Here is a 141,988-nt window from a genome sequence, read left to right as displayed (position 1 = left end):
TCTCCCCCATGTGTTTATCCAGTCTCCCCCTTAAATGCATCGATACTATTCGCCTCAACCCCTCCCTGTGGCAGCGAGTTCCACATTCTCACCGCTCTCTGGGTAAAGAAGTTTCTCCTGAATTCCCCATTGAGTTTCTGGGTGACTATCTTATATTGATGGTCTCTAGTTATGCTCTTCCCCACAAGTGGGAACATCCTCTCTGTATCCACTCGATCAAAACCTTTCATCATTTTACAGACCTCTATTAGGTCACCCCTCAGCCTTTTTTCAAGAGAAAAGAGACCCGGCCTGTTCATCCTTTCCTGATAGGTGCACCCTCGCATTTCTGGTATCATCCTTGTAAATCTTCTCTGCCCCCTCTCCAGTGCCTCTATATCCTTTATATAATATGGTGACCAGAACTGTGCACAGTGCTCCAAGTGTGGTCTAACCCAGGTATATGGTGACCAGAACTGTGCACAGTGCTCCAAGTGTGGTCTAACCCAGGTATATGGAGACCAGAACTGTGCACAGTGCTCCAAGTGTGGTCTAACCCAGGTATATGGAGACCAGAACTGTGCACAGTGCTCCAAGTGTGGTCTAACCCAGGTATATGGTGACCAGAACTGTGCACGGTGCTCCAAGTGTGGTCTAACCCAGGTATATGGAGACCAGAACTGTGCACAGTGCTCCAAGTGTGGTCTAACCCAGGTATGTGGAGACTAGAACTGTGCACGGTGCTCCAAGTGTGGTCTAACCCAGGTATATGGAGACCGGAACTGTGCACGGTGCTCCAAGTGTGGTCTAACCCTGGTATATGGAGACCAGAACTGTGCACGGTGCTCCAAGTGTGGTCTAACCCAGGTATATGGAGACCGGAACTGTGCACGGTGCTCCAAGTGTGGTCTAACCCAGGTATATGGAGACCAGAACTGTGCACGGTGCTCCAAGTGTGGTCTAACCCAGGTATATGGAGACCTGAACTGTGCACGGTGCTCCAAGTGTGGTCTAACCCAGGTATATGGAGACCAGAACTGTGCACAGTGCTCCAAGTGTGGTCTAACCCAGGTATATGGAGACCAGAACTGTGCACGGTGCTCCAAGTGTGGTCTAACCCAGGTATATGGAGACCAGAACTGTGCACGGTGCTCCAAGTGTGGTCTAACCAAGGTTCGATACAGGTTTAGCATAACTTCCCTACTTTTCAATTCTAAAAATAAACCCTAGTTCCTGGTTTGCTTTTTTTATGGCCCTTGCTAACCTGCGTCGTAACGTTTAGTGATTTGTGTATACGTACACCAAATGCCCACTGCACGGTTAGAACTGACACAAAAACAGAGAATGTTGGAAATCTCAGCACATCAGGCAACATCTGTGGAGAGAGAGACAGAGTTAGCATTTCGGGTCAATGACCCGTGGTCAGAACTGGCGAATGTTCGAAATGTGACGGATTGTTAAGGAAGTGCTGGGGGGGCAGTGATAGGGGGAGGGGAGGGAAGAGAAGAAAAGAGGTCAGTGATTGGGTGGAAGACAGGAGAGATTAGAGAGACAAAGGGGACGATGGGCCGAATGGAGACGGTAATGATCGAGGTTAGGGAACCAAAGATGCGTCTACATAGGGTGTGAAAGGCGGAGTCGAGTAATTACCCGCTGCCGTGGGAGACAGAGAGAAGAAAAGATCGGTGTTGGGGGAGGGTTACAAAAATGGAGGAAAGAGTGAGGTTGGCAGAGGTTACCGTCTGAAATTGTCAAACTCGATGTTGAGACCACAAGGCTGTAAAGTGCCTCAACGAAAGATGAGCTGCTGTTCCTCCAGTTTGCGTTGAGCTTCGTTGGAACAGCGTAGGACGCCGAGATCAGTAGGTCGCTGGTTTGACCCCCGGATGACACTCCCCGGACTGAGGGAGCGTTGTACTGTCGGAGGGGCGGTACTGAGGGAGCGCCGTACTGTCGGAGGGGCAGTACTGAGGGAGAGCCGCACTGTCGGAGGGGCAGTACTGAGGGAGCGCCGCACTGCGCTGTCAGAGGGGCGGTACTGAGGGAGCGCCGCACTGTCGGAGGGGCGATACTGAGGGAGCGCCGCACTGCGCTGTCGGAGGGGCGGTACCGAGGGAGAGCCGTACTGCGCTGTCGGAGGGGCGGTACTGAGGGAGCGCCGCACTGTCGGAGGGGCGGTACTGAGGGAGCGCCGCACTGTCGGGAGGGGCGGTACTGAGGGAGCCCCGCACTGTCGGAGGGGCGGTACTGAGGGAGCGCCGCACTGTCGGAGGGGCGGTACTGAGGGAGCGCCGCACTGTCGGAGGTATCGTCTTTTGGATGAGACATTAAACCGAGGCCACGTCTGCCCTCTCAAGTGGACGTGAAAGATCCCGGGGCCTCTATTGGAAGAAGAACATGGGAGAGGTCTCCACGCTGGCAATATTAATCGATCGACTAACATCACTGAAACCGATGATCTGGTCATTATCACATTGCTGTGTGTGGGAGCTTGCTGTGCGCAAATCTGCTGCCGTGTTTCCCACAATACAACACTGACCGCACTCCAAAAAAAGCGTTTCATTGGCTGTGAAGCACTTTGGACCATTTGGCCCATCGTGACCCCGTTGTGCCGGCCGACCAAGAGCCATCCCGGCCTAATCCCACTTTCCCGCTCTGGGTCCGTAGCCCTGTGGGTTACGGCACTTCGAGCGCACGTCCAAATGTGGTGAGGGTTTCTGCCTCTACCTCCCTTTCAGGCAGCGAGTTCCCCCCCCAGACCCCCACCACCCTCTGGGTGAAGACATTTCCCCTCAAATCCCCTCTAAACCTCCCCCCAATTACTTTCAATCTCTGCCCCCTGGTTGTTGACCCCTCTGCCAAGGGAAACAGGTCCGTCCTATCCACTCTATCCAGGCCCCTCACACCTCAATTAAATCTCCCCTCGGCCTCCTCTGTTCCAAAGAAAACAACCCCAGCCTCTCCAATCTTTCCTCATCACTAAAATTCTCCAGTCCAGGCAACATCCCGGTAAATTTCCTCTGCACCCTCTCTCGTGCAACATCCTGGTAAATCTCCTCTGTACCCTCTCGAGTGCAACATCCTGGTAAATCTCCTCTGTACCCTCTCTAGTGCAACATCCTGGTAAATCTCCTCTGTACCCTCTCTAGTGCAACATCCTGGTAAATCTCCTCTGTACCCTCTCCAGTGCAACATCCTGGTAAATCTCCTCTGTACCCTCTCCAGTGTAACATCCTGGTAAATCTCCTCTGTACCCTCTCCAGTGCAACATCCTGGTAAATCCCCTCTCTAGTGCAACATCCTGGTAAATCTCCTCTGTACCCTCTCCAGTGCAACATCCTGGTAAATCCCCTCTCTAGTGCAACATCCTGGTAAATCTCCTCTGTACCATGTCCAGTACAACATCCTGGTAAATCTCCTCTGTACCCTCTCCAGTGCAACATCCTGGTAAATCTCCTCTGTACCCTCTCCAGTGCAATCACATCTTTCCTGTAATGTGGTGACCAGAACTGCACGCAGTACTCCAGCTGTGGCCTAACGAGTGTTTCATACAGTTCGAACATACCCCTCCCTGCTCTTGTATTCCCTTGTCCCCAGTAAAACCCTCGCTCTCATTTCTTCTGGTTGACTCACTCACCACCCCCCCCTCACTCCGCTCACCCTCGCTTTGGTCACCCAGCAGCACATCTGGGACAGACCACACCGAGCTCCCATCGAGACTCGGCCTCCTCCGCCCACAATGCCCCGTGCTCCAGATCCGTGACGTGGAACATCGATGACTCCACGCTCCTTTCCTCTACAACCGCTAAACACCTCCGCAAAGCCTTCCTTCGCCTGCCCTCTCATCCCCAGCAAGCGTGAAGGTTTATTTATGTACCTTGAGCTCAACTCTGCTGCCGGAAAATTATCCCCACTACGCTTTTCACAGAAACTTACAGCGCGGGAGGAGGCCATTCCGGCCCATTGTGTCCGCGTTGTGCCGGCCGACCAAGAGCCATCCCGGCCTAATCCCACTTTTCGGCTCTCGGTCCGTCGCCCTGTGGGTTACAGCATGTCGAGCGCACGTCCAAATGTGGTGCGGGTTTCTGCCTCTACCACCCTTTCAGGCCGTGAGTTCCCCCCCAGACCCCCACCACCCTCTGGGTGAAGACATTTCCCCTCAAATCCCCTCTAAAGCTCCCCCCAATCTCTACCCCCTGTTGTTGACCCCTCTGCCAAGGGAAACAGGTCCGTCCTATCCACTCTATCCAGGCCCCTCATCAATTAAATCTTCCCTCAGTCTCCTCTGTTCAAAAGAAAACAACCGCAGTATCGCCAATCTTTCCGCTAAAATTCTCTAGTCCCGGCAACATCCTGGTAAATCTCCTCTGTACCCTCTCTAGTGCAACATCCCGGTAAATCTCCTCTGTACCCTCTCTAGTGCAACATCCTGGTAAATCTCCTCTGCACCCTCTCGAGTGCAACATCCTGGTAAATCTCCTCTGTACCCTCTCCAGTGCAACATCCCGGTAAATCTCCTCTGTACCCTCTCTAGTGCAACATCCTGGTAAATCTCCTCTGTACCCTCTCCTGTGCAACAATCCCGGTAAATCTCCTCTGTACCCTCTCTAGTGCAACATCCTGGTAAATCTCCTCTGCACCCTCTCTAGTGAAACATCCTGGTAAATCTCCTCTGTACCCTATCTAGTGCAACATCCCGGTAAATCTCCTCTGTACCCTCTCTAGTGCTACAATCTGGTAAATCTCCTCTGTACCCTCTCCTGTGCAACATCCTGGTAAATCTCCTCTGTACCCTCTCCAGTGCAACATCCTGGTAAATCTCCTCTGTACCCTCTCCAGTGCAACATCCTGGTAAATCTCCTCTGTACCCTCTCCAGTGCAACATCCTGGTAAATCTCCTCTGTACCCTCTCTAGTGCAACATCCTGGTAAATCTCCTCTGTACCCTCTCTAGTGCAACATCCTGGTAAATCTCCTCTGTACCCTCTCTAGTGCAACATCCTGGTAAATCTCCTCTGTACCCTCTGTGGTGCAACATCCTGGTAAATCTCCTCTGCACCCTCTCCAGTGCAACATCCTGGTAAATCTCCTCTGTACCCTCTCCAATACAACATCCTGGTAAATCTCCTCTGTACCCTCTCCAGTGCAACATCCTGGTAAATCTCCTCTGTACCCTCTCCAATACAACATCCTGGTAAATTTGCTCTGTACCCTCTCTAGTGCAACATCCTGCTAAATCTCCTCTGCACCCTCTCTAGTGCAACATCCTGGTAAATCTCCTCTGTACCCTCTCTAGTGCAACATCCTGGTAAATCTCCTCTGCACCCTCTCTAGTGCAACATCCTGGTAAATCTCCTCTGGACCCTCTCTAGTGCAACATCCTGGTAAATCTCCTCTGCACCCTCTCCAGTGCAATCACGTCCTTCCTGTAATCTGGTGACCAGAACTGCACGCAGTACTCCAGCTGTGGCCTAACCAGTGTTATATACAATTCGAACATAACCCCCCCTGCTCTTGCATTGCAGATTCCCTTGTCCCCAGTAAAACCCTCGCTCTCTCATTCCCTATGGTTGACTCACCGCCCCCCCCACCCCCACCTCGCTTTGGTCATCCAGCAACACATCTGGACAGACCAGACCAAGCACACATCGAGACTCAGTTTCCTCCGCCCACATTCCACTGTGCTCCAGTTCCGTGTCGTGGTATATTGATAACTCCACGCTCCCCTCTGTACAGCTATACAGGGTATTGGTGAGGCCACACCTGGAGCACTGCCTACAGTTTTGGTCTCCGTATTTATGAAAGGATATACTTGCTGTGGAGACTGTTCAGAGAAGGTTCACTCGGTTGATTCCGGAGATGAGGGGGTTGACTTATGAGGAAAGGTTGAGCAAGTTGGGCCTCTACTCATTGGAGTTTAGAAGAATGAGAGGTGATCTTATCGAAACGTATCAGATACTGAGGAGGCTGGACAGGGTGGATGCAGAGAGGATGTTTCCCCTCCTGGGGGGAATCTAGAACTAGGGGGCACATAGTCTCAGAATAAGGGGCCACCCATTTAAGACGGAGATGAGGAGGAATTTCTTCTGGTGAATCTGTGGAATTCTCTGCCCCAGAGAGCTGTGGGGGCTGGGTCATTGAATATATTTAAGGTGGAGATAGACAGATTTTGGAATGATGAGAGTAAAATCTTATTCCACCGGTTGTCAGTACTGCTGTCCTTGGTTATTCTATGAAGAAACATAGAAAATAGGTGCAGGAGTAGGCCATTCAGCCCTTCGAGCCTGCACCACCATTCAATACGATTATGGCTGATCATTCCTTCAGTACCCCATTCCTCATTTCTCTCCATACCCCTTGATCCCTTCAGCCGTAAGGGCCACATCTAACTCCCTTTTGAATATATCTAACGAACTGGCCTCAACAACTCTCTGCGGTAGAGAATTCCACAGGTTCACCACTCTCTGGGTGAAGAAGTTTCTCCTCATCTCGGTCCTAAATGGCTTACCCCTGATCCTTAGACTGTGACCCCTGGTTCTGGACTTCCCCAACATCGGGAACATTCTTCCTGCATCTAACCTGCCCAATCCCGTCAGAACTTTATATGTTTCTATGAGGTCCCCTCTCATTCTCCTAAATTCCAGTGAATATAAGCCCAGTCGATCCGATCTTTCTTCATATGTCAGTCCTGCCATCCCGGGAATCAGTCTGGTGAACCTTCGCTGCACTCCCTCAATAGCAAGAACGTCCTTCCTCAGATTAGGAGACCAAAACTGAACACAATATTCCAGGTGAGGCCTCACCAAGGCCCTGTATAACTCCAGTAAGACCTCCCTGCTCCTATACTCAAATCCTCTCGCTATGAAGGCCAACATGCCATTTGCCTTCTTCACCGCCTGCTGTACCTGCATGCCTACCTTCAATGACTGATGTACCATGACACCCAGGTCTCGTTGCACCTCCCCTTTTCCTAATCTGTCACCATTCAGATAATAGTCTGTCTCTCTGTTTTTACCACCAAAGTGGATAACCTCACATTTATCCACATCATACTTCATCTGCCATGCCATGCAAAGGTTGCGCAGGTTGGGCCTCTACTCATTGGAGTTCAGAAGAATGAGAGGTGATCTTATCGAAACGTATCAGATTCTGAGGGGGGCTGGACAGGGTGGATGCAGAGAGGATGTTTCCCCCTCGTGAGGGAATCGAGAACTAGGGCGGAACATAGTCTCAGAATAAGGGGTCGCCCATTTAAGACGGAGATGAGGAGGAATTTCTTCCGGTGAATCTGTGGAATTCTCTGCCCCAGAGAGCTGTGGAGGCTGGGTCATTGGGGGAAGCAAGTGTTTGTTGAAGGACCTGAACCATCATGACCCAAGGAGGCCCTCTGGTGGTGGTGTTCAGGTTGAGAGACCAGAATGGACTTGCATTTATATAGCGCCTTTCGCCCCGTAGGTTTGTCCCAAAGTGCCTCACAGTCAATCGAGCACTTTTTTTTGAAGTGTATATTGTGGGAAACGCGACAAGCATTTTGCACACAGCAAGCTCCCACATACAGCAATGTGATAATGACCCAGATTGTCTGTTGGTCTGAGGGATAAATATTGGCCCCAGGACACCGGGGAGAACTCCCCCTGCTCTTCTTCCAATAGTGGCCCCGGGATCTTTTACATCCACCCGAGGGCAGACGGGGTCTCGGTTTAACGTCTCATCCGAAATACAGCCCCTCCGACAGTGCGACGCTCCCTCAGTACTGCCCCTCCGACAGTGCGACGCTCCCTCAGTACCGCCCCTCCGACAGTGCGGCGCTCCCTCAGTACCGCCCCTCCGACAGTGCGGGGCTCCCTCAGTACCGCCCTCCGACAGTGCGGGGCTCCCTCAGTACCGCCCCTCCGACAGTGCGGCGCTCCCTCAGTACCGCCCCTCCGACAGTGCGGCACTCCCTCAGTACCGGCCCTCCGACAGTGCGGGGCTCCCTCAGTACCGCCCCTCCGACAGTGCGGGGCTCCCTCAGTACCGCCCCTCCGACAGTGCGGCGCTCCCTCAGTACCGCCCCTCCGACAGTGCGGCGCTCCCTCAGTACCGGCCCTCCGACAGTGCGGTGCTCCCTCAGTACCGCCCCTCCGACAGTGCGGGGCTCCCTCAGTACTGCCCCTCCGACAGTGCCGTGCTCCATCAGTACCGCCCCTCCGACAGTGCGGGGCTCCCTCAGTACCGCCCCTACGACACTCCCTCAGTACCACCCCTCCGACAGTGCGGCGCTCCCTCAGTACCGCCTCTCCGACAGTGCGGGGCTCCCTCAGTACAGCCCCTCCGACAGTGCAGCGCTCCCTCAGTACTGCCCCTCCGACAGTGCCGTGCTCCCTCAGTACCGCCCCTCCGACAGTGCGGGGCTCCCTCAGTACCGCACCTCCGACAGTGCGGGGCTCCCTCGGTACCGCCCATCCGACAGTGCGGGGCTCCCTCAGTACCGTCCCCTCAGTATTGTCCTGGGAGGATCAGCTTGGATTACGGGATCAAATCTCCGGTACAGGAACATTTAATAAGTAATAGCACCATCCGTAAAATACAATTTTGAACTCCTTATCTAACCCCGTGCTGTACCTGCCCTGGGAGTGTTTGATGGGACAGTGTAGAGGGAGCTTTACTCTGTATCTAACCCCCTGTACCCGCCCTGGGAGTGTTTGATGGGGACAGTGTAGAGGGAGCTTTACTCTGTATCTAACCCCCTGTACCTGCCCTGGGAGTGTTTGATGGGACAGTGTAGAGGGAGCTTCACTCTGTATCTAACCCCCTGTACCTGCCCTGGGAGTGTTTGATGGGACAGTGTAGAGGGAGCTTTACTCTGTATCTAACCCCATGCTGTAACTGCCCTGGGAGTGTTTGATGGGACAGTGTAGAGGGAGCTTTACTCTGTATCTAACCCCGTGCTGTACCTGCCCTGGGAGTGTTTGATGGGACAGTGTAGAGGGAGCTTTACTCTGTTATAACCCCGCGCTGTACCTGCCCTGGGAGTGTTTGATGGGACAGTGTAGAGTGAGCTTTACTCTGTATCTAACTCCCTGTACCTGCCCTGGGAGTGTTTGATGGGACAGTGCAGAGAGAGCTTTACTCTGTATCTAACCCTCTGTACCTGCCCTGGGAGTGTTTGATGGGGACAGTGTAGAGGGAGCTTTACTCTGTATCTAACCCTGTGCTGTACCTGCCCTGGGAGTGTTTGATGGGACAGTGTAGAGGGAGCTTTACTCTGCATCTAACCCCCTGTACCTGTCCTGGGAGTGTTTGATGGGGACAGTGTAGAGGGAGCTTTACTCTGTATCTAACCCCCTGTACCTGCCCTGGGAGTGTTTGATGGGACAGTGCAGAGGGAGCTTTACTCTGTATCTAACCCCCTGTACCTAACCTGGGAGTGTTTGATGGGACAGTGTCGAGGGAGCTTCACTCTGTATCTAACCCCCTGTACCTGCCTGGGAGTGTTTGATGGGGACAGTGTAGAGGGAGCTTTACTCTGTATCTAACCCCCCTGTACCTGCCCTGGGAGTGTTTGATGGGGACAGTGAAGAGGGAGCTTTACTCTGTATCTAACCCCCTGCACCTGCCCTGGGAGTGTTTGATGGGGACAGTGCAGAGGGAGCTTTACTCTGTATCTAACCCCCTGTACCTACCCTGGGAGTGTTTGATGGGACAGTGTCGAGGGAGCTTTACTCTGTATCTAACCCCGTGCTGTACCTGCCCTGGGAGTGTTTGATGGGACAGTGTAGAGGGAGCTTTACTCTGTATCTAACCCCCTGTACCTGCCCTGGGAGTGTTTGATGGGGACAGTGTAGAGGGAGCTTTACTCTGTATCTAACCCCCTGTACCTGCCCTGGGAGTGTTTGATGGGGACAGTGTAGAGGTGGCCTAGCATTGGGAACTATCGCCTCGCACCGAAGATGCGCGACATTTAACAATAAACCGCAGCAGGAAAAAGTCAGATAACGAGAGCTTTAATGAGCGCGATTGCTGACGTGCAGTCCGTCACACGACGGGCGCAGGGAGTGAGCCGGGGGCGGGGGGGAGGGAGATCGCTGTGGAAAGCAAGGGGTGGGGAGCGGAGGGAGAGCAGGTGGGGTTCGAGGGGGCTGGGGGAGGGAAGGTGCACGAACCCGTCTCGTACCCAGCATCGCGGCACGCCCCGTGTCCACCTCTCTCTCTCTCTCGCTCTGGGGACCCCACCCCCGCCCCCCACCACCGCCAACGAGCAGAATAGTCGGCAGCGTACGACGGCTTGTCGGCAGCGGCGATCTGCCGACACGCGCCCTTTGCTCCTCGTCCTCTCCCTACCGCGAGGAAAGCCGCCCGCCGTGTCCTCGCTCCGGCCGGGAGAGGCTCCAGCGCACGGAGCCCGTCGGGAGGAGCTTTGCGAGTCGGACCGCGGGGGTTAACTGACTTGGTCCGACGCCTCCCCTCCCCCTCCCCTCCCACCTCCCCCTTCGCCTGTCGGAGCTGGGCTGGACCATCATCGCCCCCCCCCCCCGGTACCTGCCGCTCCTCACGGTTCTCCAGCGCTCCGGCAACGCGCGGGCATCAGGCGAGTACAGGGGGGGGGTGGGGTGGGGTGGGGAAAGATCGAGAGGGGCCGCAGGGATTGGCGAGGGGGGGAACAGGGGCTGCCTCAGACCGTCCTCCTCGCTCCCGCTACTCGTTGAACGGCTCCAGGCGGATGCGCTGGGGATCCTCGGCGTGCCGGGAGACCACCCCGTATCGCAGCAGCGCCTCGACATACGGCGGCCAGAATCTGTCGTCCAGCTCCACGTAGGGGTCGTGGGGGCTCTTCATCGCCTTGGTCATCAGACGCTGCACGGGAGAGAGGAGACAGCACGGGGTTAGATACAGAGTAAAGCTCCCTCGACACTGTCCCATCAAACACTCCCAGGGCAGGTACAGGGGGTTAGATACAGAGTAAAGCTCCCTCTACACTGTCCCCATCAAACACTCCCAGGGCAGGTACAGGGGGTTAGATACAGAGTAAAGCTCCCTCTACACTGTCCCATCAAACACTCCCAGGGCAGGTACAGGGGGTTAGATACAGAGTAAAGCTCCCTCTACACTGTCCCATCAAACACTCCCAGGGCAGGTACAGGGGGTTAGATACAGAGTAAAGCTCCCTCTACACTGTCCCCATCAAACACTCCCTGGGCAGGTACAGGGGGTTAGATACAGAGTAAAGCTCCCTCTACACTGTCCCATCAAACACTCCCAGGGCAGGTACAGGGGGTTAGATACAGAGTAAAGCTCCCTCTACACTGTCCCATCAAACAGTCCCAGGGCAGGTACAGGGGGTTAGATACAGAGTGAAGCTCCCTCGACACTGTCCCCATCAAACACTCCCAGGGCAGGTACAGGGGGTTAGATACAGAGTAAAGCTCCCTCTACACTGTCCCATCAAACACTCCCAGGGCAGGTACTGCACGGGGTTAGATACAGAGTCAAGCTCCCTCTACACTGTCCCCATCAAACACTCCCAGGGCAGGTACAGGGGGTTAGATACAGAGTAAAGCTCCCTCTACACTGTCCCCATCAAACACTCCCTGGGCAGGTACAGGGGGTTAGATACAGAGTAAAGCTCCCTCTACACTGTCCCATCAAACACTCCCAGGGCAGGTACAGGGGGTTAGATACAGAGTAAAGCTCCCTCTACACTGTCCCATCAAACAGTCCCAGGGCAGGTACAGGGGGTTAGATACAGAGTGAAGCTCCCTCGACACTGTCCCCATCAAACACTCCCAGGGCAGGTACAGGGGGTTAGATACAGAGTAAAGCTCCCTCTACACTGTCCCATCAAACACTCCCAGGGCAGGTACTGCACGGGGTTAGATACAGAGTCAAGCTCCCTCTACACTGTCCCCATCAAACACTCCCAGGGCAGGTACAGGGGGTTAGATACAGAGTAAAGCTCCCTCTACACTGTCCCATCAAACACTCCCACGGCAGGTACAGCACTGGGTTAGATACAGAGTAAAGCTCTCTCTACACTGTCCCATCAAACACTCCCACGACAGGTACAGCACTGGGTTAGATACAGAGTAAAGCTCCCTCTACACTGTCCCCATCAAACACTCCCAGGGCAGGTACAGGGGGTTAGATACAGAGTAAAGCTCCCTCTACACTGTCCCCATCAAACACTCCCAGGGCAGGTACAGGGGGTTAGATACAGAGTAAAGCTCCCTCTACACTGTCCCCATCAAACACTCCCAGGGCAGGTACAGCACTGGGTTAGATATAGAGTAAAGCTCCCTCGACACTGCCCCATCAAACACTCCCAGGGCAGGTACAGCCCGGGGTTAGATACAAGCCCCAATAATTATAAATGCGTGGGCCCGACTACCTACCCATTTTACCCCTATAATGTTTGCGCTACATGGGTTCTTTGCTCAAGAATTCATAGCCACACATTGTTATTAAGAACTAGTTGGTTTGTTAACAAAGGTTTAACAATCACACCACATATTACGAGTTGATCCACTCGGCTCACGACTGCATACCTCATCGTGGATCCCCTGAACCCAATTGGCCGGGGTTTTATTGACTCTTGTAAACATCACGTGACTGGCTAAGCCACTCCCAGTGCAACAGCTCCAGAGAGCTCTGAGCATCCTCACAGGGGCATACAATACGACAATGGCCGTTTTTGAGGCCCTGTAGAGGTGGAGGGGGAGACAAGCCGCTTACGTTGAACGAGGGCATCGCACCGGGAGCTGGGCCTCGCTCCCTTCATATCGTAGTCGGCAGGGCTGAGGGCCCCCAGTGCCAGCCCCCTGCTCCCCTGCACCACTCCTCCCCCCCACCCCGCAGTCACCAATCGGCCTGCCTCACCTCCAGAACTTCGTGGAAGGTGATCAGGTTGTCCGTGTCCGCTCCCACCTCAGGGGCCGGTCTCTGAAAGCACAAGGCGGAGCCGCACGGGGGCGGGGTTAGTGAACAGCCACAGCGGGGGAGCCGGCGCTGGAACGCTGCCTCCCCGGAGGGGGCAGTCCGTGCCTCAGGTGTCAGACACCGCGAGGGGGAGAGAGAGAGAGAGAAAGACAGAGCGCGCGAGGGGGAAGACAGAGCGCGCGAGGGGGAAGACAGAGCGCGCGAGGGGGAAGACAGAGCGCGCGAGGGGGAAGACAGAGCGCGCGAGGGGGAAGACAGAGCGCGCGAGGGGGAAGACAGAGCGCGCGAGGGGGAAGACAGAGCGCGCGAGGGGGAAGACAGAGCGCGCGAGGGGGAAGACAGAGCGCGCGAGGGGGAAGACAGAGCGCGCGAGGGGGAAGACAGAGCGCGCGAGGGGGAAGACAGAGCGCGCGAGGGGGAAGACAGAGCGCGCGAGGGGGAAGACAGAGCGCGCGAGGGGGAAGACAGAGCGCGCGAGGGGGAAGACAGAGCGCGCGAGGGGGAAGACAGAGCGCGCGAGGGGGAGACAGAGCGCGCGAGGGGGAGACAGAGCGCGCGAGGGGGAGACAGAGCGCGCGAGGGGGAGACAGAGCGCGCGAGGGGGAGACAGAGCGCGCGAGGGGGAGACAGAGCGCGCGAGGGGGAGACAGAGCGCGCGAGGGGGAGACAGAGCGCGCGAGGGGGAGACAGAGCGCGCGAGGGGGAGACAGAGCGCGCGAGGGGGAGACAGAGCGCGCGAGGGGGAGACAGAGCGCGCGAGGGGGAGACAGAGCGCGCGAGGGGGAGACAGAGAGCGCGAGGGGGAGACAGAGAGCGCGAGGGGGAGACAGAGAGAGCGAGGGGGAGACAGAGAGAGCGAGGGGGAGACAGAGAGAGCGAGGGGGAGACAGAGAGAGCGAGGGGGAGACAGAGAGAGCGAGGGGGAGACAGAGAGAGCGAGGGGGAGACAGAGAGCGCGAGGGGGAGACAGAGAGCGCGAGGGGGAGACAGAGAGCGCGAGGGGGAGACAGAGAGCGCGAGGGGGAGACAGAGAGAGCGAGGGGGAGACAGAGAGAGCGAGGGGGAGACAGAGAGCGCGAGGGGGAGACAGAGAGCGCGAGGGGGAGACAGAGAGCGCGAGGGGGAGACAGAGAGCGCGAGGGGGAGACAGAGAGCGCGAGGGGGAGACAGAGAGAGCGAGGGGGAGACAGAGAGAGCGAGGGGGAGACAGAGAGAGCGAGGGGGAGACAGAGAGAGCGAGGGGGAGACAGAGAGCGCGAGGGGGAGACAGAGAGCGCGAGGGGGAGACAGAGAGCGCGAGGGGGAGACAGAGAGCGCGAGGGGGAGACAGAGAGCGCGAGGGGGAGACAGAGAGCGCGAGGGGGAGACAGAGAGCGCGAGGGGGAGACAGAGAGCGCGAGGGGGAGACAGAGAGAGCGAGGGGGAGACAGAGAGAGCGAGGGGGAGACAGAGAGAGCGAGGGGGAGACAGAGAGCGCGAGGGGGAGACAGAGAGCGCGAGGGGGAGACAGAGATAGAGAGGGGAGAGAGAGAGAGAGAGACAGACAGACAGAGACAGAGAAATGGAGACAGACAGAGAGACACAGAGAGAGAACGAAAGAGAAAGAAAGAAAGAGAGACATAGAGACAGAGATAGATAGAGAGAGAGAGAGAGAGAGAGAGAGAGAGAGAGAGAGAGACACAGAGAGAGACACAGAGAGAGACACAGAGAGAGACACAGAGAGAGACACAGAGAGAGACACAGAGAGAGACACAGAGAGAGACACAGAGAGAGACACAGAGAGAGACACAGAGAGAGACACAGAGAGAGACACAGAGAGAGACACAGAGAGAGACACAGAGAGAGACACAGAGAGAGACACAGAGAGGAGAAAAGAAGAATGAAGACAAACTTGCATTTATATCGTGACTTTCACTCCCTCAGGACGTCCCAAAGCGCCTCACAGCCAATAAAGCTCTTTTGGAGTGTGTTCCCTGTTGTATTGTGGGAAACGCCAATTAGCGCACAGCAAGCTCCCACACACAGCGATGTGATAATGACCCAGATCCTCTGTTTTAGTGATGTTGGTCGAGGGATAAATATTGGCCCCAGGACACCGGGGAGAACTCCCCCTGCTCTTCTTCCAATCGTGGCCGTGGGATCTTTTACATCCTCCCGAGAGGGCAGACGGGGCCTCGGTTTAACGTCTCATCCGAAAGACAGCCCCTCCGACAGTGCGGCGCTCCCTCAGTACCGCCCCTCCGACAGTGCGGCGCTCCCTCAGTACTGCCCCTCCGACAGTGCGGCGCTCCCTCAGTACCGCCCCTCCGACAGTGCGCCGCTCCCTCAGTACCGCCCCTCCGACAGTGCGGGGCTCCCTCAGTACTGCCCCTCCGACAGTGCGGGGCTCCCTCAGTACCGCCCCTTCGACAGTGCGGCACTCCCTCAGTACCGCCCCTCCGACAGTGCGGCACTCCCTCAGTACCGCCCCTCCGACAGTGCGGGGCTCCCTCAGTACCGCCCCTCCGACAGAGCGGCGCTCCCTCAGTACCGCCCCTCCGACAGTGCGGCGCTCCCTCAGTACCGCCCCTCCGACAGAGCGGCGCTCCCTCAGTACCGCCCCTCCGACAGTGCGGCGCTCCCTCAGTACTGCCCCCCCTCAGTACTGCCCCTCCGACAGTGCGGCGCTCCCTCAGTACAGCCCCTCCGACAGCGCGGTGCTCCCTCAGTACTGCCCCTCCGACAGAGCGGCGCTCCCTCAGTACCGCCCCTCCGACAGTGCGGTGCTCCCTCAGTACCGCCCCTCCGACAGTGCGGCGCTCCCTCAGTACTGCCCCTCCGACAGTGCGGCGCTCCCTCAGTACCGCCCCTCCGACAGTACGCCGCTCCCTCAGTACCGCCCCTCCGACAGTGCGGCGCTCCCTCAGTACTGCCCCTCCGACAGTGCGGCGCTCCCTCAGTACCGCCCCTCCGACAGTGCGGCGCTCCCTCAGCACTGGAGTGACAGCCGAGATTTACGTGCTCAAGTCCCTGGAGTGGGACTTGAACCCACAACCTTCTGACTCAAAGGGGAGAGTGCTGCCCACTGAGCCACAGCTGATACTGGTGAAGGTGCTCCCACAGTGCTGTTAGGGAGGGAGTTCCAGGATTGGGACCCAGCGACGATGGAGGAACGGCCGATATATTTCCAAGTCGAGGGATGGTGTGTGTGACTGGGAGGGGAACGTGGAGGGGGTGGTGTTCCCATGGATCTGCTGCCCTTGACCTTCTAGGCGGGTAGAGGTCGCGGGTTCGGGAGGTGCTGCCGGAGAAGCCTTGGCCAGTTGCCGCGGTGCATCTTGTGGACGGTGCACACTGCAGCCACGGTGCGCCGGTGGTGGAGGGAGTGAGTGTTGGAGGTGGTGGAGGGAGTGAGTGTTGGAGGTGGTGGAGGGAGTGAGTGTTGGAGGTGGTGGGGAGCGTGGCCCATCGAGCGGGGCTGCTTTGTCCTGGATGGTGTCGAGCGTCTCGAGTGTTGTTGGAGCTGCAACTCACCCAGGCAAGTGGGGAGTGTTCCATCACACTCCTGACTTGTGGGTTGTAGACGGCTAAGGGAGTGGGCAAAAATTTGTCAGATGGGGTATAATGTTGGAAAGTGTGAGGTCATGCACTTTGGCAGAAAAAAAATCAAAGAGCAAGTTATTATTTAAATGGAGAAAGATTGCAAAGTGCTGCAGTACAGCGGGACCTGGGGGTTACTTGTGCATGAAACACAAAAGGATAGTATGCAGGTACAGCAAGTGATCAGGAAGGCCGATGGTATCTTGGCCTTTATTGCAAAGGAGATGGAGTATAAAAGCAGGGAAGTCTTGCTACAGTTATACAGGGTATTGGTGAGGCCACACCTGGAGTACTGCGTGCAGTTTTGGTTTCCATATTTACGAAAGGATATACTTGCTTTGGAGGCAGTTCAGAGAAGGTTCACTCGGTTGATTCCGGGGATGAGGGGGTTTGACTTATGAGGAAAGGCTCCCCTTTGAAACATAGAAACATAGAAAATAGGTGCAGGAGTAGGCCATTCGGCCCTGCGAGCCTGCACCACCATTCAATACGATCATGGCTGATCATTCACATCAGTACCCCATTCCTGCTTTCTCTCCATACCCCTTGAACCCTTTAGCCGTAAGGGCCACATCTAACTCCCTCTTGAATATATCCAATGAACTGGCCTCAACAACTCTCTGTGGTAGAGAATTCCACAGGTTCACAATTCTCTGGGTGAAGAAGTTTCTCCTCATCTCGGTCCTAAATGGCTTACCCCTTATCCTTAGACTGTGTCCCCTGGTTCTGGACTTCCCCAACATCGGGAACATTCTTCCTGCATCTAACCTGTCCAGTCCCGTCAGAATTTTATATGTTTCTATGAGATCCCCTCTCATTCTTCTAAATTCCAGTGAATACAGGCCCAGTTGATCCAGTCTCTCCTCATATCAGTCCAGCCATCCCGGGAATCAGTCTGGTGAACCTTCGCTACACTCCCTCAATAGCAAGAACATCCTTCCTCAGATTAGGAGACCAAAACTGAACACAATATTCCAGGTGAGGCTTCACCAAGGCCCTGTACAACTGCAGTAACACCTCCCTACTCCTATACTCAAATCCTCTCGCTATGAAGGCCAACATACCATTTGCCTTCTTCACCGCCTGCTGTACCTGCATGCCAACTTTCAATGACTGATGAACCATGACACCCAAGTCTTGTTGCACCTCCCCTTTTCCTAATCTGTCACCATTCAGATAATATTCTGTCTTCCTGTTTTTGCCACCAAAGTGGATAACCTCACATTTATCCACATTATACTGCATCTGCCATGCATTTGCCCACTCACCTAACCTGTCCAAGTCACCCTGCAGCCTCTTAGCATCCTCCTCACAGCTCACACTGCCACCCAGCTTAGTGTCATCTGCAAACTTAGAGATATTACACTCAATTCCTTCATCTAAATCATTGATATATATTGTCAATAGCTGGGGTCCCAGCACTGAGCCCTGCGGCACCCCACTAGTCACTGCCTGCCATTCTGAAAAGGACCCGTTTATCCCGACTCTCTGCTTCCTGTCTGCCAACCAGTTCTCTATCCACGTCAGTACATTACCCCCAATACCATGTGCTTTACTTTTGCACACCAATCTCTTGTGCAGGACCTTGTCAAAAGCCTTTTGAAAGTCCAAATACACCACATCCACTGGTTCTCCCTTGTCCACTCTACTAGTTACATCCTCAAAATATTCCAGAAGATTTGTCAAGCATGATTTCTCTTTCATAAATCCATGCTGACTTGGACCGATCCTGTCACTGCTTTCCAAATGCGCTGCTATTTCATCTTTAATAATTGATTCCAACATTTTCCCCACTACTGATATCAGGCTAACCGGTCTATAATTATCCACTTTCTCTCTCCCTCCTTTTTTAAAAAGTGGGGTTACATTAGCTACCCTCCAGTCCATAGGAACTGATCCAGAGTCGATAAGACTGTTGGAAAATGATCACCAATGCATCCACTATTTCTCGGGCCACTTCCTTAAGTACTCTGGGATGCAGACTATCGGACCCCGGGGATTTATCGGCCTTCAATCCCATCAATTTCCCAAACACAATTTCCTGACTTATAAGGATATCCTTCAGTTCCTCCTTCTCGCTAGACCCTCGGTCCCCTAGTACTTCCGGAAGATTATTTGTGTCTTCCTTCATGAAGACAGGACCAAAATATTTGTTCAATTGGTCCGCCATTTCTTTGTTCCCCGTTATAAATTCACCTGGTTCTGACTGCAAGGAACCTACGTTTGTCTTCACTAATCTTTTTCTCTTCACATATCTATAGAAGCTTTTGTAGTCAGTTTTTATGTTCCCAGCAAGCTTCCTGTCATACTCCCATTTTCCCCCCTCCTAATTAAACTCTTTGTCCCCCTCTGCTGAATTCTAAATTTCTCCCAGTCCTCAGATTTGCTGCTTTTTCTGGCCAATTTATATGCCTCTTCCTTGAATTTAACACTATCCCTAATTTCCCTTGTTAGCCATGATTGAGCCACCTTCCCCGTTTTATTTTTACTCCAGAAGGGATGTACAATTGCTGAAGTTCATCCATGTGATATTTAAATGTTTGCCATTGCCTATCCACTGTCAACCCTTTAAGTATCATTCGCCAGTTTATTCTAGTCAATTCACGTATTGGTGAGGCCACACCTGGAATACTGCGTACAGTTTTGGTCTCCGTATTTAAGGAGGGGTACACTTGCTTTGGAGACAGTTCAGAGAAGGTTCACTCGGTTGATTCCGGGGATGAGGGGGCTGACTTATGAGGAAAGGTTGAGGAGGTTGGGCCTCTACTCATTGGAATTCAGAAGAATGAGAGGTGATCTTATCGAAACATATAAGATTACGAGGGGGCTTGATAAGGTGGATGCAGAGAGGATGTTCCCACTGATGGGGGAGACTAGAACTCGGGGGCATAATATTAGAATAAGGGACCGCCCATTTAAAACTGAGATGAGGAGGAATTTCTTCTCTGAGGGTTGTAAATCTGTGGAATTCTCTGCCTCAGAGAGCTGTGGAAGCCGGGACATTGAATATATTTAAAACAGAGATAGACAGTTTCTTAACCGATAAGGGGATAAGGGGGCGGGCAGGGAAGTGGAGCTGAGTCCATGATCGGATCAGCCATGATTGTATTAAATGGCGGAGCAGTCTCGAGGGGCCGAATGGCCGACTCCTCCTCCTGTTTCTTATGAGGGGCTTTGGGGAGTCAGGAGGTGAGACACTCACCGCAGAATACCCAGCCTCTGACCCGCTCTCCCTTACATGCACAGACTCCTGCAAGGGTATCCCATTAGTTTGGTTTGGAGACACAGTCGTGAATGAGGTAATAAAAATACCACTTCTCCGATCTCCCGGGAAGGTAGCAGGCCAGGTGGATAAGGTGGTTAAGAAGGCATACGGAACGCTTGCCTTTATTAGCCAAGGCATAGAATACAAGAGCAGGGGGGGGTTATGCTTGAACTGTATAAAACACTAGTTAAGCCACAGCTGGAGTACTGCGTGCAGTTCTGGTCACCGCATTACAGGAAGGATGTGATTGCACTAGAGAGGGTATAGAGGAGATTTACCAGGATGTTGCACTAGAGAGGGTACAGAGGAGATTTACCAGGATGTTGCACTGGAGAGGGTACAGAGGAGATTTACCAGGATGTTGCACTGGAGAGGGTACAGAGGAGATTTACCACGATGTTGCACGAGAGAGGGTACAGAGGAGATTTACCAGGATGTTGCACTGGAGAGGGTACAGAGGAGATTTACCAGGATGTTGCACTGGAGAGGGTACAGAGGAGATTTACCAGGATGTTGCACTAGAGAGGGTACAGAGGAGATTTACCAGGATGTTGCACTGGAGAGGGTACAGAGGAGATTTACCAGGATGTTGCACTAGAGAGGGTGCAGAGGAGATTTACCAGGATGTTGCACTAGAGAGGGTACAGAGGAGATTTACCAGGATGTTGCACTGGAGAGGGTACAGAGGAGATTTACCAGGATGTTGCACTGGAGAGGGTACAGAGGAGATTTACCAGGATGTTGCACTGGAGAGGGTACAGAGGAGATTTACCAGGATGTTGCACTAGAGAGGGTACAGAGGAGATTTACCAGGATGTTGCACTGGAGAGGGTACAGAGGAGATTTACCAGGATGTTGCACTAGAGAGGGTGCAGAGGAGATTTACCAGGATGTTGCACTAGAGAGGGTACAGAGGAGATTTACCAGGATGTTGCACTGGAGAGGGTACAGAGGAGATTTACCAGGATGTTGCACTGGAGAGGGTACAGAGGAGATTTACCAGGATGTTGCACTAAAGAGGGTGCAGAGGAGATTTACCAGGATGTTGCACTGGAGAGGGTACAAAGGCGATTTACCAGGATGTTGCCGGGACTGGAGAATTTTAGCGATGAGGAAAGATTGGAGAGGCTGGGGTTGCTTTCTTTGGAACAGAGGAGGCTGAGGGGAGATTTAATTGAGGTGTGAGGGGCCTGGATAGAGTGGATAGGACGGACCTGTTTCCCTTGGCAGAGGGGTCAATAACCAGGGGGCAGAGATTGAAAGTAATTGGGGGGAGGTTTAGAGGGGGTTTGAGGGGAAATGTCTTCACCCAGAGGGTGGTGGGGGTCTGGGGGGGGAACTCGCTGTCTGAAAGGGTGGTAGAGGCAGAAACCCTCACCACATTTGGACGTGCGCTCGAAGTGCCGTAACCCACAGGGCTACGGACCCAGAGCGGGAAAGTGGGATTAGGCCGGGATGGCTCTTGGTCGGCCGGCACAACACGGACACGATGGGCCGAATGGCCTCCTCCCGCGCTGTAAGTTCCTGTGATTCTGTGATTCGTCCAGCCCCTGCCGCTTACCTTCTTCTTTCCGCTGGTCCTCGCCTGGTTAGGCAGAGGATAATGCTCATCCAGGAAATTCCCCAAGGCAGACAAGAGCTTTTCCTTCTGCGAGGTCACCTTCTCCATGTTCAGCTTCATCTTCTGCACCACGCTAAGAGAGAGGAGGAACCCTGGAGGGGTCAGCCAATCAGCACACAGCAAGCAAACACAGCCAGCCAATGAGATAAAGGACCTGTGATGTCCATTGAGATTTCAATCTTGGCCCTGGGACACCGGGGAGAACTCCCCCTGCTCTCCTTCCAATAGTTGCCCCGGGATCCTTTACATCCACCCGAGAGGGCAGACGGGGCCTCGGTTTAATGACTCATCCGCAAAAGACGGCACCTCCGACAGTGCGGAGCTCCCTCAGTACCGCCCCTCCGACAGTGCGGCGCTCCCTCAGTACCGCCCCTCCGACAGCGCAGTGCGGCGCTCCCTCAGCACCGCCCCTCCGACAGTGCAGCGCTCCCTCAGTACCGCCCCTCCGACAGTGCGGCGCTCCCTCAGTACCGCCCCTCCGACAGTGCGGCGCTCCCTCAGCACCGCCCCTCCGACAGTGCGGCGCTCCCTCAGCACCGCCCCTCCGACAGTGCGGCGCTCCCTCAGCACCGCCCCTCCGACAGTGCGGCGCTCCCTCAGCACCGCCCCTCCGACAGTGCGGCGCTCCCTCAGCACTGCACTGGGGAGTGTCGGGATTGGACTGCGTGCGTCTCAAGTCTCGAGTGGGGCTCAGTCCCACGACCTCCTGTTTCGGGGGAAGAGGGCACTACCCACTGAGCCAAGCCCACATTAAAAGGAAATGGATGGTGTAATGGGAGTGGGAGAGTTTAAAAGACAGACTCAGGTCGACTGAAAACACTGCATGGCAGATGCAGTATAATGTGGATAAATGTGAGGTTATCCACTTTGGGGGCAAAAACAGGAAGGCAGAATATTATCTGAATGGTGACAGATTAAGAAAAGGGGAGGTGCAACGAGACCTGGGTGTCATGGTACATCAGTCATTGAAAGTTGGCATGCAGGTACAGCAGGCGGTGAAGAAGGCAAATGGCATGTTGGCCTTCATAGCGAGAGGATTTGAGTACAGGGGCAGGGAGGTGTTGCTGCAGTTGTACAGGGCCTTGGTGAGGCCACACCTGGAATATTGTGTTCAGTTTTGGTCTCCTAATCTGAGGAAGGACATTCTTGCTATTGAGGGAGTGCAGCGAAGGTTCACCAGACTGATTCCCGGGATGGCAGGACTGACATATGAAGAAAGACTGGATCGACTGGGCTTATATTCACTGGAGTTTAGAAGAATGAGAGGGGATCTCATAGAAACATATAAAATACTGACGGGACTGGACAGGTTAGATGCAGGAAGAATGTTCCCGATGTTGGGGAAGTCCAGAACCAGGGGCCACAGTCTAAGGATAAGGAGTAAGCCATTTAGGACTGAGATGAGGAGAAACTTCTTCACTCAGAGAATTGTGAACCTGTGGAATTCTCTACCACAGAAAGTTGTTGAGGCCAGTTCGTTGGATATATTCAAGAGGGAGTTAGATGTGGCCCTTACGGCTAAAGAGATCAAGGGGCATGGAGAGAAAGCAGGAAAGGGGTACTGAGGTGAATGATCAGCAATGATCATATTGAATGGCGGTGCAGGCTCGAAGGGCCGAATGGCCTGCTCCTGCACCTATTTTCTACGTTTCCTGAGGAAGCACTGTGGGACATTTTACTGCGTTAAAGTGAGCAGGTAAATGCAATCAATCGTTCTCACTGCTGCTTTAATTTGTGCCGATAATGACATTGGCAGCGTTGGTAGAAACTGAAGCAATATGGCCTTATTGAAACGTATCAGATTCTGAGGGGGACCGGACAGGGTAGATGCAGAGAGGATGTTTCCCCCTCGTGGGGGGAATCTAGAACTAGGGGGCACATAGTCTCAGAATAAGGGGTCGCCCATTTAGGACGGAGATGAGGAGGAATTTCTTCTGGTGAATCTGTGGAATTCTCTGCCCCAGAGAGCTGTGGGGGGCTGTGTCACTGAATATATTTAAGGTGGAGAGAGACAGATTGTTGAGCGATAAGGGAGTGAAGGGGCGGGCGGGGAAGTGGAGCTGAGTCCATGATCGGATCAGCCGCGATCGTATTAAATGGCGGAGCAGGCTCGAGGGGCCGAATGGCCGACTCCTGCTCCCGTTTCTTCTGTTCTTACCTTAACAACGAGGTGCAGCAACATCGACACCGTGCTCGGCCTCTCACCTGTTCTCGGAGAGAGTCAAGAATTGCGGATGTTCCGTCCTCTTCTCTTGAAGGGATTTCTCCATCTCGAGCTGTTCCTGCAGCCACCTCTGTTCCCTGCGGGGGTCCCGGGGGGGGCGAAGAGACGATAGCATCAGAGAAATATACAGCACGGAAGGCGGCCATTTCATCGAAACATGGTGTTAAGTCCTGACTCTAATGTACTGACCTACACGAGACACACACGGAAGTCAAGGTCACTTAGCACCTGCGCCTTTAATTCCAGCTCGCCAGTGCTCCACTTGCCCGAGACCTCCCTGTATATACCACAGTCGGACAGGTATGGAGTGTCTCCTGCAAGTGCACCCCTGGTGGTAAGGTATGCTTATTGTTACAGGTCACATCCAGTTATCGAACATAAGAATTCGGAACAGGAGTAGGCCATCTAGCCCCTCGAGCCTGCTCCGCCATTCAACAAGATCATGGCTGATCTGACCGTGGACTCAGCTCCACTTACCCGCCCGCTCCCCGTAGCATGGTAAGATAGTTATATACAGTAATGTGAGATACATGACACATAGAAAATAGGTGCAGGAGTAGGCCATTCGGTCCTTCGAGCCTGCACCACCATTCAATAAGATCATGGCTGATCATTCCCTCAGTACCCCATTCCTGCTTTCTCTCCATACCCCTTGATCCCTTTAGCCGCAAGGGCCACATCTAACTCCCTTTTGAATATATCCAACGAACTGGGCCTCAACAACTCTCTGTGGTAGAGAATTCCACAGGTTCACCACTCTCTGGGTGAAGAAGTTTCTCCTCATCTCGGTCCTAAATGGCTTACCCCTTATCCTTAGACTGTGACCCCTGGTTCTGGACTTCCCCAACATCGGGAGCATTCTTCCCGCATCTAACCTGTCCAGTCCCGTCAGAATTTTATATGTTTCTATGAGATCCCCTCTCAGCCTTCTAAACTCCAGTGAATACAAGCCCAGTCGATCCAGTCTTTCTTCATATGTCAGTCCTGCCATCCCGGGAATCGGTCTGGTGAACCTTCGCTGCACTCCCTCAATAGCAAGAACGTCCTTCCTCAGATTAGGAGACCAAAACTGAACACAATATTCCAGGTGAGGGCTCACCAAGGCCCTGTACAACTGCAGTAACACCTCCCTGCTCCTGTACTCAAATCCTCTCGCTATGAAGGCCAACATGCCATTTGCCTTCTTCACCGCCTGCTGTACCTGCATGGCCAACTTTCAATGACTGATGTACCATGACACCCAGGTCTCGTTGCACCTCCCCCTTTTCCTAATCTGCCGCCATTCAGATAATGGCGGTCTCCAACGAAGCTCAATGCAAGCTCTTGGAACAGTACCTCGTCTTTCGCTGAGGCACTTTACAGCCCTTGTGGCCTCAACATCGAGTCCAACAACTTCAGACCGTAACCTCCGCCCACATCTCCCTCTCCTTTTTTTTTTAAAAAAAGCCCTCCCTCCATCCCAATCTTGCAAACTTTTCTTTTCTTTGTCTACCACGGCAGCTGGTAATTACCACGCCATTCACACCCTATGTAGACACGTCTTTTGTTTCCCTAACCTCGATCATTACCGTTTCCATTCGGCCCATCGGCCCTTTTGTCTCTCTCTAATCTCGCCCTGTCTTCCACCCAATCACAGACCTTCCCCCTTTGTTATTTCGTACCCCCTCCCCTTTCAGCGCTCCTTAAGAATGCGTTCTGTCCGAACATTCGGCAGTTCTGACCACGGGTCGTTGTCCCGAGACGCTAACTCTGTTTTTCTCTCTCTCCACAGGCGCTGCCCGACCCGCTGGGATTTCCCAGCATGCTCTGTTTTTCCTCTCAGGTTCCCAGCATCCGCCGTATTCTGCTTTGGTGGTTACCATTTATTCCCAGCTCTCCCTTAAATGCATCGATACTATTCGCCTCAACCCCACCCTGTGGCAGCGAGTTCCACATTCTCACCGCTCTCTGGGTAAAGGCGGCCCTGAATTCCCCGCTGGGTTTACAGAACATCAGAAATAGGAGCAGGAGTCGGCCATTCGTCCCCTCGAGCCTGCTCCGCCATTTAATACGACCATGGCTGATCCGATCATGGACTCAGCTCCACTTCCCCGCCCGCCCCCTTATCGGTTAAGAAACTGTCTATCTCTGTCTTAAATATATTCAATGTCCCGGCTTCCACAGCTCTCTGAGGCAGAGAATTCCACAGATTTACAACCCTCAGAGAAGAAATTCCTCCTCATCTCAGCTTTAAATGGGCGGCCCCTTATTCTAAGACCATGCCCCCTAGTTCTAGTCTCCCCCATCAGTGGAAACATCCTCTCTGCATCCATCTTGTCGAGCCCCCTCATAATCTTATACGTTTCGATAAGATCACCTCTCATTCTTCTGAACTCCAATGAGTAGAGGCCCAACCTGCTCAACCTTTCCTCATAAGTCAACCCCCTCATCCCCGGAATCAACCGAGTGAACCTTCTCTGAACTGCCTCCAAAGCAAGTATATCCTTTCGTAAATACGGAAACCAAAACTACACGCAGTACTCCAGGTGCGGCCTCACCAATACCCTGTATAACTGTAGCAAGACTTCCCTGCTTTTATACTCCATCCCCTTTGCGATAAAGGCCAAGATACCATTGGCCTTCCTGATCACTTGCTGTACCTGCATACTATCCTTTTGTGTTTCATGCACAAGTAACCCCCAGGTCCCGCTGTACTGCAGCACTTTGCAATCTTTCTCCATTTAAATAATAACTTCCTCTTTGATTTTTTTCTGATTTATTAGTGACTGTCTTATATTGATAGCCCCCGAGCTCTGGACTAGCTCGGACGGAACTGGGGCTGCGCTCAGACCATCTCTGTAACACACAGTAAAACAACATTCCGGGCACGTACACACGGAGCCATCAAGGAACAGAGGGGGAATTATCTTTGAGTCGTCAAGGACGTACCTCTCCAACTCTTGCTGTAAAGTCTTCTTCCTACTTCTCACGCAAGACAGAATCATCTCCAGCTGTGCATCTGCATTCTGCAACTGATTGTTCGAAAGGGACAGTTTTAAGGGGTCACATTTCATTCGAGGAACAAGCCGTCAAACTTGTGCAGCTGCATCGTACTTAAATACAGAGTAAAGCTCCCTCGACACTGTCCCAGCAAACACTCCCTCTCAGGGCAGGTACAGCAGGGGGTTAGATACAGAGTAAAGCTCCCTCTACACTGTCCCATCAAACACTCCCAGGGCAGGTACAGCACGGGGTTAGATACAGAGTAAAGCTCCCTCTACACTGTCCCATCAAACACTCTCAGGGCAGGTACAGCAGGGGGTTAGATACAGAGTAAAGCTCCCTCTACACTGTCCCCATCAAACACTCCCAGGGCAGGTACAGGGGGTTAGATACAGAGTAAAGCTCCCTCTACACTGTCCCATCAAACACTCCCAGGGCAGGTACAGGGGGTTAGATACAGAGTAAAGCTCCCTCTGCACTGTCCCATCAAACACTCCCAGGGCAGGTACAGCAGGGGGTTAGATACAGAGTAAAGCTCCCTCTACACTGTCCCATCAAACACTCCCAGGGCAGGTACAGGGGGTTAGATACAGAGTAAAGCTCCCTCTACACTGTCCCCATCAAACACTCCCAGGGCAGGTACAGGGGGTTAGATACAGAGTAAAGCTCCCTCTACACTGTCCCCATCAAACATTCCCAAGGCAGGTACAGGGGGTTAGATACAGAGTAAAGCTCCCTCTACACTGTCCCATCAAACACTCCCAGGGCAGGTACAGCACGGGGTTAGATACAGAGTAAAGCTCCCTCTACACTGTCCCCATCAAACACTCCCAGGGCAGGTACAGCACGGGGTTAGATACAGAGTAAAGCTCCCTCTACACTGTCCCATCACACACTCCCAGGGCAGGTACAGGGGGTTAGGTACAGAGTAAAGCTCCCTCTACACTGTCCCCATCAAACACTCCCAGGGCAGGTACAGCACGGGGTTAGATACAGAGTAAAGCTCCCTCTACACTGTCCCCATCAAACACTCCCAGGGCAGGTACAGCACGGGGTTAGATACAGAGTAAAGCTCCCTCTACACTGTCCCATCAAACACTCCCAGGGCAGGTACAGGGAGTTAGATACAGAGTAAAGCTCCCTCTACACTGTCCCATCAAACACTCCCAGGTACAGTTAAATGCCACAGTACCGAACAATGTCGTTTGTCACGAATGCCGAAAGTGCAATCAACATTAAAATTATCTCACCTCTTGTTTGCCTAAACACGTCAGCACCTCCTGATTGATGAGCAAAGCTGCAGAGGTTAAAATAGAAGGTTAACATGGATAACAGACGGATCCGATTATATTACGAGCCTACAACCAGAAGACACAGATTGACGATAATCGGCGCTGGAACCAGAGGGGGAGATGGGGGGAGAATGTGTTTACGCAGCGAGTTGTTGTGATCGGGAACGCGCTGCCTGAAAGCTCGGTGCGAGCAGATTCAATCGTAACCTTCAAACGGGGAATTGGATAAATACTGGAAGGGGAAATGTGCCGGGGCTGTGGGGAAAGGGCAGGGGGGGGGGGGGGGGGGGAGTGTGGGACTGATTGGGTCGCTCTGTCACCGGGCCGGCACAGCACGGGGCTCGATGGGCCCAATGGGATCCTCTTGTGCTGTATGGGGCTCAAACAACTAATCTTGGCCAACACTCCCATCACAGTACTGAGGGAGCCCCGCACTGCGCTGTCGGAGGGGCTGTACTGAGGGAGCGCTGCACTGAGGGAGCGCCTCATTGTCGGAGGGGCAGTACTGAGGGAGCGCTGCACTGCGCTGTCGGAGGGGCTGTACTGAGGGAGCGCCGCACTGTCGGAGGGGCGGTACTGAGGGAGCGCCGCACTGTCGGAGGGGCGGTACTGAGGGAGCGCCTCACTGTCGGAGGGGCGGTACTGAGGGAGCGCCGCACTGTCGGAGGGGCGGTACTGAGGGAGCGCCGCACTGTCGGAGGGGCGGTACTGAGGGAGCGCCGCACTGTCGGAGGGGCGGTACTGAGGGAGCGCCGCACTGTCGGAGGGGCGGTACTGAGGGAGCGCCGCACTGCGCTGTCGGAGGGGCGGTACTGAGGGAGCGCCGCACTGTCGGAGGTGCCGTCTTTTGCGAACGAGACGTTAAACCGAGGCCCCCTCTGCCCTCTCGGGTGGATGTAAAAGATCCCGGGGCCACTATTGGAAGAAGAGCAGGGGGAGTTCTCCCCGGGGTCCTGGGGCCAATGTTTATCCCTCGACCAACATCGCTAAAACAGACGATCCGGGTCATTATCACATCGCTGTGTGTGGGAGCTTGCTGTGCGGCAATTGGCGTTTCCCACAATACAACAGTGAGCGCACTCCAAAAAAAGTGCTTCATTAGTTGTGAGGCGTTTTGGGTTGTCCTGAGGAGGTGAAAGGCGCTATATAAATGCAAGTCTGTCTTTACTTGCGGTACTGCGAGCACTAACGTTGCCTTTCGTGTTTCATTTTGGAAGAGCGCTCCCGGCCCTGTACTCACGTTTGGAGATCCGGTCCTTCTGTACGCTCAGCTCCGCCAAGAGAGCTCTCTCCCGAGCGAGCAGGACCGCCAGCTGTTGAGGGGGTGGGGGGGAAAACAGACTTCGGTAAGTTATCGGGAGAACCTCCGGCAACCTCAGCCTCCGACAGTGCGGCGCTCCCTCAGTACCGCCCCTCCGACAGTGCGGCGCTCCCTCAGCACCGCCCCTCCGACAGTGCGGCGCTCCCTCAGTACCGCCCCTCCAACAGTGCGGGGCTCCCTCAGTACTGCCCCTCCGACAGTGCGGCGCTCCCTCAGTACTGCCCCTCCGACAGTGCGGCGCTCCCTCAGTACCGCCCCTCCGACAGTGCGGCTCTCCCTCAGTACCGCCCCTCCGACAGTGCGGCGCTCCCTCAGTACCGCCCCTCCGACAGTGCGGCGCTCCCTCAGTACCGCCCCTCCGACAGTGCGGCGCTCCCTCAGTACCGCCCCTCCGACAGTGCGGCGCTCCCTCAGTACCGCCCCTCCGACAGTGCGGTGCTCCCTCAGTACCGCCCCTCCGACCGTGCGGCGCTCCCTCAGTACCGCCCCTCCGACAGTGCGGCGCTCCCTCAGTCCCGCCCCTCCGACAGTGCGGCGCTCCCTCAGTTCCGCCCCTCCGACAGTGCGGCGCTCCCTCAGTACCGCCCCTCCGACAGTGCAGCGCTCCCTCAGTACCGCCCCTACGACACTCCCTCAGTACTGCTCCTACAACACTCCCTCAGTACCGCCCCTCCGAGAGCGCAGTACGGCGCTCCCTCAGTACCGCCCCTCCGACAGCGCAGCGTGGTGCTCCCTCAGCGCTACGCCCAAGTACCCCGAGGCGTGGCTTGGACCCCCAAATCTTCTGACCCCAGGGTCGGGAGCGGAATCGACGCGCGGGCGTCTGTGCGCCGTGCGCTATCACGTGGAGAGACATTTGTCCGGGAAGGTCCCCGAGCTCGGCGACAGGGGTGCGAGGGACGGGACAAACTCCCCTCCGTGACAACCGAGTGCTTTCAAGGTTCGCGTGGCTCCGTCAACAGCACTTGCCCGAGTCACACAGGCGTGGGTTCGAGTCCCAGTCGGAGGGGCTGTCTTTCGGGATGGTGCGTTAGGCCGGAGGGACGTAAAAGATCACAAGGCCACGATAAGAAGAGCAGGGGGAAGAGGGAGGGTTTCTCCCAGGTGTCCTCGGAGTCCAATCTTCTTCTTGGGCAGTCCCTCGGAATCGAGGAAGACTCGCTTCCACTCTAACGGTGAGTCCTTAGGTGGCTGAACAGTCCAATACGGGAGCCGCAGTCCCTGTCACAGGGGGGACAGACAGTGGTTGAGGGAAGGGGAGGGTGGGACTGGTTTGCCGCACGCTCCTTCCGCTGCCTGCGTTTGCTTTCTGCACGCTCTCGGCGACGAGACTCGAGGTGCTCAGCGAACCTCCCGGATGCACTCCCTCCACTTAGGGCGGGACTGGTCTTTGGGCCCAGGGACTCCCAGGTGTCGGTGGGGGATGTTGCACTTCCCCCCCACCCCCAAAGGGTGCCCTTGGAAGCGTTTCCTCTTCCCACCCGGGGCTCACTTGCCGTGTCGCAGCTCGGGGTCGAGAGCGCTTGCTTTTGGGGGGGGGGGGGGGGGGGGGAGTCTCGTGTCGGGGGCATGCGGACTCTGTGGCCCGCCCAACGGAGCTGGTCGAGTGTGGCCAGCGCCTTGGTGCTGAAAGGCGATGCAGGAGGAGCGGAGCGCGATCGGGGCGGAGCCAGCCCACACGGTGTGCGATGTGTGTTGTGGGCGCGCACTGGGCCCGTGCAGCAGAGCAGGTCTCCAGTCGTCCTGGTTAACCCTCGCCACTGGCCCAAGGCCTGGCTCTGTCAAGCCCCGCGCGGTGGCTGGTGTGCAACGGCCACCCCACGTTAAAACAATCCACCCACAGGGCATCATCCCACCCCCCTCAGTTGGAGTTCAGGACCTGGAACATCGGGTCCTTCATTGAAACAGCCGAGAGCCCACGCGGAAGCAAGTCAACCTCGTTCGAGGGACCGCCTCTGATGATGATGATGAAAGACTCCTGGGGCCCAATATTTATCAATGGACCCACATCACAAAATAGGCGATGTGGGCCACTGGCCGTTTGTGGTAGCTTGCTGCGCGCAAATCGGCGCTGCCTACATTACAACAGCGAGCGCAAAACACGGACCGAAGGCGCTTTAGGGCGAGCGGAGGTGGTGAAAGGGCTGGAGAAATGCAAGTCTTTTCTGTTTCTGCAGTTCAAGGGGCGCGGGGCCATGAATCAGCACCGTCTGCGCTGGAGGAGAGGGGGAACGATGACTGTGCTCGGGTCTACCCCCCCCCCGGACGCTCGCTGAGGAGAGGTGGTGGGAGGGCGTGGAAGGATGTGGGCCTTGGCGACAGCCGAGGCTTGGGGAAGGAGAAGCCGCGATAGCCGACTCACCGGGTTCTCGGAGTCCTGGACCACCTCACTGGCGTCGGCGAGGGTCAGCTTGTTCTGAAACTGAACAGTCGGAGGAACGTAAGAACGCACAGCAGGAGCAGAAGCAGGCCATTCGGCCCATTCGAGCCTGCTCCGCCAGTCAATGAGACCGCGGCTGCTCCGATCTTGGCCTCCACACCAAGTCTTCCTAACTGCGTGCAGTTCTGGTCACCGCTTTGCAGGGAAGCTGTGATTGCACTGGAGAGGGTGCAGAGGAGATTTACCAGGATGTTGCACTGGAGAGGGTGCAGAGGAGATTTACCAGAATGTTGCACTGGAGAGGGTGCAGAGGAGATTTACCAGGATGTTGCCTGGAGAGGGTGCAGAGGAGATTTACCAGGATGTTGCACTGGAGAGGGTGCAGAGGAGATTTACCAGGATGTTGCCTGGAGAGGGTGCAGAGGAGATTTACCAGGATGTTGCACTGGAGAGGGTGCAGAGGAGATTTACCAGGATGTTGCACTAGAGAGGGTACAGAGGAGATTTACCAGGATGTTGCACTGGAGAGGGTACAGAGGAGATTTACCAGGATGTTGCACTGGAGAGGGTACAGAGGAGATTTACCAGGATGTTGCACTAGAGAGGGTACAGAGGAGATTTACCAGGATGTTGCACTAGAGAGGGTACAGAGGAGATTTACCAGGATGTTGCACTGGAGAGGGTACAGAGGAGATTTACCAGGATGTTGCACTAGAGAGGGTACAGAGGAGATTTACCAGGATGTTGCACTAGAGAGGGTACAGAGGAGATTTACCAGGATGTTGCACTGGAGAGGGTGCAGAGGAGATTTACCAGGATGTTGCACTGGAGAGGGTACAGAGGAGATTTACCAGGATGTTGCACTGGAGAGGGTACAGAGGAGATTTACCAGGATGTTGCACTAGAGTGGGTACAGAGGAGATTTACCAGGATGTTGCACTGGAGAGGGTACAGAGGAGATTTACCAGGATGTTGCACTAGAGAGGGTACAGAGGAGATTTACCAGGATGTTGCACTAGAGAGGGTACAGAGGAGATTTACCAGGATGTTGCACTAGAGAGGGTACAGAGGAGATTTACCAGGATGTTGCACTAGAGAGGGTACAGAGGAGATTTACCAGGATGTTGCACTAGAGAGGGTACAGAGGAGATTTACCAGGATGTTGCATTGGAGAGGGTACAGAGGAGATTTACCAGGATGTTGCCTGGAGAGGGTACAGAGGAGATTTACCAGGATGTCGCACTGGAGAGGGTACAGAGGAGATTTACCAGGATGTTGCACTGGAGAGGGTACAGAGGAGATTTACCAGGATGTTGCACTAGAGAGGGTGCAGAGGAGATTTACCAGGATGTTGCACTGGAGAGGGTGCAGAGGAGATTTACCAGGATGTTGCACTGGAGAGGGTGCAGAGGAGATTTACCAGGATGTTGCACTGGAGAGGGTACAGAGGAGATTTACCAGGATGTTGCACTAGAGAGGGTGCAGAGGAGATTTACCAGGATGTTGCACTGGAGAGGGTACAGAGGAGATTTACCAGGATGTTGCACTGGAGAGGGTGCAGAGGAGATTTACCAGGATGTTGCCTGGACTGGAGAGGGTACAGAGGAGATTTACCAGGATGTTGCACTGGAGAGGGTGCAGAGGAGATTTACCAGGATGTTGCACTGGAGAGGGTACAGAGGAGATTTACCAGGATGTTGCACTGGACTGGAGAATTTGAGCGATGAGGAAAGATTGGAGAGGCCGGGGTTGTTTTCTTTCGAACAGAGGAGGCTTTCCCGCTCTGGGTCCGTAGCCCTGTGGGTTACGGCACTTCGAGCGCACGTCCAAATGCGGTGAGGGTTTCTGCCTCTACCGCCCTTTCAGGCAGCGAGTTCCACCCCAGACCCCCACCACCCTCTGGGTGAAGACATTTCCCCTCGAAACAACAACAAATTGTATTTATATAGCACCCTTTAACGTAGTGAAACGTGCCAAGGTGCTTCACAGCAGTGTTACAAGACAAAACGGATACATTTGACACCAAGAAATTATTAGCGCAGGCGACCAAAAGCTTGGTCATGGAGGTCGGTTTTAAGGAGCGTCTTGAAGGAGGAGAGAGAGGCGGGAGAGGTTTAGGGAGGGAGTTCCAGAGCTTGGGGGCCAGGCAGCTGACGGCACGGCCGCCAATCACCTCGAAACCTCCTACCAATTGCTTTAAATCTGTACCCCCTGGTTATTGACCCCTCTGCTGAGGGAAATAGGTCCGTCCTATCCACTCTATCCAGGTCCCGCATCATCAGAAATAGGAGTAGGAGTCAGCCATTCGGCCCTTCGAGCCTGTTACCACCACCATTCAATAAGATCATGGCTGATCATCACCTCAGGACCCCACTCCTGCTTTCTATCCATGCCCCTTGATCCCTTTAGCCGTAAGGGCCACATCTAACTCCCTCTTGAATATATCTAACGCACTGGCCTCAACAACTCTCTGTGGTAGAGAATTCCACAGGTTCACAATTCCCTGAGTGAAGAAGTTTCTCCTCATCTCGGTCCTAAATGGCTTACCCCTTATCCTTAGTCTGTGTCCCCTGGTTCTGGACTTCCCCAACATCGGGAACGTCCTTCCTGCATCTAACCTGTCCAGTCCCGTCAGAATTTTATATGTTTCTCTGAGATCCCCTCTCATCCTTCTAAACTCCAGTGAATATAAGCCTAGTCGATCCAGTCTCTCCTCATAGGTCAGTCCTGCCGTCCCGGGAATCAGTCTGGTGAACCTTCGCTGCACTCCCTCAATAGCAAGAATGTCCTTCCTCAGATTAGGAGACCAAAACTGAACACAATATTCCAGGTGAGGCCTCACCAAGGCCCTGTACAACTGCAGTGAGACCTCCCTGCTCCTATACTCAAATCCCCTCGCTATGAAGGCCAACATGGCATTTGCCTTCTTCACCGCCTGCTGTACCTGCATGGCCAACTTTCAACGACCGATGGACCATGACACCCAGGTCTCGTTGCACCTCCCCTTTTCCTAATCTGCCGCCATTCAGATAATATTCTGCCTTCCTGTTTTTGCCCCCCAAAGTGGATAACCTCACACTTATACTCCCCGCGCTGTGAAGCGCGCTCCCGTCCTCCAGGTTCCCACGGAGACGGTGCAGTCACGTGTGACTGCTCAGCCAATCAGGTGCAGTATTCTACAGCGCTGCCGTTAATAGCAACGGGAACGCCATAGCTATCAGTTCTCACAGCTACTGAATGAGAAAAATCCAAATACACACATAATAAAAAAATTAAAATCACACCTCACATAATTAAAATTAATTGAAATTTAAAGTTGATAAAATGCCTTGGGAAAAAAAAATGGGCCTGAAATTCTGCTAGCCATCTTCCCGTCGGCAAACTAAAGAAAAAAGGTACAAAAAAACGACGCATTTACCTGTTGCTGCTGCGCGCGCCAGAGCTGCCAAGCCGGAGGCCTTCCTTCCGACGCATCGCGGCACGTGCGCAGGGCTGGTACTGTAGTCACGTGGCTCTGGGCAGCCAATCAAGGTACAGTATCGACGCGGAGATCCAACAGCGCCTGCAGTGCGCCAGTGCAGCCTTCGGCCGCCTGAGGACAAGTGTGTTCGGCGACCAGGCCCCTCAAATCCACCACCCAGCTCATGGTCTACAGGGCTGTAGTGATACCCGCCCTCCTGTATGGCTCAGAGACATGGGCCATGTACAGTAGACACCTCAAGTCGCTGGAGAAATACCACCAACGCTGTCTCCGCAAGATCCTGCAAATCCCCCGGGAGGACAGACGCACCAACGTTAGCGTCCTCGACCAGGCCCAACATCCCCAGCATCGAAGCACTGACCACACTCGACCAGCTCCGCTGGACAGGGCCACATTGTCCGCATGTCCCCCCAGACACGAGACTCCCCAAAGCCAAGCGCTCTACTCGGAACTCCTTCGCGGGCAAACGAGCCAAAGGTGGGCAGAGGAAACGTTACAAGGGACCACCCTCAAAGCCTCCCTGATAAAGTGCAACATCCCCCACCGACACCTGGGAGTCCCTGGGCCCAAAGACCAGTCCCGCCCTAAGTGGAGGGAGTGCATCCGGGAGGGGCGCTGAGCACCTCGAGTCTCGTCGCCGAGAGCGTGCAGAAACCAAGCGCAGGCAGCGGAAGGAGCGTGCGGCAAACCAGTCCCACCCTCCCCTTCCCTCAACCACTGTCTGTCCCACCTGTGACAGGGACTGTGGCTCCCGTATTGGGCTGTTCAGCCACCTGAGAACTGACTTTGGGAGTGGAAGCAAGTCTTCCTCGACTCCGAGGGACTGCCTGTGATTTTCGCATTCATAATAACGGGAACTCTGTAAGTTGGAGTTCCCATTGTTATGAATGAGAACCGCCCCCCCCTCCCTAAACACACACACAAAAAATCAATAATAGAAAACCACACGACATATTTAAGAATCATTTAAAGTTCTTATTAAAAAAAATAGTATTTTCCCGACTTTTTTGGAAGATGCCTTAAAATAATCTTCCCGTGGTGGGGAAGGTTTTTAAACAAGAAAGTATGTTTTCAGATGTGATTATTTCATTTAATTTTAATGTTTCGGTGCATTTTTAAACATTGGCGCCTGTAAAAGTCAGCAAACACGCCGGCTTTTCCAGGGGCAAGATTTTAAAAAGGACATTTGCGGGGCAAGATATGCGTAAATATCGGAAGTCTCGCCCTTGCAAGCGGCCTCGCTCCCGACATGCGTGAGATCGGTCAAGCTACAAACCTGACAGCTTGGAAAAGTCAGTTCACAGCACGTGCGCAATGCGCGCTGAAAACACGGCTTTTGCGAAGCCTTCCCGTCTGCGTAGAAACTTCGTACCGACCCGGGACATCGGAATTTCAGGGCGACGAGTATTTTTCCGATTTTTTTTTAAGCTTTGTAATTCGAGTTAAAAATAAATTTATATTAGTGGGCAGGGTCTTTAAACAATAAAATGTGTTTATTTAATTTTATTTTATTATATTTGTGTATGTTTTTAAACATTTACGGCTGTAAAACATAGAAAATAGGTGGAGTAGGCCATTCGGCCCTTCGAGCCTGCACCACCATTCAATATGATCATGGCTGATCATTCACCTCAGTACCCCATTCCTGCTTTCTCTCCATACCCCTTGATCCCTTTAGCCGTAAGGGCCATATCTAACTCCCTTTTGAATATATCCAATGAATTGGCCTCAACAACTCTCTGTGGTAGAGAATTCCACAGGTTCACAGTTCTCCGAGTGATGAAGTTTCTCCTCATCTCGGTCCTAAATGGCTTCCCCCTTATCCTTCGACTGTGACCCCTGGTTCTGGACTTCCCCAACATCGGGAACATTCTTCCTGCATCTAACCTGTCCAACCCTGTCAGAATTTTATATGTTTCTATGAGGTCCCCTCTCATCCTTCTAAATTCCAGTGAATATAAGCCCAGTCGACCCAGTCTTTCTTCATATGTCAGTCCTGCCATCCCGGGAATCAGTCTGGTGAACCTTCGCTGCACTCCCTCAATAGCAAGAATGTCCTTCCTCAGATTAGGAGACCAAAACTGAACACAATATTCCAGGTGAGGCCTCACCAGGGTCTGCGCCTGCTTTTTCAAGCGCAAGAGTTTTGAGGATATATGCTGGGCAAGACATGGGTAAACACCTCAAACTTGCACAAGCAAATGTCCTCGCTCCAGCCTGATGGATCGGAAAAGCCGGTTTTCCGATGCCTTGTGTGCTGAAAAGGGGCTTTTCCGATGTGTTCCCCCGGTCCGTAGAAACTTGGTACGGACCCAGAGAGGCCGGGATTTCTGGGCCGTACTCTCTGCATCCACCTTGTCCAGCCCCCGCAGAATGTGACACGCTTCACGAAGATCACACCTCTCATTCTTCTGAACTCCAATGAGCACAGGCCCAACCCTGCTCAACCTTTCTTTCCAGGTCGAAAGCCCTCTGTCAACCGAGCGAACCTTCTCCGCACAAGCCGCGATAAAAGATCTCTCGCACGTGCTTACCTCGCCGAGTTCTCGCCAGGCCTCGTTGCATTCCTCCAGCAGCTCTTCCTCCGCCTTGTCCGAGAGGCGGGTGTTGCCGACAAGCGTCCGGGGCAACCGGCTCTGGTACAGCGCCGAGCGCTTTGCCAAATCTTCCGCCTGTTTGGGGGGAGCGGGGGGTAACCACAATTGTTACGCGGCTGGGCCGGCAGTTCAACAACAACAACAAATTGTATTTGTATATACACAGGCGCAACACAGAAACATAGAAAATAGGTGCAGGAGTAGGCCATTCGGCCCTTCGAGCCTGCACCGCCATTCAATAAGATCATGGCTGATCATTCACCTCAGTACCCCATTCCTGCTTTCTCGCCATACCCCTTGATCCCCCTAGCAGTAAGGGCCACATCTAACTCCCTTTTGAATATATCTAACGAACTGGCCTCAACAACTTTCTGTGGTAGAGAATTCCACAGGTTCACAACTCTCTGAGTGAAGAAGTTTCTCCTCATCTCGGTCCTAAATGGCTTACCCCTTATCCTTAGACTGTGACCCCTGGTTCTGGACTTCCCCAACATCGGGAACATTCTTCCTGCATCTAACCTGTCCAGTCCCGTCAGAATTTTATATGTTTCTATGAGATCCCCTCTCATCCTTCTAAACTCCAGTGAATATAAGCCCAGTCGATCCAGTCTTTCTTCATATGTCAGTCCAGCCATCCTGGGAATCAGTCTGGTGAACCTTCGCTGCACTCCCTCAATAGCAAGAATGTCCTTCCTTAGATTAGGAGACCAAAACTGAACACAATATTCCAGGTGAGGCCTCACCAAGGCCCTGTACAACTGCAGTAAGACCTCCCTGCTCCTATACTCAAATCCTCTCGCTATGAAGGCCAACATGCCATTAGCTTTCTTTACATCCCAAATCCGGAACTGTCCGATAAACCGGACATTCTGCGCGGGTGGAGTCATCCGTAAAGCCGGACATTTTCAAGGCAGAACCCGGCACAGATTCGGTGGAGGATTCCGGATTGCGCACAAGAAAATCCAACAGTCCGAAATTCAGAATCCACGAGGGAATCCGTGCCGGGTTTTGCCGCATTTCCCGACCTCGCCGCGCTAAACCAGACACGGATTCGGTCCAGTGGATTCCAGACAATGTACCCGTACAGAAAATAAAATCTATACATATATACACACCTTTATTAGCCGAGGCATAGACTACAAGAGCAGGGAGGTTATGCATGAACTGTATAAAACACTGGTTAGGCCACAGCTGGAGTACTGCGTGCAGTTCCGGTCACCACATTACAGGAAAGATGTGATTGCACTGGAGAGGGTACAGAGGAGATTTACCAGGATGTTGCACTGGAGAGGGTACAGAGGAGATTTACCAGGATGTTGCACTGGAGAGGGTACAGAGGAGATTTACCAGGATGTTGCACTGGAGAGGGTACAGAGGAGATTTACCAGGATGTTGCACTAGAGAGGGTACAGAGGAGATTTACCAGGATGTTGCACTAGAGAGGGTACAGAGGAGATTTACCAGGATGTTGCACTAGAGAGGGTACAGAGGAGATTTACCAGGATGTTGCACTAGAGAGGGTACAGAGGAGATTTACCAGGATGTTGCACTAGAGAGGGTACAGAGGAGATTTACCAGGATGTTGCACTAGAGAGGGTACAGAGGAGATTTATCAGGATGTTGCACTGGAGAGGGTACAGAGGAGATTTACCAGGATGTTGCACTGGAGAGGGTACAGAGGAGATTTACCAGGATGTTGCACTGGAGAGGGTACAGAGGAGATTTACCAGGATGTTGCACTAGAGAGGGTACAGAGGAGATTTACCAGGATGTTGCACTAGAGAGGGTACTGAGGAGATTTACCAGGATGTTGCCGGGACTGGAGAATTTTAGCGATGAGGAAAGATTGGAGAGGCTGGGGTTGTTTTCTTTGGAACAGAGGAGGCTGAGGGGAGATTTAATTGAGGCGTGAGGGGCCTGGATCGAGTGGATAGGACGGACCTGTTTCTCTTGGCAGAGAGGTCAACAACCAGGGGGCACAGATTGAAAGTAATTGGGGGGAGGTTTAGAGGGGGCTTGAGGGGAAATGTCTTCACCCTGAGGGTGGTGGGGGTCTGGGGGGGAACTCGCTGCCTGAAAGGGGGGTAGAGGCAGAAACCCTCACCACATTTGGACATGCGCTCGAAGTGCCGTAACCTACAGGGCTACGGACCCAGAGCGGGAAAGTGGGATTAGGCCGGGATGGCTCTTGGTCGGCCCGCACAACGCGGACACGATGGGCCGAATGGTCTCCTCCCGCGCTGTAAACTTCTCCGATTCTATTCTATGAAACGTCTCAAGGCGCTTCTCAGGAGTATTATGAGATAAAACAAGCCGCGTAAGTGCAAATTAGCTCAGGTGATCAAAAGCTTGGTCAAAGAGGTCAGTTTTAAGGAGCGTCTTGAAGGAGGAGAGAGAGGCGGGAGAGGTTTAGGGAGGGAGTTCCAGAGCTTGGGGCCCAGGCAACAGAAGGCACGGCCACCGATGGTGGAGCGATTATAATCAGGGACGCTCAAAAGGGCAGAATTAGAGGAGCGCAGACATCTCGGGGGGGTTGTGGGGGCTGGAGGGGGTTACAGAGATAGGGAGGGGTGAAGGGGCTGGAGGAGGTTACAGAGGTAGGGAGGGGTGTAGGGACTGGAGGAGGTTACAGAGATAGGGAGGGGTGTAGGGGCTGGAGGGGGTTAGAGATAGGGAGGGGTGTAGGGGCTGGAGGGGGTTACAGAGATAGGGAGGGGTGTAGGGGCTGGAGGAGGTTACAGAGATAGAGAGGGGTGTAGGGGCTGGAGGAGGTTACAGAGATAGGGAGGGGTGTCGGGGCTGGAGGAGGTTACAGAGATAGGGAGGGGCGTAGGGGCTGGAGGAGGTTACAGAGATAGGGAGGGGTGTAGGGGCTGGAGGAGGTTACAGAGATAGGGAGGGGTGTAGGGGCTGGAGGAGGTTACAGAGATAGGGAGGGGTGTAGGGGCTGGAGGAGGTTACAGAGATAGGGAGGCGCGTAGGGGCTGGAGGAGGTTACAGAGATAGGGAGGGGTGTAGGGGCTGGAGGAGGTTACAGAGATAGGGAGGGGTGTAGGGGCTGGAGGGGGGTTACAGAGATAGGGAGAGGTGTAGGGGCTGGAGGGGGTTACAGAGATAGGGAGGGGTGTAGGGGCTGGAGGAGGTTAGAGATAGGGAGGGGTGTAGGGGCTGGAGGGGGTTACAGAGATAGGGAGGGGCGTAGGGGCTGGAGGAGGTCACAGAGATAGGGAGGGGTGTAGGGGCTGGAGAGATTTGTAAACAAGGATGAACATTTTGAAATTGAGGCGTTATTTAACCGGGAGCCAGACCTTTTAGGAGTGAAGTTGAGAAACACGTCTACACACAGAGAGTGGCAGAAGTTTGGAAATCTCTTCCGCTGGGTCTCAATGATCACTTTTTGTTAACCAAAGTATTGAGGGATACGGGCCAAAGGCGGGTAGATGGAGTTAGGTCACAGATCAGCCCTGAGCTCATTGGATGGCTGAACAGGCTCGAGGGGCTGAACGGCCTCCTCCTGTCCCTAATGTAACAGGCTCGAGGGGCTGAACGGCCTCCTCCTGTCCCTAATGTAACAGGCTCGAGGGGCTGAACAGCCTCCTCCTGTTCCTAATGTAACAGGCTCGAGGGGCTGAGCGGCCTCCTCCTGTCCCTAATGTAACAGGCTCGAGGGGCTGAACGGCCTCCTCCTGTACCTAATGTAACAGGCTCGAGGGGCTGAGCGGCCTCCTCCTGTACCTAATGTAACAGGCTCGAGGGGCTGAACGGCCTCCTCCTGTACCTAATGTAACAGGCTCGAGGGGCTGAACGGCCTCCTCCTGTACCTAATGTAACAGGCTCGAGGGGCTGAACGGCCTCCTCCTGTCCCTAATGTAACAGACTCGAGGGGCTGAACGGCCTCCTCCTGTCCCTAATGTAACAGGCTCGAGGGGCTGAACGGCCTCCTCCTGTCCCTAATGTAACAGGCTCGAGGGGCTGAACGGCCTCCTCCTGTCCCTAATGTAACAGACTCGAGGGGCTGAACGGCCTCCTCCTGTCCCTAATGTAACAGACTCGAGGGGCTGAACGGCCTCCTCCTGTCCCTAATGTAACAGACTCGAGGGGCTGAACGACCTCCTCCTGTCCCTAATGTAACAGGCTCGAGGGGCTGAACGGCCTCCTCCTGTCCCTAATGTAACAGGCTCGAGGGGCTGAACGGCCTCCTCCTGTTCCTATGCTGCTCGGCGCTGATTGAGGGGTAAGTATTAGCCAGGACAGAGAACTGCGAAGCACTGTAGCGATGCAGCTCCCTCAGCTCCGGAATCAATCTCGTAAACGATTATTTGTTTAATAACGAGAAGAGGATAGGGAGCAGCAATTGTATCGGACCATCGACACATTGGAGAACCCCCAAAAAAGACAGCGAGCGAGCCGGGTGCGGTTTGAAGAGAATTAGCGCGCCCCGATTATTAAATAGTAGTATTAGGCGGTCCCTCGTATCGAGGATGACTTGCTTCCGTACCAAAAAGGGATGAGTTCACAGGTGTTTCAATATTCCGGATCCCGAACTGCATCCTGAAGGGTGGAAGATGCCTGTGGGTGGATTGTTTTAACGCGGGGTGACCGTTGTACACCAGCCACCACACGGGGCTCGACAGAGCCAGGTCTGGGTCCAGGGGCAAGGGTTAACCAGGACGACTGGAGACCTGCGCTGCTGCACGGACCGAGTGCGCGCACAATATATCGCACACAGTGTGGGCTGGGTCCGTGGTACCCCTGGGCCCCGGTCTCGCGCTGTTCCTCCGCCCCCGATCAAAAATGAAGCAGTCAATTAGTCTCCTCTGAACTTGGGAGACATCGAGTATCGACACACCGTTTTTTTGAAATATCAAAATATTAAACTGCAGCCTAGTTGAAGGGTTAGTAACATCAGCAGAAACAACTAACAGAATGAACACCCTTCCGTAGGATGTGAACCACAGAGACAGGGGACTCTCACCTCTTGTAAAATCTCGTCCTGTAGATCCTGTGAAAGAGGGGAGGAAAAATAAGTGCAAATTCAGTGTTCGAAAATGGCATCTTCTGCCTGAACTTTCAATCGCCTGAAATGAGCTTCCGGCCACATATCCGCACTCTAACTAAACCCGCCTATTCCCACCTCCGTAACATCGCCCGCCTGCAACTCTCCCGCTGCTGAAGCCCTCATCCGTGCCTTTGTTCCCTCCAGACTTGACTATTCCAACGCGCTGCGCTCCCACTTTCTACCCGATGTCAACGAGAGGTGATCCCAAACACGGCTGCCCCCGTGTCCTAACTCGCACCGAGTCCCGCTCACCCATCACCCGCTGTGCTCGCTGCCCCCGTGTCCTAACTCGCACCCAGTCCCGCTCACCCGTCACCCCCTGTGCTCGCTGCCCCCGTGTCCTAACTCGCACCGAGTCCCGCTCACCCATCACCCCCTGTGCTCGCTGCCCAGTGTCCTAACTCACACCCAGTCTCGCTCACCCGTCACCCCCTGTGCTCGCTGCCCCCGTGTCCTAACTCGCACCGAGTCCCGCTCACCCATCACCCCCTGTGCTCGCTGCCCCCGTGTCCTAACTCGCACCGAGTCCCGCTCACCCATCACCCCCTGTGCTCGCTGCCCCGTGTTCTAACTCGCACCGTGTCCCGCTCACCCATCACCCCCTGTGCTCGCTGCCCCCGTGTCCTAACTTGCACCGAGTCCCGCTCACCCATCACCCCCTGTGTTCGCTGCCCCCGTGTCCTAACTCACACCGAGTCCCGCTCACCCATCACCCCCTGTGTTCGCTGCCCCCGTGTCCTAACTTGCACCGAATCCCGCTCACCCATCACCCCCTGTGCTCGCTGCCCCAGTGTCCTAACTCGCACCGAGTCCCACTCACCCATCACCCCCTGTGCTCGCTGCCCCCGTGTCCTAACTCGCACCCAATCCCGTTCACCCATCACCCCCTGTGCTCGCTGCCCCCATGCCCTAACTCGCACCCAGTCCCGCTCACCCATCACCCCCTGTGCTCGCTGACCCTGTGTCCTAACTCGCACCAAGTCCCACTCACCCATCACCCCCTGTGCTCTCTGCCCCGTGTCCTAACTCGCACCAAGTCCCCCCCTTACTTAAGGAAGTGGCCCTAGAAATAGTGGATGCATTGGTGATCATTTTCCAACATTCTATCGACTCTGGATCAGTTCCTATGGACTGGAGGGTAGCTAATGTAACACCACTTTTTAAAAAAGGAGGGAGAGAGAATACGGATAATTATAGACCGGTTAGCCTGACATCAGTAGTGGGGAAAATGTTGGAATCAATTATTAAGGATGAAATAGCAGTGCATTTGGAAAGCAGTGACAGGATCGGTCCAAGTCAGCATGGATTTATAAAAGGGAAATCATGCTTGACAAATCTCCTGGAATTTTTTGAGGATGTAACTAGTAGAATGGACAAGGGAGAACCAGTGGATGTGGTGTATTTGGACTTTCAAAAGGCTTTTGACAAGGTCCCACACAAGAGATTAGGTGCAAAATTAAAGCACATGGTATTGGGGGTAATATACTGATGTGGATAGAGAACTGGTTGGCAGACAGGAAGCAGAGAATCGGGGTAAACGGGTCCTTTTCAGAATGGCAGGCAGTGACTAGTGGGGTACCGCAGGGCTCAGTGCTGGGACCCCAGCTATTTACAATATACATCAATGATTTGGATGAAGGAATTGAGTGTAATATCTCCAAGTTTGCAGATGACACTAAGCTGGGTGGCGGTGTGAGCTGTGAGGAGGACGCTAAGAGGCTGCAGGGTGACTTGGACAGGTTAGGTGAGTGGGCAAATGCATGGCAGATGCAGTATAATGTGGATAAATGTGAGGTTATCCGCTTTGGGGGCAAAAACGTGAAGGCAGAATATTATCTGAATGGTGGCAGATTAGGAAAAGGGGAGGTGCAACGAGACCTGGGTGTCATGGTTCATCAGTCATTGAAAGTTGGCATGCAGGTACAGCAGGCGGTGAAGAAGGCAAATGGTATGTTGGCCTTCATAGCGAGAGGATTTGAGTATAGGAGCAGGGAGGTCTTACTGCAGTTGTACAGGGCCTTGGTGAGGCCACACCTGGAATATTGTGTTCAGTTTTGGTCGCTTAATCTGAAGAAGGACATAGAAACATAGAAAATAGGTGCAGGAGTAGGCCATTCGGCCCTTCTAGCCTGCACCGCCATTCAATGAGTTCATGGCTGAACTCTTGCTGTTGCCGTTGAGGGAGTGCAGCGAAGGTTCACCAGACTGATTCCAGGGATGGCTGGACTGACCTATGAGGAGCGACTGGATTGACTGGGCTTATATTCACTGGAGTTTAGAATGATGAGGGGGGATCTCATAGAAACACACAAGATTCTGACGGGACAGGTTAGATGCAGGAAGAATGTTCCCGATCTTGGGGAAGTCCAGAACCAGGGGACACAGTCTCAGGATAAGGGGTAGGCCATTTAGTACCGAGATCAGGAGAAACTTCTTCACTCAGAGAGTTGTTAACCTGTGGAATTCTCTGCCGCAGAGAGTTGTTGAGGCCAGTTCATTGGATATATTCAAGAGGGAGTTAGATATGGCCCTTACGGCTAAGGGGATCAAGGAGTATGGAGAGAAAGCAGGAAAGGGGTACTGAGGGAATGATCAGCCATGATCTTATTGAATGGTGGTGCAGGCTCGAAGGGCCAAATGGCCTACTCCTGCACCTATTTTCTATGTTTCACCCATCACCCCCTGTGCTCACTGCCCCGTGTCCTAACTCGCACCCAGTCCCATTCACCCATCACCCACTGTGCTCACTGCCCCGTGTCCTAACTCGCACCGAGTCCCGTTCACCCATCACCCCCTGTGCTCGCTGCCCCGTGTCCTAACTCGCACCGAGTCCCACTCACCCATCACCCCCTGTGCTCGCTGCCCCCGTGTCCTAACTCGCACCGAGTCCCGTTCACCCATCACTCCCTGTGCTCACTGACCCGTGTCCTAACTTGCACCCAGTCCCGCTCACCCATCACCCCCTGTGCTCGCTGCCCCCGTGTCCTAACTCGCACCGAGTCCCGTTCACCCATCACCCCCTGTGCTCGCTGACCCGTGTCCTAACTCGCACCATGTCCCGCTCACCCATCACCCCCTGTGCTCACTGCCCCGTGTCCTAACTTGCACCCAGTCCCGCTCACCCATCACCCCCTGCGCTCGCTGCCCCCGTGTCCTAACTCGCACCGAGTCCCGCTCACCCATCACCCCCTGTGCTCGCTGACCTACATTGGCTCCCGGTTAAGCAACGCCTCGATTTCAAAATTCTCCATCCTCGTGTTCAAATCCCTTCTCGCCCCCGCCTTGAGCAGACTGGGCTGATCTCCTCTGGAGTTTAGGGGGAGTGCAACGAAGGTTCACCAGACTGATTCCTGGGATGTGGGGGGGGGGGAATTGTCCTACGAGGAGAGACTGAGCAGACTCGGACGATAATCTCTCGAGTTCGAAGAATGAGAGGTGGAGTGTTTAGAACCAGGGGGTCACACAGTGTCTGGGTCAGGGGTCGGATATTTAGGACGGAGATGAGGAGGAATTTCTTCTGGTGAATCTGTGGAATTCTCTGCCCCAGAGAGCTGTGGGGGGCTGGGTCACTGAATATATTTAAGGTGGAGATAGACAGATTTTTGAGCGATAAGGGAGTGAAGGGGCGGGCGGGGAAGTGGAGCTGAGCCCATGATCGGATCAGCCGCGATCGTATTAAATGGCGGAGCGGGCTCGAGGGGCCGAATGGCCGACTCCTGCTCCTGATGTTCTTCTGGTTTTTACGAAGCTGTGATTGGGGGAAGGGGGTGGGGGGGGGGGAAATGCTCACGTACGGTCTGGGCACCTCGAATGTCGCAACAGATATTCAGAAGGCAGAGTCACGGGGCTCGGGGAGGGGCAGATAGCCCAATACTGGTCTGCGAGGGGGACCACTAGCCCTGCAAATACAGATCAAACCATCAGAAGGTACTCACCATGGCGAGAGAAATCACTGACTTCAGCTCCGACGCCCCTCCCTTCAAACGGGCATCTGTGAACAGCAAGAAAAGGGATAAATGTAGTCTTATAGCAACAGGCGGCCGTTCAGCCCCTCGAGCCTGTTACATTAGGAACAGGAGGAGGCCGTTCAGCCCCTCGAGCCTGTTACATTAGGGACAGGAGGAGGCCGTTCAGCCCCTCGAGCCTGTTACATTAGGAACAGGAGGAGGTCGTTCAGCCCCTCGAGTCTGTTACATTAGGGACAGGAGGGGGCCGTTCAGCCCCTCGAGCCTGTTACATTAGGGACAGGAGGAGGCTGTTCAGCCCCTCGAGCCTGTTACATTAGGGACAGGAGGAGGCCGTTCAGCCCCTCGAGCCTGTTACATTAGGAACAGGAGGGGGCCGTTCAGCCCCTCGAGCCTGTTACATTAGGAACAGGAGGAGGCCGTTCAGCCCCTCGAGCCTGTTACATTAGGGACAGGAGGAGGCCGTTCAGCCCCTCGAGCCTGTTGCATTAGGGAACAGGAGGAGGCCGTTCAGCCCCTCGAGCCTGTTACATTAGGGACAGGAGGAGGCTGTTCAGCCCCTCGAGCCTGTTACATTAGGGACAGGAGGAGGCTGTTCAGCCCCTCGAGCCTGTTACATTAGGAACAGGAGGAGGTCGTTCAGCCCCTCGAGCCTGTTACATTAGGAACAGGAGGAGGTCGTTCAGCCCCTCGAGCCTGTTACATTAGGGACAGGAGGAGGCCGTTCAGCCCCTCGAGTCTGTTACATTAGGGACATTCATCCCCTTTGAAGTTTCTATAATCTTGGGTGGGTCCGGTTCCTGGGAGGGGGGAGGCAATGCCAGCCACTCCCTGGCCTCAGTACCTCCCACTTGGCCTCAGTACTGCTCACTGGGCCTCAGTGCCCCTCACTTTGCCTCAGTAACCCACAATTGGCTTCAGTGCCCCTCACTGCCTCAGTACCCCGCAATTGGCCTCAGTACCCCGCCATTGGCCTCAGTGCCTCTCACTTTGCATCAGTTGCCCGCAATTGGCTTCAGTGCCCCTCACTTTGCCTCAGTACCTCGCAATTGGCCTCAGTACCCCGCAATTGGCCTCAGTACCGCTCACTGGGCCTCAATTGGCCTCAGTACCCCACAATTGGCCTCAGTGCCCCTCACTTTGCCTCAGTACCCCGCAATTGGCCTCAGTACCCCGCAATTGGCCTCAGTACCGCTCACTGGGCCTCAGTGCCCCTCAATTGGCCTCAGTACCCCACAATTGGCCTCAGTACCCCTCACTTTGCCTCAGTACCCCGCAATTGGCCTCAGTACCGCTCACTGGGCCTCAGTGCCCCGCAATTGGCTTCAGTACCCCTCACTTTGCCTCAGTACCCCGCAATTGGCCTCAGTGCCTCTCACTTTGCCTCAGTGCCCCTCACTTTGCCTCAGCACCCCGCAATTGGCCTCAGTACCTCTCACTTTGCCTCAGCACACCGCAATTGGCCTCAGTACCTCTCACTTTGCCTCAGTACCCCGCAATTGGCCTCAGTACCCCGCCATTGGCCTCAGTGCCTCTCACTTTGCATCAGTTGCCCGCAATTGGCTTCAGTGCCCCTCACTTTGCCTCAGTACCTCGCAATTGGCCTCAGTACCCCGCAATTGGCCTCAGTACCGCTCACTGGGCCTCAATTGGCCTCAGTACCCCACAATTGGCCTCAGTGCCCCTCACTTTGCCTCAGTACCCCGCAATTGGCCTCAGTACCCCGCAATTGGCCTCAGTACCGCTCACTGGGCCTCAGTGCCCCTCAATTGGCCTCAGTACCCCACAATTGGCCTCAGTGCCCCTCACTTTGCCTCAGTACCCCGCAATTGGCCTCAGTACCGCTCACTGGGCCTCAGTGCCCCGCAATTGGCTTCAGTACCCCTCACTTTGCCTCAGTACCCCGCAATTGGCCTCAGTGCCTCTCACTTTGCCTCAGTGCCCCTCACTTTGCCTCAGCACCCCGCAATTGGCCTCAGTACCTCTCACTTTGCCTCAGCACACCGCAATTGGCCTCAGTACCTCTCACTTTGCCTCAGTACCCCGCAATTGGCCTCAGTACCCCGGCCTGGGTCGCCACGGCAACCCGCGCGCTTTCTCGCTCCCTCTCGCCCTCGGCCCCGCGTCACTTTTACCCGCCCACCCCGCTGCAACAGATAGAGCGTATTCACGTTGACGCACGTCCGGCGGAAGCCAGGACGGGCCCCGCCCCCCCCCCGGTAAGCAGCCGCTCTGAGAGACTGCAGACCATCCCACAGCCCAGCGCAGCCTCTCACACCAGCTCAAGTGGTTTGTCCTGATACAGAATCCCAGAGAAGTCCCACTCAGATGGAATAGAATCAAATATAAAGAAAATAAATCTTATTCTTAGGCGGTCCATCGAATCAGGATAACTTGATCCCACACCAAAAAGGGATGAGTTCACAGATCTTACAATGAAGGACCTCATATTCGGCCGGGGTGATCTCCTGGACTAGTGTGGATCGCCTGGATAGGAATTTTCCTGTCGCTCCGCGATCTCTCGCCCACTCACTCCCCGCACCCTTTAATATCCCACCCAGTCTAACCCCACTCTCCCCCTCACTCCCCCCACCCTTTAATATCCCACCCAGTCTAACCACACTCTCCCCCTCACTCCCCACACTCCCCACACCCTTTAATATCCCACCCAGTCTAACCACACTCTCCCCCTCACTCCCCACATCCTTTAATATCCCACCCAGTCTAATCCCACTCTCTCTCTTACTCCCCATACCCTTTAATATCCCACCCAGTCTAATCCCACTCTCCCCCTCACTCCCTGCACCTTTTAATATCCCACCCAGTCTAATCCCACTCTCTCCTCGCTCCCCTCCCTTTAATATCCCACCCAGTCTAATCCCACTCTCCCCCTCACTCCCCCTTTAATATCCCTCCCAGTCTAATCCCACTCTCCCCCTCACTCCCCCCTTTAATATCCCACCCAGTCTAATCCCACTCTCCCCCTCACTCCCGCCTTTAATATCCCACCCAATCTAAACCCACTCTCCCCCTCACTCCCCCCTTTAATATCTCACCCAGTCTAATCCCACTCTCCCCCTCACTCCCCCCTTTAATATCCCACTCAGTCTAATCCCACTCTCCCCCTCACTCCCCCCTTAATATCCCACCCAGTCTAATCCCACTCCTCCCCTCACTCCCCCCTTTAATATCCCACCCAATCTAATCCCACTCTCCCCCTCACTCCCCCCTTTAATATCCCACCCAGTCTAATCCCATTCTCCCTCTCACTCCCTGTATCCTTTAATATCCCACCCACTCTAATCCCACTCTCCCCCTCACTCCCTGCACCCTTTAATATCCCACCCAGTCTAATCCCACTCTCCCCCTCACTCCCCCCTTTAATATCCCACCTAGTCTAATCCCACTCTCCCCCTCACTCCCTGTAACCTTTAATATCCCACCCACTCTAATCCCACTCTCCCCCTCACTCCCTGCACCCTTTAATATCCCACCCAGTCTAATCCCACTCTCCCCCTCACTCCCCCATTCCCTTTACTATCCCACCCAGTCTAATCCCACTCTCCCCACCTCACTCCCCCCACCCTTTAATATCCACCCAGTCTAATCCCACTCTCCCCCTCACTCCCCCCTTTAATATCCCACTCAGTCTAATCTCACTCTCCCCCTCACTCCCCCCTTAATATCCCACCCAGTCTAATCCCACTCCTCCCCTCACTCCCCCCTTTAATATCCCACCCAATCGAATCCCACTCTCCCCCTCACTCCCCCCTTTAATATCCCACCCAGTCGAATCTCACTCTCCCCCTCACTCCCCCATTTAACATCCCACCCAGTCTAATCCCACTCTCCCCCTCACTCCCCCCTTTAATATCCCACCCAGTCTAATCCCACTCTCCCCCTCACTTCCCCCTTTAATATCCCACCCAGTCTAATCCCATTCTCCCTCTCACTCTCTGTATCCTTTAATATCCCACCCACTCTAATCCCACTCTCCCCCTCACTCCCTGCACCCTTTAATATCCCACCCAGTCTAATCCCAATCTCCCCCTCGCTCCCCCCTTTAATATCCCACCCAGTCTAATCCCACTCTCCCCCTCACTCCCTGTAACCTTTAATATCCCACCCACTCTAATCCCACTCTCCCCCTCACTCCCTGCACCCTTTAATATCCCACCCAGTCTAATCCCACTCTCCCCCTCACTCCCCCATCCCCTTTACTATCCCACCCAGTCTAATCCCACTCTCCCCACCTCACTCCCCCCACCCTTTAATATCCACCCAGTCTAATCCCACTCTCCCCCTCACTTCCCCCTTTAATGTCCCACCCAGTCTAATCCCACTCTCCCCCTCACTTCCCCCTTTAATATCCCACCCAGTCTAATCCCACTCTCCCCCTCACTTCCCCCTTTAATATCCCACCCAGTCTAATCCCACTCTCCCCCTCACTCCCCCATACCCTTTAATATCCCGCCCAGTCTAATCCCACTCTCCCCCCTCACTCCCCGTAGAGGCACCAAGCATGTGCAAAGTAATCTGGGTGGTAGTCGGTTTGGAGGAACAATGATTCCAATATATGGCCCAGAAACAAGCCATTCGGCCCAACCAGTCCATGCTGGCATTTATACCCCACTCGAGCCTCTTCCCATCTCTAACTCTATCAGCATAACCCTCTATCCCCTTCTCCCCCATGTGTTTATCCAGCTTCCCCTTAACTCCATCGACACTATTGGCCTCGACCCCTCCCTGTGGCAGCGAGTTCCACATTCTCACCGCTCTCTGGGTAAAGAGGTTTCTCCTGAATTCCCCATTGGGTTTCTTGGTGACGATCTTATATTGATGGCCCCTAGTTATGCTCTTCCCCACAAGTGGAAACACTCTCTCTGTATCCACTCGATCAAAACCTTTCATCATTTTATAGACCTCTATTAGGTCACCTCTCAGCCTTCTTTTTTTCAAGAGAAAAGAGACCCAGCCTGTTCATCCTTTCCCGATAGTTATGACCTCCTTAAATTGCTGATAAGCTCATAATATGAGCTGCCTCAGACTCTAGTAGTCTCCGAGTGCTCCAATTGATGAACAAGTGACACTGAAATGGATTGCATGTCAGGTTAAATTTCTAAATCGCATTTATTAAGAAATAAAATTACACAGAGTCAGAGACCGGCATATTCCACTGGATTGGCCTGCATCGCTAACTCTCTTTCTCTCCTTGAAGATGTAGTTTGGACCTGCTGAATGCCTCCAGAATGTTCTATTTTTATTCCTGTTTTCCAGCCCTTGCAGAATCTTGCTTTGCTGTCTTGGCTGTGAGGGAACAGTTCGGACACGAGATCAGTGTCGAGTGATCACGGTCTTCCACAGGGGCGAGGTACAGGGCCTTGCTCAGCGTAGATTCCATCACCAATATCGTTTTCATAACATCACCGCATATTTTCACCTCTTCCCTGATCATTTTCTGATTCACCTGCAAAGAAAGAAAGGCTCGCATTTATATAGCGCCTTTCACGACCACCGGACGTCTCAAAGCGCTTCACAGCCAATTAAGTACTTTTTGAAGTGCGCTCACTGATGTAATGTGGGAAACGCCAATTTGCGCACAGCAAGCTCCCACACACAGCAATGTCATAATGACCCACATAATCTATTTGAGTGATGCTGATTGAGGGATATATATTGGTCCCAGGACACCGGGGAGAACTCCCCCCGTGCTCTTCTTCCAATAGTGGCCCCGGGATCTTTTACATCCACCCGAGAGGGCAGACGGGGCCTCGGTTTAAGGACGCGCTAATTTGTGCTGTAAAAATGGCCACCGTGCTCCACCCTTTGTCTATGATTGGTCACCTTGGAGGATAAGCCACACCCTGAAGTGTCACAGGAATGTGTCACTGGAACCATCCCAGGGTCTCACGGACTTTGCAAATTGTAACTCGATCCACGTTGACTTCCTGAAGCGACAGAGGACAGAGCTCGCCAGAGGACAGCAAGGGCCGGCCAAAGTTCTGTACCCCAGTCCAAGTGTGTGCCTCCCCCAGTTGAAGTGCCGTACCCCAGTCCAATACAACCTCCCCTCCCCGCACCCCCTCACCATAGATGGGGCAGGCATTGTGTACGGATTGTTAACCGGTTTATTGGGTATGAAGTGAATAGTGACAGTGTTGTGACTTCTGGATATCATCCACTCCAACGATGTCCCTTGTAGGGGGTTGGAAGAACGTGATCCGTCTTCCCAGAGTTCCCTCCCTCCCCTCCGATCCCCCCCCCACCCGTGTCGCTCTCCTCCGCCCACCCGTGTCTCTCTCCCCCCCCCAGTCTCTCTCCCTCTCTCCCTCCCCAGTCTCTCTCTCTCTCTCTCCCCCCCGGTCTCTCTCTCTCACCCCCCCAGTCCCTCTCCCACCCCCCAATCTCTCTCTCTCCCAGTCTCTCTCTCCTCCTCCCCGCAGTCTCTCACTCCCCCACACCCCCCCCCAGTCTCTCTCTCCCCTCCCCCAGTCTCTCACTCCCCCACCCGCCCCCCACAGTCTCTCTCTCCCCTCCCCCAGTCTCTCTCTCTCCCCCCAGACTCTCCCACCCCCCAATCTCTCTCTCTCCCAGTCTCTCTCTCCTCCTCCCCGCAGTCTCTCACTCCCCCACACCCCCCCCCCAGTCTCTCTCTCCCCTCCCCCAGTCTCTCACTCTCCCCCCCGCCACACAGTCTCTCTCTCCCCTCCCCCAGTCTCTCACTCCTCCCCCCGCCACACAGTCTCTCTCTCCCCTCCCCCAGTCTCTCACTCCCCCACACCCCCCCAACAGTCTCTCTCTCCCCTCCCCCAGTCTCTCACTCTCCCCCCGCCACACAGTCTCTCTCTCCCCTCCCCCAGTCTCTCACTCCCCCCCCCCGCCACACAGTCTCTCTCTCCCCTCCCCCAGTCTCTCACTCCCCCACACCCCCCCAACAGTCTCTCTCTCCCCTCCCCCAGTCTCTCACTCCTCCCCCCCCAGTCTCTCACTCCCCCACACCCCCCGCCATACAGTCTCTCTCTCCCCTCCCCCAGTCTCTCTCTCCCCTCCCCCAGTCTCTCACTCCCCCCCCCGCCACACAGTCTCTCTCTCCCCTCCCCCAGTCTCTCACTCCCCCACACCCCCCCAACAGTCTCTCTCTCCCCTCCCCCAGTCTCTCACTCCCCCCCCCGTCACACAGTCTCTCTCTCCCCTCCCCCAGTCTCTCACTCCTCCCCCCCCAGTCTCTCACTCCCCCACACCCCCGCCATACAGTCTCTCTCTCCCCTCCCCCAGTCTTTCACTCCACCCCCCCCCACAGTCTCTCTCTCCCTCCCCCAGTCTTTCACTCCACCCCCCCCACAGTCTCTCTCTCCCCTCCCCCAGTCTCTCACTCCCCCCCCCGTCACACAGTCTCTCTCTCTCTCTCCCCTCCCCCAGTCTCTCACTCCTCCCCCCCCAGTCTCTCACTCCCCCACACCCCCCGCCATACAGTCTCTCTCTCCCCTCCCCCAGTCTTTCACTCCACCCCCCCCACAGTCTCTCTCTCCCCTCCCCCAGTCTCTCACTCCAACCCCTCCCCCCCAGTCTCTCTCTCCCCTCCCCCAGTCTCTCACTCCACCCCCCCCCCCCAGTCTCTCTCTCCCCTCCCCCAGCCTCTCACTCCCCCACAACCCCCCCACAGTCTCTCTCTCCCCTCCCCCAGTCTCTCACTCCACCCCCCCCCCAGTCTCTCTCTCCCCTCCCCCAGTCTCTCACTCCCCCACAACCCCCCCACAGTCTCTCTCTCCCCTCCCCCAGTCTCTCACTCCCCCACAACCCCCCCACAGTCTCTCTCTCCCCTCCCCCAGTCTCTCACTCCCCCACAACCCCCCCACAGTCTCTCTCTCCCCTCCCCCAGTCTCTCACTCCCCCACAACCCCCCCACAGTCTCTCTCTCCCCTCCCCCAGTCTCTCACTCCACCCCCCCCCACAGTCTCTCTCTCCCCTCCCCCAGTCTCTCACTCCCCCACACTCCCCCCCAGTCTCTCTCTCCCCTCCCCCAGTCTCTCACTCCCCTCCCCCAGTCTCTCACTCCCCCACGCCCCCCCACAGTCTCTCTCTCCCCTCCCCCAGTCTCTCACTCCCCCACAACACCCCCACAGTCTCTCTCTCCCCTCCCCCAGTCTATCACTCCACCCCCCCCCAGTCTCTCTCTCCCCTCCCCCAGTCTCTCACTCCCCTCCCCCAGTCTCTCACTCCCCCACGCCCCCCCACAGTCTCTCTCTCCCCTCCCCCAGTCTCTCACTCCACCCCCCCAGTCTCTCTCTCCCCTCCCCCAGTCTCTCACTCCACCCCCCCCCCCCAGTCTCTCTCTCTCGGCCCAAGGTTGCAGGGATGGGGAGGGAGGGAGTGGGGAAGAGGGCTGGGGCGGGTGAAGAGAGTCGGGTCGGGAGGGGGGGGGAAGCTTGACAGGGGCGGGGCTTGTCACATGTCAGTCAAAAAAAGTGCAGTACAAATAGGTACATCGTCTGCTTAACGTCTCATCCGAAAGACAGCCCCTCCGACAGTGCGGCACTCCCTCAGTACTGCCCCTCCGACATTGCGGCACTCCCTCAGTACTGCCCCTCCGACAGTGCGGCGCTCCCTCAGTACTGCCCCTCCGACAGTGCGGGGCTCCCTCAGCACTGCCCCTCCGACAGTGCGGCGCTCCCTCAGTACCGCCCCTCCGACAGTGCGGCGCTCCCTCAGTACTGCCCCTCCGACAGTGCGGCGCTCCCTCAGTACTGCCCCTCCGACAGTGCGGGGCTCCCTCAGTACCGCCCCTCCGACAGTGCGGGGCTCCCTCAGTACTGCCCCTCCGACAGTGCGGCGCTCCCTCAGTACTGCCCCTCCGACAGTGCGGGGCTCCCTCAGTACCGCCCCTCCGACAGTGCGGCGTTCCCTCAGTACCTTCACCGAATCCCCCGCCATCAACATCCTGGGGGTCACCATTGACCAGAAACTTCACTGGACCAGACACATAAATACTGTGGCCACAAGAGCGGGTCAGAGGCTGGGTATTCTGTGGCCAGTGTCTCACCTCCTGACTCCCCAAAGCCTCTCCACCATCCACAACCCACAAGTCAGGAGTGTGATGGAACACTCCCCACTTGCCTGGATGAGTTGCAGCTCCAACAACACTCGAGACGCTCGACACCATCCAGAACAAAGCAGCCCCGCTCGATGGGCCACGCTCCCCACCACCTCCAACACTCACTCCCTCCACCACCTCCAACACTCACTCCCTCCACCGCCTCCAACACTCACTCCCTCCACCACCTCCAACACTCACTCCCTCCACCACCTCCAACACTCACTCCCTCCACCACCTCCAACACTCACTCCCTCCACCGCCTCCAACACTCACTCCCTCCACCACCTCCAACACTCCCTCCCTCCACCACCGGCGCACCGTGGCTGCAGTGTGCACCGTCCACAAGATGCACCGCGGCAACTCGCCAAGGCTTCTTCGGCAGCACCTCCCAAACCCGCGACCTCTACCCGCCTAGAAGGTCAAGGGCAGCAGGTCCATGGGAACACCACCCCCTCCACGTTCCCCTCCAGTCACACACACCATCCCTCGACTTGGAAATATATCGGCCGTTCCTCCATCATCGCTGGCTCCCAATCCTGGAACTCCCTCCCTAACAGCACTGTGGGAGCACCTTCACCACACGGACTGCAGCGGTTCAAGAAGGCGGCTCACCACCACCTTCTCAAGGGGCGATTAGGGATGGGCAATAAATGCCAGCCTTGCCAGCGAGGCCCACATCCCAGGAACGAATAAAAACAAGAGTGAAGGCACTTTGACTGGTCGGCGTGGATTTTACTGACCTTGACAAAAAACTCCGAGAGCTGCAAACTCTTCTTGAACTGTCTGAACACCTCCATCATGTGTGTGATCATCAGTGAGCCAGTATTACAGTCACGGTAAGAGACATCACCTGTCGACACAATCGCAAATCGAGAGTGGTCACTGCAAACGGGCCGGTTTGGGACATCCGGCAAAACTCAACATTTCAATTCCCCTGGGAAAGGTTTACCGACAGAGGGAGGAAGAACCCTCCGACAGTGCGACGCTCCCTCAGTACTGCCCCTCCGACAGTGCGACGCTCCCTCAGTACCGCCCCTCCGACAGTGCGGCGCTCCCTCAGTACCGCCCCTCCGACAGTGCGGCACTCCCTCAGTACCGCCCCTCCGACAGTGCGGCGCTCCCTCAGTACTGCCCCTCCGACAGTGCGGCACTCCCTCAGTACCGCCCCTCCGACAGTGCGGGGCTCCCTCAGTACTGCCCCTCCGACAGTGCGGCACTCCCTCAGTACCGCCCCTCCGACAGTGCGGCGCTCCCTCAGTACCACCCCTCCGACAGTGCGGGGCTCCCTCAGTACTGCCCCTCCGACAGTGCGGCACTCCCTCAGTACTGCCCCTCCGACAGTGAGGCGCTCGCTCAGTACCGCCCCTCCGACAGTGCGGTGCTCCCTCAGTACCGCCCCTCCGACAGTGCGGGGCTCCCTCAGTACTGCCCCTCCGACAGTGCGGCGCTCCCTCAGTACTGCCCCTCCGACAGTGCGGCGCTCCCTCAGTACAGACAGATGAAATGTACCGGGTTGTGAAGGGAAGACAATAAATGTGTCCGACAAAGTTGGCAGCTTCTTTTCCACAGGTACTTGTGACATTGATCGGAATGTCACACCCGGGTCTTTGTGATCTGTCCAAATAATAAAATATTCATAATCAATCCTCTTAGCAGGACTGTGCACGCCCAGGGCAGGTACAGGGGGTTAGATACAGAGTAAAGCTCCCTCTACACTGTCCCATCAAACACTCCCAGGGCAGGTACAGGGGGTTAGATACAGAGTAAAGCTCCCTCTACACTGTCCCATCAAACACTCCCAGGGCAGGTACAGGGGGTTAGATACAGTGTAAAGCTCCCTCTACACTGTCCCCATCAAACACTCCCAGGGCAGGTACAGGGGGTTAGATACAGAGTAAAGCTCCCTCTACACTGTCCCCATCAAACACTCCCAGGGCAGGTACAGGGGGTTAGATACAGAGTAAAGCTCCCTCTACACTGTCCCATGAAACACTCCCACGGCAGGTACAGGGGGTTAGATATAGAGTAAAGCTCCCTCTACACTGTCCCATCAAACACTCCCAGGGCAGGTACAGGGGGTTAGATACAGAGTAAAGCTCCCTCTACACTGTCCCATCAAACACTCCCAGGGCAGGTACAGGGGGTTAGATACAGAGTAAAGCTCCCTCTATACTGTCCCATCAAACACTCCCATGGCAGCTACAGGGGGTTAGATACAGAGTAAAGCTCCCTCTACATTGTCCCATCAAACACTCCCAGGGCAGGTACAGGGAGTTATATACATAGTAAATCTCCCTCTACACTATCCCATCAAACACTCCCAGGGCAGGTACAGCACGGGGTTAGATACAGAGTAAAGCTCCCTCTACACTGTCCTATCAAACACTCCCAGGGCAGGTACAGCGGGTTAGATATAGAGTAAAGCTCCCTCTACACTGTCCCATCAAACACTCCCAAGCCAGGTACAGGGGGTTAGATACAGAGTAAAGCTCCCGCTACATTGTCCCATCAAACACTCCCAGGGCAGGTACAGGGGGTTAGATACAGAGTAAAGCTCCCTCTCTACTGTCCCATCAAACACTCCCAGGGCAGGTACAGGGGGTTAGCTACAGAGTAAAGCTCCCTCTACACTATCCCATCAAACACTCCCAGGGCAGGTACAGGGAGTTAGATACAGAGTAAAGCTCCCTCTACACTGTCCCATTAAACACTCCCAGGGCAGGTACAGCACGGGGTTAGATACAGAGTAAAGCTCCCTCTACACTGCCCCCATCAAACACTCCCAGGGCAGGTACAGGGGGTTAGATATAGAGTAAAGCTCCCTCTACACTGTCCCATCAAACACTCCCAGGGCAGGTACAGGGAGTTAGATACAGAGTAAAGCTCCCTCTACACTGTCCCATCAAACACTCCCAGGGCAGGTACAGCACGGGGTTAGATACAGAGTAAAGCTCCCTCTACACTGTCCTATCAAACACTCCCAGGGCAGCTACAGGGGGTTAGATACAGAGTAAAGCTCCCTCTACACTGTCCCATCAAACACTCCCAGGGCAGGTACAGGGGTTTAGATACAGAGTAAAGCTCTCTCTACACTGTCCCATCAAACACTCCCAAGCCAGGTACAGGGGGTTAGATACAGAGTAAAGCTCCCTCTACACTGTCCCATCAAACACTCCCAAGGCAGGTACAGCACGGGGTTAGATACAGAGTAAAGCTCCCTCTACACTGTCCCATCAAACACTCCCAGGTCAGGTACAGGGGGTTAGATACAGAGTAAAGCTCCCTCTACACTGTCCCATCAAACACTCCCAGGGCAGGTACAGCACGGGGTTAGATACAGAGTAAAGCTCCCTCTACACTGTCCCATCAAACACTCCCAGGTCAGGTACAGGGGGTTAGATACAGAGTAAAGCTCCCTCTACACTGTCCCATCAAACACTCCCAAGGCAGGTACAGCACGGGGTTAGATACAGAGTAAAGCTCCCTCTACACTGTCCCATCAAACACTCCCAGGGCAGGTACAGCACAGGGTTAGATACAGAGTAAAGCTCCCTTTACACTGTCCCATCAAACACTCCCAGGGCAGGTACAGCACGGGGTTAGATACAGAGTAAAGCTCCCTCTACACTGTCCCATCAAACACTCCCAGGGCAGGTACAGGGGGGTTAGATACAGAGTAAAGCTCCCTCTACACTGTCCCATCAAACACTCCCAGGGCAGGTACAGGGGGTTAGATACAGAGTAAAGCTCCCTCTACACTGTCCCATCAAACACTCCCAAGCCAGGTACAGCACGGGGTTAGATACAGAGTAAAGCTCCCTCGACACTGTCCCATCACACCAAGTCGGAATTCCCTACCTCCCCTGCACGCTTGGATTACAAAGACTTTGGGTTTGAGTTGGAGCACTGGGCACTTTGCATTATCGAAGAGCGAGATTATCGTTTTCAATTTTACTCCCGTGCCGCGGTCAATTCCGAAAATCTTTCCCAGTTCGCCGTGCGCCATGATGAAAACAAAGGAACAGCTGACTTGTGGAGACATCTCATCGCGGAACGTCTTCAGGGCCCGGATGATCGTCTGCAGAAAAGAAGCAAGATGCAACAGCCAGTCAGGGAACTTGTAGAATGTCAGGGAGGGTGAACTCACATATTGGAGCAGCAGTTGCCTACTGAGGGAGCGCCCCACTGCGCTGTCGGAGGGGCGGTACTGAGGGAGCCCCGCACTGTCGGAGGGGCGGTACTGAGGGAGCCCCGCACTGTCGGAGGGGCGGTACTGAGGGAGCGCCGCACTGTCGGAGGGGCGGTACTGAGGGAGCGCCGCACTGTCGGAGGGGCGGTACTGAGGGAGCGCCGCACTGTCGGAGGGGCGGTACTGAGGGAGCGCCGCACTGTCGGAGGGGCGGTACTGAGGGAGCGCCGCACTGTCGGAGGGGCGGTACTGAGGAAGCGCCGCACTGTCGGAGGGGCGGTACTGAGGGAGTGCCGCACTGTCGGAGGGGCGGTACTGAGGGAGCCCCGCACTGTCAGAGGGGCAGTACTGAGGGAGCCCCGCACTGTCGGAGGGGCGGTACTGAGGGAGCGCCGCACTGCGCTGTCGGAGGGGCGGTGCTGAGGGAGCCCCGCACTGTCGGAGGGGCGGTACTGAGGGAGCGCCGCACTGCGCTGTCGGAGGGGCGGTGCTGAGGGAGCGCCGCACTATCGGAGGAGCAGTACTGAGGGAGCGCCGCACTGCACTGTCAGAGGGGCGGTACTGAGGGAGCGCCGCACTGTCGGAGGGGCAGTACTGAGGGAGTGCCGCTATGTCGGAGGGGCAGTACTGAGGGAGCGCCGCACTGCGCTGTCGGAGGGGCGGTACTGAGGGAGCGCCGCACTGTCGGAGGGGCTGTACTGAGGGAGCGCCGCACTGCGCTGTCGGAGGGGCGGTACTGAGGGAGCGCCGCACTGCGCTGTCGGAGGGGCGGTGCTGAGGGAGCGCCGCACTGCGCTGTCGGAGGGGCGGTACTGAGGGAGCGCCGCACTGTCGGAGGGGCGGTACTGAGGGAGCGCCGCACTGTCGGAGGGGCAGTACTGAGGGAGCGCCGCACTGTCGGAGGGGCAGTACTGAGGGAGTGCCGCACTGTCGGAGGGGCAGTACTGAGGGAGTGCCGCGCTGTCGGAGGGGCGGTACTGAGGGAGCGCCGCACTGCGCTGTCGGAGGGGCGGTACTGAGGGAGCGCCGCACTGTCGGAGGGGTGGTACTGAGGGAGCGCCGCACTGCGCTGTCGGAGGGGCGGTACTGAGGGAGCGCCGCACTGTCGGAGGGGTGGTACTGAGGGAGCGCCGCACTGCGCTGTCGGAGGGGCGGTACTGAGGGAGTGCCGCACTGTCGGAGGGGCGGTACTGAGGGAGTGCCGCACTGTCAGAGGGGCGGTACTGAGGGAGCCCCGCACTGTCGGAGGGGCGGTACTGAGGGAGCGCCGCACTGTCGGAGGGGCGGTACTGAGGGAGCGCCGCACTGTCGGAGGGGCGGTACTGAGGGAGCCCCGCACTGTCGGAGGGGCTGTACTGAGGGAGCGCCGCACTGTCGGAGGGGCGGTACTGAGGGAGCCCCGCACTGTCGGAGGGGCAGTACTGAGGGAGCGCCGCACTGTCGGAGGGGCTGTACTGAGGGAGCCCCGCACTGTCGGAGGGGCGGTACTGAGGGAGCTCCGCACTGTCGGAGGGGCGGTACTGAGGGAGCGCCGCACTGTCGGAGGGGCCGTATTTCGGACGAGACGTTAAACCGAGGCCCCGTCTGCCCTCTCGGGTGGATGTAAAAGATCCCGGGGCCACTATTGGAAGAAGAGCAGGGGGAGTTCTCCCCGGTGTCCTGGGGCCAATATTTATCCCTCGACCAACATCACTAAAACAGACGATCCGGGTCATTATCACATCGCTGTGTGTGGGAGCTTGCTGTGCGCAAATCGGCGTTTCCCACAATACAACAGTGAGCGCACTCCAAAAAAAAGCGTTTATTTGGCTGTGAGGCGCTTCGGGACGTCCGGAGGGGGGCAATCGAAATGCAAAGTCTCTCTTTCTTAATACACGGGGACCCCATCGCCCACGGCAACCCCTGGCTGCCGAGCGAACACGACAAATTTGGTGACTGACGGCTCTCAAATACTGCGCAATACCTGATTTTCCGGGTCAATGCACTCGCGAACGGAAATCTTAAGTTCCTCCAGGAATTGACGCAGACCTTTCAACTCATTTTCGGCCCCAGGTCTATCCTGTCGTACGCAAAGCACAAATGCTCGCCGCTCTCCAGACATGTCGTACTCTTCCTGTTGGCAAAACGGACGGGAAATTGGCACCGTCGGCCACAGATTCGGAGAAGGTTACGGCATGGAAGGGGGCCGTTTGTCCCGTCGTGTCCGTTCCGGCCGACAAAGCGGAATCCCAGCCTTAATTCCGTGCTCATTAAATACCTGGACGGGTCGCTGGAGAAATACCGCCAACGCTGTCTCCGCAAGATCCTGCAAATCCCCCCCGGGAGGACAGACGCACCAACGTTGGCGTCCTCGACCAGGCCCAACATCCCCAGCATCGAAGCACTGACCACACTCGACCAGCTCCGCTGGGCGGGGCCACATTGTCCGCATGTCCCCCCTCAGACACGAGACTCCCCAAAGCCAAGCGCTCGACTCGGAACTCCTTCACGGGCAAACGAGCCAAAGGCGGGCAGAGGAAACGTTACAAGGGACCCACCCTCAAAGCCTCCCTGATAAAGTGCAACATCCCCCACCGACACCTGGGAGTCCCTGGGCCCAAAGACCAGTCCCGCCCTAAGCGGAGGAAGTGCATCCGGGAGGGGCGCTGAGCACCTCGAGTCCCGTCGCCGAGAGCGTGCAGAAACCAAGCGCAGGCAGCGGAAGGAGCGTGCGGCAAACCAGTCCCACCCTCCCCTTCCCTCAACCACTGTCTGTCCCACCCTGTGACAGGGACTGTGGCTCCCGTATTGGACTGTTCAGCCACCGAAGGACTCGTGTTAAGAGTGGAAGCAAGTCTTCCTCGATTCCGAGGGATTGCCGATGATGATGGACGGGTCGATAAGGCAGTTAAGAAAGGATATTAGCTGAGGCGCAGAGTACAAAAACATAAGAAGTAGGAGCAGGAGTCGGCCATTCGGCCCCTCGAGCCTGCTCCGCCATTCAATGAGCTCACGGCTGACCTTCGACCTCAAGCCCACTTTCCCGCCCGATCCCTCGATTCCCCTCGAGTCCAAAAATCTACCGATCTCAGCCTTGAATATTCTCAACGACTGAGCCTCCACTGCCCTCTGGGGCAGAGAATTCCAAAGATTCACCCCCCTCTGAGTGAAGAAATTCCTCCTCATCTCAGTCCTAAATGGCCGACCCCTTATCCTGAGACTGTTTGACCCCTGGTTCTAGACTCCCCAGCCCCGGGGGAAACACCCTCCCTGTATCTACCCTGCCAATCCCCCTCAGAATCGGAGATGTTTCAATGAGGTCACCTCTCCTTCTTCTAAACTCCAGAGAATATCGGCCCAGTCTGCTCAATCTCTCCTCGTAGGACAATGCCCCCATCCCAGGAATCAGTCTGGTGAACCTTCGCTGCACTCCCTCTGTGGCAAGTATATCCTTCCTTAGGTGAGGAGACCCAAACTGTGCACAATACTCCAGGTGTGGTCTCACCAGGGCCCGATATAATCGCAGTAAGACGTCTTTACTCTTATACTCAAATCCTCCTGTAATAAAGGCCAACATACCATTTGCTTTCCTAATTACCTGCTGTACCTGCAGGTTAACTTTCAGTGATTGGTGTACAAGGACCCCCAGGTCCCTCTGTACACCAACACTTCCCAATCTCTCACCGTTTAAAAAATACTCTGCGTTTCTATCTGTACGTCCAAAGTGGATAACTTCACATTCCATTCCATTTGACGTGTCCTTGCCCACTCAGTCACTAAGACCAGTAGATTATGCTTGAAGTAGTTAGGCCACAGCTGGAGTACTGCGTGCAGTTCTGGTCACCGCATTACAGGAAAGATGTCATTGCACTGGAGAGGGTACAGAGGAGATTTACCATGATGTTGCACTAGAGAGGGTGCAGAGGAGATTTACCAGGATGTTGCACTAGAGAGGGTACAGATGAGATTTACCAGGATGTTGCATTGGAGAGGGTACAGAGGAGATTTACCAGGATGTTGCACTGGAGAGGGTACAGAGGAGATTTACCAGGATGTTGTACTGGAGAGGGTACAGAGGAGATTTACCAGGATGTTGTACTGGAGAGGTTGCAGAGGAGATTTAGCAGGATGTTGCACTAGAGAGGGTACAGAGTAGATTTACCAGGATGTCGCACTGGAGAGGGTACAGAGGAGATTTACCAGGATGTTGCACTGGAGAGGGTACAGAGGAGATTTACCAGGATGTTGCACTAGAGAGGGTGCAGAGGAGATTTAGCAGGATGTTGCACTGGAGAGGGTACAGAGGAGATTTACCAGGATGTTGCACTAGAGAGGGTGCAGAGGAGATTTACCAGGATGTTGCACTCGAGAAGGTATAGAGGAGATTTACCAGGATGTTGCACTGGAGAGGGTACAGAGGAAATTTACCAGGATGTTGCACTGGAGAGGGTACAGAGGAGATTTACCAGGATGTTGCACTAGAGAGGATGCAGAGGAATTTACCAGGATGTTGCACTGGAGAGGGTGCAGAGGAGATTTACCAGGATGTTGCATTGGAGAGGGTACAGAGGAGATTTACCAGGATGTTGCACTGGAGAGGGTACAGAGGAGATTTACCAGGATGTTGCACTAGAGAGGGTGCAGAGGAGATTTACCAGGATGTTGCACTAGAGAGGGTACAGATGAGATTTACCAGGATGTTGCATTGGAGAGGGTACAGAGGAGATTTACCAGTATGTTGCACAAGAGAGGGTGCACAGGAGATTTACCAGGATGTTGCACTGGAGAGGGTACAGAGGAGATTTACCAGTATGTTGCACTCGAGAGGGTCCACAGGAGATTTACCTGGATGTTGCACTGGAGAGGGTACAGAGGAGATTTACCAGGATGTTGTACTGGAGAGGGTACAGAGGAGATTTACCAGGATGTTGTACTGGAGAGGTTGCAGAGGAGATTTACCAGGATGTTGCACTAGAGAGGGTACAGAGGAGATTTACCAGGATGTCGCACTGGAGAGGGTACCTGGAGATTTACCAGGATGTTGCACTGGAGAGGGTACCTGGAGATTTACCAGGATGTTGCACTGGAGAGGGTACAGAGGTGATTTACCAGGATGTTGCACTGGAGAGGGTACAGAGGAGATTTACCAGGATGCTGCACTAGAGAGGGTACAGAGGAGATTTACCAGGATGTTGCACTAGAGAGGGTACAGAGGAGATTTACCAGGATGTTGCACTAGAGAGGGTGCAGAGGAGATTTACCAGGATGTTGCACTAGAGAGGGTACAGAGGAGAATTACACGGATGTTGCACTGGAGAGGGTACAGAGGAGATTTACCAGGATGTTGCCGGGACTGGAGAATTTTAGCGATGAGGAAAGATTGGAGAGGCTGGGGTTGTTTTCTTTGCAACAGAGGAGGCTGAGGGGAGATTGAATTGAGGTGTGAGGGGCCCGGATAGAGTGGATAGGACGGACCTGTTTCCCTTGGCAGAGGGGTCAACAACCAGGGGGCAGAGATTGAAAGTAATTGGGGGAAGGTTTAGAGGGGTTTTGAGGGGAAATCTCTTCACCCAGAGGTTGGTGGGGGTCTGGGGTGGAACTCACTGCCTGAAAGGGTGGTAGAGGCAGAAACCCTCACCACATTTGGACGTGCGCTCGAAGTGCCGTAACCTACAGGGCTACGGACCCAGAGCGGGAAAGTGGGATTAGGCCGGGATGGCTCTTGGTCGGCCGGCACAACGCGGACACGATGGGCCGAATGGCCTCCCCCCACGCTGTGAATTGTTACGATTCTACTTGGGACCCTGGGTTAGGAAGAGGGTGACAATCCAGACACTCCCTGTCCCTCCTCGCTGCCTCCGGATGGAGGGAGGAGGACTCGTTAACAGTACGTCTCTCAGGCACAAACATAGAACAACCAAGTTGTGAGGAGCACGCAAAGAATCTGCAAAGGGATACAGACAGTCTCAGTGAGTGGGCAAAAGTTTGGCAGATGGGGGTATAATGTGGGAAAATGTGAGGTTATCCACATTGGTAGGAAAAATAAACAAGCAAAGTATTATTTCAAAGGGGAGAGACTACAGAATGCTGCAGTACAGAGGGACCTGGGGGTCCTTGTGCATGAACACAAAACGTTAGTGTCGTGTATGTACATGCTGTTTGTCGCCACCAGATGGCGTCATTGTTGGAGGCCACAGGGCAGCACGTACACGGTGCTGCTCTGGTATAACAGGCCAGCCATTTCGAGAGTCAGGCACTTCGGGCCGAAATAAAGCCGAGCCAAGGTTGTCCCTTGCTTCGTTAAACAGTGCTCAGTTTGAACCTTCATTGCACGCATAACATTTGGCGACGAGAATGCAAGACGCTTTGTTTGCGAAATGAGCACCGAGGGGCTAATGGCGTTAGTGCGAAATTGCTGCGCTTGAGCAAATGTACTGAATGACAGGATGAGATAAGCAATTGCGAAAAGGACACAAGGCGCTGAGCAACATGGAAACCAACTAGGTCGACCACCAGACGCTGGCCGAAGATAAGGAAGATAAGGCCGAACGACAAACTATAATCGGGACTTTTGTATGTCAGATGATCGGATCATGTATTAATGTGACCTCTGCGGTTTACGACTTTAAATATGCTGTATGTGTAACACCAAGTTGAGTTTTGTGCCTGGTCGAGGGAGCTCCACACAACTCCCCTGTTGCCTTGTATCAATAACCTGTGTGTGTTCTCTAATTTTGATCTCGAAGTAGATTTATTTCTCCCTCGCGGTTTTACCCCAACAGTTTTGGCGCTGCGAGCAGGGTGTACCAGTTGGCCGGATTCGACCGAGACTCGAGCGTATGGGGAGAAGGTCGGATTTCGCGACATCCCGGAAATTGGAACGCCTGAGACGGCAGAGTTGAAGCCGCCGGACACCCAACGGACAAAAGTGAGACACGGCGAGAGTTGATAACGGACACAGCGAGCAGAGGCTAACGTAAGTCGGATGAAAGTGGTGTGGAAGAGAAACGAGTGTCCTCGTCACTTCTTCAATTGTCACAAACTGCCTCAGTCGCCTGACGTGAGCCGGAATTACGAGGGCAAATGCCCCACGTGACGGCCAAGGATCAAGGTCGAAGGGACCACCGGGGAGGACAAAGTGCCGGTGGAAACCTTGTGAGTGACTGCGTGACACGCATGGGTTGGCGTGAGGGGTTGAGGGATAATCCCATTGCGATAAATAAGTAACGGAATGGAAGTAGACCCGCGTGTAGAGACTCATTCACAGAGGAAGCGAAGGAAGGTCAGATCACAGAATGGTGTCGGGGGAACACTTTGAACGGGGGCCGGGAGGGTCTCTTAGTAGGCTCTATGCAGACGACCAGAAGGGCTTAATAGATAAAACGATTAAAGACGGGCGGGATCCCTCGGCTGTCCCCAAGGAGCAAAAGAATTGGTGGGAGAAACAGAAACAGAAAAAGGCAAAGAAAGCCGGAGTAACTTCGCAAGGTTCGAAAATCAACGGCCTCATTTTATTGGAACACACCCGAAGGGCAAGGAAACCAAGACGGGGTCGTCCTATACATTTTAAATGAACATTTTTGGCCAAGTAGAATCCTCAGACCAGGGCAGGCTGGGTAACGTGTGGGCGGATGCAGACATTGTGGAGTCTGGGCTCACAGGCGAGGCAGAGGCACTGGCCAATGGGGGAAAAGTGCATCCTGGCCGGCCAATCAGGGGTCGGGTCAGGCCTGAAGCGGGGAAATCCTCAACCAATGGGGACTACCCGGCCCAGTTCGACAATATGACTCACCCCGAATCAAATTATGAATGTGGGCCATCATCTACTGGATTAATATGGTACAGTGGACAATAGTCCTGAGATTGCTGTGGTGATGGCCCATCAAAGTATCGGAGCAGGGGGAGGTCATACTGCAGTTGTACAGGGCCTTGCTGAGGCCTCACCTGGAGTATTGTTCATTTTTGGTCTCCTAATCTGAGGAAGGACGTTCTTGCTATTGAGGGAGTGCAGCGAAGGTTCACCAGACTGATTCCCAGGATGGCAGGACTGACATATGAGGAGAGACTGGATCGACTGGGCCCTGTATTCACTGGAGTTTGGAAGGATGAGAGGGGATCTCATAGAAACATATAAAATTCTGACGGGGGCTGGACAGGTTCGATGCGGGTAGAATGTTCCCGATGTTGGGTAAGTCCAGAACCAGGGGACACAGTCTAAAGTTAAGGGGGTAAGCCATTTAGGACCGAGATGAGGAGAAACTTCTTCACTCAGAGAGTTGTGAACCTGTGGAATTCTCTCCCACAGAAAGATGTTGAGGCCAGTTCATTGGATATATTCAAGAGGGAGTTAGATGTGGCCCTTACGGCTAAAGGGATCAAGGGGTATGGAGAGAAAGCAGGAAAGGGGTACTGAGGTGAATGACCAGCCATGAACTTATTGAATGGCGGTGCAGGCTCGAAGGGCCGAATGGCCTACTCCTGCACCTATTTTCTATGTTCCTATGTTTCAAAGGGGAGGCCCAAACCGATTGGCTCCCTGGACTGTTACAATGGACCTGCAGACTTTGAGGCACCAATGTGCACTGAAACAATACCCCTGTCCTCACACCTACCTGTACCTGTGACATCGTCTGATTAAATATTCAAAGCTATCTCCCCGCCCAAACTTACACAATGGGCCACCAACTGAGTTTGGGCGCGAAAAGGCCAGAACTAAATTGGATACAAATGTAGGGCCTACGGAACCACCGAGAGGGAGAGAAGCAGCTGGAGCAGTTGGAGAAGGAGGCGAGGAACAGTAGCAGTCACGGACAGACAGAAGCCGAGAGAGAATGGAGGCGGACTGTTAGCGGCTGGGAAACTTACCATGGAACGGGCCCTGGACTCGACTCGTGTGCAGAATATACAACCCAACCACCGAGAGGCGCCCAACATCGTCTCGAGAAGCCGGGCCGCACACTGAACAACGCTCTGAGGCCAACCAGCTGAAGAACCGGAGACCGAAGTAACTGGGAGAGGCAACATTCACTCCAGCTACCCCGTAAACCAACCATCCTAAGGCTAAAAAACAATAACTGTCAAAAGGGATCGTAAGTATTATCCTGGGGTTTCTTTTCCCAATTGTCAGCCTCGGTCAGTCAGGTAAAAACGGGGGTGGGGGTGGTGTTGGAAATGTCTTGTAAAGATAAAATTGGGTAAGGTTTTCTTGTGTCTGTTTCTTCCCATAGATTTTCACATTTTAGAAGTTTGTCATGGTACATCAGTCATTGAAGGTTGGCATGCAGGTACAGCAGGCGGTGAAGAAAGCCAAATGGCATGTTGGCCTTCATAGCGAGGGGATTTGAGTACAGGGGCAGGGAGGTGTTGCTACGGTTGTACAGGGCCTTGGTGAGGCCACACCTGGAGTATTGTGTACAGTTTTGGTCTCCTAACTTGAGGAAGGACGTTCTTGCTATTGAGGGAGTGCAGCGAAGGTTCACCAGACTGATTCCCGGGATGGCGGGACTGACCTATCAAGAAAGACTGGATCAACTGGGCTTGTTATCACTGGAGTTCAGAAGAATGAGAGGGGACCTCATAGAAACGTTTAAAATTCTGACGGGACTGGACAGGTTAGATGCAGGAAGAACGTTCCCAATGTTGGGGAAGTCCAGAACCAGAGGGTCACAGTCTAAGGATAAGGGGTAAGCCATTTAGGACCGAGATGAGGAGAAACTTCTTCACCCAGAGAGTGGTGAACCTGTGGAATTCTCTACCACAGAAAGTTGTTGAGGCCAATTCACTAAATAGATTCAAAAAGGAGTTAGATGTAGTCCTTACTACTGGGGGGATCAAGGGGTATGGCGAGAAAGCAGGAATGGGGTACTAAAGTTGCATGTTCAGCCATGAACTCATTGAATGGTGGTGCAGGCTCGAAGGGCCGAATGGCCTGCTCCTGCACCTATTTTCTATGTTTTCTATGTCTGTCAGACATGTGTTTTGATGAAGTTTGACTTTGTTGGAAACTTACCGTGGTTAATAAATTGGACGTACCCGGTTTTTTTTTCCATTCCAAGGACCACTTGTCTCTGAGTGTTTTGTGTTCCCTTGTGGAAGCTCACAAGCCACCAAAATTCTGAGCTTAGAGCCAGATAGGGTTGCTCGGGCATTTCGCAACCCCCAGTTTAGTGGTCAGCGAGCCATAAGCTGCTGGACTGTCCCCTAGAAGGGACAGAGAGGCCCAATACACCAACGGCCACCGAAGGCCCCCTGTAATCGGGCAGAGCAAAAGCCCCCTACACTTTTAGTACATCAGTTATGTGTGTTACAAAGTAAAACCAAGCAATTAGTCGAGAAAAGTAAGGAGACAGAAGCCGAGAATAAGAAATGGAGAGAGCAGTATGAACAAACCGGCAAGTGGGGAGGGATCAGATTACGACCTCCCTCCGACTTTTGTTGCCACAGTAGCGACCTCGGCTCCTCCCTTTGATGAGGAGACCGAGATGGAAGGGTCAAATTCAGTAAATACAGAAAGCGCAGCCTCGCTTAGGGTAACCCAGGGTGTACAGGGAGGGAACGCTTTGAGGATATAACGAGCATGGTGGATAGAGGTGTACCGATGGATGTGGTGTATTTAGATTTCCAAAAGGCATTCTATAAGGTGCCACACAAAAGGTTTCTGCAGAAGATAAAGGTACGCAGAGTCAGAGGAAATGTATTAGCATGGATAGAGAATTGGCTGGCTAACAGAAAGCAGAGAGTCGGGATAAATGGGACCTTTTCGGGTTGGAAATCGGTGGTTAGTGGTGTGCCACAGGGATCGGTGCTGGGACCACAACTGTTTACAATATACCTGGAAGAGGGGACAGAGTGTAGTGTAACAAAATTTGCAGATGACACAAAGATTAGTGGGAAAGCGAGTTGTGTAGAGGACACAGAGAGACTGCAAGGAGATTTAGATCGGTTAAGCGAATGGGCTAAGGTTTGGCAGATGGAATACAATGTCAAAGTGTGAGGTCATCCACCTTGGGGAAAAAAAACAGTAAAAGAGAATATTATTTGAATGGGGAGAAATTACAACATGCTGCGGTGCAGAGGGACCTGGGGGTCCTTGTGCATGAATCCCAAAAAGTTAGTTTGCAGGTGCAGCAGGTAATCAGGAAGGCGAATGGGATGTTGGCCTTCATTGCGAGAGGGATGGAGTACAAAAGCAGGGAGGTCCTGCTGCAACTGTATAGGGTATTGGTAAGGCCGCACCTGGAGTACTGCGTGCAGTTTTGGTCACCTTACTTAAGGAAGGATATACTAGCTTTGGAAGGGGTACAGAGACGATTCACTCGGCTGATTCCGGAGATGAGGGGGTTACCTTATGATGATAGATTGAGTAGACTGGGTCTTTACTCGTTGGAGTTCAGAAGGATGAGGGGTGATCTTATAGAAACATTTAAAATAATGAAAGGGATAGACAAGATAGAGGCGGAGAGGTTGTTTCCACTGGTCGGGGAGACTAGAACTAGGGGGCACAGCCTCAAAATACGGGGGGAGCCAATTTAAAACCGAGTCGAGAAGGAATTTCTTCTCCCAGAGGATTGTGAATCTGTGGAATTCTCTGCCCAAGGAAGCAGTTGAGGCTAGCTCATTGAATGTGTTCAAGTCACAGATAGATAGATTTTGAACCAATAAGGGAATTAAGGGTTACGGGGAGCGGGCGGGTAAGTGGAGCTGAGTCCACGGCCAGATCAGCCATGAACTCATTGAATGGAGGTGCAGGCTCGAGGGGCTAGATGGCCTACTCCTGTTCCTAGTTCTTATGTTCTTATGTTCTTATAGATGAACCGACAGCAGCTAATCACAGCGCCGAGGGACTTAGTAGGAGGCTGGAGGCCAGCGGCCCCCATGGGGGAAGGGAGAGGATCCGTGTATTCACGTAACAGCGCTGTTAGGGGGCCGGCAGTGTGATATGTTAGTGGAGACCGGAGCCTCGGTATCTATGACAGATATTCCCTTACCCACCACTGAACATGTGGTCCGTATCACTGGCGTGGGAGGATCTGCCACCAAAGACCACCAGAGTGAAGTCATTCTATTGGAGATAGCCGGTATTCTGATCCCGGCACAATTTTATGTAGGCCCAAATGCAGAAGGGACCATATTGGGGATTGACCTCCTGGAACAGTTAGGGGCAATAATAGACCACACAGAATAAGAGAACAGTTTGGAGAAATAAGGGAGGACGCAAAATCACGACGGACGGGGAACAGACTAATTTGCACAATCACGCAAAGGTCGGAAGTGTACAACTTCTCACCCGGGATTGGGATACAGCAGGAGACTACGGCCCATTATGGGAACATAGAAACATAGAAACATAGAAAATAGGTGCAGGAGCAGGCCATTCGGCCCTTCTAGCCTGCACCGCCATTCAATGAGTTCATGGCTGAACATTCAACTTCAGTACCCCATTCCTGCTTTCTCGCCATACCCCTTGATCCCCCTAGTAGTAAGGACCTCATCTAACTCCTTTTTGAATATATTTAGTGAATTGGCCTCAACTACTTTCTGTGGTAGAGAATTCCACAGGTTCACCACTCTCTGGGTGAAGAAGTTCCTCCGCATCTCGGTCCTAAATGGCTTACCCCTTATCCTTAGACTGTGACCTCTGGTTCTGGACTTCCCCAACATTGGGAACATTCTTCCTGCATCTAACCTGTCTAACCCCGTCAGAATTTTAAATGTTTCTATGAGATCCCCTCTCATTCTTCTGAACTCCAGTGAATACAAGCCCAGTTGATCCAGTCTTTCTTGATAGGTCAGTCCCGCCATCCCGGGAATCAGTCTGGTGAACCTTCGCTGCACTCCCTCAATAGCAAGAATGTCCTTCCTCAGGTTAGGAGACCAAAACTGTACACAATACTCCAGGCGTGGCCTCACCAATGCCCTGTACAACTGTAGCAACACCTCCCTGCCCCTGTATTCAAATCCCCTCGCTATGAAGGCCAACATGCCATTTGCTTTCTTAACCGCCTGCTGCACCTGCATGCCAACCTTCAATGACTGATGTACCATGACACCCAGGTCTCTTTGCACCTCCCCTTTTCCTAATCTGTCACCATTCAGATAATAGTCTGTCTCTCTGTTTTTACCACCAAAGTGGATAACCTCACATTTATCCACATTATACTTCATCTGCCATGCATTTGCCCACTCACCTAACCTATCCAAGTCGCTCTGCATCCTCCTCGCAGCTCACACTGCCACCCAACTTAGTGTCATCCGCAAATTTGGAGATACTACATTTAATCCACTCATCTAAATCATTAATGTACAATGTAAACAGCTGGGGCCCCAGCACAGAACCTTGCGGTACCCCACTAGTCACTGCCTGCCATTCTGAAAAGTACCCATTTACTCCTACTCTTTGCTTCCTGTCTGACAACCAGTTCTCAATCCATGTCAGCACACTACCCCCAATCCCATGTGCTCTAACTTTTCACATCAATCTCTTGTGTGGGACCTTGTCGAACGCCAAATATACCACATCAACTGGTTCTCCCTTATCCACTCTACTGGAAACATCCTCAAAAAATTCCAGAAGATTTGTCAAGCATGATTTCCCTTTCACAAATCCATGCTGACTTGGACCTATCATGTCACCTCTTTCCAAATGAGGGAAGTGTGGGCTCAATCAAAGCAGGATTGTGGGCTGGTAAAGACCAAGCCAGGGGACATTCCTGGTGGGCCCGAACACCCTCCTCATAAGCAATGCCCCATTAAACCTGAAGCCCGAGAGGCCGTGAAACAAATAGTGCAGGAGCTCTCGCGGAGTGGCGTCCTTCGGGCGAAAGCACTACGAACTCGCCAACCTGGCCCGTAAAGAAACCAGATGGGTCATACTGATTGACCATCGACTAGACGGACTGCCAGCACCCCATCGTAGCAAGCCCAGCCACCATATTTAATGGACTGAAATGGTGAGGCCACACCTGGAGTATTGTGTACAGTTTTGGTCTCCTAACCTGAGGAAGGACATTCTTGCTATTGAGGGAGTGCAGCGAAGGTTCACCAGACTGATTCCCGGGATGGCGGGACTGACCTATCAAGAAAGACTGGATCAACTGGGCTTGTATTCACTGGAGTTCAGAAGAATGAGAGGGGACCTCATAGAAACGTTTAAAATTCTGACGGGACTGGACAGGTTAGATGCAGGAAGAATGTTCCCGATGTTGGGGAAGTCCAGAACCAGGGGGTCACAGTCTGAGGATAAGGGGTAAGCCATTTAGGACCGAGATGAGGAGAAACTTCTTCGCCCAGAGAGTGGTGAACCTGTGGAATTCTCTACCACAGAAAGTAGTTGAGGCCAATTCACTAAATATATTCAAAAGGGAGTTAGATGAAGTCCTTACTACTCGGGGGATCGAGGGTTATGGCGAGAAAGCAGGAATGGGGTACTGAAGTTGCATGTTCAGCCATGAACTCATTGAATGGTGGTGCAGGCTCGAAGGGCCGAATGGCCTGCTCCTGCACCTGTTTTCTATGTTTCTATGTTTCTATGAAACCAGAACATAAAATATTCACGGTCTTAGATATAGCTAATGGATTTTTTGTCCATACCATTAGCCCAGGAGTCCCAAGATAAATTTGCGTTCACGGTCAGGGATAGGCAGTACACTTGGACACGAGTGCCCTGGGGTTTTTACAACAGCCCGGCCATATTTCACCGAACTATGAGTTGAGTCTTGGAGACCGTAGATTTAGCCCCCGACCGAAGTATCATCCTCCAATCTGTGGACAATCTGTTGATTGCCTCAGAGGACGAGAGAGGACAAATGGGGGCTCGAATAGAAACCCTCGAAGCCTTAAAGAAAGCGAGATTTAAGGCAAACCCCAAGAAAGCTCAGATCGGATTGAAGGAGGTACAGTACGTGCCACACCAAATGTCGCAGGGGACAAAAACAATGCCCCACGGCAGAAACCAGGAAGCAATTTGCATTATGCCCCGACTGAAGATGGTTCGAGGAGCGCGTAAAGTATTACGACTCTTTAACTACTGCAGGAACTTTGCAGCCAACTTCGCGGCAATCGCGGAACCCACACAGAGACTAGTTAAGGGAGGAAAACCAGCCCGAGAAAGCGTGGAGTGGGGCCCGGAACAAGAAACTGCATACGGCCAGATAACGGAAGCCCTGATGTCGGCACCAGGCCTAAGGGCTGCCAAATATGAACGCACCGTTTCACATTCGTTGTGAAAACGAGGGCGGGTGTTACAGGGCAGTATGCACGGGGACTGAGCCCGCTCAGTAGCGTACTATTCCGCCCAGCAGTCGCCCGTGGCAGGAGGTCTGTCAAGATGTGTAGCGGCCTTGGACTGTGCAACGTGAGCGGTGAAAGTTGGTGAGCCAGTCGTAATGACAGCGGAGGTGATACTACATACCAAGCATACCTTGGTGGAAATGCTCAACACCGGGAAATTGCGTTCCCTGTCCAACGTCCGCCGGGCCAAATGGGAAGCAGGATTCCTTCCCTTCGATGGGTCCGTAAAAATTGTCCGTGACACGGGGGCGGGGGGAGAACCCGGCAGAGGGCCCCTTATCCATGGGTGAGCCTCGTGAGTGCCAGGCACAGGAATGGGAGGACTCGCCGGGACACTAAGTGAGATTCCCCCCCTTGAAAACCCCGAGCTGATCCCGTACGTGGTCCCGGAAATATATTCAGGGGAACCCCGCATGCGGGATGGGCAGTGCTACACGAAGCGCTAAACACTGTCCGAAAGGGAAGGTTAGACGGAGGACTGTCGGCCCAAGTAACTGAACATAAGAACATCAGAATTCGGAACAGGAGTGGGCCATCGAGCCCCTCGAGCCCGCTCCGCCATTCAACAAGATCATGGCTGATCTGGCCGTGGACTCAGCTCCACTTACCCGCCCGCTCCCCGTAACCCTGAACTCACTGCCCTGACTGAAGCCCTCCAACTAGCCCAAGGCCATCGGGCGAGTATCTGTACGGACAGCCGCTATGCCTTCGGGGTAGTCGATGACTACTCGGCTGCCTGGGCCAGGAGAGGGTTCGTCACTTCGGGCGGGGAGGCTATCAACCACGAGGGCTGAATCGGACTACGATTAGACGCCGCCAGTAAACATAGAAACATAGAAAATAGGTGCAGGAGCAGGCCATTCAGCCCTTCTAGCCTGCACCGCCATTCAATGAGTTCATGGCTGAACATGAAACTTCAGTACCCCCATTCCTGCTTTCTCGCCATACCCCTTGATCCCCCCGAGTAGTAAGGACTTCATCTAACTCCCTTTTGAATATATTTAGTGAATTGGCCTCAACTACTTTCTGTGGTAGAGAATTCCACAGGTTCACCACTCTCTGGGTGAAGAAGTTTCTCCTCATCTCGGTCCTAAATGGCTTACCCCTTATCCTCAGACTGTGACCCCTGGTTCCGGACCCGCAGAGGCAGCGGTGATCAAGGTTGAGGTCACCAGAAAGTAGTAAACAATGTCCAACGGGGCAATGAAGCAGCGGATAAAACCATGAAGCAGGTATGGCGGGACTGACCTATCAAGAAAGACTGGATCAACTGGGCTTGTATTCACTGGAGTTCAGAAGAATGAGAGGGGACCTCATAGAAACATTTAAAATTCTGACGGGGTTAGACAGGTTAGATGCAGGAGGAATGTTCCCAATGTTGGGGAAGTCCAGAACCAGGGGTCACAGTCTAAGGATAAGGGGTAAGCCATTTAGGACCGAGATGCGGAGGAACTTCTTCACCCAGAGAGTGGTGAACCTGTGGAATTCTCTACCACAGAAAGTTGTTGAGGCCAATTCACTAAATATATTCAAAAGGGAGTTAGATGAAGTCCTTACTACTAGGGGGATCAAGGGGTATGGTGAGAAAGCAGGAATGGGGTACTGAAGTTGAATGTTCAGCCATGAACTCATTGAATGGCAGTGCAGGCTGGAGGGGCCGAATGGCCTACTCCTGCACCTATTTTCTATGTTTCTATGTTTCTATATCCTTAGAAGTGCAGCAAGAAGTTGCAAGTAGTATCATTACCAGGGAAGATATAGACATTGGGAGATTACATGCCGATGTAAGCGATGAAGAAGAGAAAGATTGGGGCACAAAAGGAGGGAGCCAGGGTGGCGGCTTCGTATGGAGGAAAGATGGGAAGGTGATAGCCCCGGCTTGTATTGGACAAATGCTCCTGGAAGTACACCGCGGCATCTGTCATGTCGGACGGAAGGTCACGATAACAAACATAGCTAGGGATTGGCGGTGGCCAGGAATGGGACGGGACGTAGCTAAGTGCTGTCAGCAATGTGTCACGTGTGCCCAGCACAACCCAGGAAAGGCCGTTAAGGTTAGAATGGCTCAGCAACCACGACCAAGGGGGGCCGTGGGAGTGTAGACAGATAGACTGCACGGGGCCTTTACCACCCTCAAGGGGCAAGAAATACTGTCGAGTAATCAGAGATCAGTTTACGCAGTAGGTAGATGTGGTCGCCACGCGAAACTGCACCGCAATCACAGTGGCTTCGAATATTGGCAGAGGAAGTAATACCACATTGGAGCGTCCCTATCCAAATCGATTCCGACCAGGGAACCCATTTTACCGGACAAATAGTGAAGGAGGTGTATGCTACGTTGGGCATTAGACCGAAGTTTCATGTCCCCGATCACCCCCGCAAAGCTCTGCGGATGGGAGAACGGGTGATCAGGGCACTTACAACAGCCCGAGCAAAGGCCATCCAAGAGACGGGCCAAGCTTGGGGCGGATTGACTACCCACAATCTTGGTGAGACAGAGGGCAATTCTGAACCGAGCGAGGGGATTAACTCCACATGAGTCGATGACAGGCAGGGCGACGCCCCCCCGCCGGAAGGAACCATAACCGGGGCGACCCGACGTAGGACACCCCCCCCCCGAGGGATCGGATTAGAAAGTACGTCTTGGAACTGAGCCAGCAACTTCAGGAATTGAGGAAGGAAGTGAGGCAGGGACGGACAGAAGGAATTGGAGGACCGGGGGGGAGGTCCCACAGGTAGGCGTGTAGATGATGGTAAAATGTGTGCCAGGACGAACGGGGTTTGCTCCCCGTTGGTCTGGCCCATTTGAAGTCCTAATTCGCGGAGATGCGTGCACCTGCAGAGATGTGGGTGGGGTTGGCCGATGGAAACATCGGTCTCCGCTCAAAGAATATGAATCCAACGGCCCCAGCACAAGCGAACAAAACAAATAACCCTGCCGTCATACGCATTGTCGGGAAACTGAGCGCGAACACATCGGCAGAAAACGCCGGAATAAAAGACGATCCGAGATGAATGCGTTGCGCGATATTATGTGCAGTTGGCCTTTTTGTGTGATTGTAACATGTCGCCTCGGGAGGACTCAGGCCAGAGTAGCCCCACGGACCAAGAGAGAGTTGTCTGCGAACACCTTTCTGTACAGGTCATACACCCATGCCAAGAAAGCCAACGTTGCCAGCTGTTGGGTCTGTGCCCGTGTCCCCACACACACTCGGAGGAAGGGATTCCCCCCCCCCCTACAACCAATCCCATTTACTGATAGTGAGACGGCCAGCTGGGTGTTTGGAGTTCGAACAGGATCCACACGAATTGGCCCTTATGCCATAGAGGCAGCACCATAATAAAAGTTAAAAGTTATGGGTATAATCCAGAACAGCATAGTGGGTGGAGACGATTAACCTACAACAATTCCGATCCACCACCGTTCCTGAGAACAAGGTGTAAGAAGGGACAGGGAGGGGGGCTATGTCTCACAAGGCAGGGACGACTAGAAGATCCTATTGTGGGGTACAGTAACTGCACATATAGCCTTACCTTACCTGCCAAAGCGGGTAGGGTGACACTCCCGTTATTCAACGGAAACGGCGACTTTTCGGTCCAATGGAACACCCCCCAGCGATAAATAAGTATACGCCCCACAACGGGACTCATAGAAAAACATAGAAACATAGAAAATAGGTGCAGGAGTAGGCCATTCGGCCCTTCGAGCCTGCACCGCCATTCAATGAGTTCATGGCTGAACATGCAACTTGAGTACCCCATTCCTGCTTTCTCGCCATACCCCTTGATCCCCCGAGTAGTAAGAACTACATCTAACTCCTTTTTGAATATATTTAGTGAATTGGCCCCAACAACTTTCTGTGGTAGAGAATTCCACAGGTTCACAATTCTCTGGGTGAAGAAGTTTCTCCTCATCTCGGTCCTAAATGGCTTACCCCTTATCCTTAGACTGTGTCCCCTGGTTCTGGACTTCCCCAACATCGGGAACATTCTTCCTGCATCTAACCTGTCTAAACCCGTCAGAATTTTATAACGTTTCTATGAGGTCCCCTCTCATTCTTCTGAACTCCAGTGAATACAAGCCCACTTGATCCAGTCTTTCTTGATAGGTCAGTCCCGCCATCCCGGGAATCAGTCTGGTGAACCTTCGCTGCACTCCCTCAATAGCAAGAATGTCCTTCCTCAGGTTAGGAGACCAAAATTGTACACAATACTCCAGGTGTGGCCTCACCAAGGCCCTGTACAACTGTAGCAACACCTCCCTGCCCCTGTACTCAAATCCCCTCGCTATGAAGGCCAACATGCCATTTGCTTTCTTAACCGCCTGCTGTACCTGCATGCCAACCTTCAATGACTGATGTACCATGACACCCAGGTCTCGTTGCACCTTCCCTTTTCCTAATCTGTCACCATTCAGATAATAGTCTGTCTCTCTGTTTTTACCACCAAAGTGGATAACCTCACATTTATCCACATTATACTTCATCTGCCACGCATTTGCCCACTCACCTAATCTATCCAAGTCACTCTGCAGCCTCATAGCATCCTCCTCGCAGCTCACACTGCCACCCAACTTAGTGTCATCCGCAAATTTGGAGATACTAGATTTAATCCCCTCGTCTAAATCATTAATGTACAGTGTAAACAGCTTGTGTGCAGTCACAGGGCCTACCCCTGGTTGCCCCGAGAACGGACGGGGTTCTTGTGATCTGGCTTATATCGCACCCTGCATGTATCACCTGGCTTCTCTGAAGGACCTCCACCGGAGAGCCAGGTGAGCCATCACGCAGGCTGAAAGATTCTGGCCCATGGCGTTTCCCTGGTATGGAGCGGGTGAGTGGGCGAGGGAATCCATTGACGTGGCTTCGGTCCTGGGACGGGTGGCCAACAGTACAGCTGAAGCCCCAGTTAAGGTTAATGCAGAGATGGTAGCCCTCCGTACAGCAGCTCTGCAAAATCCGATTGGCCCTTGACGATGTGTTGGCAGAAAAAGGGGGAACCCGTGCCCTCATCAGGGCCGAATGTTGTACATACATCCCGGATAGCTCGGGAGAAATTACCGATCCGGCAGAGCATATCCAAGAAGAGGTTAAAAAGCTTAAGCAGTTGCCAGCCTCCGCGTTGTGGGACTGGTTCTCAGGGTGGTTAGGAACAATGGGAACGTCACTAATCCAAGGTCTGGTTACCTTTGTGGTGGTGGTAATAATGCTGTATTGCCTATGTATGTTACTTAGGTGTTGTATAAGCAAAGCACTGTCATCTTTACTATCGAGGAGACCTGTAACCCAACCGCCCTCAAACTACGAGAACCTAGTGGTGTCTCAGAAGGTGGCGTATACGCGCCCAGAACACCTATATACATAAGAATTAGGAACAGGAGGAGGCCATCTAGCCCCTCGAGCCTACTCCGCCACTCAACAAGATCATGGCTGATCTGGCCGTGGACTCAGCTCCACTTACCCGCCCGCTCCCCGTAACCCTTAATTCCCTTACTGGTTAAAAATCTATCTATCTGTGACTTGAATACATTCAATGAGCTAGCCTCAACTGCTTCCTTGGGCAGAGAATTCCACAGATTCACAACCCTCTGGGAGGAGAAATTCCTTCTCAACTCGGTTTTAAATTGGCTCCCCCCGTATTTTGAGGCTGTGCCCCCCTAGTTCTAGTCTCCCCGACCAGTGGAAACAACCTCTCCGCCTCGATCTTGTCTATCCCTTTCATGATTTTAAATGTTCCTATAAGATCACCCCTCGTCCTTCTGAACTCCAACAAGTAAAGACCCAGTCTACTCAATCTATCATCATAAGGTAACCCCCTCATCTCCGGAATCAGCCGAGTGAATCGTCTCTGTACCCCCTCCAAAGCTAGTATATCCTTCCTTAAGTAAGGTGACCAAAACTGAGGTTTTACAAGCAGCAGAATGAGGTGCGACAGGAGATGGGAACCTGGACCCCGGAGTGAAGACCCCAGGGCTCAGGAACCGACACATCACATCACCAACTTCTGCATGAAGACCGGGGTATATGTTGGCCTAGAATTATGTATCTGAAAAATTTTGGTCAAATGAGGGATTGAAGGGTTAATCGCATTGGTGCGAAATTGCTGCGCTTGAGAAAATGTACTGAATGACAGGATGAGATAAGCAATTGCGAAAAGGTCACAAGACGCTGAGCAACATGGAAACCGACCACACACCAGACGCTGGCCGAAGATAAGGAAGTAAGCCGAACGACAGACTATAACAGGGACCTTTGTATGTCAGATGATCGGGTCATGTACTAATGTGACCTCTGCGGTTTACGACGTTAAATATGCTGTATGTGTAACACCAAGTTGAATTTTGTGCCTGGTCGAGGGAGCTCCACACAACTCCCCTGGTACCTTGTATTAATAAACTGTGTGTGTTCTCTACTCTCTAATTTTGGTCTCGAAGTAGATTTATTTCTAGCTCGGGGTTTTACCCCAACAAGCACGATTGGATTTTTAGAGCGATTCGTGGAGGGAGAAGATTGGGCAGACTTTGTGAACCGGTTGAACCAGTACTTCGTGGTCAACAAAAATGGAGGAGGTACAGATCGGCGCCGGGCCGTGTTCCTCGCTGTGCGCGGTTCAAAGACCCACGGTCTGATAAAGAATCTACTCATGCCTAGTGATCCAACAGAGAAAACGCACGAGGCGCTGTGTACATTGGTACGGGAGCACCTCAAGCCATCGTCATCTCGAGATACGGGTTTTATCCACACGTTCGATCGGAGGGCCAGAGCCCGGGGGAGTTCGTTGCCGACCTGAGACGTCTAGCGGGGCCGTGTAAGTTCGGGACGGTGTTGGCGGGACATGCTGCGGGACTTCTTTGTTACCGGGAGGTGACCCTGCGCAAACTTCTGGCGGTGGAGGGGTTGGATTTAAAAAGGGCCATCCCGATCGCTCAATCATGTGTGACGACGCACAGGAGTCCAAAGCAAATAGCGGTGAAGAACCGAACCTCGGCAAGGCGATTGATTCGGCGTTCGGCACAGCGGCGGGGCCTATCCGGCTGCGTTCGCGAAACCTGTGGCTGCCCAAAGTCCGCCAGCGGGAATGTATCCGACTTCTCCGTGTTGGCGTTGTGGGGGAAATCACCGGCACCGGCAGTGCCGATTTAAGCAATGTAGTCGCAAAGGCTGCCCGAGAGCGGGGCATCTCCGGCGCAAGTGTCCGCAGATGAGCAAGCGTGCTGCGACACACCACGTGGAGGATGAGAGTCAGACTGGCGCGGATCCGGATACGCAATCCGAGATGCCAGAGGAGGAAGTGTATGGGCTGTACTCTTTCACAACCAAGAGCAAACCAATTTTGATTAATGTGAAGTTTAACGGGATACCGGTATCGATGGAACTGGACACGGGGGCGAGTCGATCGATCATGAACGAGAGGGCATTTAATAAGCTGTGGGACACTAAGACTGTGAGGCCCAAGCTGAGCCCTGTTAACGCCAAACTGCGCACGTACACCAAAGAACTGAGAAAGGTGATTGGCAGTGCACAAAGTAACGTGTGGTATAACGGTGCGGTTCACGAGTTACCGCAGTGGATTGTTCCAGGCAATGGTCCAACGCTGCTCGGCAGGAGCTGGTTGGAGAAAATCAGATGCGACTGGAATGACATAAAGGCGTTGTCGTCGGAGGAAGATACATGTGCCCAAGTATTGAGCAAGCTCCCCTCACCGTTCGAACCAGACATCGGCAACTTCACGGGAGCCAAGGTGCAGATCCACGTGGACTCTGATGCAAGACCCGTCCATCATAAAGCTCGGGCAGTGCCGTACGTGATGAGGGAGAAGGTCGAAATGGAACTGGACAGACTCCAGCGTGAAGGGATCGTATCACCGGTTGAATTTAATGAATGGGCCAGTCCCATTGCTCCTGTGCTGAAAAGTGATGGCACAGTCAGAATCTGTGGAGACTACAAGGCTACGATCAACAGGGTTTCGAAACAAGATCAGTACCCGTTACCAAAGGCTGATGACTTGTTTGCAATGCTAGCCGGAGCGAAGTCGTTCACAAAACTGGACTTGACGTCGGCCTATATGACACAGGAGCTGGTCGAGAAGTCAGAGACTTACGTGCATTAACACGCACAAAGGTCTGTTTATTTACCACAGGTGCCCTTGCGGGATTCGCTCGGCTGCAGCAATATTCCAGAGGGCTATGGAAAGTCTACTGAAGTCCGTTGCCAGAACCGTCGTGTTCCAAGGTGACACCCTGATCGCCGGTCGTGACTCCAAGGAACATCTGAACAACCTGGAAAGAGGTTCTACTGCGTTTGGACAGAGTGGGACTCAGACTTAAACGCTCGAAGCGCGTCTTCATGGCACCGGAGTTCGAATTCCTCGGGGGGGGGGGAAATTGCCGCTGATGGCATCAGACCGACTGACGTGAAAACCAAGGCCATCAAGAATGCACCCAAGCCACAGAACGTGACGGAGCTGTGTTCGTTCCTGGGTCTACTCAACTATTTTGGTAACTTCCTACCTGAATTGAGCACCTTACTCGAACCACTGCACACGCTATTGAGAAAAGGCAACAACTGGGTGTGGGGCGCATCGCAAGACAGGGCTTTCGAGAAAGCCACCAATCTGCTTTGCTCAAACAAGCTGCTGGTACATTACGACCCATGTAAACGTTTAGTCTTGGCCTGTGACGCATCGTCATGTGGAATTGGTTGCGTACCCCAACAAGCCAATGAGTCGGGGAAACTTCAACCTGTCGCGTATGCATCCAAGAGTTTGTCTAAAGCAGAAAGAGCCGACAGCATGGCAGAAAAAGAAGCTTTAGCGTGTGGTGTGCGGTGTTAAAAAGATGCATCAATACCTGTTCGGTCTGAGGTTCGAATTGGAGACCGATCGCAAGCCGCTCATTTCGTTGTTTTCCAAAGGCATCAATACCAACGCTTCAACCCGCATCCAGAGGTGGGCGCTGACATTATCTGCCTATGATTGTGTCATTCGCCACAGACCTGGCACCGAGAATTGTGCCGATGCTTTGAGCCGTCTGCCGTTGCCCACACCGGAGGTGGAAAGGCCACAACCGGCGGACCTATTGTCAGTTATGGATGCTTTTGAGAGTGAAGGTACCCCCGTCATGGCTCAACAAGTTAAGATCTGGACCAGCCAGGACACGATATTATCGGCGGTAACGGGTTGCATCCTCAAAGGGGATTGGTCCGCCATACCCGAGCAAATGTGCGAGGAGGCCAAACCGTACATCCGTCGCAAGGACAAACTGTCTATTCGAGCAGATTGCAAGTTGTGGGGCAATCGAGTTGTAATGCCCGAGAAAGGGAGAGAGAAGTTTGTGCGTGAGTTACACAGCACACATCCTGGTATAGTGATGGTGAAGGCCATCGCCAGATCCCACGTACGGTGGCCAGGAATGGATTCTGAGCTGGAAGCACGCGTGCATCAGTGCAACGCCTGCATGCAGCTCAGCAAAGCACCAGCGGAATCGCCGCTGAGTCTGTGGTCGTGGCCGTCCAAACCTTGGCCCAGGGTCCACGTAGATTTTGCAGGGCCCTTCCTGGGCAAGATGTTTTTCGTGGTGTTGGTCACTTATTCGAAGTGGATAGAACGCATAATCATGTCATCCAGCACGTCCACGGCAACCATAGAGAATCTCAATGTCGTGTTCGCGACACATGGTCTGCCTGACATAGTGGTGAGCGACAATGGGTCACGCTTCAGGAGTTGCAGGGGTTTGTAAAACTTAACGGCATAAAACGTGCAAGGTCAGCACCGTTCAAGCCTGCGTCCAACGGGCAAGCAGAACATGCAGTACAAGTTATCAAGCCAAGCATGAGGAGAGTAGCCCAAGGTTCACTGCAGACCCGCTTGTCCTGCGTACTGCTGAGTTACAGGACAAGACCCCACACACTCACAGGGGTCTCGCCTGTTGAACTCATGATGAAAAGAGGTCTGAAGACCAAGCTATCTCTGGTACACCCGGATTTGAGTAATCACGTTGAATACAGAAGACAGAGTCAACAAGGGTACCACAATCGCACAACTGTGTCACGCGAGATTTCTGTGAATGATCCTGTATACGGGTTGAATTATGGTCAGGGTCCCAAATGGATCGCTGGTACGCTCATGGCCAAGGAGGACAGCAGAGTATTCGTTAGTAAGCTCGAGAAAAGGGCAAACTTGCGGGAAACACGTGGATCAGACAAAGCTGAGGCACACAGACGAGCCAGAGCAGTCGGACAAAGAAACCGTCGACGGCCAGCCAACCTACCAGTAGCCTTCAGCGGACTCGACGGGTCAACCAGGAATTCCCATCACCGACCCGTTCAATAAAAATGGACTTGCAATTCCTGACATGGCCCCAACAAGTCCGCCATCCAGCCACCAGCCACAACGGACCCCGCACACTCACCCAAGGCCGCAATCGAACTGAGACGGTCAACCCAGGAATGTCAAACACCGGACCGTCTCAACCCGTGAAAGACTGTGCTAAGATCTCAGAGGAGGGTATTGTCATGTATGCACATGCCGTTTGTAGCCACCAGATGGCGTCATTGTTGGAGCCACTGAGCAGCTGCTCTGGTATAAAAGGCCAGCAATTTTGTGAGTCAGGCACTTCGGGCCAAAGTTGCACCTTGCTTAGTTAAACCGTACTCAGCTTGGACGTTTATTGCATACGTAACAATTAGCATGCAGGGACAGCAAGTGATCAGGAAGGCCAATGAAATGTTGGCCTTTATTGCAAGGGGGCGGAGTATAAGAGCAGGGAAGTCTTGCTCCAGTTATACAGCGTATTGGTGAGGCCACACCTGGAGTACTGCGTGCAGTTCTGGTCTCTGTATTTAAGGAAGGATATACTTGCATTGGAGGCAGTTCAGAGAAGGTTCACTCGGTTGATTCCGGGAGATGAGGGGGTTGACTTATGAGGAAAGGCTGAGGGGGTTGGGCCTCTACTCATTGGAGTTCAGAAGAATGAGAGGTGATCTTATCGAAACATATCAGATTCTGAGGGGGGCTGGACAGGGTAGATGCAGAGAGGATGTTTCCCCCTCGTGGGGGGAATCTAGAACTAGGGGGCACATAGTCTCAGAATAAGGGGTCGCCCATTTAAGACGGAAATGAGGAGGAATTTCTTCTGGTGAATCTGTGGAATTCTCTGCCCCAGAGAGCTGTGGAGGCTGGGTCATTGAATATATTTAAGGTGGAGAGCGACAGATTTTTGAGCGATAAGGGAGTGAAGGGGCGGGCGGGGAAGTGGAGCTGAGTCCATGATGGGATCAGCCATGATCGTATTAAATGGCGGAGCAGGCTCGAGGTGCCGAATGGCCGACTCCTGCTCCTGTTTCTTATGTTCTTATCAAAAAGCACTCAGTACCTCAAGGTCGATGGGCGCTTGGGACAGAGTGGTGACATCGACGGCATCTGTAGAGAGAAATCAGATCTTTAGTTGGCGAAGGGGATTTGATAGAATGATACACGCCCTCTAAGACTCCCTCTCTCCTCCTTAAAACCTCCCTCTTTGACCCTGTCTGAGGCTGAACCAGACCGATCACAACCTCGACGTCATATTTGACGCGGAAATGAGCTTCCACCCACATACGCGCAACGTAACTAAACTCGCCTATTCCCACCTCCGTAACATCGCCCGTCTTTGCCCCCTGCCGCAGCTCTTCCGCTGCTGAAACCCTCATCCGTGCCTCTGTTACCCCCAGACTTGACTGTTCCAACGCGCTGCGCTCCTGGCTGGCCTCCCACATTTTACCCGACGCAAACTAGAGGTGATCCAAAACTCGACTGCCCCCGTGTCCTAACTCGCACCCAGTCCCGCTCACCCATCAACCCCCTGTGCTCACTGACCCCGTATCCCAACTCGCACCGAGTTCCGCTCACCCATCACCCCCTGTGCTCACTGACCCCGTGTCCTAACTCACACCCAGTCCCACTCACCCATCACCCCCTGTGCTCACTGACCCCGTGTCCTAACTCGCACCCAGTCCCACTCACCCATCACCCTCTGTGCTCGCTGACCCCGTGTCCTAACTCGCACCCAGTCCCGCTCACCCATCACCCCCTGTGCTCGCTGCCCCGTGTCCTAACTCCCACCGAGTCCCGCTCACCCATCACCCCCTGTGCTCACTGCCCCGTGTCCTAACTCGCACCCAGTCCCGCTCACCCATCACCCCCTGTGCTCACTGCCCCCGTGTCCTAACTCACACCGAGTCCCGCTCACCCATCACCCCCTGTGCTCGCTGACCCCGTGTCCTAACTCGCACCGAGTCCCGCTCACCCATCACCCTCTGTGCTCGCTGACCCCGTGTCCTAACTCGCACCGAGTCCCGCTCACCCATCACCCCCTGTGCTCGCTGACCCCGTGTCCTAACTCGCACCGAGTCCCGCTCACCCATCACCCCCTGTGCTCGCTGACCCCGTGTCCTAACTCGCACCGAGTCCCGCTCACCCATCACCCCCTGTGCTCACTGACCCCGTGTCCTAACTCACACCCAGTCCCTCTCACCCATCACCCCCTGTGCTCGCTGACCCCGTGTCCTAACTCGCACCGAGTCCCGCTCACCCATCACCCTCTGTGCTCGCTGACCCCGTGTCCTAACTCGCACCGAGTCCCACTCACCCATCACCCCCTGTGCTCACTGACCCCGTGTCCTAACTCGCACCGAGTCCCACTCACCCATCACCCTCTGTGCTCGCTGACCCCGTGTCCTAACTCGCACCGAGTCCCACTCACCCATCACCCCCTGTGCTCACTGACCCCGTGTCCTAACTCGCACCCAGTCCCGCTCACCCATCACCCTCTGTGCTCACTGACCCCGTGTCCTAACTCGCACCCAGTCCCGCTCACCCATCACCCCCTGTGCTCACTGACCCCGTGTCCTAACTCGCACCGAGTCCCGCTCACCCATCACCTCCTGTGCTCACTGCCCCGTGTCCTAACTCGCACCCAGTCCCGCTCACCCATCACCCTCTGTGCTCGCTGCCCCGTGTCCTAACTCGCACCCAGTCCCGCTCACCCATCACCCTCTGTGCTCGCTGCCCCGTGTCCTAACTCGCACCCAGTCCCGCTCACCCATCACCCTCTGTGCTCGCTGCCCCGTGTCCTAACTCGCACCCAGTCCCGCTCACCCATCACCCTCTGTGCTCGCTGCCCCGTGTCCTAACTCGCACCCAGTCCCGCTCACCCATCACCCCCTGTGCTCGCTGACCCCGTGTCCTAACTCGCACCCAGTCCCGCTCACCCATCACCCCCTGTGCTCACTGCCCCGTGTCCTAACTCGCACCGAGTCCCGCTCACCCATCACCCCCTGTGCTCACTGCCCCCGTGTCCTAACTCGCACCGAGTCCCGCTCACCCATCACCCCCTGTGCTCACTGCCCCCGTGTCCTAACTCACACCGAGTCCCGCTCACCCATCACCCCCTGTGCTCGCTGCCCCGTGTCCTAACTCACACCCAGTCCCGCTCACCCATCACCCCCTGTGCTCGCTGCCCCGTGTCCTAACTCACACCCAGTCCCACTCACCCATCACCCCCTGTGCTCACTGACCCCGTGTCCTAACTCACACCCAGTCCCGCTCACCCATCACCCCCTGTGCTCACTGCCCCGTGTCCTAACTCACACCCAGTCCCACTCACCCATCACCCCCTGTGCTCACTGACCCCGTGTCCTAACTCACACCGAGTCCCGCTCACCCATCACCCTCTGTGCTCACTGCCCCGTGTCCTAACTCACACCGAGTCCCGCTCACCCATCACCCTCTGTGCTCACTGACCCCGTGTCCTAACTCGCACCCAGTCCCACTCACCCATCACCCACTGTGCTCGCTGCCCCGTGTCCTAACTCACACCGAGTCCCGTTCACCCATCACCCTCTGTGCTCGCTGCCCCGTGTCCTAACTCGCACCGAGTCCCGCTCACCCATCACCCCCTGTGCTCACTGCCCCGTGTCCTAACTCACACCGAGTCCCGTTCACCCATCACCCTCTGTGCTCGCTGCCCCGTGTCCTAACTCGCACCGAGTCCCACTCACCCATCACCCCCTGTGCTCGCTGACCCCGTGTCCTAACTCGCACCGAGTCCCACTCACCCATCACCCCCTGTGCTCGCTGCCCCGTGTCCTAACTCGCACCGAGTCCCACTCACCCATCACCCCCTGTGCTCGCTGCCCCGTGTCCTAACTCACACCCAGTCCCACTCACCCATCACCCTCTGTGCTCGCTGCCCCGTGTCCTAACTCACACCCAGTCCCACTCACCCCTCACCCTCTGTGCTCGCTGCACCGTGTCCTAACTCACACCGAGTCCCGCTCACCCATCACCCCCTGTGCTCACTGCCCCGTGTCCTAACTCGCACCCAGTCCCACTCACCCATCACCCTCTGTGCTCACTGCCCCGTGTCCTAACTCGCACCCAGTCCCGCTCACCCATCACCCCCTGTGCTCGCTGCCCCCGTGTCCTAACTCGCACCCAGTCCCGCTCACCCATCACCCCCTGTGCTCGCTGCCCCCGTGTCCTAACTCGTACCCAGTCCCGCTCACCCATCACCCCCTGTGCTCGCTGACCCGTGTCCTAACTCGTACCCAGTCCCGCTCACCCATCACCCCCTGTGCTCGCTGACCCGTGTCCTAACTCGTACCCAGTCCCGCTCACCCATCACCCCCTGTGCTCGCTGACCCGTGTCCTAACTCGTACCCAGTCCCGCTCACCCATCACCCCCTGTGCTCGCTGACCCGTGTCCTAACTCACACCCAGTCCCACTCACCCATCACCCCCTGTGCTCGCTGCCCCGTGTCCTAACTCGTACCCAGTCCCGCTCACCCATCACCCCCTGTGCTCGCTGCCCCGTGTCCTAACTCGTACCCAGTCCCACTCACCCATCACCCCCTGTGCTCACTGACCCCGTGTCCTAACTCGCACCGAGTCCCGCTCACCCATCACCCCCTGTGCTCACTGACCCCGTGTCCTAACTCGCACCGAGTCCCGCTCACCCATCACCCCCTGTGCTCACTGCCCCGTGTCCTAACTCGCACCCAGTCCCGCTCACCCATCACCCCCTGTGCTCACTGCCCCGTGTCCTAACTCGCACCCAGTCCCACTCACCCATCACCCTCTGTGCTCACTGACCCCGTGTCCTAACTCGCACCGAGTCCCGCTCACCCATCACCCTCTGTGCTCACTGACCCCGTGTCCTAACTCGCACCGAGTCCCACTCACCCATCACCCCCTGTGCTCACTGACCCCGTGTCCTAACTCGCACCCAGTCCCGCTCACCCATCACCCTCTGTGCTCGCTGACCCCGTGTCCTAACTCGCACCGAGTCCCGCTCACCCATCACCCTCTGTGCTCGCTGACCCCGTGTCCTAACTCGCACCGAGTCCCGCTCACCTATCACCCCCTGTGCTCGCTGACCCCGTGTCCTAACTCGCACCGAGTCCCACTCACCCATCACCCCCTGTGCTCACTGCCCCGTGTCCTAACTCGCACCGAGTCCCGCTCACCCATCACCCCCTGTGCTCGCTGACCCCCGTGTCCTAACTCACACCCAGTCCCACTCACCCATCACCCCCTGTGCTCACTGCCCCCGTGTCCTAACTCGCACCGAGTCCCGCTCACCCATCACCCCCTGTGCTCGCTGACCTACATTGGCTCCTGGTTAAGCAACGCCTCCGATTTCAAAATTTTCGAATCCCTCCATGACCTCACCCTAAATGGCCAACCCCTTATCCTGAGACTGTGTGACCCCTGGTTCTAGACTCCCCAGCCCCGGGGGGGGAAACACCCTCCCTGCATCTAACCCTGTCAATCCCCCTCAGAATCTTATACACTTCAATGAGATCACCTCTCATTCTTCTAAACTCCAGGGAGTACAGGCCCATAATTGTCTTATAAATTGCCCGCGCTCTGTATAAGAACATAAGAAATAGGAGCAGAAGTCGGCCATTCGGCCCCTCGAGCCTGCTCCGCCATTCAATACGACCATGGCTGATCCGATCCTGGACTCAGCTCCACTTCCCTGCCCGCCCCCGTTAAATTTATTCAATGTCCCGGCTTCCACAGCTCTCTGAGGCAGCGAATTCCACAGATTTACAACCCTCTGAGAGAAGAAATTCCTCCTCATCTCAGTTTTAAATGGGCGGCCTCTTATTCTAAGACCATGCCCCCTAGTTCCAGTCTCCCCCATCAGTGGAAACATCCTCTCTGCATCCACCTTGTCAAGCCCCCCTCACAATCTTATATGTTTCGATAAGATCACTTCTCATTCTTCTGAACTCCAATGAGTAGAGGCCCAACCTCCTCAACCTTTCCTCATAAGTCAACCCCCTCATCCCCGGAATGAACTGTCTATCCGTGCTTCCCGTACCTGGAGTAGCTGAGGCCATTGGTGAACAGCCCGATTCTTGTGATCAGTTCTGTCTGCTCATCGGCAACAAAGCTCGAAATCGTCAGGCTGCCCCACCCTATAAAAGTTTAGTTTCAGTTCAGGTTGATTGTCCCTTCCCTGTTTCTTTGCCCTTAATGTTGAAAGTAATTGGACTTTTCTGGGAACGGGTAATTACACCAGTGTGGCAACTACCTCCCAGAACTCGGTCCAAAGTTCCCTCGAGTCATCCGACCCCTGATACAATAACATAGATTTATATCGCACCTTCAACGGCGTCGAAACGTCCCCAAGCACTTCGCAGGAGTGTTGTGCAATATACATTTGACATTGAGCCACAGAAGGTAATATTTGGGCGGGACTGGGTCACAGAGGGAGGTTTTGAGGAGCGTCTTGAAGGGGGAGTGAGAGGCGGAGAGGTTTCGGGAGGGAATTCCAGAGCTTGGGGCCCAGGCAACAGAAGGCACGGCCGCCGATGGTGGAGCGATTGTAATCAGGGGATGCTCAGGGGGGGGACAGAATTGGAGGAGCGCAGAGATCTCGGAGGGTTGGAGGAGGTTACAGAGATAGGGAGGGGTGTAGGGGCTGGAGGGGGTTACAGAGATATGGAGGGGTGTAGGGGTTGGAGGAGGTTACAGATCTAGGGAGGGGTGTAGAGGCTGGAGGAGGTTACAGAGATAGGGAGGGGAGTAGGGGCTGGAGGGGATTACAGAGATAGGGAGGGGTGTAGGGGCTGGGGGGGGGGGTTACAGAGATAGGGAGGGGTGTAGGGGCTGGAGGGGGTTACAGAGATATGGAGGGGTGTAGGGGTTGGAGGAGGTTACAGATCTAGGGAGGGGTGTAGAGGCTGGAGGAGGTTACAGATCTAGGGAGGGGTGTAGGGGCTGGAGGAGGTTACAGAGATAGGGAGGGGAGTAGGGGCTGGAGGGGATTACAGAGATAGGGAGGGGTGTAGGGGCTGGGGGGGGGGGTTACAGAGATAGGGAGGGGTGTAGGGGCTGGAGGAGGTTGCAGAGATAGGGAGGGGTATAGGGGCTGGAGGAGGTTAGAGATAGGGAGGGGTGTAGGGGCTGGAGGGGGTTACAGAGATAGGGAGGGGTGTAGGGGCTGGAGGAGGTTACAGAGATAGGGAGGGGTGTAGGGGCTGGAGGAGGTTACAGAGATAGGGAGGGGTGTAGGGGCTGGAGGTTAGAGATAGGGAAGGGTGTAGGTGCTGGAGGAGGTTACAGAGATAGGGAGGGGGTGAGGAGGGATTTGAAGGCGGATGGAGAATTTTGAAATCGAGGAGCCAATGTAGATCAGTGAGCACAGGGGGTGATGGGTGAGTGGGACTCGGTGCGAGTTAGGACACGGGGGCAGTCGAGTTTGGGATGAGCTGAAGTTTAGAGAGGGTGGGATGTGAGAGGTCAGCCTATGGAGGGACAGTGTGAGAATCTCACTCTGAGGCTGACATTAGCAACCCACCGACCCAACACCAACGTGGGAGCACCCTCACCCTCATCATCATCGGCAGTCCCTCGGAATCGAGGAAGACTTGCTTCCACTCTAACAATGAGTCCTTAGGTGGCTGAACAGTCCAATACGGGAGCCACAGTCCCTGTCACAGGTGGGACAGACAGTGGTTGAGGGAAGGGGAGGGTGGGACTGGTTTGCCGCACGCTCCTTCCGCTGCCTGCGCTTGGTTTCTGCACGCTCTCGGCGACGAGACTCGAGGTGCTCAGCGCCCTCCCGGATGCACTTCCTCCACTTAGGGCGGGACTGGTCTTTGGGCCCAGGGACTCCCAGGTGTCGGTGGGGATGTTGCACTTTATCAGGGAGGCTTTGAGGGTGGTCCCTTGTAACGTTTCCTCTGCCCACCTTTGGCTCGTTTGCCCGTGGAGGAGTTCCGAGTAGAGCGCTCGCTTTGGGGAGTCTCGTGTCTGGGGGCATGCGGACAATGTGGCCCTGCCCAGCGGAGCTGGTCGAGTGTGGTCAGTGCTTCGATGCTGGGGATGTTGGGCCTGGTCGAGGACGCTAACGTTGGTGCGTCTGTCCTCCCGGGGGATTTGCAGGATCTTGCGGAGACAGCGCTGGTGATATTTCTCCAGCGACTTGAGGTGTCTACTGTACATGGTCCATGTCTCTGAGCCATACAGGAGACCTGCGTCTGCGCACATAAAGAGGCTGAACTCCAGGACATAGTCAACGTATTTACGGCGGCGTACGAAAGCACGGGCCTCATGCTAAACATCCGTAAGACAAAGGTCCTCCACCAGCCTGTCCTCGCCGCACAGCACTGCCCCCCAGTCAGCAAGATCCACGGCCCGGCCCTGGACAACGTGGACCATTTCCCATACCCCGGGAGCCTCTTATCAACAAGGGCAGACATTGACGACGAGATCCAACACCGCCTCCAGTGCGCCAGTGCAGCCTTCGGCCGCCTGAGGAAAAGAGTGTTCGAAGACCAGGTTCTCAAATCTACCACCGAGCTCATGGTCTACAGGGCTGTAGTGATACCCGCCCTCCTGTATGGCTCAGAGACACGGACCGTGTACAGCAGACACCTCAAGTCGCTGGAGAAATACCACCAACGCTGTCTCCGCAAGATCCTGCAAATCCCCCGGGAGGACAGACGCACCAACGTTAGCGTCCTCGACCAGGCCCAACATCCCCGGCATCGAAGCACTGACCACACTCGACCAGCTCCGCTGGGCAGGGCCACATTGTCCGCATGCCCCCCCGACACGAGACTCCCCAAAGCCAAGCACTCTACTCGGAACTCCTTCACGGGCAAACGAGCCAAAGGTGGGCAGAGGAAACGCTCACCACAGAGACAGTAGCGGGCCACTCCCCCATCCCCAGCACAGAGGCATCAAAGGCCAAAAACAAACCCCCCCCCCCCCGCCACATCCTCACCTTTGCTTACAGATGAGACGTTAAACCGAGGCCCCGTCTGCCCTCTCGGGCGGATGTAAAAGATCCCGGGGCCACTATTGGAAGAAGAGCAGGGGGAGTTCTCCCCGGTGTCCCGGGGCCAATATTTATCCCTCGACCAACATCACTAAAACAGACGATCCGGGTCATTATCACATCGCTGTGTGTGGGAGCTTGCTGTGCGCAAATCGCCGTTTCCCACAATGCAACAGTGAGCGCACTCCAAACGTACGAAAGGATATACTTGCCTTGGAGGCAGTTCAGAGAAGGTTCACTCGGTTGATTCCAGAGATGAGGGGGTTGACTTATGAGGAAAGGTTGAGGAGGTTGGACCTCTACTCATTGGAATTCAGAAGAATGAGAGGTGATCTTATCGAAACGTATAAGATTATGAGGGGGCTCGACAAGGTGGATGCAGAGAGGATGTTTCCACTGATGGGGGAGACTAGAACTAGGGGGCATGGTCTTAGAATAAGGGGCCGCCCATTTAAAACTGAGATGAGGAGGAATTTCTTCTCTCTGAGGGTTGTAAATCTGTGGAATTCGCTGCCTCAGAGAGCTGTGGAAGCCGGGACATTGAATATATTTAAGACAGAGATAGACAGTTTCTTAACCGATAAGGGGATAAGGGGGCGGGCAGGGAAGTGGAGCTGAGTCCATGATCGGATCAGCCATGATGGTATTAAATGGCGGAGCAGGCTCGAGGGGCCGAATGGCTGACTCCTGCTCCTATTTCTGATGTCCTTATGTCCTTCTTTCTTGCTTTCTTTCAAATAATCAGCTTCAAAATGTTTTATTGAAAAGGTTCATTCCATTCCAAGCGACGAACACATCAAAAACGTACAAACTAATTGCAATTATATTAACAACGGAATTGTAGCATCGGGAGTGGGTGTGTATTCGAGCTTGGAACCCGACCGTCACAGCCCATAAGGGGAGCTGAGATAACGACGAGAGTTAGGCTTATCGGAGAACTAGGCCGCAACGGACTGCAAAGGGGACAGGAAGATTTAAATTGACAAATTAATCACATCAACAGGTCAAGCCTCCCCGAGCCGTCATACAGTCCCATCAAACACACCCACAGCACGGGTTAGATACAGAGTAAAGCTCCTTCTACACTGTCCCCATCAAACACTCCCAGGGCAGGTACAGCACAGGGTTAGATACAGAGTAAAGCTCCCTCTACACTGTCCCATCAAACACTCCCAGGGCAAGTACAGGGGGTTAGATACAGAGTAAAGCTCCCTCGACACTGTCCCATCAAACACTCCCAGGGCAGGTACAGGGGGTTAGATACAGAGTAAAGCTCCCTCTACACTGTCCCCATCAAACACTCCCAGGGCAGGTACAGGGGGTTAGATGCAGAGTAAAGCTCCCTCTACACTGTCCCATCAAACACTCCCAGGGCAGGTACAGGGGGTTAGATACAGTGTAAAGCTCCCTCTACACTGTCCCATCAAACACTCCCAGGGCAGGTACAGGGGGGTTAGATACAGAGTAAAGCTCCCTCTACACTGTCCCATCAAACACTCCCAGGGCAGGTACAGGGGGTTAGATACAGAGTAAAGCTCCCTCGACACTGTCCCATCAAACACTCCCAGGGCAGGTACAGGGGGTTAGATACAGTGTAAAGCTCCCTCTACACTGTCCCATCAAACACTCCCAGGGCAGGTACAGCACGGGGTTAGATACAGAGTAAAGCTCCCTCTACACTGTCCCATCAAACACTCCCAGGGCAGGTACAGCACGGGGTTAGATACAGAGTAAAGCTCCCTCTACACTGTCCCATCAAACACTCCCAGGGCAGGTACAGGGGGTTAGATACAGAGTAAAGCTCCCTCTGCACTGTCCCATCAAACACTCCCAGGGCAGGTACATAGGGTTAGATACAGAGTAAAGCTCCCTCCACACTGTCCCCATCAAACACTCCCAGGGCAGGTACAGCATGGGGTTAGATACAGAGTAAAGCTCCCTCTACACCGTCCCATCAAACACTCCCAGGGTAGGTACAGGGGGTTAGATACAGAGTAAAGCTCCCTCTACACTGTCCCATCAAACACTCCCAGGGCAGGTACATGGGGTTAGATACAGAGTAAAGCTCCCTCTACACTGTCCCATCAAACACTCCCAATGCAGGTACAGGGGGTTAGAGACAGAGTAAAGCTCCCTCTACACTGTCCCATCAAACACTCCCAGGGCAGGTACAGGGGGTTAGATACAGAGTAAAGCTCCCTCTACACTGTCCCATCAAACACTCCCAGGGTAAAGCTCACTCTACAAGCCCACTTCTCGGAGGACCTCAGACATTCAAAGAGACATCAGTCGTGGCTGGTATCGTCGAACTTCCCTCCTCCATCGTGTGTCCGGCATTTCACACGTTGCAGAGGGGGCCGGGGGTTATGGGGGGTGTTCTAGAAATCGTCGTCATCACAGATGTCCAGATAGACGTCGAAAGCCTCACGGTTACAGTTCCCGTCGGGAGTGAAGACATATTTGTGGAAGGTTCCGTCAACACAGATCGCTGCGGGGGGAGAGAAAGGAACGGGTTAGAATTGGTGGGCAGAGTAGGGAGCGGTACTGAGGGAGCGCCGCACTGTCGGAGGGGCGGTACTGAGGGAGCGCCGCACTGTCGGAGGGGCGGTACTGAGGGAGCGCCGCACTGTCGGAGGGGCAGTACTGAGGGAGTGCCGCACTGTCGGAGGGGCAGTACTGAGGGAGTGCCGCACTGTCAGAGGGGCGGTACTGAGGGAGTGCCGCACTGTCGGAGGGGCGGTACTGAGGGAGCGCCGCACTGTCGGAGGGGCGGTACTGAGGGAGCGCCGCACTGTCGGAGGGGCAGTACTGAGGGAGTGCCGCACTGTGGGAGGGGCGGTACTGAGGGAGCGCCGCACTGTGGGAGGGGCGGTACTGAGGGAGCGCCGCACTGTGGGAGGGGCAGTACTGAGGGAGTGCCGCACTGTCAGAGGGGCGGTACTGAGGGAGCGCCGCACTGTCGGAGGGGCAATACTGAGGGAGCACCGTACTGTCGGAGGGGCGGTGCTGAGGGAGCGCCGCACTGCGCTGTCGGAGGGGCAGTACTGAGGGAGTGCCGCACTGTCGGAGGGGCAGTACTGAGGGAGTGCCGCACTGTCGGAGGGGCGGTACTGAGGGAGCGCCGCACTGTCGGAGGGGCGGTACTGAGGGAGCCCCGTACTGTCGGAGGGGCGGTACTGAGGGAGCCCCGCACTGTCGGAGGAGCGGTACTGAGGGAGCCCTGCACTGTCGGAGGGGCGGCACTGAGGGAGCCCCGCACTGTCGGAGGGGCGGTACTGAGGGAGCCCCGCACTGTCGGAGGGGCAGTACTGAGGGAGCACCGCACTGTCGGAGGGGCGGTACTGAGGGAGTGCCGCACTGTCGGAGGGGCGGTACTGAGGGAGCCCCGCACTGTCGGAGGGGCGGTACTGAGGGAGCCCCGCACTGTCGGAGGGGCAGTACTGAGGGAGCGCCGCACTGCGCTGCCCGTACCTATCACGGAGTTGACGTTCTTGGAGGTGTTCTTGCCGAACGCACAAATGCAGGCGCACTCTGCCGGAACCGTGAAGCTCGCCAGGCTCCACTGAGAATCCACGTATTGCCCGATCACCGGACCCACCTTGCCCACTCGTGCCAGCCTGCCGCAATATAGTCAGCGGGGGGGGGGAAAAAAAAACCACGCAAATTTAGACGGCCCGGGTCTTCTGACGCGGGCGCACGAGACGGCAGCGCAGATACGCGCGCAGTACCCCAACGTCCCACGCGCTGGCTTTCGTAACATATGCACGTGAGCGTATGCTCAGAGGTTTCTGGGAGCGATGCACCATCGTAGAGGAGGAGCAGGCGATGGAGTTCTCCCCGGTGCCCTGGGGCCAATATTTATCCAGCAAGCAACATCTCAGGCGCTCTGGGTCATTATCACATCGCTGTTTGCGGGAGCTTTCTGTGCACACAAAGGGGCTGCCGTGTTTTCCCACACGTTACGGCTCTGTGCGCACGACCAGATCCAACTCCGCCTCCAGTGCGCCAGTGTTTCTATAGATGAGGTCCTTACTACTCGGGGGATCAAGGGGTATGGCGAGAAAGCAGGAATGGGGTACTGAAGTTGAATGTTCAGCCATGAACTCATTGAATGGCGGTGCAGGCTAGAAGGGCCGAATGGCCTACTCCTGCACCTATTTTCTATGTTTCTATGAAGCCTTCAGCCGCCTGAGGAAGAGAGTGTTCGAAGACCAGGCCCCTCAAATCTACCACCCAGCTCATGGTCTACAGGGCTGTAGTGATACCCGCCCTCCTGTATGGCTCAGAGACACGGACCATGTACAGTAGACACCTCGAGTCGCTGGAGAAATACCACCAACGCTGTCTCCGCAAGATCCTGCAAATCCCCCGGGAGGACAGACGCACCAACGTTAGCGTCCTCGACCAGGCCAACATCCCCAGCATCGAAGCACTGACCACACTCGACCAGCTCCGCTGGGCAGGGCCACATTGTCCACATGTCCCCCCCGACACGAGACTCCCCAAAGCGAGCGCTCTACTCGGAACTCCTTCACGGGCAAACGGGCCAAAGGTGGGCAGAGGAAACGTTACAAGGGACCACCCTCAAAGCCTCCCTGATAAAGTGCAACATCCCCCACCGACACCTGGGAGTCCCTGGGCCCAAAGACCAGTCCACCCTAAGTGGAGGAAGTGCATTCGGGAGGGGCGCTGAGCACCTCGAGTCCCGTCGCCGAGAGCGTGCAGAAACCAAGCGCAGGCAGCGGAAGGAGCGTGCGGCAAACCAGTCCCACCCTCCCCTTCCCTCAACCACTGTCTGTCCCACCTGTGACAGGGACTGTGGCTCCCGTATTGGGCCTGTCTGCAGGTGTAACTCTGCGTCCCTCGGCGGTTTCAGTGTCCTCTGGCCCACCCCCCAGCCCCCTTCTCCCTCCCCGCCGCCCCTCAGTGACTCACGCTGATCGGCGATTTAACTTGGTGTCCTTGAGAGCGAAGATGTGAACCGTTCCTTTATCGCTCGAGGCACACAGGAAGGATGAGTCATGGCTGAAGTTGATGCTACGGAAACAAGACTGGGTCCAATTACCACCCAGGTACGGACCCCGGAATAACCCTCCCTCCCCTCCCCCACACTCCCCTCCCCCGCACTCCCCCTCCCCTCCCCTGCGCTCCCCATTCCCCTCCCCCACGCTCCCCATTCCCCTCCCCCGCGCTCCCTCATCCCCTCCCCCGCGCTCCCTCATCCCCCTGCATTCCCCTCCCCCGCGCTCCCCTTCCCCCGCACTCCCCCTCCCCTCCCCCGTGCTCCCCACTCCCCTCCCCCGCGCTCCCTTCATCCCCTCCCCCGCGCTCCCCACTCCCCTCCCCCGCGCTCCCTCATCCCCTCCCCCGCACTCCCCCTTCCCCTCCCCTGCGTTCCTCCTCCCCTTCCCTGCGTTCCCCCTCCCCCTGTACTCCCCTCCCGCGCACGCCCCTCCCCCGTACTCTCAGACCCTCCATCCGCTCCCCTCTCTCCCCTCCCCCGCACTCCTGCAAAGTACTGATGTGGCGCTAAACTTGTATCGAACCTTTGCTAGACCACACTTGGAGCACCGTGCACAGTTCTGGTCTCCATATACCTGGGTTAGACCACACTGGGAGCACCGTGCACAGTTCTGGTCTCCATATACCAGGGTTAGACCACACTTGGAGCACCGTGCACAGTTCTGGTCTCCATATACCTGGGTTAGACCACACTGGGAGCACCGTGCACAGTTCTGGTCTCCATATACCAGGGTTAGACCACACTTGGAGCACCGTGCACAGTTCTGGTCTCCATATACCAGGGTTAGACCACACTTGGAGCACCGTGCACAGTTCTGGTCTCCATATACCAGGGTTAGACCACACTTGGAGCACCGTGCACAGTTCTGGTCTCCATATACCTGGGTTAGACCACACTTGGAGCACCGTGCACAGTTCTGGTCTCCATATACCTGGGTTAGACCACACTTGGAGCACCGTGCACAGTTCTGGTCTCCATATACCTGGGTTAGACCACAGTGGGAGCACCGTGCACAGTTCTGGTCTCCATATACCAGGGTTAGACCACACTTGGAGCACCGTGCACAGTTCTGGTCTCCATATACCAGGGTTAGACCACACTTGGAGCACCGTGCACAGTTCTGGTCTCCATATACCAGGGTTAGACCACACTTGGAGCACCGTGCACAGTTCTGGTCTCCATATCCCAGGGTTAGACCACACTTGGAGCACCGTGCACAGTTCTGGTCTCCATATACCTGGGTTAGACCACGCTGGGAGCACCGTGCACAGTTCTGGTCTCCATATACCTGGGTTAGACCACACTGGGAGCACTGTGCACAGTTTTGGTCTCCATATACCTGGGTTAGACCACACTTGGAGCACTGCGCCCAGTTCTGCTCTCCATATACCTGGGTTAGACCACACTGGGAGCACTGTGCACAGTTCTGGTCTCCATATACCTGGGTTAGACCACACTCAGGAGAAACTTCTCTACCCAGAGAGCGGTGAGAATGTGGAACTCGCTGCGACAGGGAGGGGTCGAGGCGAATAGTATCGATGCATTTAAGGGGAGGCTGGACAAGCATATGGGGGAGAAGGGAATAGAGGGTTATGGAGATAGATTAGATGGGGAAAGACGGGAGGAGGCTCGAGTGGGGTATAAACGCCAGCACGGACCGGTTGGGCAGAACCCGTCAGGTCTGAAATCACAGCACAGGAGGCAGCCATTTGGCCCATCCAGCCCATCTCAGCTCTCCACTTCTCTTTCCCCACAGCCCTGTTCATCTTCCCCGGTTGAGGCACGGAATACAAGAACAGGGAGGTTATGCTGGAAGTGTATAAAACACTGGTTAGGCCACAGCTGGAGTACTGCGTGCAGTTCTGGTCACCACATTACAGGGAAGATGTGATTGCACTGGAGAGGGTACAGAGGAGATTTACCAGGATGTTGCACTAGAGAGGGTACAGAGGAGATTTACCAGGATGTTGCACTGGAGAGGGTACAGAGGAGATTTACCAGGATGTTGCACTAGAGAGGGTGCAGAGGAGATTTACCAGGATGTTGCACTAGAGAGGGTACAGAGGAGATTTACCAGGATGTTGCACTGGAGAGGGTACAGAGGAGATTTACCAGGATGTTGCACTGGAGAGGGTACAGAGGAGATTTACCAGGATGTTGCACTGGAGAGGGTACAGAGGAGATTTACCAGGATGTTGCACTAGAGAGGGTACAGAGGAGATTTACCAGGATGTTGCACTGGAGAGGGTACAGAGGAGATTTACCAGGATGTTGCACTGGAGAGGGTGCAGAGGAGATTTACCAGGATGTTGCACCACAGAGGGTACAGAGGAGATTTACCAGGATGTTGCACTAGAGAGGGTGCAGAGGAGATTTACCAGGATGTTGCACTGGAGAGGGTGCAGAGGAGATTTACCAGGATGTTGCACTGGAGAGGGTACAGAGGTGATTTACCAGGATGTTGCAGTAGAGAGGGTACAGAGGAGATTTACCAGGATGTTGCACTAGAGAGGGTACAGAGGAGATTTACCAGGATGTTGCCGGGACTGGAGAATTTTAGCGATGAAGAAAGATTGGAGAGGCTGGGGTTGTTTTCTTTGGAACAGAGGAGGCTGAGGTGAGATTTAATTGAGGTGTGAGGGGCCTGGATAGAGTGGATAGGACGGACCTGTTCCCCTTGGCAGAGGGATCAACAACCAGGGGGCAGAGAATGAAAATAATTGGGGGGAGGTTTAGAGGGGATTTGAGGGGAAATCTCTTCACCCAGAGGGTGGTGGGGGTCTGGGGGGGAACTCACTGCCTGAAAGGGGGGTAGAGGCAGAAACCCTCACCACATTTGGACGTGCGCTCGAAGCGCCGTAACCCACAGGGCTACGGACCCAGAGCGGGAAAGTGGGATTAGGCCGGGATGGCTCTTGGTCGGCCGGCGCAACGCGGACACGATGGGCTGGAATGGCCTCCTCCCGCGCTGTGAATTGCTGTGATTCTGTGACGTATGTCCCCGAGCCCCCGCAGCTCTCACCAGTACAGTGTGGCCGGGTCTGTGCCCCGCCTCAGTTCCACCAGCTTCTCCTTGGTCTGGGTGTCGAAGAGCCGGATCAGAGTGCCCTGCACAAAAAAACACAAGGGGCGGATTGTCGGCACTGCGACTGTGAGAGGCATCGCCGTTTTCCCTCCACAACCACCCCGCCCCCTTCTGCTCACACTGCGGGGGGCGGGTGCGGATACGGGCTCCATCCCCCGGCTCTTTGCCCCCCCCCCGCACTCCCCTGGTGACCCCACCCACGAGTGTGCGTCGGCAGCTGTTCGGCCAGGAGGTGCACAGCAGCCGCCTCCTCTTCTGTCGCCTCCCCAACCGCGTGCATTTCCGGCTGGGATACCCGCTCCGATTCCTGCTCACCGCGGAGCTAAACGCCCAGCGGTCAAATGGTGCTGTCGTGTGAGTGTGTGAGAGAGCGAGAGAGAGAGAGAGAGAGAATGTGTGTGAGAGTGTGCGTGTGAGAGAGAGAGAGAGAGAGAGAGAGAGAGAGAGTGTGTGCGAGAAAGAGTGAGAGTGTGTGTGAGAGAGTGAGAGAGTGTGTGTGTGTGTGTGTGTGTGTGAGAGAGAGAGAGAGAGAGAGAGAGAGTGTGTGAGAGCGTGAGAGTGTGTGTGTGAGAGAGAGAGAGAGAGTGTGTGAGAGTGTGTGTGTGAGAGAGAGAGAGAGAGAGAGAGTGTGTGAGAGTGTGAGAGTGTGTGTGAGAGAGAGAGAGAGAGAGTATGTGAGAGAGAGAGTGTGTGAGAGAGAGTGTGTGCGTGTGTGAGAGAGAGAGAGAGAGAGAGAATGTGTGTGAGAGTGTGTGTGTGTGAGAGAGAGAGAGAGTGAGAGAGTGTGAGAGAGAGAAAGAGAGAGAGAGAGAGAGAGTGTGTGTGTGTGTGTGCGAGAGAGAGAGAGAGAGAGAGAGTGTGCGAGTGTGTGAGAGTGTGTGAGAGTGTGAGTGTGTGTGAGAGAGAGAGAGAGTGTGCGAGTGTGTGCAACGAGATCAGGCCCAACTGTGCTGCCTCATGCAGTAGAATAGCCCCCCGGGGGCTCACCCTTGAACTCTGGCTGTGGATGGGCCGCCCCCCCTGGGGTGGGGGTGGGTCCGTGTCCCCGGGAGGTCGGAGGTCGGGGCGACCATTACCTTTTTGGACGCAGTTGCCACAACGTTGCCCTGCTGGTTGAGGGCGATGCAGGCGATCTCGCTCTGGTGGGCATTAATGGTGAAGGGAGCGGAGGATATTTCGGGATTGGTGTTCGACAGATCCTGGGGAAGAGAGAGAGAGAGAGAGAGAGAGAGAGACAGCCAATCACAGAGGGAGGTGGTTCACTGTCTCTTTTCCCCCACCGCGATACAAATTCATCCGCTTCAAGCATTTATCCGTCTGATCCTATCCCACCCAGCGTTCCCCGCACTCCCCCCCCAAAAAATTTGCTGCATCTTAAAACCCTCAGAGGACGGGGAGGGAGGGTTGGGGAGGGACCGGGGCAGTTCCCAGATACACCCCACGGGGTGGGAGGGGGGGTGGGGGCACTAGAGGGGGTGGGGGGGGGGGGGAACATCAGTTCCCTTGGGCTCGGAAAAAGGGGAGCGGGCAGGGAAGGCGGGGGGCTAAATCGGGCAGGGTTCCTGGCCCTCCTTCCCTCGCTCTTCCCTCCCACCCCCACTCGCCATCCAGCGACTCCCGAGCAAGGCAAAGGGGGCAGGAACGGCGTCGGCGCCGCGATGCCTCACACAGTCGAAGAGCTGGCGAATCAGGAACGGGGCCTGGGCGGGCGTGCGAATTTCGCAGGGCCTGTGGCTCGCCCGTTTCTGGCCCCCTTACCCCTCCAACCATGCCCTTGAGATTCTCTCTCGTTAGTAACACCCCCCACCCCCCCTCCCCAGGTTGGGATTCCCACTGGTCACTAATCTTGGGGAGCTTGATGTTTCATCAATGCTCACAGTACACCTCGCATTTATATAGCGCCTTTAACATCGTGAAACATCCCCAGGTGCTACACAGGGGCGATTATCAGACACAATCTAACACCGAGCCACATAAGGAGATATTAGGGACAGGCGACCAAAAGCTGGGTCACAGAGGTGGGTTTTAAGCAGCGTCTTGAAGGAGGAGAGAGAGGCGGTGAGGTTTAGGGAGGGAGTTCCAGAGCCTGGGGCCCAGGCAACAGAAGGCACGGCCACCGATGGTGGAGCGATTATAATCAGGGGATGCTCAGGAGGGCAGAATTAGAGGAGTGCAGAGATCTCGGGGGGGGTTGTGGGGTTGGAGGGGGTTACAGAGATAGGGAGGGGTGTAGGGGCTGGAGGAGGTTACAGAGATAGGGAGTGGTGTAGGGGCTGGAGGAGGTTACAGAGATAGGGAGGGGCGTAGGGGCTGGAGGAGATTACAGAGATAGGGAGGGGTGTAGGGGCTGGAGGAGGTTACAGAAATAGGGAGGGGTGTAGGGGCTGGAGGGGGTTACAGAGATAGGGAGGGGTGTAGGGGCTGGAGGAGGTTACAGAGATAGGGAGGGGTGTAGGGGCTGGAGGAGGTTACAGAGATAGGGAGGGGCGTAGGGGCTGGAGGAGATTACAGAGATAGGGAGGGGTGTAGGGGCTGGAGGAGGTTACAGAAATAGGGAGGGGCGTAGGGGCTGGAGGGGGTTAAAGAGATAGGGAGGGGTGTAGGGGCTGGAGGAGGTTACAGAGATAGGGAGGGGTGTAGGGGCTGGAGGAGGTTACAGAGATAGGGAGGGGCGTAGGGGCTGGAGGAGATTACAGAGATAGGGAGGGGTGTAGGGGCTGGAGGAGGTTACAGAGATAGGGAGGGGTGTAGGGGCTGGAGGAGGTTACAGAGATAGGGAGGGGCGTAGGGGCTGGAGGAGATTACAGAGATAGGGAGGGGTGTAGGGGCTGGAGGAGGTTACAGAAATAGGGAGGGGCGTAGGGGCTGGAGGGGGTTAAAGAGATAGGGAGGGGTGTAGGGGCTGGAGGAGGTTACAGAGATAGGGAGGGGTGTAGGGGCTGGAGGAGGTTACAGAGATAGGGAGGGGCGTAGGGGCTGGAGGAGATTACAGAGATAGGGAGGGGTGTAGGGGCTGGAGGAGGTTACAGAAATAGGGAGGGGCGTAGGGGCTGGAGGGGGTTAAAGAGATAGGGAGGGGTGTAGGGGCTGGAGGAGGTTACAGAGATAGGGAGGGGTGTAGGGGCTGGAGGAGGTTACAGAGATAGGGAGGGGTGTAGGGGCTGGAGGAGGTTACAGAGATAGGGAGGGGTGTAGGGGCTGGAGGAGGTTACAGAGATAGGGAGGGGTGTAGGGGCTGGAGGAGGTTACAGAGATAGGGAGGGGTGTAGGGGCTGGAGGAGGTTACAGCGATAGGGAGGGGTGTAGGGGCTGGAGGAGGTTACAGAGATAGGGAGGGGTGTAGGGGCTGGAGGGGGTTACAGAGATAGGGAGGAGTGTAGGGGCTGGAGGGGATTACAGAGATAGGGAGGAGTGTAGGGGCTGGAGGAGGTTACAGAGATAGGGAGGAGTGTAGGGGCTGGAGGGGATTACAGAGATAGGGAGGAGTGTAGGGGCTGGAGGGGATTACAGAGATAGGGAGGGGGTAAGGGCCATGGAGGGATTCGTAAACAAGGCTGAGAATTTTGAAATCGAATCGTGGTTTAACTGGGAGCCAATGTAAGTCAGCGAGCACAGCGGGTGATGGGTGAGCGGGACTCGGTGTGAGTTAGGGCACGGGGGCAGTGAGCACAGGGGGTGATGGGTGAGTGGGACTCGGTGCGAGTTAGGACATGGGGGGGGCAGTGAGCACAGGGGGTGATGGGTGAGTGGGACTGGGTGCGAGTTAGGACACGGGGTCAGTGAGCACAGGGGGTGATGGGTGAGTGGGACTCGGTGCGAGTTAGGACATGGGGGGGGCAGCGAGCACAGGGGGTGATGGGTGAGTGGGACTCGGTGCGAGTTAGGACACGGGGGCAGTGAGCACAGGGGGTGACGGGTGAGCGGGACTCGGTGCGAGTTAGGACACGGGGGGGGGGGGAGGGGCCGAGTTTTGGATGAGCTGGCGATTACGGAAGGGGTGGGGGAGGTTGAGGGAGGGGAAGGGGTGAGGGAGGGTGAGGGCTGAGGGAGGGTGAGAGGGAGGGAGGAGGAGGGAGGGAGAGAGAGGAGGACCCAGGCACTCACCACGATCTGCAGGCTCCCACACTTGTGTCCGGGGAAGATCAGAAGCTGCCTCTCCACACTGGGGCACAGGTCACACAGGCCTGGAAACAAGACACAGTCGTCTCTGAGACCCTGGGCAGCAGCACCTGACCCTCGCTCCCGATCGGCGCCCCCCTTCCCCGGGCGCGCAGGCAACACGGCCGGTCCTGTGTGGGACCGGACCCTGCTGCCCCCCTCCCCCCCCAACCCACCCACACACACATGGAGCAGGAAAGCCCCAAGCTCCATTCCCGGCCTGCGCTCGGTTAGCGCGACGCCTCATGCAGTCAAATAGCCGGCCGTCACCCGCTGCGCGCCCTGTGCAGGAACCGGCTGGCAGTCCCGCCCCCTCCCCCCCCCCCGCACCTAAACACACCCCCACCTCGCCCTCCCGCCAGCAAATGTGTCGCCGTGTCCATGACCGCCAACGCCCCTCCACCCTCACATTCCCCACATCCTTCTCCCTCCCCCTCCCCACCCTCCCTCGATGATCACCGCCCTCCTGACTCCCTCCAGCATTCACGCTTCTCCTCTCCCTCGACACCGCCCTCGTCCGAGTCGATTGGCGCCGCAGGAGGAGGCCATTCAGCCCATCGTTGCTGGTAGCTCACCCCATCAAAGGCTCCCGCCCCTAACTCACTCTCCCCCGCCCCCCCGCCCTTGACAAATCCCTGCTTCAAACACCCCTTCAAATCCCCCTCCGTTTAAAACGATCTTAGTCTCTGCCTCAGGGGCCCCTTTCCTGAGGCTGTGAAGCCTTCACTGTGCGAATAGCCCTCGGTCTGTGACCGCCCCCCCCCCCCCTTCTCCTTGCTCATCCACCAATCGCAACAGTCGCTCACTATCAAAACCTTTCAGAACTTGGAAAACCTTGATTAGAATCCCGGCAAACATTCCCTGTCCCACGTTTTTAAAAATCCTATTCTTTTCAGCCTCTGTTCTCAACTTTAATTTCTCATTCCTGGCAGGGTGTCTCTCGAATTAATCTGGACAGTCTCCCTTTCTGTGGTTAATGCACCTTCCGATATTGGGAACAGGAGGAGGCCGTTCAGCCCCTCGAGCCTGTTACATTAGGGACAGGAGGAGGCCATTCAGCCCCTCGAGTCTGTTACATTAGGAACAGGAGGAGGCTGTTCAGCCCCTCGAGCCTGTTACATTAGGGACAGGAGGAGGCCGTTCAGCCCCTCGAGCCTGTTACATTAGGGACAAGAGGAGGCTGTTCAGTCCCTCGAGTCTGTTATATTAGGAACAGGAGGAGGCTGTTCAGCCCCTCGAGCCTGTTACATTAGGGACAGAAGGAGGCCGTTCAGCCCCTCGAGCCTGTTACATTAGGGACAGGAGGAGGCCGTTCAGCCCCTCGAGCCTGTTACATTAGGGACAGGAGGAGGCTGTTCAGTCCCTCGAGTCTGTTACATTAGGAACAGGAGGAGGCCGTTCAGCCCCTCGAGCCTGTTACATTAGGAACAGGAGGAGGCCGTTCAGCCCCTCGAGCCTGTTACATTAGGGACAGGAGGAGGCCGTTCAGCCCCTCGAGCCCGCTCCACCATTCAATGAGATCACGGCTGATCTTCGACCTCAACTCCACTTTCCCGCCCGATCCCTCGATTCCCCTCGAGTCCAAAAATCTACCGATCTCGGCCTTGAATATACTCAATGACTGAGCCTCCACAGCCCTCTGGGGCAGAGAATTCCAAAGATTCACCCCCCTCGGAGTGAAGAAATTCCTCCTCATCTCAGTCCTCAATGGCCGACCCTCAGCCTCCTCAGTTCCAAAGAAAACAGATCCGGCCTCTCCAATCTTTCCTCATCGCTAAAATTCTCCAGTCCCGGCAACATCCTGGTAAATCTCCTCTGTACCCTCTCCAGTGCAACATCCTGGTAAATCTCCTCTGTACCCTCTCCAGTGCAACATCCTGGTAAATCTCCTCTGTACCCTCTCCAGTGCAACATCCTGGTAAATCTCCTCTGCACCCTCTCTAGTGCAACATCCTGGTAAATCTCCTCTGTACTCTCTCCGGTGCAACATCCTGGTAAATCTCCTCTGTACCCTCTCTAGTGCAACACCCTGGTAAATCTCCTCTGCACCCTCTCTAGTGCAACATCCTGGTAAATCTCCTCTGCACCCTCTCCAGTGCAACATCCTGGTAAATCTCCTCTGTACTCTCTCCGGTGCAACATCCTGGTAAATCTCCTCTGTACCCACTCCAGTGCAACATCCTGGTAAATCTCCTCTGTACCCTCTCTAGTGCAACATCCTGGTAAATCTCCTCTGTACCCTCTCCAGTGCAACATCCTGGTAAATCTCCTCTGTACCCTCTCCAGTGCAACATCCTGGTAAATCTCCTCTGTACCCTCTCTAGTGCAACATCCTGGTAAATCTCCTCTGCACCCTCTCCAGTGCAACATCCTGGTAAATCTCCTCTGTACCCTCTCCAGTGCAACATCCTGATGGCAGAAGTTATCGCAGATGCATTCGTTATAATCTACCAAAATTCTCTGGACTCTGGGGAGGTACCAGCTGATTGGAGAGCAGCTAATGTAACGCCTCTGTTTAAAAAAGGGGGCAGACAAAAGACAGGTAACTATAGGCCGGTTAGTTTAACATCTGTAGGGGGGAAAATGCTTGAAACTATCATTAAGGAAGAAATAGCGGGACATCTGGATAGGAATAGTGCAATCAAGCAGACGCAACATGGATTCATGAAAGGGAAATCATGTTTAACTAACTTACTGGAATTCTTTGAGGATATAATGAGCATGGTGGATAGAGGTGTACCGATGGATGTGATGTATTTAGATTTCCAAAAGGCATTCGATAAGGTGCCACACAAAAGGTTACTGCAGAAGATAAAGGTACGCGGAGTCAGAGGAAATGTATTAACATGGATCGAGAATTGGCTGGCGAACAGAAAGCAGAGAGTCGGGATAAATGGGTCCTTTTCGGGTTGGAAATCGGTGGTTAGTGGTGTGCCACAGGGATCGGTGCTGGGACCACAACTGGTTACAATATACATAGATGACCTGGAAGAGGGGACAGAGTGTAGTGTAACAAAATTAGCAGATGACACAAAGATTAGTGGGAAAGCGGGTTGTGTAGAGGACACAGAGAGACTGCAAAGAGATTTAGATAGGTTAAGTGAATGGTCTAAGGTTTGGCAGATGGAATACAATCTCGGAAAATGTGAGGTCATCCACCTTGGGAAAAAAAACAGCAAAAGGGAATATTATTTGAATGGGGAGAAATTACAACATGCTGCGGTGCAGAGGGACCTGGGGGTCCTTGTGCAGGAATCCCAAAAAGTTAGTTTGCAGGTGCAGCAGGTAATCAGGAAGGCGAATGGAATGTTGGCCTTCATTGTGAGAGGGATGGAGTACAAAAGCAGGGAGGTCCTGCTGCAACTGTACAGGGTATTGGTGAGGCCGCACCTGGAGTACTGCGTGCAGTTTTGGTCACCTTACTTAAGGAAGGATATACTGGCTTTGGAGGGGGTACAGAGACGATTCACGAGACTGATTCCAGAGATGAGGGGGTTACCTTATGATGATAGATTGAGTAGACTGGGTCTTTACTCGTTGGAATTTAGAAGGATGAGGGGTGATCTTATAGAAACATTTAAAATAATGAAAGGGATAGACAAGATAGAGGCAGAGAGGTTGTTTCCACTGGTGGGGGAGACTAGAACTAGGGGGCACAGCCTCAAAATACGGGGGAGCCAATTTAAAACCGAGTTGAGAAGGAATTTCTTCTCCCAGAGGGTTGTGAATCTGTGGAATTCTCTGCCCAAGGAAGCAGTTGAGGCTAGCTCATTGAATGTATTCAAGTCACAGATAGATAGATTTTTAACCAATAAGGGAATTAAGGGTTACGGGGAGAGGGCGGGTAAGTGGAGCTGAGTCCACGGCCAGATCAGCCATGATCTTGTTGAATGGCGGAGCAGGCTCGAGGGGCTAGATGGCCTACTCCTGTTCCTAATTCTTATGTTCTTATGTTCTTATATCCTGGTAAATCCCCTCTGTACCCTCTCCAGTGCGATTACACCTTTCCTGTAATGTGGTGACCAGAACTGCACGCAGTACTCCGGCTGTGGCCTAACTAGTGTTTTGTACACTTCAAGCATAACCTCCCTGCTCTTGTATTCCATGTGTCGGATAATAAAGGCAAGTATTCCGTATGCCTTCTTAGCCACCTTATCCACCTGGCCTGCTCCCTCCAGGGATCTGTGGACATACACTCCAAGGTCCCTCTGTTCCTCTATACTTCTCAGTGTCAGACCATTTAATGTGTATTCCCTTGTGTTAGCCCTCCCAAAGGCATTACTTCACACTTATCAGGATTGAATTCCATTTGAGTTGAGATAAAAGATCAGAGATGATCTTATTGAATGGCAGAGCAGGCTCGAGGGGCCGAATGGCCGAGTCCTGCTCCTAAATACTGTGTTGTTATGTTAATCTCCACATCCCAGGAATCAGTCTGGTGAATCTTGGCTGCACTCCCTCAATTGGCCAGAGTCCCAAATGGCCGACCCCATTTCCGAATACCTTTTGTGTTTTCCCTGGTGTCGAACTCGAACAGCTTGGTGGGATTGTCCGGGAACGTGTAGACATATATCCTGTGGCACAGCACGATGACAATCCTGGAATTCACAAGAGGAGAAAATAGCGTGACTTAAGGGCAGAGAAATCCTGCGCTGTCGGAGGGGCGGTACTGAGGGAGTGCCGCACTGTCGGAGGGGCGGTACTGAGGGAGCACCATACTGTGCTGTCGGAGGGGCGGTACTGAGGGAGCACCATACTGTCGGAGGGGCAGTACTGAGGGAGCACTGCACTGTCGGAGGGGCGGTACTGAGGGAGTGCCGCACTGTCGGAGGGGCGGTACTGAGGGAGCACCGCACTGTCGGAGGGGCAGTACTGAGGGAGCGCCGCACTGTCGGAGGGGCGGTACTGAGGGAGCCCCGCACTGTCGGAGGGGCGGTACTGAGGGAGTGCCGCACTGTCGGAGGGGCGGTACTGAGGGAGCATCATACCGCGCTGTCGGAGGGGCGGTACTGAGGGAGCACCGTACTGACGGAGGGGCAGTACTGAGGGAAGTTCACATGACACTATTGGAAGAAGAGCAGGGGGAGTTCTCCCCTGTGTCCTGGGGCCAATATTTATCCCTCAACCAACATCACTGGCCATTATCACATCACTGTGTGTGGGAGCTTGCTGTGCGCAAATTGACGTTTCCCACATTACAACAGTGAGCGCACTTTGAAAAGTACTTCATTGGCTGTAAGGCGCTTTGGGACGTCCAGAGGTAGTGAAAGGTGCCATATAAATTCAAGTGCATGAAACACAAAAGGTTAGTATGCAGGTACAGCAAGTGATCAGGAAGGCCAGTGGAATCTTGGCCTTTATTGCAAAGGGGATGGAGTATAAAAGCAGGGAAGTCTTGCTCCAGTTATACAGGGTATTGGTGAGGCCACACCTGGAGTACTGCGTGCAGTTTTGGTTTCCATATTTACGAAAGGATATACTTGCTTTGGAGGCAGTTCAGAGAAGGTTCACTCGACTGATTCCGGGGATGAGGGGGTTGACTTATGAGGAAAGGTTGAGTAGGTTGGGCCTCTACTCATTAGAGGAATGAGAGGTGATCTTATCGAAACGTATCAGATTCTGAGGGGGGCTGGACAGGGTGGATGCAGAGAGGATGTTTCCCCCTCGTGGGGGAATCTAGAACTAGGGGGCACACAGTCTCAGAATAAGGGGCCGCCCATTTAAGACGGAGATGAGGAGGAATTTCTTCTGGTGAATCTGTGGAATTCTCTGCCCCAGAGAGCTGTGGGGGGCTGGGTCATTGAATATATTTAAGGTGGAGATAGACAGATTTTTGAGCGATAAGGGAGTGAAGGGGCGGGCGGGGAAGTGGAGCCGAGTCCATGATCGGATCAGCCGCGATGGTATTAAATGGCGGAGCAGGCTCGAGGGGCCGAATGGCCGACTCCTGCTCCTGTTTCTGATGGTCTTGTGTAGAAATGTGAACCCTACGTTCCCTGTGAGGCTAACGGTCCCTCGACCCAGGAGCCCCGTGGGACGTCAGAGAGCAGGGACAGCTTAATCACAACCGCCAGAGGGACATGTGGCAACTGACCTTTAAGCTGTGACCCCCCCCCCGCCCTGGTGCTCATGTCAAAGGTGAAAGGTCGCCATGCTGAGCTGGTCGGGTCCCACAGGAACTCAATGATGTGGAAGCCACTCAGGAATAGCCCAGTGTCTCATAGCTCAGCCCCTCGAGCCTGTTACATTAGGAACAGGAGGAGGCCGTTCAGCCCCTCGAGCCTGTTACATTAGGGACAGGAGGAGGCCGTTCAGCCCCTCGAGCCTGTTACATTAGGAACAGGAGGAGGCCATTCAGCCCCTCGAGCCTGTTACATTAGGGACAGGAGGAGGCTGTTCAGCCCCTCGAGCCTGTTACATTAGGAACAGGAGGAGCCCGTTCAGCCCCTCGAGCCTGTTACATTAGGGACAGGAGGAGGCCGTTCAGCCCCTCGAGCCTGTTACATTAGGAGCAGGAGGAGGCCATTCAGCCCATCGAGTCTGTTACATTAGGAGCAGGAGGAGGCCATTCAGCCCCTCGAGTCTGTTACATTAGGGACAGGAGGAGGCCGTTCAGCCCCTCGAGCCTGTTACATTAGGGACAGGAGGAGGTCGTTCAGCCCCTCGAGCCTGTTACATTAGGGACAGGAGGAGGCCGTTCAGCCCCTCGAGTCTGCTCCGCCATTCAATAAGATCACGACCTCAACTCCACTTTCCCGCCCGATCCCTCGATTCCCCTCGAGCCCAAAAATCTACCGATCTCGGCCTTGAATATACTCAACGACTCAGCCTCCACAGCCCTCTGGGGCAGAGAATTCCAAAGATTCACCCCCCTCGGAGTGAAGAAATTCCTCCTCATCTCTGTCCTAAATGGCCGAGCCCTTATCCTGAGACTGTGTGACCCCTGGTTCTAGACTCCCCAGCCCCGGGGGGGAAACACCCTCCCTGCATCTAACCCTGTCAATCCCCCTCAGAATCTGATACGTTTCGATAAGATCGCCTCTCATTCTTCTAAACTACAATGAGTACAGGCCCAACCTGCTCAAACTTTGCTCATAAGACAAGCCCCTCATCCCCGGAATCAATCCAGGGACACAGAAGACTTACTTGTCCTGTCTGATCCGCACAGCAAGCACGGGTTTTGTGAACGTAAATTCCAGGACGAGTTTCTCCTTCGATTCCTTCCCCTCGCGGGCATCGTCCCAGACCAGCACTGCGGGCAACGAGAGATAGTGAGGGAGAGACACACACACTCAGAACAGGACTCACGCTGAGGGAGCTTTACTCTGTATCTAACCCCGTGCTGTACCTGCCCTGGGAGTGTTTGATGGGGACAGTGTAGAGGGAGCTTTACTCTGTATCTAACCCCGTGTACCTGCCCTGGGAGTGTTTGATGGGACAGTGTAGAGGGAGCTTTACTCTGTATCTAACCCCCTGTACCTGCCCTGGGAGTGTTTGATGGGACAGTGTAGAGGGAGCTTTACTCTGTATCTAACACCGTGCTGTACCTGCCCTGGGAGTGTTTGATGGGACAGTGTAGAGGGAGCTTTACTCTGTATCTAACCCCCTGTACCTGCCCTGGGAGTGTTTGATGGGACAGTGTAGAGGGAGCTTTACTCTGTATCTAACCCCCTGTACCTGCCCTGGGAATGTTTGATGGGACAGTGTAGAGGGAGCTTTACTCTGTATCTAACCCCGTGCTGTACCTGCCCTGGGAGTGTTTGATGGGGCAGTGTAGCGGGAGCTTTACTCTGTATCTAACCCCGTGCTGTACCTGCCCTGGGAGTGTTTGATGGGACAGTGTCGAGGGAGCTTTACTCTGTATCTAACCCCGTGCTGTACCTGCCCTGGGAGTGTTTGATGGGACAGTGTAGAGGGAGCTTTACTCTGTATCTAACCCCCTGTACCTGCCCTGGGAGTGTTTGATGGGACAGTGTAGAGGGAGCTTTACTCTGTATCTAACCCCGTGCTGTACCTGCCCTGGGAGTGTTTGATGGGACAGTGTAGAGGGAGCTTTACTCTGTATCTAACCCCCTGTACCTGCCCTGGGAGTGTTTGATGGGACAGTGTAGAGGGAGCTTTACTCTGTATCTAACCCCCTGTACCTGCCCTGGGAGTGTTTGATGGGACAGTGTAGAGGGAGCTTTACTCTGTATCTAACCCCGTGCTGTACCTGAGATTTCGGAAAACTTGGGGTTGCTCCCACCTCCGACGAATGCCAGCAGGTTTGACCGGTGCAGCATCTCCATGTGTCCGACACTCCCAACCTGGTCGTGGTCTGGGGAAAGAGATTATGAAGATAGAGAGAGAGACAGCCACTTTAACCACTTCCAGACGTTCCAGAGCAATACTCCCCTCGAGCTCCACTTCCCGAAAACATTGCAGGGAATGTCGATCGCAAAGCGCCTCACAGCCAATGAAGCCCTTTGTTTTTTGAAGTGCGCTCACTATTGTATTGTGGGAAACGCCAATTTGCGCACAGCAAGCTCCCACACACAGCGATGTGATAATGACCCGGATCGTCTGTTGGTCGAGGGATAAATATTGGCCCCAGGACACCGGGGAGAACTCCCCCTGCTCTTCTTCCAATAGTGGCCCCGGGATCTTTTACATCCACCCGAGAGGGCAAACGGGGCCTCGGTTTAATGTCTCATCCGAAATACAGCCCCTCCGACAGTGCGGCGCTCCCTCAGTACCGCCCCTCCGACAGTGTGGCGCTCCCTCAGTACCGCCCCTCCGACAGTGAGGGGCTCCCTCAGTACTGCCCCTCCGACAGTGCAGCGCTCCCTCAGTACCACCCCTCCGACAGTGCGGCGCTCCCTCAGTACCGCCCCTCCGACAGTGCGGCACTCCCTCAGTACCGCCCCTCCGACAGGGCGGCGCTCCCTCAGTACCGCCCCTCCGACAGTGCGGCACTCCCTCAGTACCACCCCTCCGACAGTGCGGTGCTCCCTCAGTACTGCCCCTCCGACAGTGCGGCGCTCCCTCAGTACCGCCCCTCCGACAGTGCGGCGCTCCCTCAGTACCGCCCCTCCGACAGTGTAGCACTCCCTCAGTACCGCCCCTCCGACAGTGAGGGGCTCCCTCAGTACCGCCCCTCCAACAGTGTGGCACTCCCTCAGTACTGCCCCTCCGACAGCACGGCGCTCCCTCGGTACCGCCCCTCCAACAGTGCAGCACTCCCTCAGTACTGCCCCTCCGACAGTGTAGCACTCCCTCAGTATTGCCCCTCCGACAGTGCGGCGCTCCCTCAGTACCGCCCCTCCGACAGTGCGGCGCTCCCTCAGTACTGCCCCTCCGACAGTGCGGCGCTCCCTCAGTCCCGCCCCTCCGACAGTGCGGCGCTCCCTCAGTCCCGCCCCTCCGACAGTGCGGCGCTCCCTCAGTCCCGCCCCTCCGACAGTGCGGCGCTCCCTCAGTACCGCCCCTCCGACAGTGCGGCGCTCCCTCAGTCCCGCCCCTCCGACAGTGCGGCACTCCCTCAGTACCGCCCCTCCGACAGTGCGGGGCTCCCTCAGTACCGCCCCTCCGACAGTGCAGCGCTCCCTCAGTACCGCCCCTCCGACAGTGCGGCGCTCCCTCAGTACCGCCCCTCCGACAGTGCGGCGCTCCCTCAGTACCACCCCTCCGACAGTGCGGCACTCCCTCAGTACCGCCCCTCCGACAGTGCGGTGCTCCCTCAGTCGAGGAACGGGGAATCAGGAACGTTTCAGACCCTGCGGCGGGAGTGCGCTGTACCGCTCCCGTTCCAGACCCCAATTTGCGGAATTCGGCTCAATATTTACTTGTTGACGGGATGTGGGCGTCGCTGGCAAGGCTGGCGTTTGTTGGCCATCCCTGGTCGCCCTCGAGAAGGTGGGGGTGAGCCGCCATTTCGGAGAGGCCGTTAAGAATCATCAACCTCGTATTGCCGTGATTCTGGAGTCACACAGCGGCCAGACCGGGCAAGGGCTGTAGATTTCCTACCCGAAAGTGGATTAGTGAAGCAGACGGCTTTTTACGACAATTCCGTCGCTACATGGTCACCGTTACTGGTCCCAGCTTCTTAATTCCAGATTTAGTTAATTGACTGAATTTAAATTCCCCAGCTTCCTCCCGTGTCGGGGTTCGAACTCGCGACTGCGGATCCATCCGTCGCTGCTTACCCAGGTGGCCCTTCTCCATCAGGGGCTCCACATTGTAGATCCGCAGCCCCGTCTCCATCGCTGAGCAAAAGCAGCCTAGGGTCGGAGTAGGAACAGCGGGAAGTTAGATCGTCAGGTTCAGTACGGCGCAGTGCGGCGCTCCCTCAGTACCGCCCCTCCGACAGTGCGGGGCTCCCCCAGTACCGCCCCTCCGACAGTGCGGGGCTCCCTCAGTACCGCCCCTCCGACAGTGCGGGGCTCCCTCAGTACCGCCCCTCCGACAGTGCGGGGCTCCCGCAGTACCGCCCCTCCGACAGTGCGGGGCTCCCTCAGTACTGCCCCTCCGACAGTGCGGGGCTCCCTCAGTACTGCCCCTCCGACAGTGCGGGGCTCCCTCAGTACCGCCCCTCCGACAGTGCGGGGCTCCCTCAGTACTGCCCCTCCGACAGAGCGGCACTCCCTCAGTACTGCCCCTCCGACAGAGCGGCACTCCCTCAGTACCGCCCCTCCGACAGTGTGGCACTCCCTGAGTACTGCCCCTCCGACAGAGCGGCACTCCCTCAGTACCGCCCCTCCGACAGTGTGGCACTCCCTCAGTACCGCCCCTCCGACAGCGCAGTACGGTGCTCCCTCAGTACTGCCCCTCCGACAGTGCGGTGCTCCCTCAGTACTGCCCCTCCGACAGAGCGGCACTCCCTCAGTACTGCCCCTCCGGCAGTGCGGCACTCCCTCAGTACTGCCCCTCCGACAGTGCGGCGCTCCCTCAGTACCGCCCCTCCGACAGTGAGGCGCTCCCTCAGTACCGCCCCTCCGACAGTGCGGCGCTCCCTCAGTACCGCCCCTCCGACAGTGCGGCACTCCCTCAGTACAGCCCCCTCCGACAGCGCAGTGCGGCGCTCCCTCAGTACCGCCCCTCCGACAGTGCGGTGCTCCCTCAGTACTGCCCCTCCGACAGTGCGGTGCTCCCTCAGTACAGCCTCCTCCGACAGCGCAGGGCGGCGCTCCCTCTATCGGGGAAACACTCACTCTGATCCTGATTGAAACGGAGACTGTTGACACCACGTTGCTGGGACATCGTGATAAGTCGGTCAGGGAGCCTGGGAGCTGGGGTGCAAGAGAGAAGTGCCATTGATATAGCGCCTATCTGCATCGTGAGTTGTGACACCATTTGCTTTCCTGATTGCTTGCTGGAGCTGCCTTTCCTGTGCAAGGACTTTCAGAGCTCGCGAAACACCAACACTTCGGTCTCCCCTTGCTCACCGAACTGAACATTTCCCCGGATAAATTGCCGGTTCCCGCTTGCCGGTCTGGGTCCCGTTTCCCTGCACCGAGGCTACGCGGCCCTCCGTAAAACCTCCTCCAGTGGGAGAGGAGGGGCTGGTTGAGAACTCCCTCTCTCCCTGCGCCTCCCAGCTCACGGGCTCGCGTAACCCCCTACCCCCGCCTCCCGGCCTCGCGCCCCCCCCACCCTCGGACCCCAACGTCTCGCACTCCATTCCCCCCGCGTGTGCAGCCCGACAAAGCCACCCCCACCAACCCCGGATAATGCCAACCCCCGATTATCCCGACTCTCTGCGTTTTCCGTCCGTTACCCCGATCTTTAATCCGTGCTTCTGTCATATTCCACACACACCCCCCACCCCCCCGACCTCCGCGCGTGCGCGCCCCCCCACACACAAAACCCCAGGACCCCCGATTCTGCCTTTCCGCAATTAAACCTCTCTGTCAAACGCACTGTCGGAAATCTGACCGTGAATGTGTTTTGGGGGAAGGGTACCGGTGGAGTGGGGAGGGGCAGGATTGATGCAAAGAATAGGGGGGGGGGGGTTATGCTCGAACTGTATAAAACACCGGTCAGGCCACAGCTGGAGTACTGCGCGCAGTTCTGGTCACCGCATTACAGGAAAGATGAGTTTGCACAGGAGAGGGTACAGAGGAGATTTACCAGGATGTTGCACTGGAGAGGGTACAGAGGAGATTTACCAGGATGTTGACTGGAGAGGGTACAGAGGAGATTTACCAGGATGTTGCACTAGAGAGGGTACAGAGGAGATTTACCAGGATGTTGCACTGGAGAGGGTACAGAGGAGATTTACCAGGATGTTGACTGGAGAGGGTACAGAGGAGATTTACCAGGATGTTGCACTGGAGAGGGTACAGAGGAGATTTACCAGGATGTTGCACTGGAGAGGGTACAGAGGAGATTCACCAGGATGTTGCACTGGAGAGGGTACAGAGATTTACCAGGATGTTGCACTGGAGAGGGTACAGAGGAGATTTACCAGGATGTTGCACTAGAGAGGGTACAGAGGAGATTTACCAGGATGTTGCACTGGAGAGGGTACAGAGGAGATTTACCAGGATGTTGACTGGAGAGGGTACAGAGGAGATTTACCAGGATGTTGCACTGGAGAGGGTACAGAGGAGATTTACCAGGATGTTGCACTGGAGAGGGTACAGAGGAGATTTACCAGGATGTTGCACTGGAGAGGGTACAGAGGAGATTTACCAGGATGTTGCACTGGAGAGGGTACAGAGGAGATTTACCCGAATGTTGCACTAGAGAGGGTGCAGAGGAGATTTACCAGGATGTTGCACCGGAGAGGGTACAGGGGAGATTTACCAGGATGTTGCCAGGACTGGAGAATTTTAGCGATGAGGAAAGATTGGAGAGGCTGGGGTTGTTTTCTTTGGAACAGAGGAGGCCGAGGGGAGATTTAATTGAGGTGTGAGGGGCCTGGACAGAGTAGATAGGACGGACCTGTTTCCCTTGGCAGAGGGGTCAACAACCAGGGGGCAGAGATTGAAAGTAATTGCGGAGGGAGAGGTTTAGAGGGGGTTTGAGGGGAAATGTCTTCACCCAGAGGGTGGTGGGGGTCTGGGGGGGTGGAACTCGCTGCCTGAAAGGGAGGTAGAGGCAGAAACCCTCACCACATTTGGACGTGCGCTCGAAGTGCCGTAACCCACAGGGCTACGGACCCAGAGCGGGAAAGTGGGATCCGGCCGGGGGGTGGCTCCGCAGACAAGATTCGCGGGCAGGGCAGGGCAGTGAAATGCCTTCATTTCTGCGCTGGAGTTTTTGTTGAAAGTCGGAGGGGGTTGTGTGCGCGTGTGGGGTGTGGGGGGAGGGGGGGGGGGGTTTGGAGTGGATCGGAAAGCGCGCGGGGGGGGTTACTAAGAGAGGGAGATTAAAAAACAGCCCAGAATATAACATACAGGCACACACACACACACACGCACGCACAGAGTGAGCCACACTGAGAACGGGATTAGAATCCCCTGGGAAGTTGCAGTCCTGGATTGACAAACGCAGCAGCAGTGAGAGAGAGAGAGAGAGCGCGAGTGACTGTCGCAGCACAAATCCCAGAGCCCCCTCTTTCCTTCTCGCTCTCCGTCCGCGTCCCCTGTGTCACCTTCACCCTCTCCTTTTTCCCGATCTCTCTCTCTCTCTCTGTCTCACTCTCTCTCTCTGCACAGCTCCAAGTCTGCACTTCCGGGTTACCGTGCAGGAAGGAACTTCAAAGACTTGCCCTCTGAAGCCCAAACACACACACACACACACACACTCCGCTTAAAGGCAGACTGTCCCATCCCACCCTTCCCCCGCCGGCCGCAATTACAGTTGCAGCAACCTTAAATCGGCTCGGAGCATTGTTTCTTTAAATTTTCTCGGCGAGCTGTGCCCGTTTCTCGTTCCCTGTTCCCCTCCCGAGGGGCCCCAGAAATCTCTGAAAGAGTTTCCCAGGTCAGGGAAGCAATATGTCAACACACACCACGCGCTCGCTCACGTGTTTAAAATTCCACTCTATAGATGGAACGCTCCGAGAACGTGAGTTTGTATAGCGCCTTTGGCAAGCTCAGCACGCCCCAAAGTGGCTCACAGCCCAAGGAAGCGCTTTTCGGAGCCGAGCCGCTGTTGTGTGATGTGGGATGCGCACAGCAAGCTCCCACACACAGCGATGTGATAATGACCCGGATCGTCTGTTGGTCGAGGGATAAATATTGGCCCCAGGACACCGGGGAGAACTCCCCCTGCTCTTCTTCCAATAGTGGCCCCGGGATCTTTTACATCCACCCGAGAGGGCAGACGGGGCCTCGGTTTAACGTCTCATCCGAAATACAGCCCCTCCGACAGTGCGGCGCTCCCTCAGTACCGCCCCTCTGACAGTGCGGTGCTCCCTCAGTACTGCCCCTCCGACAGTGCGGCGCTCCCTCAGTACCGCCCCTCCGACAGTGCGGCACTCCCTCAGTACCGCCCCTCCGACAGTGCGGTGCTCCCTCAGTACCGCCCCTCTGACAGTGCGGCACTCCCTCAGTACCGCCCCTCCGACAGTGCGGCACTCCCTCAGTACCGCCCCTCCGACAGTGCGGCGCTCCCTCAGTACCGCCCCTCCGACAGTGCGGGGCTCCCTCAGTACCGCCCCTCCGACAGTGCGGCGCTCCCTCAGTACCGCCCCTCCGACAGTGCGGCGCTCCCTCAGTACCGCCCCTCCGACAGTGTGGCACTCCCTCAGTACTGCCTCTCCGACAGTGCGGCACTCCCTCAGTACCGCCCCTCCGACAGTGCGGGGCTCCCTCAGTACCGCCCCTCCGACAGTGCGGCACTCCCTCAGTACTGGTAACCCGGGGGGCGGGGTGGGGAGTGTGGGACCTGGATTCTGGGGCTCGGGTCTCCGGAGCGGGGTGGGGGCTCGAACCCACACACAGCGCGGACGCTCAGCGCGATGGGAGCGCCGCGGACGATGGGGTTTAATTCAGCCGTGGTGGACACACAGTCCTGTCTCGCAGAAGGGTCACGAGCTGGGGTCGTGGGTTCAGGGGTCGAGTGACCTCACGAGCTGGGGTCGTGGGTTCAGAGGTCGAGTGACCTCACCGGCGGGGAACCCGATTTCCCAAGAGGTGGAAATTAACGCATGGGCAGCCATTTGGCCCATCACACCTTTGCTATCCCGGCTACAGCAACCCTTTCTATTCTAATCCCATTTCCCTGCCCTTGCTCCGTATTCCTTCATGTCCTTCACATTCAATGTTGTGTCTAATTCCCTTTATCAATGGTGTGACAGGTCACGCCTTCAGTAGCCCCCTCCTCCTCTTTCCCCTCCCTTTGTGGTGAAGCCTTTCCTGGTCCAATAGCCCGGTGTGTGAAAACATTTATACCCATTCCATCGGTACCGTGCCTCACATTGGCCATCATCATTATCATAGGCAGCCCCTCGGAATCGAGGAAGACTTGCTTCCACTCTTAACAGTGAGTCCTTCGGTGGCTGAACAGTCCAATACGGGAGCCACAGTCCCTGTCACAGGCGGGACAGACAGTGGTTGAGGGAAGGGGAGGGTGGGACTGGTTTGCCGCACGCTCCTTCCGCTGCCTGCGCTTGGTTTCTGCACGCTCTCGGCGACGAGACTCGAGGTGCTCAGCGCCCTCCCGGATGCACTTCCTCCACTTGGGGCGGACTGGTCTTTGGGCCCAGGGACTCCCAGGTGTCGGTGGGGGATGTTGCACTTTATCAGGGAGGCTTTGAGGGTGGGTCCCTTGTAACGTTTCCTCTGCCCACCTTTGGCTCGTTTGCCCGTGAAGGAGTTCCGAGTAGAGCGCTGGCTTTGGGAGTCTCGTGTCTGGGGGGACATGCGGACAATGTGACCCTGCCCAGCGGAGCTGGTCGAGTGTGGTCAGTGCTTCGATGCTGGGGATGTTGGGCCTGGTCGAGGACGCTAACGTTGGTGCGTCTGTCCTCCCGGGGGATTTGCAGGATCTTGCGGAGACAGCGTTGGTGGTATTTCTCCAGCGACTTGAGGTGTCTACTGTACACAGTCCGTGTCTCTGAGCCATACACAAGGCCTGCGTCTGCGCACATACAGAGGCGGAACTCCAGGACATAGTCGACGTATTTACCGAGGCGTACGAAAGCACGGGCCTTACGCTAAACATCCGTAAGACAAAGGTCCTCCACCAGCCTGTCCTCACCGCACAGCACTGCCCCCCGGTCATCAAGATCCACGGCCCGGCCCTGGACAACGTGGACCACTTCCCATACCTCGGGAGCCTCCTATCAACAAGGGCAGGCATCGCCGACGAGCTCCAACACCGCCTCCAGTGCGCCAGCGCAGCCTTCGGCCGCCTGAGGAAAAGAGTGTTCGAAGACCAGGCCCTCAAACCCCAAGGCCACGTGAGGCACGGATCCGAGCCCAGGGTGTGGCAAGGTCGGGGGGGGGGGAGGGCTTGCCCCACGGGGTGCAGAAATCAGGCGGGTGTCCTGCTGGTGTAATGGCGACCCCCTCCCGGAGAACAGGGGCCGGGGACCTGACCAGCCGCGATGCCTCATGCAGTCGAATATCCCGAAGCTGCCCGTCCGGTTCCCAAAGCACCTTTGGGGGAAGGGGTACAGGAGGGGCTCCATCTCCATGGGAACCACCCGTTATCCCGGGACGGGATCTCAGTGCAGCCACGCATTTAAGAACAGCAGGAGTAGGCCATTCGGCCCTTCGAGCCTGCACCACCATTCAATATGATCATGGCTGATCATTCCCTCAGTACCCCATTCCTGCTTTCTCTCCATACCCCTTGATCCCTTTAGCCGTAAGGGCCACATCTAACTCCCTTTTGAATATATCCAACGAATTGGCCTCAACAACTTTCTGTGGTAGAGAATTCCACAGGTTCACAACTCTCTGGGTGAAGAAGTTTCTCCTCATCTCGGTCCTAAATGGCTCACCCCTTATCCTTAGACTGTGACCCCTGGTTCTGGACTTCCCCAACCTCAGGAACATTCTTCCTGCATCTAACCTGTCCAATCCCGTCAGAATTTTATATGTTTCTATGAGATCCCCTCTCATTCTTCTAAATTCCAGTGAATACAGGGCCCAGTCGATCCAGTCTCTCCTCATATGTCAGTCCTGCCATCCCGGGAATCAGTCTGGTGAACCTTCGCTGCACTCCCTCAATAGCAAGAACGTCCTTCCTCAGATTAGGAGACCAAAACTGAACACAATATTCCAGGTGAGGCCTCACTAAGGCCCTGTACAACTGCAGTAAGACCTCCCTGCCCCTGTACTCAAATCCCCTCGCTATGAAGGCCAACATACCATTTGCCTTCTTCACCGCCTGCTGTACCTGCATGGCCAACTTTCAATGACTGATGTACCATGACACCCAGGTCTCGTTGCACCTCCCCTTTTCCTAATCTGTCACCATTCAGATAATATTCTGCCTCTCTGTTTTTGCCCCCAAACTGGATAACCTCACAATTATCCACATTATACTGCATCTGCCACGTATTTGCCCACTCACCTAACCTGTCCAAGTCACCCTGCAGCCTCTTAGCGTCCCCCTCACAGCTCACACCGCCACCCAGCTTAGTGTCATCCGCAAACTTGGAGATATTACGTTCAATTCCTTCGTCCAAATCATTGATGTCTATTGTAAATAAGATCGCGGCTGATGGTCGATCTCAACTCCACTTCCCCGCCCGACCCCTCGGGCCCCGAGGGCCAGATTTCTGGCCTCATTGCCGGCGGTTTTCCTCGGCGTTCCGGCTGGTGTTTCTGCCCGGCCAGAGTTTCCGGGCACGTTTACCCAACGGTATCGCCCACACCTCGAGGTCGGCCGCCGGGACCGGACCGCCCGCGTGCAGCGGCGAGAACGACTGCCGGGGGGGCCAAAATTTGGCCTCAACCGCCAAGCTCCCGGTCGCCGAGAGACCCGGCCGGTAAACGCTGCTTAAACAGGGCGGTAACGGGGGACCCTGCCAAGAAAGGTCAGTTGAATTATTAATTATTATTTTTTTCATTTCAACACGGCGATTCGGGTTAAAACTGTCTTGGGGAACGCTTTTATTTTTTTTTTTAAATGACATTTTCTTTTAAGTTTTGCCCCCTCCCTAGGCCCAAATGCAGCCTGGGCCTAAATTTCACTCCAAACCGCCCGTTCCGGGAATGGCCGCCCGCGTTGCTAACTTTGCACTTAAACCTCCGTCGGTGAATGTGCACAGCCCATTTTCTCGGCGGGCGATGAGAGTTTTACGTACTTTTACCTTTGAAATGAAAATTCGTGGCAGCTTTATTTCATAAGAACATAAGAATTAGGAACAGGAGTAGGCCATCGAGCCCCTCGAGCCTGCTCCGCCACTCAACAAGATCATGGCTGATCTGGCCGTGGACTCAGCTCCACTTACCCGCCCTCTCCCCGTAACCCTTAATTCCCTTTATTGGTTCAAAATCTATCTATCTGTGACTTGAATACATTCAATGAGCTAGCCTCAACTGCTTCCTTGGGCAGAGAATTCCACAGATTCACAACCCTCTGGGAGAAGAAATTCCTTCTCAACTCGGTTTTAAATTGGCTCCCCCATATTTTGAGGCTGTGCCCCCTAGTTCTAGTCTCCCCCACCAGTGGAAACAACCTCTCTGCCTCTATCTTGTCTATCCCTTTCATGATTTTAAATGTTTCTATAAGATCACCCCCTCATCCTTCTGAACTCCAACGAGTAAAGACCCAGTCTACTCAATCTATCATCATAAGCTAACCCCCTCATCTCCGGAATCAGCTGAGTGAATCGTCTCTGTACCCCCTCCAAAGCCAGTATGTCCTTCCTGAAGAAAGGTGACCAAAACTGCATGCAGTACTCCAGGTGCGGCCTCACCAATACCCTGTACAGTTGCAGCAGGACCTCCCTGCTTTTGTACTCCATCCCTCTCGCAATGAAGGCCAACATTCCATTCGCCTTCCTGATTACCTGCTGCACCTGCAAACTAACTTTTTGGGATCCATGCACAAGGGCCCCCAGGTCCCTCTGCACCGCAGCATGTTGTAATTTCTCCCCATTCAAATAGTATTTCGCCGAGTGCTCGCGGTGCTGCTCAGCGGGCAAATCGGGCGTTGAGGGGCCTTTTCGGGAAAGTCTGGCCCGAAAAATCTCGGCCTTGAAGATACTCAACGACTGAGCCTTCACAGCTCTCTGGGGCAGAGAATTCCAAAGATTCACCACCCTCCCAGTGAAGAAATTCCTCCTCATCTCAGTCCTTTGAGGAATGGTCACATAGCGGTTATGTCACTGGACTGGTGATCCAGGCGCCCTTTTGATCTGGAGACCTGCGTTCAAATCCCACAAGGGCAGCTGGGGAATTTAAATTCCGTGAATTAAATACATCTGGAATTAAAAAGCTCCCGCCAGTAACAGTGGCCATGAAACTACGGGATTGTCGTAAAAAAACAAAACCCCACCTGGTTCACTGATGTCCGTTCGGGAAGGAATTCAACCGCCCTTACCCGGTCTGGCTGATACGTGACTCCATCATCATCGGCAATCCCTCGGAATCGAGGAATATAAGAACATCAGAAATAGGAGTAGGAGTCAGCCATACGGCCCCTCGAGCCTGCTCCGCCATTTAATACGATCATGGCTGATCCGATCATGGACTCAGCTCCACTTCCCTGCCCGCCCCCTTATCCACTTATCGGTTAAGAAACTGTCTATCTCTGTCTTAAATTTATTCAATGTCCCGGCTTCCACAGCTCTCTGAGGCAGCGAATTCCACAGATTTACAACCCTCAGAGAGAAGAAATTCCTCCTCACCTCAGTTTTAAATGGGCGGCCCCTTATTCTAAGACCATGCCCCCTAGTTCTAGTCTCCCCCATCAGTGGAAACATCCTCTCTGCATCCACCTTGTCGAGCCCCCCTCATAATCTGATACGTGTCGATAAGATCACCTCTCATTCTTCTGAACTCCAATGAGTAGAGGCCCAACCTCCTCAACCTTTCCTCATAAGTCAACCCCCTCATCCCCAGAATCAACCGAGTGAACCTTCTCTGAACTGCCTCCAAAGCAAGTATATCCTTTCGGAAATACGGAAACCAAAACTGCACGCAGTACTCCAGGTGTGGCCTCACCAATACCCTGTATAACTGTAGCAAGACTTCCCTGCTTTTATACTCCATCCCCTTTGCAATAAAGGCCAAGATACCATTGGCCTTCCTGATGCAGGTATAGCAGGCGGTTAAGAAAGCAAATGGCATGTTGGCCTTCATAGCGAGGGGATTTGAGTACAGGGGCAGGGAGGTGTTGCTACAGTTGTACAGGGCCTTGGTGAGGCCACACCTGGAGTATTGTGTACAGTTTTGGTCTCCTAACCTGAGGAAGGATATTCTTGCTATTGAGGGAGTGCAGCGAAGGTTCACCATACTGATTCCCAGGATGGCGGGACTGACCTATCAAGAAAGACTGGATCAACTGGGCTTGTATTCACTGGAGTTCAGAAGAATGAGAGGGGACCTCATAGAAACGTTTAAAATTCTGACGGGTTTAGACAGGTTAGATGCAGGAAGAATGTTCCCAATGTTGGGGAAGTCCAGAACCAGGGGTCACAGTCTAAGGATAAGGGGTAAGCCATTTAGGACCGAGATGAGGAGGAATTTCTTCACCCAGAGAGTGGTGAACCTGTGGAATTCTCTACCACAGAAAGTTGTTGAGGCCAATTCACTAAATATATTCAAAAAGGAGTTAGATGAAGTCCTTACTACTCGGGGGATCAAGGGGGATGGCGAGAAAGCAGGAAGGGGGTACTGAAGTTGCATGTTCAGCCATGAACTCATTGAATGGCGGTGCAGGCTCGAAGGGCCAAATGGCCTACTCCTGCACCTATGTTTCTATGTTTCTATCACTTGCTGTACCTGCATACTAACCTTTTGTGTTTCATGCACAAGTAACCCCCAGGTCCCGCTGTACTGCGGCACTTTGCAATCTTTCTCCATTTAAATAATAACTCGCTCGTTGAGTTTTTTTCTGCCACAAGTGCGTGACCTCACACTTTCCCACATTGTACTCCACCTGCCAAATGTTTGCCCACTCACTTACGTGATACGTGACTCCAGACCCACAGTAATGGGTGCTTGACTCTTAACGGCCCTCTGAAATGGCCCAGCGAGACACTCAGTTGTAACCGAAACCGCCAAGAGAAAGTCGGCACTGTGGGAGCATCTTCACCACACGGACCGCAGCGGTTCAAGAAGGCGGCTCACCACCACCTTCTCAAGGGGCGATTGGGGATGGGCGATAAACGCCGGCCTTGCCAGCGACGCCCACATCCCCCAACGAATAATTTTTTTTATTAAGTCCAATATAGCCGACCCCTTATCCTGAGACTGTGTGACCCCTGGTTCTAGACTCCCCAGCCCGGGGGGGGAAACGCCCTCCCTGCATCTACCCCGTCAATCCCCCTCAGTATCTTCTGTTTCAATGAGATCACCCCTCTGTTATGTCTGTAACGCACTTATGACTCCAATGTGTTGTACTCAAACTGTGGTGACCTTGGTCCTTTATTCGTGACTCCAGAGTCAGGCACAAGCATGGTGGGTAGCCTTTTATACTGGGCCCTGCACACCTGTGCAGGTGACCCTCAGGTCTCCCACCGCAGTGCCCTCTAGTGGACAGCCCCTGCCACAGCGGCAGGAAACTCCGGTCTCCACCAGTTACACCCTCTAGTGGTGCCCGCATAGTATCTGCACAGTGCAAACCTTGTTGACAGTACATCAGGGAACCAGTCTCCATCTTATGCAACTATACAGTGACGGCACAGCGAGTATAACTATAGTCTGCATATATAACGCTCTCATTCTTCTAAACTCTGGAGAGTACAGGCCCAATCGAGTCAATCTCTCCTCATAGGACAACCCAGGGGTTAATCTGCTGAACCTTCGAGACACTCCCTCTAAGGCAATTGTATCCTTCCTGAGATAAGGAGACCAAAACTGTGCAGAGATCGCAACAAATCGTCATCATCGGCAGTCCCTCGGAATCGAGGAAGACTTGCTTCCACTCTAAACGTGAGTCCTGAGGTGGCTGAACAGTCCAATACGGGAACTACACAATACTGGAGTATTGTGAGCAGTTTTGGTCTCCTTACCCAAGGAAGGATATACTGGCCATAGAGGGAGTGCAGCGAAGGTTCACCAGACTGATTCCTGGGATGGGCAGGACTGCCGTATGAGGAGAGATTGGGTCGACTGGGCCTGTATTCACTGGAGTTTAGAAGAATGAGAGGGGATCGCATTGAAAGGTATAAAATTCTGACGGGGTTGGACAGACTGGATGCGGGGAGGATGTTTCCCCCGGGGCTGGGAAGTCTAGAACAAGGGGTCACAGTCTCAGGATACGGGGTAGGAAATTTAGGAGCGAGATGAGGAGAAATGTTTTCACTCCGAGGGAGGTGAACCTGTGGAATTCGCTACCACAGAAGGCTGTGGAGGCCAAGTCACTGAATATATGTAAGAGGGAGATCGATAGATTTCTAGACACAAAAGGCATCAAGGGGTATGGGGAGAAAGCGGGAATATGGTGTTGAGATAGAGGATCAACCATGATCATATTGAATGGTGCAGGCTCAAGGGGCCGAATGGCCGACTACTGATCCTATTTTCTACAGTCCCTGTCACAGGTGGGACAGACAGTGGTTGAGGGAAGGGGAGGGTGGGACTGGTTTGCCGCACGCTCCTTCCGCTGCCTGCGCTTGCTTTCTGCACGCTCTCGGCGACGAGACTCGAGGGGCTCAGCGCCCCTCCCGGATGCACTTCCTCCACTTAGGGCGGACTGGTCTTTGGGCCCAGGGACTCCCAGGTGTCGGTGGGGATGTTGCACTTTATCAGGGAGGCTTTGAGGGTGTCCTTGGAACACATACAGCAGACACCTCAAGTCGCTGGAGAAATACCACCAACGCTGTCTCCGCAAGATCCTGCAAATCCCCCGGGAGGACAGACGCACCAACGTTAGCGTCCTCGACCAGGCCCAACATCCCCAGCATCGAAGCACTGACCACACTCGACCAGCTCCGCTGGGCAGGGCCACATTGTCCACATGCCCCGACACGAGACTCCCAAAGCAAGCGCTCTACTCGGAACTCCTTCACGGGCAAACGAGCCAAAGGTGGGCAGAGGAAACGTTACAAGGGACCACCCTCAAAGCCTCCCTGATAAAGTGCAACATCCCCACCGACACCTGGGAGTCCCTGGGCCCAAAGACCAGTCCCGCCCTAAGTGGAGGAAGTGCATCCGGGAGGGGCGCTGAGCACCTGGAGTCTCGTCGCCGAGAGCGTGCAGAAACCAAGCGCAGGCAGCGGAAGGAGCGTGCGGCAAACCAGTCCCACCCTCCCCTTCCCTCAACCACTGTCTGTCCCTCCTGTGACAGGGACTGTGGCTCCCGTATTGGACTGTTCAGCCACCTAAGGACTCACTTCAGGAGTGGAAGCAAGTCCTCCTCGATTCCGAGGGACTGCCTATGACGATGATGATTCCCTTATCATTTAAGAAACTGTCTATCTCTGTCTTAAATATATTCAATGTCCCGGCTTCCACAGCTCTCTGAGGCAACAAATTCCACAGATTTACAACCCTCCGAGAGAAGAAATTCCTCCTCATCTCTGTTTTAAATGGGCGGCCCCTTATTCTAAGACCATGCCCCCTAGTTCTAGTCTCCCCCACCAGTGGAAACATCCTCTCTGCATCCACCTTGTCGAGCCCCCTCATAACCTTATACGTTTCGATAAGATCACCTCTCATTCTTCTGAATTCCAATGAGTAGAGGCCCAACCTCCTCAACCTTTCCTCATAAGTCAACCCCCTCATCCCCGGAATCAACCGAGTGAACCTTCTCTGAACTGCCTCCAAAGCAAGTGTATCCTTTCGTAAATATGGAAACCAAAACTGCACGCAGTACTCCAGGTGTGGCCTCACCAAACATCAAGAGGCGGTCCCTCGAACGAGGATGACTTGCTTCCACGAGAGTTCACAGATGTTTCAATGAAGGACCCGATGTTCCAGGTCCTGAACTCCAGTTGAGGGGATGGGAGATGCCTGTGGGTGGATTGTTTTAACGCGGGGTGACCGTTGCACACCAGCCACCACACGGGCCCGACAGAGCCAGGTCTTGGTCCAGGGGCAAAGGTTAACCAGGACAACTGGAGACCAGCTCTGCTGCACGGACCCAGTGCACACACAACATATCACACAGTGTGGGCTGGGCCCGTGCTGCCCCTGGGCCCTCGGCTCTTGCCCCGTACCCTCATTGGCCACACCTCCGCCCGCAATGTTCCAGGGCCCATCGCTCCAGCTCTATTTATAGCCCCGACCTGCGATGGTGTTCTCTCACAGGTCGGGACAGCCCATGTTGTTCCAGGAAGACCATTGCAATGCTGCAGGACCAGAGTTTGCGCCAAGCCTTTGTCCTGGCAGCGGTCACACCGGCAGGGAAGGAGTCCACTATTCACGCGCTCTCTCTTACACGTGGTGACTCCTTCGATTGTGGCTGCGCTGTTTCCCAGCTTTTATCCTGGTCTCCATCACCCCGAGATCACGGAGTCTACCGCTTTAAAAACCTCAGCTAAATTCTTGTCGCTCGTGAATTCTCTCCGATATTTCCACAGGCCCGCCGAACCCTCTGTGCTGCCGCTCGACCGCGCGCTGGAGCGTGATCCCGGAGCCGCGGGGCGGAGCTGATCCGCCGTGTGGGCGACGGTGCTCTTCGCAAGTTCGCGAGTTCTCCAGGAAGCTCGGCTCAGTTTGTGGAGCATCTTCCTGGAATAAGAATCAGGAGCAGGAGCAGGCCATACGGCCCCCTCGAGCCTGCTCCGCCATTTAATACGATCATGGCTGATCCGATCATGGACTCAGCTCCACTTCCCTGCCTGCCCCCTTATCGGTTAAGAAACTGTCTATCTCTGTCTTAACTTTATTCAATGTCCCGGCTTCCACAGCTCTCTGAGGCAGTGAATTCCACAGATTTATAACCCCCTGAGAGAAGAAATTCCTCCCCATCTCAGTTTTAAATGGGTGGCCCCTTATTCTAAGACCATGCCCCCTAGTTCTAGTCTCCCCCATCAGTGGAAACATCCTCTCTGCATCCACCTTGTCAAGCCCCCTCATTATCTTGCACGTTTCGATAAGATCACCTGAATTCCAATGAGTAGAGGCCCAACCTACTCAACCTTTCCTCATAAGTCAACCCCCTCATCCCCGGAATCAACCGAGTGAACCTTCTCTGAACTGCCTCCAAAGCAAGTATATCCTTTCGTAAATATGGAAACCAAAACTGCACGCAGTACTCCAGGTGTGGCCTCACCAATACCCTGTATAACTGGAGTAAGACTTCCCTGCTTTTATACTCCATCCCCTTTGCAATAAAGGCCAAGATTCCATTGGCCTTCCTGATCACTTGCTGTACCTGCATACTAACCTTTTGTGTTTCATGCACAAGTAACCCCCAGGTCCCGCTGTACTGCGGCACTTTGCAATCTTTCTCCATTTAAATAATAACTTGCTCTTTGATTTTTTTTCTGCCAAAGTGCATGACCTCACACTTTTCAACATTATACCCCATCTGCCAAATTTTTGCCCACTCACTGAGCCTGTCTATGTCTTTTTGCAGATTTTTTGTGTCCTCCTCACACATTGCTTTTCCTCCCATCTTTGTATCGTCAGCAAACTTGGCTACGTTACACTCAGTCCCTTCTTCCAAGTCGTTAATATAGATTGTAAATAGTTGGGGTCCCAGCACTGATCCCTGCGGCACCCCACTAGTTACTGATTGCCAACCCAAGAGAATGAACCATTTATCCCGACTCTCTGTTCTTGGTTAATTAGCCAATCCGTGATCCATGCTAATATATTACCCCCAACCCCGTGAATGTGTAAGATTCACACCTATTTTTCTTGAAACAAGGCATAGGAAGAGGCCACAAACTGTTTTGAAGTGTTTTAAAGTAAAAAAAAAACTGTGGGACTAGCTGGGAGGGGAACAGGCCCCAAGCTTGAGGCAAGTGGTGACTTATCACCAATTAAAAGTGACCTCCGTTGGTCAAGGATGGTACTTGGTCATGCATACAGACAAGGACAATGGAGTAGAAATCCCGATGTCCCAGGCCCGTAGGAAGTTTCTACCAACCGGGAAGGCTTCGGAAAAGCCGGTTTTCAGCGCTCAATGCACACACGCTGAAAAACGGCTTTTCCGGTCCGTCAAGGGAGCTTGAGTGATCGTAGACATCTGTACATCAGTCAATGAAAGTTGGCCATGCAGGTACAGCAGGCGGTGAAGAAGGCAAATGGCATGTTGGCCTTCATAGCGAGAGGATTTGAGTATAGGAGCAGGGAGGTCTTACTGCAGTTGTACAGGGCCTTGGTGAGGCCACACCTGGAATATTGTGTTCAGTTTTGGTCTCCTAATCTGAGGAAGGACGTTCTTGCTATTGAGGGAGTGCAGCGAAGGTTCACCAGACTGATTCCCGGGATGGCAGGACTGACATATGAAGAAAGATTGGATCCACTAGGCTTATATTCACTGGAGTTTAGAAGAATGAGAATGGATCTCATAGAAACATATAAAATTCTGACGGGATTGGACAGGTTAGATGCAGGAAGAATGTTCCCGATGTTGGGGAAGTCCAGAACCAGGGGTCACAGTCTAAGGATAAGGGGTAAGCCATTTAGGACCGAGATGAGGAGAAACTTCTTCACCCAGAGAGTGGTGAACCTGTGGAATTCTCTACCACAGAAAGTAGTTGGGGCCAGTTCGTTAGATATATTCAAAAGGGAGTTAGATATGGCCCTTACAGCTAAAGGGATCAAGGGGTATGGAGAGAAAGCAGGAAAGGGGTACTGAGGGAATGATCAGCCATGATCATATTGAATGGTGGTGCAGGCTCGAAGGGCCGAATGGCCTACTCCTGCATCTATTTTCTACGTTTCTATATCGGGAGCGAGGACACATCTTGGGCAAGATTGTGGGATTGACGCATATCTTGCCCAGCAAATGTCCTTAAAAATCTTGCCCCTGCTTTTATCAGGCGCATAGCCAACCTTTACAGGCGCAAGTGTTTTAAAACATACAAAAACACGCTAAAATTAAATTAAAAACACATTTTATTGTTAAATACCTCCCCACTACGGTAAGTTTATTTTAAACCATAATTTTAAAAAACTTTTTTAAAAATCGGGAAAATATTTTATTTTTACAAGACATAATTTTAATTTCAATTAATTTTAAATACGTGTGGTCTGTTTTTTTATTTTTTTAATTATTCCGTGTGTTTGGTTTTGTTCCCATTAATAGCACCGAGAGCTGGTAGATACACACGGCTCGGTGCTATTAATGGGAACCTGTGGAATACTTGCCTGATTGGCTGAGCCGTCATACGTGAACCGCATCTTCTGCGTGGGACCAGAGTGTGTTTCGCAGCGCGGGAGGAGAAGGCCTCCTCGCCGGGATCCAGGGCGCCTCCGTGACCACCAGGTGTTTCCGTTAAAAGTTTTCCGGTCAGGAGGCAATTGCCCGCGGGAAGCCCCCACCCCACCAAAGGAATTTCTGGCCCATTGCTACCCCAGAGACTACAAGTCTGCAAACAAAAGTACAAAGGACCCGACGAAATGCACATTTTTTGGATAACAGGGCATTGAGGATAAGGAGTTATCTTCTGCACGGTCGACTCCGTGTGCAAATCAGTAGCCGTTCAAACTCATCTCCACAGCCAGTTAAACAAATCACCACAGCGATAATCGGATCTTAGCCCAGCGGAAAAACATATTCATACTGTGGGTATAAATATCATCATTATCGGCGTTCCCTCGAATGACTTGCATCCACGCCAAAAAGGGATGAGTCCACAGGTGTTTCAATGAAGGACCTAATATTCCAGGTCCCGAACGACATCCTGAAGGGTGGGAGATGCCCGTGGGTGGGTTTTTTTAACGTGGGGTGGCCGTTGCACACCAGCCACCACACGGGGCTCGACAGAGCGAGGTCTTGGTCCAGTGGCAAGGGTTAACCAGGACGACTGGAGACCAACTCCGCTGCACGGAGCTAGTGCGCGCAGAACATATCGCACACAGTGTGGGCTGGGCCCCGGGCTGCCCCTGGGCCCCCCCCGAGCTCGCGCCTCTCCCGGGCCCCCGATCGCGTCGCTCCTCGATCACTCGCCGCTCCCACTGTACCTGCCCGCGCTCCAATCACCGAGCTGGACCTTTGTGACGTCCCTCTTCGCTGCTGCCGCCCTCCTGCCCAGGCACGTGCTTCTCCTTGGAGTTGTCCGTTCCTTCCGCCCCAATGGTACACTCAGTAGACGAACACACAGACGCACAAGCAGGTAACACGGGAAGGTACAGCAAGCAGGCATGGAAGGACAAGAGCAGAAGCTGCAGAGAACGACCTGAAGAACCACCAACAGATCACGGAACCAACAGCCACGAACCTACAGCCAGGAAGGGCGATTGTACGTCTTACTTCAATTTCTCTCAGACGTCTAGTCCTGGCGTTTTTTTTTAGCCGGTTTTTGTTGCGTGATAGAATGGACACTGGGTTAAGCCTAAAATGTTGTGCTACGTGTTTGTCCTCTCCCACTATAAGCTCCGAGATCTAACAGAGTACAGTGAACAACAAACACCTTACAAACGCTGTATCTTGCATAGAGGTCGCTGGAGCACAGACTGCAGCTCCTGGTATGAACATAAGAACATAAGAATTAGGAACAGGAGCAGGCCATCTAGCCCCTCGAGCCCGCTCCGCCATTCAACAAGATCATGGCTGATCTGGCCGTGGACTCAGCTCCACTTACCCGCCCGCTCCCCGTAACCCTTCATTCCCTTATTGGTTAAAAATCTATCTATCTGTGACTTGAACACATTCAATGAGCTAGCCTCAACTGCTTCCTTGGGCAGAGAATTCCACAGATTCACAACCCTCTGGGAGAAGAAATTCCTTCTCAACTCGGCTCCCCCGTATTTTGAGGCTGTGCCCCCTAGTTCTAGTCTCCCCGACCAGTGGAAACAACCTCTCTGCCTCTATCTTGTCTATCCCTTTCATTATTTTAAATGTTTCTATAAGATCACCCCTCATCCTTCTGAACTCCAACGAGTAAAGACCCATCTACTCAATCTATCATCATAAGGTAACCCCCTCATCTCCGGAATCAGCCTAGTGAATCGTCTCTGTACCCCCCTCCAAAGCCAGTATATCCTTCCTTAAGTAAGGTGACCAAAACTGCATGCAGTACTCCAGGTGCGGCCTCACCAATACCCTATACAGTTGCAGCAGGACCTCCCTGCTTTTGTACTCCATCCCTCTCGCAATGAAGGCCAACATTCCATTCGCCTTCCTGATTACCTGCTGCACCTGCAAACTAACTTTTTGGGATTCATGCACAAGGACCCCCAGGTCCCTCTGCACCTCAGCATGTTGTAATTTCTCCCCATTCAAATAATATTCCCTTTTACTGTTTTTTTTCCCAAGGTGGATGACCTCACATTTTCCGACATTGTATTCCATCTGCCAAACCTTAGCCCAGTCGCTTAACCTATCCAAATCTCTTTGCAGCCTCTCTGTGTCCTCTACACAACCCGCTTTCCCACTAATCTTTGGATCATCTGCAAATTTTGTTACACTACACTCTGTCCCCTCTTCCAGGTCATCTATGTATATTGTAAACAGTTGTGGTCCCAGCATTGATCCCTGTGGAGTATGTCCGGAGTGTTGAGCGAGCCTCAGCCGTGGGCTCTTTCGAAGGGCGTCCTCGTCGTCTGAGACCTCTTGAAGCTCTTCAAGAATTAGTTGGGCGCCAGTGATGATGTCATTTCCTTTTGTCGTGCTTCTGCATCATCGCTGAGGGCTTTTTAGGGGTAGGGTACCTCTGTCTCCGTGATTGAGTCGGAGGGTCTGGCCCGGGGTGGTGGGGGGGGGGGGAGATCTCCGAGCTCGGAGTGTAGAGATTCCTCGTGGAGGGGATTTCGCGCTACCAGGAACGCCTGACATGATATTCTGCCGAGTGATCTGGGCGATTACTCAGGGTAATTCTCAAGTCGTGTTTCACGGTTATTTTCACTGTGCTGGGTTCTGTTTGAGCGCAGCGTAACTCTGATTCTCCAGCTAGCTGTAGTTGCAGTATAGTTGAAACACTACATCAAGAAATATGGCTAAAGGTCACAGCTTCAGAATCCAAAACTTTTAATAAATGCAGTGTGAAAACTGTTGATAAAGAATAAAAGACAGATCTAGAATTCTTGCAATGCAACAGTAACAACGGAATGAAAACAGCGATAAAGAAAAGTTGCTAATCTCTTACTGTACATCAAAGATAAAATACAATAATTCCAGAATGATTGGATAACGAGAAGTTATTTTCATAACTGTACTTCTGCGAAGGTTTGCTACTATAGAAGATTTGGTCCCAATTAACAAAAGTTACAGATAGTTCTAGCTAAAATGGAGGCTGACCATGCTGCTTGCTGGCTGTCTGTCCAATCTGATGCCGCCACCCAGTGGCAGGAATACGTCAAGACAACCACGGTGACCACAATCAGTCAAGAAGCTCCAACCATCGCAGAAGCTATTTTGCTGTGCGTGTGTGTGTGTGTATACGCAGTTTTGATCCACAAAAGTCTTTTATTCCGTCTTTTCTCCAGGAGAGGGGGGCAGTCAGTCCGCTGCGAGCATTTAAAGGGGCCGCCTTGCACGGATTGAAAGGGAGATGTTTGTTCGGGATTGGTGTGGGAGAGCAAGCTCACATTTCTGAAACCCGTTGTTTCGGGGTGGTCTGGAGATATTGAAAGGGTTAAAAGTTGGAAAATTGAAGATTTTGATTAAAACAGGGTGCGAGGTGACATGGAGCCATTTAGCCATTGAAATGTGTAGCTGGTCATTGATCTGTATGTCAAGTATTTGAGTCTAACTTGTTACTATGCGCATAATAATTTGATGACATCGTCTGTATGTTAAACGATCTGGGTTGTGCATAGTAATTCAGTAAGCCGTGATTTCAGGATAATTCTTCATCATTTGTTCTATATCTGCCGGGTCTGGACAGGTTAGATGCAGGAAGAATGTTCCCGATGTTGAGAGAAGTCCAGAACCAGGGGTCACAGTCTAAGGATAAGGGGTAAGCCATTTAGGACCGAGATGAGGAGAAACTTCTTCACCCAGAGAATTGTGAACCTGTGGAATTCTCTACCGCAGAAAGTTGTTGAGGCCAATTCGTTGGATATATTCAAAAGGGAGTTAGATGTGGCCCTTACGGCTAAAGGGATCAAGGGGTATGGAGAGAAAGCAGGAAAGGGGTACTGAGGTGAATGATCAGCCATGATCTTATTGAATGGCGGTGCAGGCTCGAAGGGCCGAATGGCCTGCTCCTGCACCTATTTTCTATGTTTCTATGTTTCATTGAAACACCTGTGAACTCATGTGGAAGCAAGTCACCCTCGTTCGAGGGACCGCCGGTGATCATATTGAATGGCGGTGCAGACTCGAGGGGCCGAATGGCCAACTTCTGCTCCTATTTTCCATGTTTCTATGTTTTCCTGTTCCGAATGCAACAGGCTCGAGGGGCTGAACGGCCTCCTGCTCCCGTCAGAGAGCGGGGCCCGTGATGAAGACGTAGATCCTGGCGATGAACTTGGTGGCGGTGCTGTGGCGGATCAGAGTCATCTCCACGTCGAGCAGGAAGTCGCCGGGCCCCCTGGGCGGCAGCTGTAGGTAGACAAAGCCGGTGTAGTTGTTGAGCCGGCGGGTGCTGAAGTGCATGCCCTGGTTGCCGCCGGTGATGCCCAGCAGGATGTTGTCGCCCGCGTAGACCGGCGACGGGCTGATGCGGAAGATGTTGGCCGGCACCCGGATGTTGGTGGGGAAGCTGAGCTGGTAGTAGCTGATCCTCTGCGGCATCGTCTGGCACTCGATGTAATCCTGGCACGCCAGCCGTTCACAGCGCCTGCCCGGGAAACGGGAAATAGAAACACAAAGTGTGAGTAATATCGCCGAGTCAGCCAATGACATGGAGGTGGGGCGGGACTTACTGCAGGACTCAGAGCAAACAGTCCACAGAATCTACTTAAACTGTGCACTCCATCAAACAGTCTACAGAATCTACTTACAGTGCACTACATCAAACAGTCCACAGAATCTACTTAAACTGCACACTCCATCAGTCTACAGAATCTACTTAAACTATGCACTACATCAAACAGTCTACAGAATCTACTTAAACTGTGCACTACATCAAACAGTCTACAGAATCTACTTACAGTGCACTATATCAAACAGTCCACAGAATCTACTTAAACTGCGCACTCCATCAAACGGTCTACAGAATCTATTTAAACTGTGCACTACATCAAACAGTCCACAGAATCTACTTAAACAACGCTCTACATCAGTCTACAGAATCTACTTAAACTGTGCATTACATCAAAGAGTCTACAGAATCTAGTTACAGTGCACTATATCAAACAGTCCACAGAATCTACTTAAACTGCGCACTCCATCAAATGGTCTACAGAATCTACTTAAACTGCGCACTACATCAAACAGTCTGCAGAATCTACTTACAGCGCACTATATCAGTCTACAGAATCTACTTAAACTGTGCACTACATCAAACAGTCTACAGAATCTACTTACAGCGCACTACATCAGTCTACAGAATCTACTTCAATAGCGCACAACAAACAGTCTACAGAAGCTCTTTAAATAGTGCATTTTTGAAAACAGTCTACAGGATCTATTTAAAGCGAAGTGGAGCAAACAGTCTACAGGATCTATTTGAAGTGAAGTGGAGCAAACAGTCTACAGGATCTATTTAAAGCGAAGTAGAGCAAACAGTCTACAGGATCTATTTAAAGCGAAGTGGAGCAAACAGTCTGCAGGATCTATTTGAAGTGAAGTAGAGCAAACAGTCTACAGGATCTATTTGAAGCGAAGTGGAGCAAACAGTCTACAGGATCTATTTAAAGCGAAGTAGAGCAAACAGTCTACAGGATCTATTTAAAGCGAAGTAGAGCAAACAGTCTACAGGATCTATTTAAAGCGAAGTAGAGCAAACAGTCTACAGGATCTATTTAAAGCGAAGTAGAGCAAACAGTCTACAGGATCTATTTAAAGCGAAGTAGAGCAAACAGTCTACAGGATCTATTTGAAGCGAAGTGGAGCAAACAGTCTACAGGATCTATTTGAAGTGAAGTAGAGCAAACAGTCTACAGGATCTATTTGAAGCGAAGTGGAGCAAACAGTCTACAGGATCTATTTAAAGCGAAGTAGAGCAAACAGTCTACAGGATCTATTTAAAGCGAAGTAGAGCAAACAGTCTACAGGATCTATTTAAAGCGAATTAGAGCAAACAGTCTACAGGATCTATTTAAAGCGAAGTAGAGCAAACAGTCTACAGGATCTATTTGAAGCGAAGTGGAGCAAACAGTCTACAGGATCTATTTAAAGTGAAGTGGAGCAAACAGTCTACAGGATCTATTTAAAGCGAAGTGGAGCAAACAGTCTACAGGATCTATTTAAAGCGAAGTAGAGCAAACAGTCTACAGGATCTATTTAAAGCAAAGTAGAGCAAACAGTCTACAGGATCTATTTAAAGCGAAGTAGAGCAAACAGTCTACAGGATCTATTTAAAGCGAAGTAGAGCAAACAGTCTACAGGATCTATTTAAAGCGAAGTATAGCAAACAGCCCATGATTGAAGCTCCAGTAACTTCTCCCGATAAGAGCGGGCTGATTTCTGCCGACAGATTGCCGTGTTGTGGGGGACAGTTAGTAATCGCAGGCGCTTACAGCAGTGCGTTGCCCCGGCGCGAGTGACCAGGGGGGCAGTGACCCAATCACCACCATTCCGGCCGCGGACAGCGGTATTACCGCCCCACAGCCCACAGCGGCAAAAAAAACCTCCCCGTCTACCAAAAATGTTCACTTACGTCTGTGTCACTCTCCTGTAGTTCGCGGGGCACTCGAAGGAGAGGCATTTATATCTGCCCTGAACGTTGAAACAGGTCTCCGCGCTCGTGCAGTTGTGAGTTCCTAAGGCGCATTCGTCAAGGTCTGGTGAATAAAGAGAGAGAGTGTAAGACACAGGAATGTAAGAAACAGGAGCAGGAGTCGGCCATTCGGCCCCTCGAGCCTGCTCCGCCATTTAATAGGATCATGGCTGATCCGATCTGATCCTGGGCTGAGCTCCACTTTCCCGCCCGCCCCCCATAAACCTTGCAAAGGGGGATGGAGTATAAAAGCAGAGAAGTCCTGCTACAACTCGACAGGGTATCGGTGAGGCCACACCTGGAGTACTGCGTGCAGTTCTGGTCTCCGTATTTGAGAAAGAATACACTTGCATTGGAGGCAGTTCACAGAAGGTTCACTCGGTTGATTCCGGAGATGAGGGGGTTGACTTATGAGGAAAGGTTGAGGAGGTTGGGCCTCTACTCATTGGAATTTAGAAGAATGAGAGGTGATTTTATCGAAACGTATCAGATTCTGAGGGGGCTGGACAGGGTAGATGCAGAGAGGATGTTTCCCCCTCGTGGGGGGAATCTAGAACTAGGGGGCACATAGTCTCAGAATAAGGGGTCGCCCATTTAAGACGGAGATGAGGAGGAGTTTCTTCTGGTGAATCTGTGGAATTCTCTGCCCCAAAGAGCTGTGGGGGGCTGGGTCACTGAATATATTTAAGGTGGAGATAGACAGATTGTTGAGCGATAAGGGAGTGAAGGGGCGGGCGGGGAAGTGGAGCTGAGCCCATGATCGGATCAGCCGCGATCGTATTGAATGGCGGACATAAGCAGATCATAAGAATTAGGAACAGGAGTAGGCCATCTAGCCCCTCGAGCCTGCTCCGCCATTCAACAAGATCACAGCTGATCTGGCCGTGGACTCAGCTCCACTTACCCGCCCGCTCCCGGTCACCCTTAATTTCCTTATTGGTTAAAAATGGCGGAGCAGGCTTGAGGGGCCGAATGGCCGACTCCTGCTCCTATTTCTTATGTTCTCATCGTTCAAAACTCTGTCTGTCTCCACCTTCAGTGAGCCAGCCTCCACAGCTCTCTGGGGCAGAGAATTCCACAGATTCACCAGAAGAAATTCCTCCTCATCTCTGTCTTAAATGGGCGACCCCTTATTCTGAGACTATGTGCCCCCTAGTTCTAGATTCCCCCCACGAGGGGGAAACATCCTCTCTGCATCTACCCTGTCCAGCCCCCCTCAGAATCTGATACGTTTCGATAAGAT

The 141,988-nt window shown here is 54.3% G+C and overlaps 4 protein-coding genes across 15 annotated transcripts in view; all 4 read right to left on the bottom strand.

The window, feature by feature from the left end:
• Positions 1-9,948: 9,948 nt before the first annotated feature.
• Positions 9,949-48,785, bottom strand: cenpk (centromere protein K). Of its 7 annotated transcripts, none has more exons than XM_070869139.1 (12): positions 48,682-48,785; positions 46,630-46,685; positions 42,611-42,637; positions 37,573-37,710; positions 31,540-31,599; positions 29,097-29,169; positions 27,815-27,861; positions 26,511-26,593; positions 23,564-23,659; positions 21,299-21,431; positions 12,834-12,896; positions 9,949-10,814 (listed from the first exon to the last, which is right to left on the bottom strand). In XM_070869139.1, exons 2-12 carry the CDS (start codon positions 46,630-46,632, stop codon positions 10,656-10,658), a joined length of 882 nt encoding a protein of 293 aa, XP_070725240.1. In that variant the 5' UTR covers positions 46,633-46,685; positions 48,682-48,785; the 3' UTR covers positions 9,949-10,655. The 7 variants fall into 7 exon arrangements, with proteins under 7 accessions (XP_070725240.1, XP_070725245.1, XP_070725241.1 ...); XM_070869144.1 differs by having other exon boundaries at positions 48,722-48,766; XM_070869140.1 differs by lacking the exon at positions 48,682-48,785 and adding an exon at positions 48,132-48,189.
• A 2,984-nt stretch (positions 48,786-51,769) lies between these two features.
• Positions 51,770-91,993, bottom strand: LOC139240594 (caspase-14-like). Its single transcript, XM_070869138.1, has 7 exons — positions 91,576-91,993; positions 86,581-86,627; positions 61,906-62,055; positions 59,612-59,831; positions 57,263-57,367; positions 56,494-56,603; positions 51,770-52,126 (listed from the first exon to the last, which is right to left on the bottom strand). Exons 1-7 carry the CDS (start codon positions 91,592-91,594, stop codon positions 51,920-51,922), a joined length of 858 nt encoding a protein of 285 aa, XP_070725239.1. The 5' UTR covers positions 91,595-91,993; the 3' UTR covers positions 51,770-51,919.
• A 3,290-nt stretch (positions 91,994-95,283) lies between these two features.
• On the bottom strand, positions 95,284-120,689 carry wdr45 (WD repeat domain 45). Of its 6 annotated transcripts, none has more exons than XM_070868982.1 (12): positions 120,604-120,689; positions 117,998-118,075; positions 116,993-117,067; positions 115,021-115,125; positions 113,955-114,060; positions 111,312-111,406; positions 106,755-106,834; positions 103,727-103,849; positions 102,588-102,673; positions 99,478-99,579; positions 98,014-98,159; positions 95,284-97,030 (listed from the first exon to the last, which is right to left on the bottom strand). In XM_070868982.1, exons 2-12 carry the CDS (start codon positions 118,044-118,046, stop codon positions 96,921-96,923), a joined length of 1,077 nt encoding a protein of 358 aa, XP_070725083.1. In that variant the 5' UTR covers positions 118,047-118,075; positions 120,604-120,689; the 3' UTR covers positions 95,284-96,920. The 6 variants fall into 6 exon arrangements, with proteins under 6 accessions (XP_070725083.1, XP_070725082.1, XP_070725081.1 ...); XM_070868981.1 differs by lacking the exon at positions 120,604-120,689 and adding an exon at positions 120,385-120,475; XM_070868980.1 differs by lacking the exon at positions 120,604-120,689 and adding an exon at positions 120,188-120,462.
• Positions 120,690-137,027: 16,338 nt separating this feature from the next.
• LOC139240504 (fibulin-2-like) overlaps positions 137,028-141,988 on the bottom strand; it is a 51,541-nt gene continuing 46,580 nt past the window's right edge. The window contains exons 10-11 of the mRNA XM_070869046.1: positions 140,686-140,809; positions 137,028-138,702 (exon numbers count right to left, since the gene is read on the bottom strand). Of these exons, the coding sequence (XP_070725147.1) occupies positions 138,345-138,702; positions 140,686-140,809 (482 nt within the window). The 3' untranslated portion in view covers positions 137,028-138,344. The remainder of the gene's footprint in view (positions 138,703-140,685; positions 140,810-141,988) is intronic.

Source organism: Pristiophorus japonicus, chromosome 32, assembly GCF_044704955.1.
Source record: "Pristiophorus japonicus isolate sPriJap1 chromosome 32, sPriJap1.hap1, whole genome shotgun sequence".
Taxonomy (NCBI): Eukaryota; Metazoa; Chordata; class Chondrichthyes; family Pristiophoridae; genus Pristiophorus; species Pristiophorus japonicus.
Note: the sequence above shows the minus strand (reverse complement) of the source record. Positions and strands in the feature narration are given on the sequence as shown.

Excerpts from the sequence above, each read along its gene's own strand:
- cenpk (XM_070869139.1), bottom strand. Across the intron at positions 23,660-26,510 it reads TTACAGCAAGAGTTGGAGAG|GGAACAGAGGTGGCTGCAGG; the intron begins GTACGTCCTTGA and ends GGACCCCCGCAG. Across the intron at positions 21,432-23,563 it reads TTGACTCTCTCCGAGAACAG|CGTGGTGCAGAAGATGAAGC; the intron begins GTGAGAGGCCGA and ends CCTCTCTCTTAG.
- LOC139240594 (XM_070869138.1), bottom strand. Across the intron at positions 56,604-57,262 it reads TGTCTTCCCTTCACAACCCG|GTGATGTCTCTTACCGTGAC; the intron begins GTACATTTCATC and ends TTGTGTCGACAG. Across the intron at positions 52,127-56,493 it reads TCTCGGAGTTTTTTGTCAAG|GTGAATCAGAAAATGATCAG; the intron begins GTCAGTAAAATC and ends CTTTCTTTGCAG.
- wdr45 (XM_070868982.1), bottom strand. The coding sequence starts at position 118,046 with ATGTCCCAGCAACGTGGTGTCAACAGTCTCCGTTTCAATCAGGATCAG. Across the intron at positions 106,835-111,311 it reads CACCAGGGAAAACACAAAAG|GCCTGTGTGACCTGTGCCCC; the intron begins GTATTCGGAAAT and ends TCTTGTTTCCAG. Across the intron at positions 98,160-99,477 it reads AAGTTAAATCGCCGATCAGC|GCTGGCACGAGTGGGCAAGG; the intron begins GTGAGTCACTGA and ends ATATTGCGGCAG.